This window comes from Melanotaenia boesemani, chromosome 17 (assembly GCF_017639745.1).
Source record: "Melanotaenia boesemani isolate fMelBoe1 chromosome 17, fMelBoe1.pri, whole genome shotgun sequence".
NCBI classification, from domain to species: Eukaryota; Metazoa; Chordata; class Actinopteri; order Atheriniformes; family Melanotaeniidae; genus Melanotaenia; species Melanotaenia boesemani.
The window spans coordinates 15480398-15603253 of record NC_055698.1 but is presented as its reverse complement, the minus strand read 5'-3'; the positions used below and the strand labels follow the sequence as shown (position 1 = coordinate 15603253).

Sequence of the window (122856 nt, the reverse complement as noted above, 5' to 3'; positions counted from 1 at the left end):
GAGTTGTAAGCTGATGATTCCAAAGGGCGTGGTTAACTCATAATATGACATAAATACTTCTCAAAGTATTTATCTCATAAGTATGTCACTATTAGGAGGTTATGAATTTTACTCTCAGATATGTTGCCAACTATAGTGAGACTGAACCCTGATTTAAGACTTAGGGTTAGCAGGAGGTCAAGTTTAGAATTAAGACTTGACATTCACTAGAAAAGAATTCATCATGCTGACTTACTCAAGCAGAGACAGTGAGACAAATAATTTGTGTGTCTGCGCATGATTGTGTGTGTGCATCTGGCTTGGTTAGGGAGATAAAAGCAGATGGCCATCTGGATGATTCAGTCATTGTTTCGGTGACTCTGCAGGTTAAGATAGCAGCCCACATGTATTCAGGAGGAAGACTAGTAAACCTAAATCCTGGATATATATGAAAAAATCCTGTACACAGAGAATAGAAGGTATCGTAGTGTGCTCATCCATTTATACTTCCTTTTATAAGACTATTCAGAAGATGGGAAAATCCTAAATATCACTCTGTTTTGTACTTGCATATCGTTACACATCCATAAAACCACATCCATGAGGAGAGTGTTTATACACAATTATATGCAAATCAGTAAGGAATCACATTACTCTCAGAATTTTCTCTTATAAGCTGAATGAACAGGGCAAACCTTGAATGAATCGGTGAATGGATCCATTCATTAAAAACTTGTAAACATTGACCTTTTAAACACAAGGTCCCCCATTTGGGTGACTTTGGGAACAGATGGTGCCAAACTGTGCCAAAATGGAGACCTCGCCTGAACAATCTGTATGAAAACCTCTCTAATTTATTTCTCCTTCAATTTATTAGAGTTGGCCTTTGCAGAGATGATGTTTACGTGTTGTACATTGATTTTATAGAGGTTTACAGCTACAGCTGCATCATTTGAAAGGGATATTTTTATTCTTCTTGAAAGTATTTGTATTTTTTTGGTAACCCTGATTCTTTTTTTTTACATCAAAAGTATTAAAACAGACTTTGTGGTCAAAGAGATAAACTCATTTTGTGGATTTGGATTTTACAAGCAGAGTTCTAAAAACAATAAAATGATTAAAATAACAAATTAGGGGAAAAACAATCAGCAATTGAAATAATTTTGAAAATAAGTAATCTTGTATCAGTATATTTCACAGCAAACAGACAGTCAACATTAAATAAATCGAAAACAGGTTTTAAAGTTTATGAATTACTACAATTATTATAAAAAGTGTTACAGATTCTGATACCAGGTGAATAGGCCACTGCAAATTATACCATCCAGAACAACCTACAACAACCACAGTAATGTGTCAAAACTAGCAACAATAATATTTTAAAAAAGATGTGTATTATGTAAAAGAATAAAACAAGTAAAAGTTTTAAAGTACTGAATAAAATCCTGTGTGAGCGATTGCATCACATTACTATCAATGGGACAGTAATGTGCAGGCAGCAGTCTTCTGTTGTTATTATAACTACATTTATATATTTTACACAGGACTGCAGCAAATTATGATCTTCATTAGAAGATTTTGTGGTTAATTTGTTGTGTGGTCAAGCTGAAAGATTTAGATTTATTTAATTTACTGATGATACATGTGCAGATACTGTTTCTACATTTCAAAGTCAGCAATCTGATTTTATTAAAAACAATTTTTGAGAATACCATGATGTGGAAATTCCTTTAGGATGGACATTTTCCTTGTGGGATCACACTTCATCTCTCTCTTTGTCGTTCTTTCACATCACACTTTTTCCATTTTCATTAATTCTGTTTTTTCTGTCCCACCAGAGTCGGACATGTTGCAGACGTATACTTTGAATCCTCTTGTCAGTCACCCTTTTCTGTGTTGCCCTGTCACATTTTTTCACCTTGCACTCACACACCAGTCATGCTTTTCATAGAAGCCCCCTTCAGAGGTTTTGGATGAGGAGATCAGGTGGGCTGGGATCCTGACTCATGTACAGGGGCTATTTTTGGGAGAGACATGGTGGTGGTAGTGGCAATACGATAAGAGAGACGGTAATTCACACCTGAACCGCCCTGGAGAGGTTGGTGAGAATTATGTTTTCTGCAGGTGTCCATGGAGGGACTCTGTCAGCGGACGGACGCTCAACCAGACATCACACATGTGTGTAATAATCTCACAGGACTTCCAGTACGCCCCCATTTAGCAGTGTGTGTTGTGGAAGTAAACACACATGCACACACAAATGTAGAACTGCATGATTGCTCTTCTTATGTGTGAGACGTGTCCTGTCAGGATGGGGTGTGCAAGGTGTGTGGCTGACTCAGAGGAAATCAGTGGTCATAATGGTGGAGGCCAGAGGGAGGTATGACTTTGTCTCCATGGCAACAGCCTCCTAAAACCACCGTGTCTGGTGGGTTCCAGACAAACAGAAACACCTTTGAAAGCTCACAAAAAATCCTGTCTTTTCATACAGAGCCAAAAAAATGCTCTTATTTTTAGTTTTGTGAAAATATCGTCTTACACAGGCCAGGGGTGCTTTTTGTTTACATCGTTTACTTCTGTCAGAATTTTACCTGCATATGAAGTAACGTCTTTTGCATTTGAGCCAGCAAAAACATCTTTATTTTTATATCATTTTTGAAAAACCAAAGTCTAAAACATGAAGATAAATGGATTCTGGAATCAAACAAGAATAAAAAAAAAAATTAAAAAAAATGTCACAAACACAAAACAAAGGGAGGAAAAAACTGTTCGCTGAAAAATGCACAAACTATAAAATTATTCAGCTCCTTGTTAACTTCATAAACGTGCTGCATCAACACTTTCAACAATTTGACAGACTCTATAGAAAAATTGTGCGTGTAACAGGCGGCCCTGCTTGACGTTATTACACGCAATGTGATGATCGGGACACATTCAACACTGAGCTGCCATCCTTACCCGAGTCACGATGAGCAGAGTGTGGAGCTATTCAAAGAACCGAGTTAATTAATTTGACTGTTGATGAGAGATTGTTAATTACCATGCCATGCTGAGGGACGGGGAAGCATGAGAATTAAAAATATGTTGCATTAAGTATTTTATCTCTCTGGTGTTTCTGTTTTACGGTTAGAAAAGAGCTTTAGAGATTATTCTAAAATCTATCAAGGATAGATTATGAAACAAGAGGCCCTTGAGCACAGATTTGTAAAAGTGCCATACTACCTGTCCTACTGAGGCCCAAAACATCCACAAAATGCACACAAGAGGCTGTTTGGATTTTTAACAGTTCTTCATGCATTTGTTTTGCTAGCATCACTTTGTAATTTTACATTTCTTAGATGTAATTTTCCTGCCATTTGTTGTTATTTAGCATATATTTCTGTCTAAATTGGGCTAATTTGAATCTCAAATGGGTCAACTTGTGTCTCATATCGTTAACTTTGCATCATATTAGTTTTTGTGTTTCTGTTTAGATGTTTTTCATCTCTTTTTAGTTGATTTGTGCTCCTTTTGGTCCATTTTTGTGTTGCAATGTTAGTTTGAGTGTCTTGTTCAGGGGTATCCAAAATCGGTCCTCGAGGGCCGCTGTCAGGTTTTCAGTGTTTCCTGCTTCAACACATCTGACTCAAGTGAAATGGAACCAACAGCCTATTAAGTTTTGCACAATTACTTGTTGTTGTTGTTTGAGTCTGGTGGTTTTGTAGCAGGGACACATCAAAAACCTGCAGGATTGTGGCCCTCAAGGACCAGAGCTGAACACCCCTGGTCTAGTTATTTATGTCCCTCTTTAGGTTTGTTTTCTCTCCACTTTTTTTCATTTTCTGTCTTGTTATTGCTTCAGATCTCATATCTGTTTCTATTCACATGTCTTTCTCTTTGTGCATTTTAAATGATATATTAATCTTTTTATATTTTTTTCCATTTTCTTATTGTCATCTTGTTTAACTGTGGATATAATGTGTCTTTGAATGTCTATAATATAATTTCGTTTGGCTGGTTTATGTCCCTTTTTTTGGTAGTTTTGCTTCACTTGTTGCTATTTCATTTGTTACCATCTGATGAGCTACTAAATTAAATGTGCACTGCCATGTATTCAGAAAAAAAGAAACTTTACTAAACTTTAAAAGGCATCTGAAAGTTAAATCTTGGGAGCATGAAAGCCAAAAATGAGAAAAAAGAGCGGAAGCAGTAAAAAGTATATGTCTTGTGTGGCCTTCAATCAACACCTTTACAGATGCAGCTAATTCAGGCACCTGACTAAAAAGGCCATGACCTTCCCACAGGAGATGGACTAGCAAACAGTCATGGTGTTATTTAACACCTGTCTGTCTTATTCAGCTTGCTTAGTGTGTCTTTCAGTTTGTAGCTACTACTGAGATACTAGTGATCAGAATTCAGCTTTAGAAATGATTTTATGATCATGGGTTGATGTTTATGACTACTACTTCAGCTACTACTTTTTACTTTTTTGTTTTGACTAAATAATATTTATTCCAGTATCATTATTTCTTTTGCATTTGCTGCACTAGGAAATATCACACCCAAACTTGTGGGTGTCCAAGAAGAAACACCAGACACACTTCTTGAATTGTGCAAATTGATATAATTAAATGGATATAATACAAAATAAAGTGTTTGTCAGCAAGGTCAGGAGTGTGTATGAGCTGTATGAAGGAGCCCAAATAAGAACAAAGACCTTGACTGTGTTTCCTGGAAAGACTAGCTGCTGAGGTGTACATCTCCACTGACAGGCTCCACCAATCAAATGGCTGTGGTTTAGATTGTGGTTACTACAAGTTCAATGTTAGAATAACGCTTTTGAATTCTTTTGGCAACATTTCCTCCTTGAAAAATATCCTGAATTTTGTTCATGGGAAAACTTTAGTGGAGGTTGTGAGGGTGTTGCCCACGTTGTCCTCCGGATATTGTATCAATGTAACATATAATCTGTCCTATACAGTCACAAACTTAGTGTTGTAAAAAGTATTCTTATCATTTGTGGTATTAAAGATTGCAGTGATACATAATTTATATAGGCAACAGGTCTTCCCTTAATATTTCTCAAGTTGAAGGCATGAGTAGACTGATGTAGTTAATGCAATTTCATACGGATTAATGCTTAATGCATTGTACTCAACTGTGTAAGTAGGCTTCTCTATGTTAGCGTGTTAACACTATTCTGTTTCATCTTTACTTGGATTTTTGTTTTCATTCCAGTTATAATTATATTTCATTATTTCCAAATTATACTCAAACTTAACTTTTAATAAAACGATATGATGATGTAATGGAATACTATAGTGTGGATCTGATTTTCCTAGAAAAAAAACATCAAAAAAGAAAAATAAATTATGATAAAAACATGTAAAGGAGGATGTGGTGCATTAAAAGTAGTGATGAACATAAAATGCAATGACTCTGGCGAGGAAGTGTGCAGAACATTTTATCCTTCCTCATGGACTTTCCATTTTCAACAAACTTATGCTATATTGCAAGAGTCAACATTATGATTCTGTCCCTGTTGAGGAAGCACCAGATGAACAAATGAGGTTGGCTGCATGAGAGCGCCCTCTAGCGGCGAACGTGGGAAAAACATCTGCAAAGATATTGTTGTTCAAGATATATAACTCACGTCCCAGTCTGTGCGCAGCCTTATAAATCTCATATAATAACCGCATTAGAAGAATATTTTTTACCTATTTTCTTGAATAATACTGTAAAAAAAAAACTCCATGGTCTATGAAATTAATACTCTCGAAATCTATATTGAAAAAATATATATATTACCTTTCAAGATTTTGGTTGTTAATCCCATCTCCCCTTTTTAAAGGAAAAGTTCTTTTACTACAACTAGCTAGTTTATATAATGCAGTAATCACAGAAGAGCCCCCCAACAAGACTGTATTTGCCTGTATTCAGAAGCCTGTTTATTGGAGAGTTATAGATCTTTATTGCATTTAAACTCTTGGATGTGGCGGCCCCAGACGCGAGTGTGTCCTCCCTTTATTCAGACCCACTCTGGTTCGTGTCAGCTCTCGTCTCGGTGCTATTCTAGATGTGATAGCTTCAGTGTATACAGTCAAACTAGCCGCTTGATCGCAGTTTTCCAAAATCTCTGCAAGACTTCACAATCAAAACAAATCGACCACGCGTGCTTTTCCTGCAGCAATGACGTCACGTTGACCCTCCCCTTCCCCGCAAGTAAACAGAAAACAGTGAGGAAAGAGCTCGTGTCAGTCGCCATAACGACGTTTCCACGGTGGAAATACGCGATGAGGCGTGAAAGCGGACGTTAATTTGGCGTTTCCCGAGTGTTTTTAAGTCAACTCGGGAGATTTTGGTGCCAGTTGACTCGCGCTGTAGCGATGAAGGGAGAGGCGGAAGTGAAGTCACTTGACAGACCGTCCATGTTATTATTGTTATTTTGGTTAGCCCTGTGATGAGACGGGCAGGGGAGCCGTTGGTCTCCGACACAGCGAGCGTTCACGGTAACCACAGGCCGCTCCGGACCGACACCACCCTCACCACCGCCTCCTCACTGACCCAGAGACAGGAGCCTCGCTGGCGGCTGGGGGGGAGGAGGAGGAGGAGGGTGTAAAGAACCCAGCTTCAGCTCGGCTCCTACATTTCGACCGACCAAAAATAAAACGGCGACAAAAGCAATAACGGCATTCGTCAACCGCCTCCGCTGGTCTTTAGTGGGGACGTGTCGCCGCAGACATGAACGGTATCACCAAGGGCCGGTTCGAGGTATGACAGAGGGAGTGGACCACCAACGGTTAAACTGTTTGTCTCTAGTAGGGAGTCGTGGGCTTGTATAAGCAAAGTGTGTGTTTGTGTGCGTGGTGCTCTGCTCCTAATTTTACATGCAGTCAGGAGCTGAGGCGTTTTGTTGGTCAAGGGTAATCCGAAATCCTGTTGTTGTCCTGCCGCACCAGTAGACAGCGACAACATGGAGTTTAGGACTGCGGGACAGGCAGGAGGGCTGTGGCTGAGGATAGTCAATATATCAGGGCCGAGGCTGGCTGCCACTGTCGCCTGAGGTTACAGGCTTTCAGGAGGGGGCTGCAGATTGAGTGTAATGTCGTAGCAGGGTAACAATATTCAGATAGTAATCGCTTTAGTTGGGATGTGACACCTCCTGTAAGTGACAGGTGCCACAAGGTTTAATATGTTACAGGTAGACTCGTCATGTTTCCTTGTCCAAGAAGTAATTTTTATGTGAGTGCCATAACTGATCATGCTTCCCCTCAAAGCCTTCTATATTCCCATGATAATTCTGCAATAAAGGGCTGAACACACACACACCTTCACAGCTCCTCTTTCTTATGTAAAAGTATAAATGATCAGGATAAAGATAGTTGTCATTACAGGTACAGCATACAGTGCAAGCCCAGCAAAATGTTCCCTGACAGTGTTAAGCTATTAGGTGTAATTGCTTTTACTTAACTGAGCATTGAGTATTTACCTCACTTGTACGATTTAAAATGTTGTATTATGGATCTACAGTCTTTAATGAGAAAACATTTTGGTTGTTCGGATCTGTCAGAAGCATTTTATGGTACAAAAATGACATCCAGCCAATCTGCTTGCATGTAACACAAAACACCAAAAGATGTCTAGTTTAGTTAAGAAATGTTTCATAATGTTTAGTTTGTTTAGCAGAGTGGCTTTTGCTATCACTCTTCCAATGGCAATAGTCAAAAAATAAGCCCGTGGCTATCACTCATAAATCTTGGTAGACAGAGGGAAGAACCCATGAAATTCTGCTTTAGATTGGGATGACTTTTATTAAAATGCCATGATATAACATTGGTCTTAGTGGAAGATGCAGTTCTGTTGGAAATAATCTGTAGTCCATGACATACCTGTTGAGTGGTGGGTTTGAATTCATTTAGTAGGTTGTGAAATACGTGGCAGGAAATTTAACAATCATCATGTTCCCTTTAGTGATTTAGTGATATCTAAACTTTTACCTGCTATAAAATCAGTGTTTCATCATTCTCAAGACTGCAGTGTTGGTTGGATTTTAATCAAAAGTGTGATATTTGGGGTTAAACCATGAAGCGTTATAAAATCCAAAATGTAAAGTAGCTAGAGTAGAACTTTACAAAACATCATCGCCCTCGAGCACTGATTGCTTTGAAAAGTAAATTAGTCTACAGCACAGATTTAGTTTCATACATCACACCAGTGGCATAAACAGCTACCGCATTTTGCTGTCGGCATTTTTCTTCTTAATTGTGTTCATGCTTTAAATCACCCTGTCCAACTGGTTAACTGGTTACAGGTCTCTCAAGCAGTGAGCATTGTTTATCTGACATGTTATTCACACATTGCTGAGATTCTTCAGGGTTTGACTTGATGGTACTTGACTTTCTCAGTCGGGTACTCACATGTTTAGCGTAAGTGAATCAGAACAGAAGGTGTTGGTAGTTTTGATGTGTTTTTTTTGTCATATCAATGGATTTTTCAACTAAGCTGCTTACATAAAAACCTACGTATGGTGAAGAAACAAGCTGGTGTGGTAATATTAGGTGAGGTAGAGGAGGACTTGGGAGGGTTGACTAGAAGACAGGAGGCCCCAATGTCACTCCTTTGATAAGCTCCTTGTAGTTGTTGCATTAAAGCCCAAAATCTAATGCACCGAGTGATCTTTCTTCATGGTTCCTTTAATATGTTGAAGAAACTCCAGCCTGCTCATAAACAAACATGAATATTGATTCTGTTAAGTACACTTTCTAGGAACAGAACATGACTGTGTAGAGGAGCGCCCTCATTGGGAATGCTGCTTTTCTGCCATTGCGAAGGAGTGCACCAGTATGCTGAGGTTAATGTACACCAGAGGTGGTTTGGAATGATTTAACATACCAAACTAGACATTATTACACAGCCAACGTGTGTTAGTAAGTTTGATCCTCAACATAAAAATGTCTTACTTGGATTCTTTGCAGCTGTCACCTTGATTAGAACCTAGTGTAGTTTTTGTGACCGGTCCACATTTTGTTTAGCTAGTCTTGTTAAGGAGAGGTTAAAGGTGGGTGATGTGTTACAGAGGTGGTTTGGAATTAAGTCTAAATTTAGTGTTAAATCCTAAGCCACCTCTGGCTTGAGAGAGGCACTTAGTCAATATGTTGTGGACAGGTCAGGTTTACTTTCATCCATTTGTTATAGTCCGGACAAGAAGCTTGTAGACCCCTTTCAGTTTTCCACATTTTGTTTTGTTTGAGAAATTTTTAAACTTAATTTTTGAATTGTTTCCTGAATTTGATTTTTTTTTTAAAGAAAAAACATAGTGTACATTTTCAGATCTTTTACTTTGTAGTTGATTAAAATGCTGCACTGATAGTCTCAAGACTTCTTAGGAACGCTGACACAAGATTTGCAAACCTATGATGTGAAAGTTTCTCCCTTTTTTTCTTTTTTTGGGTGGAAATGTTTATACACAACTGGAATGGATAGGGAGCCTCAGTGTATAATGTTTTCATGCCTCTCTAGGGATGAACCACAAGAGTTAAGGTCTGGAATCTGTTTGGCTCATTACAGGACTCTCTCTTTTCTCTATGGTTTGCTTCATTGACTTATTGAAGCCTCTCATACAGGAAAATGCCCCTAAAGCATGATGCTGCCAACACCATGTTTAACTGTAGGGATGTTATTATTGAAGGAATACTTCATGTCTTCGACCAGTTCAGTCTGAAAGTCATCTGGCGTTTTTAGCTAGTCATAAATTCACATTTTTGTGTTTCTTTTAGTCAAGGAATGGCTTCTCCTTCTCCAACGCACTATTACTCAGCAAGATTTAGATATCTGTTGATTTTAAAATGTATTTTACCTTAAAACAATGGAGACTTTTGTGGTTTTTGTCACATTTAATGCATTGGAGGTTTCTGTATATCCTTTCCCAGATATGTGCCATACCATTATTCTGTTTTGCAGGAAAACAGCTTTCTCATTTTTATGGTCTTGGTTTGCGTTATGACATAGATCACCAACTGTGAGAGCTTTTATAGTGAGGAATGCCCAGTAAATGCATATAGGCCCAGGTGGACTCAAGTCAAACTACATAAACATCTCAAAGCCTGCTGAAAGAATTTAGAAACACTGAGCTCGTTGTCATAACAAGGGGTCTGAATACTTGCAAATACTTGCATTTCCAGTAACTAAACTAAACACTCTGAATAGGTGTTTTTGCTTTATCCTTGTAAAGTGCTGTGTGTACAGATCAGAAAAAAAGATCTGAAACTAATATAAGATTAGACCATGAGAGGGTCTGAAAACTTTACACTGGTACTCTACATTGCTGGGTAATTAACATATTGATCTATTTTACTCCACTAATGCAATTAAAGATGTGATACCCCAGTAATCAATAACCGAGTTGTGTGTGGAAATTGAGTATGAGAAAAATGTTTTAGGGGGTATAGTTAATCAAGATGTTCACATTTTTAAAGCTTCTTTGTTTCCTGGTTGCTACCATAGCAGAGATGTTAAAATTTCCCCCATCTCAGCTAATATTTCACTCAACCTTGATTGAACACCTCCCTCTCTTTTGTCTTTTTGACCCCACCTTTCTACCAATGGCCTTTATTTCCTCTCTCCCTCTCTTACTTCACTGTTCGATGTTAATAATTATATTAACCAAGTCCCTTTGACTTTTGTTTATTACTTCCGTTTTGGTCCCATCTTCTCTCTCCTTCACTGCTTTCTGTTTGAAGGGGGTTGCATCTGCCTTCAGATTCAACCTCTGCTCATCTTTTGGCTTCCTGGCTTTCCTTCCTTTGTGTTTTCCCAGTTTTTGTTTGCATGCGACACAGCAGGGAGTCCCTCTCATTAGACACACTTGCTGAGCCTTTTAGGATACAAGTGTATCCCTGGCAGGAGGATGCGTGTCTGCAGCAGCTCAGGGAACGTGTGTCTTTGCCGTAATTTAAATTCATGGCTGAATACGGCCCATCTGATCGAGAATGTTCTGCCTCTGTTTCTCACTCAGAGAGGTCCGACTTGAATCACCTGCGAGTGTGTAAGTGTGCATCTGTGTGTGTGTGTCTCACTCAGCAGATGGCCAGACATCCAGCGAGTAGGCTAATTGAGATAAGCATGCCAACAAGCTGACCAGGCTGACAGAATTATAAGCTTGTAAGGAGGGGACACAGGGAGCCAAATGTAGCTTTGGTGTGTTTATTAGCATAGCTAAAGAAGTGATGGTTTAATTCTCAATGGTAGATGCAAACACAGAGCATAGGGACCAATGATGTTCAAGCTTGAGCTGCCGACAGTTATCCTGATCTTAGCTTGATCTTTTCCATGCAGTGACCTTTTTTAGCTGATTTTGTTTTGAATTCCCTTGCCATTGTATTAGCTTGTCAAACACACACTCATTGTTATTGTTTATCTTGTGTCTCGGCAGGTGTTCTCAAACAGTGACGAAGCGCCTATTAACAAGAAGCTCCCCAAAGAGCTTCTTCTCAGGTAGGGGTGATCATATAAAATGAATATAAACACACACACAAGCTCACATAAGGACTTCGGTCATGGTTACTCATTGGCCGAATCAGCCTTGAACTGTATGACTTTTTTTTTTTTTTAATCCCTATTTGTTTGTATGTATGTTTTTTTGCACGGCTACTAGCCTGAAATGAGGTTTGGTCATTATGTGTGACCTACAGACCAACATTTTGTCCCACAGCAGCTGCACATGCTCCATAAATCTGTCATCACATGTGCAGTCACTCGTGTTCATCCTAAACACTGATTCATGTGTGCATTTTTGAGTGTGTGTGTGTTGCATCTTAGAAAGTGATGCACCTTGCAGGTACCTGTGCTGACACATGACTTGTTTATTTATGCGCTTGAGTGCTGCTAGTTTGTGTGTTAGTGTGTGCATGTGTGAAACACTTCTGGGCCTATGCAAACTGTACGTCTGTATGTGGCTATAAATAGCTTGTTTTGGCTGGTGGGGAATTCCGCAGTGCTGTGCTCTTCTGCTGCTCCATCTGCACTCCACAGAGACAACCAGTACACCCATTACAACCAACACAGTTTCACTGGTGGACTGAATAGCGTGGGCTCACCTATGCTCACCAGTTACAACACAGCTCGTGGTCACATGGGACGTATCAGAATAGTTACACAACACAGCTCGTGAGGAAGACTCATTGTAACAGCAGTAAATCTTGATTTTAAATGGTGGATTGTGATGATACTGGAGCTTTTTTTTTCTTAATAACGTTGTTTTACCCTGCCACTGCATTCTGCAGAGAGGAAAGTTATGGTGTCCCTGTGGCGTTTATACAGCGACATGGAAAGCTTTGGGCATCCCTGGTCAAAATGACTGTTACTGTGAATAGTTAAGTGAGGAGAACAAACTATTTTAATTTCTTTTCAATATATCCAGCAAAATATGTGTATTATTTTTGGTATAAACAGGAAGGGGTTTCCATGCAAAAGTTTTATTACCTCACTTAATTATTTGTCTACAAATAAACATTTATCAAAGTTACAGACCTTAACCAGCTTGTTTGGATCACTGCGGTTATTTTAATAAGCCAGGTGATAAAAAAAAAATCTTTCGTTTTTATCTGTCTTACAATCGGCTGTCATGGGGGTGTCATGTATCCTCCTGGAACCCCAAGTAAACACTCTGGGGTAACTGATCATTGAATTGCTAGAAAAAACAAATCAAACCCCACATTGCACTGCAAAAGACCTTTAAGAGTATTTAACGGACTGTGGAGTGGCTGTGCACCTGTACAAATTTAACCTACAGTATCAGTCATCCAAAACAAAACAAACAACATTCTCACCACCAAGCTCAGCATCAGAAATGTGCATTAAACATCTAAACACACCTTATGAATTTTGGAACAAAGTTCCACAGTTTGGCAAAGGTTACCTAGAACTTTGTTCCTGCACTTAGAGACATGTTTGGAGGAAAGAAAGATGGAAGAGTTTCTTGAGCGAACACATTTCTAGCTGCTGAGCATGTGGTTGGTTTGATCATGTTTTGGATTTGTGTTGCACTCTGTTACATTACATTCAATTGAGAATTTGATAGAAGATGTCAAACTGTATCAAACTCTTTATAACATCCAAAGCCTCTAAAACATGTTCATGATCTAGTATATACCCTAAAATTCCTAAATGGCTTTGGCATGGCTCTCACATTCCTCTGTTCTAAATATAATTTGATACTTTGCGTAAGGTCTACAAATGAACCTGGCATGCAGGTGCCCTTACAAAACCTGAAACCTGTTGAGTATATAAATCCCCCAAACAGGAACTAAAAGACTCCTGATTGGTTATAAAGTGCATTTTCTGTTTGACACCTCCTAAATGGAATGTAACTAAGAATTGGTCATGCTGGATGCCACATTTCTGCTTTGGAACTGTTTGAATTTGTAAAAGATTACAGTAAAAAAAATCCTTACCGTAGGAAAGAAATGGGTAATCTCTAACATTGCGTCTTTTGTAGAAGGGAAATGTTTTTTACTCACTTAGCTATTTAAAGCTACAGAAACTTAGGACCTGGGATGCCGCTCTATAATCTAATTAAATGTGTTTTTGTAGACTTTTTAGAGCACATAGACTCATATTAATTTGTATTACTAGACATGTAATGCACCTGTGGTTTGGGACTGCTGTAAGGAGTTCCAGACTAAATCTAAAGGGGCCACCAGATGATTAATGGAAAAGGAAAGCCAGCCTAAATTAGACATTTTTCTGACATTTCTCTGAACTTAAAATACCAGAAATTTTATTTCCTCAGGCCTTAAATGCTTTATGTAAGACTTTCATTCTTATTTAATCTACCATATTTTTATTTGAGTGGTCATTTTGTCAATAAAGTTCCCAAATTTTCAACAAGATTGCATGTTTTTCTTGTTTATTTTGTTTTATTCTGAACTTTTGAGAAAGCACTAACAGAGAACATTTGGTACTTTTGCTTGAAAATTGACTTAAATTTGATTATCAAAATAGCTTGCACTTTTCAGCCAATCATTTAATCAACAAACATCTGCAACTCTAAATTGAAACCGTCTGCTAGGATAAGAAGAGAAACACAGTCTTTGGTTGAAATGCTTTCTAGCTCCAAGCCATAGCTTTTGTGATGAAGAGTTGCAAGCAAACACAGCCTGATTTAAAACGTTTTTACCGACTGGAGTGTATTCTTGATGTTTTGTGGCAATATTTTTCAATTAATCTGTTAATTTGATTAGTGGTTGTTCGCAATGGCATTACAGTTTATCAGTGATCTATCACTGTGATCCTGACTTGTTTCTAAACTTGCCTGATTCTCATCTGGTGAATCATAAACATTTGTTATCTAGGGCCAGAGCAGCAGGGATAGAAACTGTACAAAACCATTGTGATATAGAAGAACCTTGTTTTACAGAGAAACCTTGGAGGGAGTTCGAAGTGGTTCAGAGTCCCCTTACGCAAAAGCGCTGACTCAGCACCCCCCAATTCATGCCTGTGTTGTTCCTATGGCAACCAGGCCCAGAGTTGTATTGAAAGCTTGATGTGCTCTTATCTAGCCATGCTTGAAGGGTCAGGTGTACATTTTGTCAACAAATAGAACTGTGCTCCATAGAAATGGGAATAATCAGCTGGAATTGACAGAGCTGTAAAAGACTGGTTTCTTTGTTTTTATTCATTTGTATTCTGACATTAATGTTGTTTTGTGTACAGTGGTTGTATTGGTTACATTCCCTGTTTTTTTTTTTTGTTTTTTTTTTTATCTTATGAAAACGTGTATCTCAGTGATACAGGTCTGCAACTATCTGTGAGCTGCTTTCAGCTCTCATTTTTGACCGTCAGTGACAGATAAGGTAAACATGACTCAAAATGGGACTCAACAAATCAGATTGACTAATAACTTACTTGTGAGTATGATTAACTGAATTCTTCTGTGCATGGTAAAAGGCCTCTGACACACATAATGGAAAGCCAGACTGTATTTGATTGAAACACAGTCAATGATCAACGTCATGACCATTAACTAGTTATTAGAAGAAAGATCGATGGGTAGGGCCTGGTGGTTGGCATACACTCTGAGAATTGTTTATGCATGTGCCTGTGTGTTGTTTCTATGTGAAAATACATGTTTCACACATATGCATGCATGCATGTTGGTGTTCCAGGATTGCCATATCAACTATATACAGGACATATGACTCTGGTGTAGATTACACAGACATGTCCCAACATGCCCTGGCCTAACACATCAAAACACACAGTCTTTGTCTGTGTCTATATGAAGGAAACAATGGCCAGCTCCTGTTCCCAAGGGTTAAAAGGACATTCAGACCCCAGCTGCACTCTAAGCTTTGGCACCATGACAATTCTCTGAATACCTCATTTTCTATAGATCACCACTTTAAGTCAGTTCTGTGAGCAGAAATAGGCCATTTTAAAACTGAGAACAGGGAGGAAGTATATATACTGGTTCTCCTGTATATGTATAAGTTGATGTGTGCCCTCTTGTGCATGCATATACTGTATGTTTGTCTGTCCGTCCCAGCCTGCCAGTGGCCTTGCCTGTCTGAGTGCCAGAGATTACTCATTGGCAGATTAATGGATTGAGTTGACCCAGTAGCCTGCTGCATGCAGCTCTTTGTGGCTGGCTGGACCACTACTCAAACACTGGCCAACTGTAGGGCTCTACTGTTGCTATTAGACACATGAGGTTGTTTAGTTCTCTACAAATATAAAAAGAAGAGTTAAACAACAAAGAAAGAAAAAGATATTCAAACATAAGGTTTAGTTGGGAGCAGAGCTCTTTGTTAAAAAATTATCCGTTATTTTACAAAAAACTCATGCTTATTTATCTTTCTCTCTCTCTCTTTCTTTGTAGAATATTCTCCTATCTAGATGTGGTTACACTCTGCAGGTGTGCCCAGGTATCCAAGGTAAGCATCTCCCTTTCAGCACCTCCAAACCGCCCATGCAGACTAACACACTAGCACTTATTGTTTAAAATGAGTGGATTGCTGTAATCCTAAAGCCCGTGGTTAAAGGAAATCTAGTTTACATTTCCTGAAATCTCTAGAAATGTCTATTTTATAGTGCCCTCTGCTGGTTTTTCACAAGCAGCCTTGTCATAGAGTGCTGCAAATAAAGCCCTTTTTATGAATGACGTGAAGGATAATGAGGCCATTCTATGTTCAATGCAAAGTTGTGGTGGCAGCTTTTCTTCCTGCAGCTCCTGTAAAGGTCATTTTCTGTGGTAGTAATAGCAGACCAAGATTATTTCTACTGAAATTAATCTTTTCTTTTTTGTGAAAATCCATTTTCTTATTGAAAATAGCATTACAGATATCAGTGGAACACACATTTTTAACAATTAAAATTTTTAAATCTATTTTAACTATTTAAGTTTTACAGCAAACAGTATTTAGAAATGTGAACAAGATTTTACATGTCTCAGTTGGGATTTTGGACCACTGCTCTACAGTGTTATCCAGGCTTTTAAAGTTAGAGGTTTTCTTGCAGTTATTCTGGTATTTGGTTACTTCCACAGATTCTTAATGAGATTCAGGTCTAAACTCTGGCTAGCCTGCTCCAGAATGTTGATAATGTTCTCTCAAAACCATTTTTCTACTAATTTAGCTCCATGTGTTGGATCATTGTCTGGAAGGTCCAGTGCTGCCCCAGAGTAATGTCCTCATATCATCATAGACTATCCTTGTGCATCATCCACTAGAACATCTGCCTTGAGCTTTTGGAAGCAGAACAGCTCAGGTCACAATGGCAGTGGTGATGGTAGTTTGACTTTTTTTTTTTTTAACAACCTTAAAGTTCTGGAGGAAAACACCAGGCAGTCTGAAGAGTAAAATAAACACAGGCTGCATCAGTTTCCAACAGAACATTGGTCATCCAGCAAAAGTGCTCATGAAATGGTTAATAACCAACTGTGGTTGGTTAGTGACCAACTGTGAGCACAGTTATAGAGGATTTGACTAAAATCTTATGAATTATGTGTTTGCAAATGACAATTTGACATTTTTTCACTGAAAATTTATCCAAATTATTTTGGTCATATTAATGTTAGTGAAAATATTAACATTTATTTTAGGGATGCACATTTTTTTCAAGCCAAGTACAAGTACTTTATTTGTGTACTTGCCGATACCAAGTACCAATATGCGTACTAATGAATCCTATTACAGTTCACTGGTAAGTAGTGTGGACCAGAATGCCAGATGTTATGACTGGTTAGTTTTTAATATACCATAAGTAATACCTTTGTTGTTAATGTGTTTTAAAAAAAATAACTCAATTCCACAGATTAATGTCTTTGCATTAAAGTGTTAAGTTTGACAGCCTTAGTTTTTTCACATTGGTATTGGGTCCTGTAGTATCAGAACTGGTTCATGAAGGTTTGGTGTTTGTGTTTGGTCAAATTAAAATTGATATGAAAAAGTCTGATTAATTAATTAATTAATAATTACTTATGGTCCAATGTTTTGTTTTTAGATAGCTTGCTTTTTCTTATTCTCAGTTTAAATGATCAAAATTTGGTTTATAAGAATACGAAACTGAAAAGCAGGAACTCCTACACAGTGAGCAGACACACGGTGGGCTTATTTTATGGGCACATAAAATCAAAGTTGGATTGTATCTATCTCCGAGACTGACCTCCTACATTCACTAGCTTTCAACAGGGTAGAAGATGGTGAACTATGTTATGATACAAGAAACCCTGACCACCTTTCTTCACCACTGTGTAACCCACTTGTTTGTCTATTTCCGCCACCTGTGTTTCAGGCGTGGAATGTCTTGGCCCTGGACGGCAGCAACTGGCAAAAGATCGACTTGTTCAACTTCCAGACAGACATAGAGGTGAGGGAGTGTGTTTATAATGGTAAAAAAATAAGGAGTTAGGATGGACAGTATTTGTGTGTGTGTGTGTGTGTGTGTGTGTGTGTGTGTGTGTGTGTGTGTGTGTGTGTGTGTGTGTGTGTGTGCGTGCCTGTAATTGCTGCATGTGTGTGTGAATGTGAGCGCTTGTTGAGTAGCATTATCCAGCCCAAGGCTTAGTGCTGGGTCAGTAGGCTTTGGTGTTTACTATGACGTCACAGCTGATCCTCTGTCCTGTGGCCCAAGTCATATTACTCTCTCTCTCTCTCTCTCTCCCTCTCTCTTTCTGTCCCTCAGGGGCGGGTAGTGGAGAACATCTCAAAGCGCTGTGGAGGCTTCCTGAGGCAGCTCAGCCTCAGGGGCTGCCTGAGTGTTGGAGATGCCTCCATGAAGTGAGAATCTCATTGTTTCTCTGACGCACACTAATTAAATCTGTGTCTCCTGTTTTGACTTGTAAAAACAGTCATTCTGTTGTTGTTTTGTTTTTTTGCTGTAACGTCTCTGTGTGACTTTAAAGTTGAAGCAGCTTCTGGTTTTTCATTCCCAGGGGATTTTGCAACCAAGTCCTATTTAAATCTGTTTAGTTTTCATTTGCTTTGTAAATAAACAATAAGACTATCAAAAAACGAATTGTGATGGGGACATTTATTTTTATATAAAATCATTGTATCTCCTGGTATATAGTTTCATTTGAAGACCTCTATCATATCTATAAGCATCTTAAAAGAAATCCCCATTATCTTTTCTCACTGTTCATCTGATTTTCAGAACATTTGCTCAGAACTGCAGGAACATTGAAGTGTTGAACTTGAACGGCTGCACCAAGATTACAGACAGCACCTGCCTCAGCCTCAGCAAGTTTTGCTCCAAGCTCAAACACTTAGATCTCACTTCCTGTGTGTCCGTTAGCAACCACTCCCTCAAGGCCCTCAGGTATTGGCATTGCAGTGGCTTCTTAAACATAAACCTGTTTTAAATTAATTAAAATGAACACCTTCTTCAAGCCCTTACACATTTAATGCTGTTCACACTGTTTTTGTTGAACTTATAAAGAAACAATGAATGTGTTTGTGCTCAAAATGAGGCACAGTTGGACTTGGTTAACTTTTTTTTCCCCTCTTCTTGTTTTGTTTGTCCACCATATAATGTGCGTAAATGCTCAGTGATGGCTGCAGAATGCTGGAGACATTGAACCTGTCGTGGTGTGACCAGATCACACGTGATGGCATTGAGGCCCTAGCCAGGGGCTGCAGTGGCTTACATGCACTGTTCCTCAGAGGCTGTACACAGGTATGTACCTCAATTTAGTTTATTTCAGGACATTTTTATGGCTCATTTATTGTTATTTGAAGTGGGGTTTTGTCGTTTTAAAATTATCCACCATGGTACATTATTGTTATTACTGGTGTTTCAAATATCTTAGCTAAGGCTCAACTATACTTGTTTCCAATTTTAACATATAACTTAAAAACTTGATCTTCTGGTGCTTCAAAATATCTTTTGCTAAGATCCTCGTTTACATTTTTACTGCAAACAGTTGTCGGATAATGCTCACAAGATCCTTTAATTTCACTAAAAATTAGAAACAAAACCGCAAAACTACAGAAAACTCTACATAAATTCTTATAAATTCCCATTTTTTAAAATATAAATAAACCCACTCCTGGTACACGTCTTTCCTGAACCAAAATATCACAGCAGACCTAACTGAAGTGAAGTGTGCCCTTTTCCCACACTTTTTTTTTTCAAACAAAGGACTTTTTCCATCCTTTTTACACTATTTTGGTCTTCTTACTCGTACTGAAATCTTATCGGTTCCCTTTTTTTGTAATGTAGTAATGGTTTGTGTCAGACTGACATTTCCTTATTCTGCTACCTCAGAAGAGCTAAAATCTTCTTCAGGCATAATGCTAATTTATGTTCTCCCCCAAGTCAAGATTGTGTTTCTTGCCTAGCAAAAATAACACAAAAAAGACCATAAATCAAATTTTTTTGACATACAGGATAGTACTGTCATGTAAATATCACTATTGATTCGTCTTACTTTTTTTAAAAAGGGTGGGGGGAATAAGAAAAGGTATTTGTATTTATTGGGGAAAATAGAAAATATTTTAATGATGAATTACATACATGAATAAATATCTATATGTTTAGTGGTAATGCTGTGCATTTTTTTGTTTTTACCCAGCTGGATGATGGAGCACTGAAACACCTACAGAAACACTGCCCCGAACTCACCACCATCAATATGCAGTCTTGCACAGTAAGACAAATATTTGTTTGTGGGCTGTAGGGAGGGAGGGAGTGATGTTGATGCATGAGGGATGTGTCTGTGTACTTGTATGTTCTTTTAATATTTTTTATCTGTTACCACCAGCAAATAACAGATGATGGCCTGGTCAGTCTGTGCCGAGGTTGCCACAAGCTGCAGGTCCTCTGTATGTCTGGCTGCAGTAACATCACTGATGCCTCTCTCACTGCACTGGGACTTAACTGTCCTCGACTCAAGTAAGGAGTGGACACTACAGTCTAGCAATCCACCCCAAAGAATACAGCTTGTTTCAGTATCCACAAAATATTCATATGTATCAAGACACTGATTTTATATATATATATATTTTTTTTTTTTTGGGACAAAAAATAAGTCCAAAAATGATGAAATCTTGAATCTTCAGACACCAAATGCATCCCACATAAATGTATAACAGTTATGAAGAACCTGTCCTTGAACCGGCTGCAGACTTGTTTTCATTTGTGACATAGATAAGCCACAGCAATCATACATCAATTCCAGGTGCTCATTCCTCCAATTGGCCTTTGCAAGTGTTGTTTTTCTGTGTTTAAAGGATTCTTGAAGCTGCACGATGCTCCCATGTTACAGATGCTGGGTTCACTGTGCTTGCCAGAGTAAGTTTAATACTGTTTTTATGTTTTCTTAACTGTGAACCTTTAGTGAAGCCAACCATCCATTCATCCTCACTATCTCTGACTTGAATTAAATACCCTTCTCACAAAACCACCTCCTTATCTTCACAGAATTGTCATGAGCTTGAAAAAATGGACTTAGAAGAATGTATTTTGGTAAGTGTAATTGTGGTTTCCATGTTTCCTTTCTAAATCATTTGTGGTGTTAATTTATGATGGATCTTTTAGTTTTTTTTCATGGCTTTGATTTATTTGTCTATAAAGAAGTAAGACTGTAGGACAGATGTGACTGTGCACAGCAGAGGGTATTTTTTCCTGTCGAGATGAGAAGTGAGCAGTCCAGTTACAAAGCATTTGAATCATTTTGACAGACAGCATAAAAGAGGACAGAGAAGAAGTGACACAGAAAATCAGTTGGATTCAGAGAAAGGCATGATCATACAACACATGATTCCAAAGAATTGTGAACTCAGCTTTCCCTAGTCATGTCAGAACAGTTTGCTAACGCATCTTGTCCTCTGCTCAGGTGACGGATAACACCCTGGTTCAACTCTCAATCCACTGCCCACGCCTGCAAGCACTGGTAAACATTTACACGTCCTGGTTTGAGTTTGTGCCAGGATCCTTATCCGCCTGGCTGTATGTGTTACTAAATCCACACATCTATGTGTTTCCAACCGTGTCTTCTGTGCCCTAAACAGTCCCTGTCCCACTGCGAGCTCATCACAGATGACGGCATCAGAGCTCTGAGCAGCAGTACCTGTGGCCAAGAGCGCCTCACAGTGGTGGAGCTGGACAACTGCCCCCTCATCACTGATGTGACCCTCGAGCACCTGAAGAGCTGCCATCGTCTAGAGCGCATCGAGCTCTATGACTGTCAGCAAGTCACCAGGGCTGGCATCAAACGCATTAGGGTGAGCAAACGCAGTGAAAAAATATATACATAGGGCTCTTGTTTTGGATATTAATGGTTTTGTTTATTTTTTTTTAATCATCTCTAGGATTTTTGTGCATACACTCATCAAAGACATAAATACAGAAGCAAAATTTAACCTTAGATTATTTTCTTTATCCATATATAAATATGTGTTTGCATGTAAGTGTGTGTACACATTTAAACAGGTGCAAAACTGTCAATATAATTAAAGAGAAATTTTTGATTAATTTGTGGTCTTGATTTTTGGGGGATCAGCCATAAAGTTCAATCTGAACTAACTTCCACATGTTTTATGTCATTGACCTTTTGGGATACCAAATTGTGCCCTAGTTTAAGTTGAGATGCTGATGATCTGAGGTTATTCTGAAGAATTCAGAGGTATCTCGTCATTATTTGTTCCATATCTACTGTCCTAAATTACAGTACTGCTGCCACTTTTGACTAACTGCCTGTAAAGTGTCCTTTGGGTAGAATTCAGTCATTCTGCTCCAGTCAAAAACAGTAACCCTGTCTTGGAAAATGAGTCATGTCCACATCAAGTGCATGTAAACCATTGTGTGCAGTTGTATGAAAAATACACAAAAATACTGTTTTGTGTATTCATAGAATACAGTCCTGACCACGTTCAATTTTCTTCTAAACATTTTTTATACTGTTGTATTAATACTTCTCTCCTCTGCACAGGCCCACCTTCCAGAAATCAAGGTCCATGCCTACTTTGCTCCAGTAACACCCCCCCCTTCTGTACATGGAGGTGGCCAGCGTCTGTGCCGCTGCTGCATCATCCTCTGACAGTGGAGGGCCAGGGGGGGCCACCTCTGTCTACAGGTCCTGCTGCTCTGATATGGGCTGATAAGGGGGTTGGGAGTTCGGGCTGGGGTAGGTGGTGTAGGGGAGAGGAGGGGCTGGACCCACTCACTGCTCCTGATCACTGATCAAAACACAAACTGTCCGCCACTGATCCCTGATCAGTTGAAACCACCCCTTCTCTCTCCTCTTGCTCACCAGTCAGCATTACAGCAGCCCGGGGTTACAGCGTGGAGGGGTTGGAGGAAAGAGTAAATGGATGGACTTTTCTCTTTTTTTCTCTTTCTGTCTCATTCTCTGTTTCTTCCTCTGAAGACAAAAACAGACTGTCCAGTCCATACTGCTCTTCACACCAACTGATTCCCCACCTATGGGTGTAAAGGACTGCATCTGGAAAGGTGCAGAAAGGCTGATCAGTGGAACTACAATGCATCATGATCAAATGAAATTAAAAAAAAAAAAAAAAAGATGATATTGTCATCTTGGACAACAGTTTACTCTCTGAGGAGTATCATCTCAACCAATCACATGACACCTTTGTGTGACCATCCTGTGACTCATTTTGCTTTAACCAATAGACACAACATGGAGGGAGATGAGAGCTGGGCTGTTGGTGAAATGCAAATCTTCAGTGAAGCTTTGGCACAGCCAGCTCAATTCTACAGTGTGGAAGAGTTGGGACAAACAGGAAATATAGAACAGGACATGTGACATACTTGTGTATCTGAGAAACTTCTGTTGAGATAATTCTGTTTGTACAAAGAATGTTTTGCAACAGAAAAAAAAGAAATAACACTTACAGCAACTCACTCAGCAATTGGGAAAGCCAACAAAAAAAAAAAAAAAACAACAACCCTTATTTTCTCCTTTTTTCAGTGCTTATTGTAATTGTCCATGCCTGTCTACTCTGAGGGGATGTACCCTTTCTTTTTTGAAAAGTAAAAGAACAGCTGCTGTTTGACAAAAAAGGACCTATGATTCAGACTTTGGGTGTTAAAAAGCATTCTGTTGACTCTGTTTGCTGCTGGGATTAATGGCCCTGTCTTGTGAAATGTCTGGTTATGTTGGCTTGTAAGCCCTGATCCAATCCTGTCAGTAGCCCTGTGAACTATCTCCTACTTGACCCCTTAAGCATTTGTTTACATCCCAGATTAGGTTGGCACTACAGACTGACCTGTTTACATCTGTAGGTTTCCAGTTCCCCTACTATTCAGTTATTTTGTATTGTTTATTAACACTGATAAACTGTGGCATACCCACTGCTTTTAAGTGGACTGTAATGTTCATTATTCCGATTTATTGCTGTGTGTATCAGGATTATCAGTCAGGGCTAGAGTTGATGTAACTTTGCTTCTAAAGTGAAACAGGAATTTTCATAAAGCTAAGGCAATAGATGTGAGACTGTAAGCAAAAGCACTTCAAGTTTTTGACAATCACATAAATGTATGCATTTGGAAGTTTATTTAGTATCGTTTGTGTAATTGTCAATTTACTTTGCATGATATTTTGAACTGCCTGTTGCCTTCTACTCCAGTAGATCCTGGACAGCAGAAGGGGAATTATGTTTAACTAGCATTCTACATAAGTCTGGCAATCAAATTTCAGCCAATCAAATTAATTTATCCTTGACAATTTCTCTCTTGTCACTGCAGAACATTATGTAACTAGTAAGTGATAGGTAGTGACTGGAAAGCCCCACAACCAACAGTTTAATTAGTTTAATATGACATGAGATCAACAGGGTCTCAACAGTATCAGTGTCATCAAATGGCATATTATTGAAGTTTCTCTTCAAGAACAAAATGCATAATACAAAAGCTTTTAATATTGTGATTTTAAAAAGTGACTGGCAAATGCTGTATAGTGCCAAGTGCTAATGACTGGGGAGACTGGCAGGACATTGGATAGGACTAAAGGAAAAGACAGCAGACAGATCAAGAAAGACTTAGATGAACTCATGGATACAAAGCTGACAAGGCTGTGATACTAATGTCCTCTGACAGCTGTTTTAACAGTTTTATGTTTAAGAAAGTAAAGAAATACGTGAAAAAATAAACAAATGAATAAATAAAGATGACTAATAGTAAATGTGCTTTGTCTTCCCAGTGTGAAATTTTGTCTGTTTTTACCTTAAGACCTGCTGTATTTTACAGCAAACTGCGGCAAAGTGAAAATGGGCTCTGCATTAGTTCAGCAGCTAGATGTCACCAAAGGGCCGTGGAGATGGCGGGCACGCCCACATGACAGCATGAGTCGATTTATGAATCTGAAAGAAATTAGAAATAATAAATTCTTTAGTTCTAACAAAAATATATGTAAATTTAGTACGTATGTTAAGTTTTCCAGTTAGCATAATGCGTTGGTGATCATAATATGCGTGCTCATTTCAAATTTTACGTCAGGCATTTTGGTGGCTAGCTGTGCGGTGCCCAAAGACCCATCGGCCTAGTCGTTGAAGGGTTGCACGTAAACTGCAGTCCCCGGCAACGCGCAAGCGTTTAGCACCTCTTAACAGATTTAGCAGCAGCAGTGATCATTACTGGATTAAAAAAGGACAATTTACCGCCGAACTGGAGCTGACTGTTTGTTGTGGAAGTTTGTTACAACTTTGGAGGAGAAGGAGTCGGCGGCTGAAAGACTGAAGCCTATGGTCATGAAGTAGAAGAGCTGAGCGGACCCAGGCGTTAGGCCTGCAGATACATAGTGTTAGCCAGCAGAGCTAGCTTATGTGGAGCTATTTGTATTTGTCACTGAGTAAACCAGCAAGGTGCTATTTTTGTTAGCATAACATAGCAAATCTCAAATCGGCTAGCTTGTTTTGACGCGGATATACAGACCGAACCTGCCAGGGTCCAATACACTTAGACATTTCCTGAAGTTTCACTAAGTTTTACGTTCCCTTTGAGCTAAAGTCTCGTAGGAGCTGCGACTTTTTAGTTACGGACAGAATCGAGCTTTTGGTTTAGGAAAGGAAAGGTTTGTCTGCAAAAGTAATCAATCTTTATAGGAGATTGCATGTTGATGATAAAACCCCAGTTAGACGCAGTCCGGACCGCTCGCTCTTTCTACCCCTCCGCTGGACTACAGTTAACATTTGAAATCCTTCACACCCAGTCCCGCCGACCATTGTCTTCTGTCTCTGGCCGGCTTCAGTGGCTGGCCACACGGCACTGAGTGCCCAATGGAGGAACATGACAACATGGACTATTTTTACCAGCAGGTACTGCAGAAGGATGTAACCCGCAGACTGCAGGTTGGCCAGGACCTGATTGACTACCTGAACGACCCGCAACGTTCTCCGGACGTAGAGCAGGACAAACCTCGGTTGGACAAAACCATAGACGAGTTAACGGGATGGGTAAACTCTAGCAATTTCAAGGTGAGTGATCTTGGCCAGGTGCGGTACAGAGGCGAGTTGCTGTCCCATTTGAAATATGAAAATCAGCATATGTTTTCTTTTCAAGTAGATCCAGTTCAATTGATAGACTGTTCTTACTGAATCCTAAATCTGACAACATTTTGAAGATGTATTTGCAGTTTTGTGTGGCTTTTCTCTCAATCTGGAAAGAAACGGAGCCCTTTGTTGTTGTTTGGGACAACCCAGTAGTGTAATCATGTATTATTTAGGGCAGACATTTTTAAAGTTCTTCCCTGTGACAGAGAAGTACTTTTGCAGGGCATTCCTGTGGTTTGTTGTCGTTTTGGTTAAGGCTGTGTCTGCCCTGTTAAGGAGGCCCATTGTCAGGACAGTAGACTACTTGAGCATTGGATGGGGGAGGGGTTTGAAGACTCATTGTTGAGTGTCATGCTTTTTCTTCATTTATCCCTCTCTCATTTCTCAGATAGTTTTTGCCCTGTTGCTTATTTCTAGTTTTCCTTTATTTTCTCAGTTTTCCAAATAGAGTTTGAGGCAGACTAGCCTGCGTTTTTTTCACGTATTGGACTGTGGCATTTTGCAGATTTTTGCAAACCAGTCAGATCATCTTGAGGATTCTGTGAAAGCAGTGGATGAATTTGACTCCCAAGTTGCTTTTTGAACTAACTTTGCCTCTATTATATTGGACTGTGGGGTACCGTAAAAGTGTGAAAATAGTGTGTCAAACCTAACAAAGACTCCTCAGCCAGTGCCTTGAAAGCACATCTTTTTTGACAGCAGTCCTTAGCTGGGAACAGAAAATACTCATTACTCCTCACTGTCAGTTTGTGGTCACGAATCTAACTGTAAAAATATATGTACATGTACTAAAAAATGTATGGAGACTGTGAGATTGTGAAAGAGATTGTCTTCCTTTGTCCTAAGCCAAGGCATTTATTCATAGTTTTATTCAACCACGCTGCAATTTCAAAATTATGGTGGATTCAACCTTAAAAATATGGAATATGATTATTGATTAGGGAACATTAAATAATGACTAATAGGCTGAATTCTAATGCTTTTCCATTAAAATTCAGTTCTGAAATATCTTGGTATAAGCTAAAACAGCTGTTTACACATAGATACACATTTTATCTTAAAAGATTAAATGAAAATGTAGGTGAGGAATCAAAACTATCTGAATGTTATAGTAATCTTTAAGATGCCACATCCTGTTCCCATTATCATTTGTTCAGGTTTGTTGTTGTAGGTGGATGACAGTGATGTGTAGGTGAGCTGTGATCCTGAGTGGCCTCCATACAAAAATCTTTTAGCAAACCTAGGGCTGGGCAATATGAACAAAAAAAAATTTTTTTAACCTGAATCACAATATATGATGTATATCTGGATGTCATTTTATTGTCAAGTAACTAAAGAGACTGTTTTAATTTATATCCTTGAGTGCTAATTACACCTTTATTAAGGATCAGCAGCACATGTGCATTAAAACAGCTGACCAAAAGGCTACCAAACCGGATCCCTTCAACACCACGGCTGGGCCTAGAAATACTGTCCAGAAAAGTTATGAACAGAATCTGTGACAAAGGGCAGCCTTGGTGGAGTCCAACTCTCAGCTCCAGTTGGCCGCCTCAACAATGGAGGCACTGGAACCCACTTGGACTCATTGTATCTCGCTTCACCCGGGACATTGTTGAAGTTCTGCCGGAGATGTGAGTTAAAACTTTTTATGACAAGGGACTCTGTCCCTCTCCTCACCTGAGTGTCTGAGACATATGGCCACAAGTCCGATGATAAGACTACAAAGTCGATCATCGAACTGCAGCCTAGAGTCTCCTGGTGCCAAGTGTACATCTGTACACTCTTATACCTGAACATGGGGTTCCTTATGGGCAATCAATGACGAGCACAGAAGTCCAATAACAAAACGCCACTCAGATTCATATCGGGGAGCTGTTCCTCCCAGTCATGCCCCTCTAAGGTCTCACTGTCATTGCCCACGTGAGCATTGAAGTCCCCCAGCAGAACGAGGGAGTCCCCAGAAGGAGTGCTCTTCAACACCCCATCCAAGGACTCCAAAAAGGGTGGGTACTCTGAACTGTTGTTCAGTGCATATTAGCACAAACAACAGTCAGGACCTGTCTCCCCACCTGAACGCAGAAGGAGGCTACCTTCTCGTCCACCAGGGTAAACACCAACGTACAGCGCCAAGTCAGCCCCACCTCCAGTCCTGGCTCCAGAGGGGGGCCCCGGTGACCCACATCCAGGCAAGGGAAACCTGGGTTGAGCCGCACTTTGTCTGGTCCCTTCCGTAGAGACCTGTTTGCCATGGGTGACCCTACCAGGGGCATAAAGCCCCTGACAACATAGCTCCTGGGATCATTGGAACACGCAAACTCCTTCACCATGGTAAGGTGGTGGCTCAGGGAGGAGATATCAGTATAAACAATATTCCCTCATTCTATATTGCGTGTGAGAAAGTCTCGATTTATTTGAAAATCTCGATATATTGTCCAGCCCTAAGTAATCCTTATCTGTCCAGAAAAAGGTGAGAGGAGTTGCAAAATGCTGAGTCAGCACAGTAAGAGTGAAGGGTAAAAAGATGATGCAGAGTTAACTAGAGGCAGGAAACACAGGAGGTGTTGGGGATTGTGAAATGGTGTCATGCATGTGCATCGAATGAGTGGAAAGCACAAGCTATGACCCACAAGACCATCTCAGTGTTCAAGTAGAGAACTGTCAGATAAGTACCTGTAAGAACATAATGTTATACTGTAATTCTTCTGTTTTTATGCTGTTTCACTCTTGTGTTCACTACATGGGCTCTTCATTGATAATTTGCTTAGTTTACAGTTTCGCACCATTCACATACCAGTGCAACAAGCAGTGCGCTAAGCACCCTGAGTCTGCACACTGTTTAAATGGAGTACCAGCCAGCACATTCGCCAAATGCCCTGCTCAGATCTAGTGGCAGTAAATACAGTTACCTTGATCATATGGTTGATAAACACACAGCAGTATTTTAGAATGCAAAACGTGGTTTTATTTAATGGATAAATAAATGCATCAACTTTAAATATATTTATTTCCAGGCTGCACATCAGGCCTGGTACACACAAAGTTGTTTTTAATCTGATGAGATTTTTTTATCTGGTCGAGACCTCACTCATGAGGAGAAAATATCAGGCACGTAACTGTTTTGATCATACTGTGTGTGGTGTGCTCAAATAATCACAAAACAACACACACATAACAATGCTTTCCTGCAACTGATCTACAATATAGTCCTCCGAGCCAGAAATCTCACGTGACCAAACGTGGTCTAACAAAAACATAGAAGAAGAAACATAGCAACAACCGGTTAAAAGAAAAAAAAGAAGAAGAAGAAACATGGCAACAACCAGAAAAAGCAACACTCAGCGTAGAAGAGGAGGATGAGGGAATGATGGTCGTCTTGGGACTATTGTGAACAGAAAAAGCCAGAACTAAAAAAATAACAGATTGGAGACAGCGTGAACACGGACTTTATATCCTTCCTTATTCTCCAGTCAGCTCGCTCTCTGATTGGCTGCATTCAGTACCACATCACAATCCACACAGTCACAAATCAGGAGTCGTTGGCTTTCTACACACACATGAAGATATTTTGTTGTAAATATTGAACACATTTAATATTTCTGATTGTCGGCCACAACCTGTTTGAATTTGCTCTTAACACACCTCAGACCAAATGATCATTTTATAGGAAAATCTTATAAGACTAGATAATAGGACGTTTGCGTTTCCCTTGGTCGGGAACGGGCAAAACCGGGACAAACAAAATCTTGTGGGGTTTTTTTTGTTTTGTTTTTTAATCTGTAGCACATTTATCTCTGCAACACTTAATCTCACATTAAAACGTGATCGCTGACAGATCAGTTGTTTTAATGTGATGCCCCCATCTACCAACATGTATTTAAGAGGGAAACTCTGCCTTTGCAGTTTGTCAGTTCTAGCTTGTTTGTGTGCTGGTGATGGAAAAAGGAGCAGACTCAACTTTTATTCACTTATTGAGTGGGCTTAATGGCATGTTCCCTTTATCAGCATCACAGCAGCCATAGTGCCTTTATAATACACAGGAAGAGAACATGAATATTGCATACTGCATATATGAAGAGTAGGTTCAGATTACTGTCCATTTATTTCACTGAACAGGGGTTGATTCTGTTACCAGGCTGTCATGTACAAAAGTTTGGGTCACTTCCCTATTGAATCCCATGGCAAAGTGACCCCAAACTTTTGAACGGTAGTGTATAGACATTTAGATTTCTGTTACTGAGCGAAATTTAAGGAGTATCTGACATAATCAGTTGTTTTGGCACAGGATCTGCTGCCAGGATGAATCTTGATTAAGATTTTGATGGTCACCAGTATTGTGTGCATTTTAAGGTATGATGGAGGCCGTAATGAAATACTCAAACAACTGTTGCATATTTTATTGTTTACTGGCATAAAACGGAAGCTAAGTGACAATCTGTGCCTCCCTATTTATTCTATCCCTTTCAAACAATGAAAATGTCGTTGTCCTGGCCTGCGGTGTTAGACACTAAACTCTTCCCACAGGACCATCTTAGGAAAACCCCTCCAGAAAATAGAAATCAATGCAGCCTTGTAGGAAACAGCTGCAAGAGCTATTGTACAACACCGGTTTGGTAGTTATCTCGAAGTTAGTAGGGTCAAATAATGTTTTCAATCTGCATTTAATTATTTTTATTGCTTTATCAAATGTGGATTAATAATAAGTTAATGCTACAAGTGCTGATTATAGCTTAGGTCAGTACCTGAGCTCAGTAATAATAATAGTTGGGTTTATGATTTTTTTCTTTTTCTTGCCATAAGCTTCGGTGTAGAAGGTACCATTCATTAGTGGTTTTGGGAAATGGACAGAATAATGGTTTACTTTAGCCGGTGTGACATAACTCTGGAACCAGTGAATGCACAACATTTTTGCTTTATTAAATGGCTAAAACGGTCTAATACTAAAATTGATCATGGTGGCTGCATGGTGGTGGTTAGCCCCCACAGCCTCACAGCAAGAAGGTCACTGGTTCGAGCCTCGGGTGGGGGGAGTTTCGAACCTGGGAGGCGGTGGCCTTTCTCTCCGGGTACTCTGGCTTCCTCCCACCATCCAAAGACATGCATGTTAGGTTAATTGGTACCCGCAAATCGTAATGGACAAAGCGGTACAAAGACAAAATTTGATCATGTCCCTTACAAGGCGCTGTGTGAGCCTTGGCCCCTCTATTTTGCTTGATTAAGCTTCTCTTCAAATCCAGAGTAAACCTTGTACATGGTATGCGAATTAGCTAGCTAAGCCACCATACACAACAATCTTGACAAAGGACCACTTATGCAGGACTGACTATTTACAGTTTTTAAAATTTTCTATAAGCTCTTCATCATACCTAGGTGATTTAAAACATTCTGACGCTTCCAGTTTTGATAATACAGTGTTTAGTGTGAATATGTGTTGGTGAGCCTCAGTCAGAAATGTATTCAGTGTTTTTTTTGTTGCAGTTTTATTTTTTTCAGTCTTTTTCTGTCTGTTTTCCTTGCTCATTTCTGTAGTCAGACTTTTCACTGCAGGAGGTTTGTAGAGCAGGAGAAAACCTCCTGTCACCTCCACATCCAATGTAGATACAAGCAGTTCTCTCCCATCTTTCATCCTCTATCACAGGGCTGCTCAGTTCATTGCTATGAAGGCCGCACTTCAGCAGGTTTTGCATGTATCCCTGCACCAACACACCTGACTCTAATTAATAAGTCATTGTGCAGAACCCGATAGGCTGTTAGATTCATTTAATTTGATTCAGGTTTGTTAAAGCAGGAATACTTTGAAAACCTGCTGATCTGCGGCCCTCGTAGGACTGAACTGAGTAGTCCTGCTCTATCATTTTGCTGTCTTTTCCAAGTGAAGATGATACCAGATGGTTGCGGGTGCTTGCTGGGGTGCTGGTTTGAGGAAGGGGATGAGAAGCCTGCGGGATGTTTCCATGCTGTGCTGTTTTTTTTTTTATTATTTAATTTTTTCCCCCCTCCTGCTGTTTTTCCTTTTTTCCTTGCTTCTCCCTAAATTAGGTCAGTATGAGAGAGTCATCATATTGACCTAAGGCTCGTGTTTCTTCTCCAGGTGATTTTTTTTTTCTGTTACTTGCCTGCATCCCTGAATCATTTTTCTTTTTTTTTCCCATATGTTTTCCCCCTTCTTGTTACCGTAGTTACCTGGCGTTGCTCTTCCTTGACTAAAATAGGGAAAAACTGGAGTCTGACTCCCTTCTCTGTGTGGGACGGAGTCTAGCAAATAAGCTTTAAATGGATTTTCGTTTGGACTGTTCAGTCTTACCACAGCACTGCCAACAAAAGCATTCCAGGAGTACAGCTCAGTGTGAGAATGTGATCCTAATCGAAAACACAGTGGAAAAACTCTACTTCTAGACACACATATTAATACACCCTCCCCCTATTAGTCAAGCCAGTTTTTATTTAAAGCCTCAAAGCTTTGGCATACATCTTAAAATAATGTCAGTTCAACATTTTATTTGTCAAGTGGTTCAGGTCATTACATTACTGTCCAAGTGATTTGATTTTGACCAGATTTCTCAAGTGCACATCATCAGCTGTTGTTTTGCAGGCGGTATAAAGAGAACAGAACAGTGTTACATAATCAACACACAGCCGCTGACCTGCAGTAACCTTCGAAACAGTGTAAAAGAGGAATTATTCTACTTTTATAGAGTTAAAGATTTTTTCCATTCCAAGTATAAATTGATTCCTGTTTTTTTAAAAAAAAAATTTCCTGTTGCCAGTCTCTGCCTGGTGTAATATTTCAGTCGATGTCCTGCAATACAAGGCCAGATATTTTTGGAAACTCCCAGGGCGTTCTGCATCAAGGACTCAAGAGAATATTTGGATTATTTCGATGTAATACAACTATGCACAATAGACTTGATTGCCTGTTGAGTCAGCAAAAATTCAAAGGACAGCTTGAATCAGCTTATTTACAATCTATTCAGGATGATTGCGTCATAGATGAAGTTAAAGTTTATCCTGCTTATTTTCATATTACTGGCTCCGTTGTGGCTGATGTAGTAAAATCATTTAATGTGAAATGTCAGAAATCAGATCTACGTATATTTTTTTGTTGTTGTTTTTGTTTTGTAGTATGCCTAACCAACTCTAACCTTTTGTCTTACTTTCACTTTGTTTTATAGGTGGCATTGTTAGGGATAGACATATGCGGTGCATTCGTGGACCGCTTGGGAGAGCGGTTCAAAGGATATCTTGGCACAGGTGAGATCTCTCAACCACCTCCACCCTCAATTTCCTTTACATTAGGCTCTATTTAGAGGGAAAGCCATTCAGAAAACTTCTTTTTTTATTCCTGAAATGAGCTTACACGCAAAGCCCTGATGTTGAATGGAAGTAACAAACTTGTACTAGCCTGTGCTCATCCCTTTTCTTTCTTTCACACACTTATCATTCAGTTTGTTGTTTCTTTTCTGTGAGAGGGTTTATAATGGTCTTTTGCTGTTAAGTTCAAACAGTTTATTCATTATCTTGAAGACCCGAAGGTTAGAAAATTATTAATTTGTTCTCCTGTAGATCTCAAACTAAAAAAATGTATAAATATGTAAGAAATGTTATATATTCACCAAATTACTTTAAAGTTTGATGATTTGGGAATAGTTGCACTGATCATTAGTGCACATATCTTTCCACTTTGTGTCTCACTTCCACCTTACGGTTCCTCACTGCTGTCAAGCCTGGCACTCCCTGCCCCCCTTTTTTTTCTTTTTCTTTCACACATGACATGTACGCCTACACTTGTGCCTTGTTGTAGGTCACCCTGTCAAAACCACACCTTTCTTTAACAATCTCAGAGACAGAATCTTGAATCAAATGTAATGCTCTTTGCGCATGTGTGTGTGTGTGTCTTTGCTTACTACTAACCCTTGAGCTTGCCTGCTGGGGGTGTCACCAACTGTATCTGTCAGCCAGATTCACTCTTGTCACCAGCAAGCATAATAAACTCTGAAGCGCGGCTCTGGGATTACTGGAGTCATAACACTGTGCAGTCGACCAGCACACACCCTGTTTGTCTATTTATTGTAAAGGGCAGTGCCTGAACTGTGCATGTGTAGTGCAGCTGAGTGTTTTGGATTGATGATAAAATCATCCTTTCTGGCCCAACCCTTGCTCTGAATTCCATCTCTTCTTTTCTGTGCTCTCTCCATCTCTCCTACATCCACCCTCTTCTGTCACACACACACACACTATGGAGAGGAAGATGAGATCATTGTGACTGAGTGATTATATTGATTTACAGGATTGACTTATTGCACAGGGCTGCCGCAGTTATATTGTATGCATGTGCATGTTTGTGCATACACATTGACATTGTGCTGTTGGGCATCGACCACTCCTGTGTTAAATGGATATGGTGGTGAAACATCCAAACCACGAAAGACTACACTTTGACTTAATTATACTTTATTTGTAGATTTACAGATAAGATGAGGTGATGGGACTGGCCTGATTTCTGAGTGGGGTTGTTCTATAGTAGTGTTGTGTATACGTTTTCATTTTTACTACAGCAGATGACGTTATTTTGTGCAACAATGTCCCTCTGTCATGTTTTCTGTTTGAGGCTATTGTCCTTGTTGCTTAGGCAACCAGCTGTTATGGTATCATAATGCACATGCACACAGGAAAAGGGTAGATGACATCACTCTATCACTCCCTCCACTGATGTTTCAGACTTGGTATGTGGGTAGGAGTGTGTATGTACATGCCATTCTGTGTGTTAATGTGTTATCTCATTCAGTGAATGTCAAATAGAGTTTTTTAGTCAGACTAAAATAGTCAAACTATTTTAGTTTTGGGTTTATGGCTTTACATTTAAGTGTCTAGCGTCCTTTTTTTTTTTTTTCAGAAATGTCAACAAATCTCGTGATAACATCAAAATCTAATCTGTGGCTCTCATTCAGGAATCCACTAGAATAAGAAGAGATTTTACAGATGGCAAACATATACATGTAGCTTAATTTAAAAAGAAGAGAGGGTATAACTTTCACATCTGTATTGTGATTTTTAAAAATTTTATTCCATTTGTCTGATAGCGTAACAGTGGAAGGAGAGGCCAGAAACTATTCCACATACATTTAGGGACTGCTTTTATTTTAACAAAGCAACTTGCTATAACAGCAGAGATCCATTGCAAAGTCAAGCTTGCACACATCCACAATTGTAAGTTTTTCACTTTTTTTCAGCAGACCTTTTATTTAAATGTAATATCTAAGATTTAAATACACAAAGTGCTTGGTCATGATGGATTAGAGTTGCCTATAATCCTTATTGCATACTTAGATTATAACATTTAAAGGCTCTTTCTTTTTATTGTTAACTGTGTCTCTGTATTACATAGGGCTTCCTGACATGAGAGCGTTTGATGATCTTGATGTTATTTTAGTCACGGTCCACTTCTCATTTCCTGGCCTTTCTCTACCTCTGCTTGTCAGAGCCAAGTGTCAGTGGTGGTATTGCTTCTTTATTTCATGAAGTCTTTTCTCTGCCACACACCCACAGGCTGCACTTAATGTGAGCTTGCATGTTTTTATTTGTCTTTTAAAAGCCCTCCACTTGGGGGCAGTCTTTATTTTATTTGTCACTTAAATCCTGTAGAGACTGAGTGCCATTTGTGGTTTGATTTTCTTGCATTTTTCATAAATTGAGTTTCATCAGCATTAACACCCTCTTGTTTTTTTTTTTTTTTTGTTTTTTTTTTTTGTAGTCTTGCCAGCTCTGGTGGACAGGCTGGGTGATGGGAAGGACCAGGTCAGGGAGAACAGCCAAGCTCTCATCCTGCGATGCATGGAGCAGACTTCTTCACCCATGGTGAGATACAGAGTGACATAGGCATGAAAATCTTAGAACCTCTACAAGATAAATCCTCCTGTAAAGGATGGGTGATTTAATGTCACCATTTCTAATATAAAAGACTTCCTGGCAAAGTTACATTAAAAAAATACCATTGTATTATTATTTAGATGTTAATCATCTAATTTTTTAAATAAAGTTTTATAAGGGCCAGTAGGCATCAAAAGAATTAGTTGTAGTCACTTTACTTATTTGGCAAAATGCGTGTTTAAGATGCAGCATGGACTAATTTTAGCCATATCGTATTTGTGTTTAACAATATCCATGTTATGGCTCCCTCCTCTGGATAGTAAATAAATTACAGAGGTTACGTCTCTGTTCTGTTTCTTATGTGTACACAAACCACACATGCTCTGCACAGATCGTATCCTCCCTAGTGCGCTGTAATCTGCTCAGTCACTGATGAGCAGCCTGGCAGGACCTCATGTTGTTACTACCTTCTGACTTCTCCTTTTCTCCTGTCTCCGCACTCTTCTCATTTTCCAGTACGTTTGGGAAAGGCTGCTTCCTGGTTTTAAACACAAAAACTTCCGCAGTCGAGAAGGAACCTGTCTCTGTCTCAGTGCCACGCTCAGCGCGTGAGTAACTTCTTCTTAATTTATAGCACTTCCAGGGTGAAGTGTGAAAAGCAAACTAAAGAAGTGTAAATGTGTCATGTATATATTTTTATAATAATTTATGTGGAATACCAGACCTTTGTCCTGACAATGACTTAAGTAATTATAAAGTACATTTTGACAGAAATTGTGCATGTTAATGCTACACTTAAAGGGTTAATAAACACTGTAAGAGGGGGCCTGTGCTGTTGCCACCACCCTTAATGACCTACTTTGTTTGTTCAAGAAACACACATGTTCCCTGTCAGCAGGATTAATCCTCTTAGCTGTTTGTGTGACTTTGTACAGGTGGCACACATGAAACAAATCACTTCTTTTGTTATGTGGTGGTAGAGGTTTCAGGCAGAGATATTTTGGTTTTTAATTAATTAGCTTATTCTCATTTCCTTCACTGAGTTCTGAGAGGATGTGTGTGCTCCTGTAGAGTCCTTACACAGCCAGGAATTAGAGGGACAAATATGTTTTAGTTGGCTTGGATTTCACAAGCTCAACGTGTCATTACGCAAATGACTAATACTACACAGATGCTTGTTTGACAGCAGTATTTTCTATTTTGTGGGTGCAAACACAGCAAATGTACGTTACTTGAATCATCTTGCTAATTTTAGGATCTTTTTGCTAATGGAAAGTCCCACTGGTGTGCTGAATGCTAAGCTGCTACCTGTTAGGAAAGCTAAAGATGTTTGCTGTCCATTCTCATACACCAACATAGATTGACTCAAGCACTTAGAAAGTTTGTCCATGTTTTCACATGTTTATATTGTTGTTTGTGCAGTTCACAGAGCTCCAGAAATTATAGTGGCTAAAAAAGCTTAGTGTACTTGAGCTGAGCATATGAGGGATTTTCTTCTTTTTTTTTTCCAAGTTGCTTCTATGGTAGCACTTCGTTTTTATGTTTTGCTAAATGCATTTATAATTTCTTTTCAACAACTTAAGTTTCCATGGTCTCATTTGTTTTATATTTTGCTAATATTGAAAATATTTCCTAAATGGCTAAAATTGTATCCTATTAGGAAAAAGTATTTTTAAGATAAGAGCATCAGATTTTATTACTTAGTTGAAAATATATCCCATCTTTCTCTCTTCTTCACGCGGCTTTCTCTCAGGTATGGATCCCAGCCCCTGAGCCTCAGTAAATTAGTTCCTCATCTCTGCTCTCTAACAGGAGACCAAAACCCACAGGTAAGGTTTGTTTGTACTGTACCTTTTTAGCAGCTGTCTATCAGTCTTCACTCATGCACTGCAGTTTAAAATGTTTAAGACAATACTTAGCAGAGCTGTTTTCAAGAACACAAATGTGGCAATCAGTCAGGCTGGGCATTATACCGACTATTCAACCAATTTCCTACCTTAAAGTGCGTGTAATGTCTGATTGAGCCCATGTTAGGATTAGAGGGGTAATTGTAAAGGTCACAGAGAGCAAGTAGATGTTGTGTTAACAGTGTTACAGATTGAGAGACATAGTTGAAATCCCCTGAAATCATCATAAATGTGTCTGGATGTTGTGTTTGAAACTTGGCAAGAATACAGTCGATAATGTCAGGTTCAGCATCAACACTAGTGAACGCTGAAGAACAATCACGGCCAAAACTTTGATGTTTGAGTTGCAAAGACATTCATTGCCAGTAAGATGTCAAGGATTACACCATCTGTTGTCAATGGGCGCTGTAATTCCTTCTTCTTTACTGCTACCACTCTTTCTGCAGCCTGAAGCAGGGGAGAGAACGTTCTTTGTACAGTATATAAAAATTGATGTTAAAAAGCATCAGAATTACCAGCAGAGATAATTCCAGAATTCAAAGAAGCATGGAAAATCTGTTTTTACAGGTAATGCTTTAAGAAGATGCCAAAAAAAGATACAAAATGCCCAGAGCATATGGCAACGGGCTGCTAGAAGTGTGGAAAATTCATCTGAATGTTATAAAACTCAATAAAAACCATGTTAAGAGGAGAAAATCACGAGAAAAGTCGAGAAAAGTCTCCTGAATTTCACTTGGATGCAGTGTAATTATTCCTGCATGCTTGTGAGTTTTCACTTAAAATATAGACACATCTGACCAAAAAGGTCAATCTAATATTCAGTATTTATTCAGAAAAAAATGTTCAGCTCCTATTTAGTTTAAAAAAGAAAACCTACCACTTAAAATCGTCAATCATTTTTTTTTAGAACTTTAGGATATCCTTTTTTTATTTCTTCATTTACACCTACCTTTTCTAAGGTAGTCTCTGTTAAAATGTTTTTTTTAATGTAGATGGTGTATATTTATTTACAAATTGTGTTGCAGAGCCGGCAGTTTAGCTCTCAAAGTGTGTTAGCAGGCCTCTTAGGGCAGCTATGTGATTATTACTGTTATTAGGGAGGAGATGGGCTCAGTGATCCAACTTCCCTGCTGAGTTATGAGCACAACACCCAGTCGTTAACCCACACAGCAGCTCTGAGTGTGTGTGTGGGTGTAATGGTGAAGGAAAGAGGAATATAGAGGTTGGTTTAGCCTCCTGCGGAGTTGCAACACAAAGCTGAAATCTGCTTCTGTCTTCTACCCAATGATTAGCTACCCACATATTGTCTCAACCAATCAAAATCCTCAACAGGCCGGCCCACACTTGGTTACCATGAATCTCTTTAACAACATCCCACTGTCCAATCACAACAGTGTTCACAATATAACTAGCAAATCAGATGTCTCCCAATGGAGATGAGAATATGGACCCTTAAAGGATTATATTGTAATGAGTGTTCATGTTTACAAGTCTTGGTCTGTGTAAGTGAAGGCAATCTTAATATTAACCATAATCTTGACAAACACAGAGACATTTTGCGTTGTATACTGGATAAACCATGAGACAAATGGTGTTGAAACTCTGTGTGTTCATATGTGACAGACTATTAAATTGGTCAACATCTGCTGTCTGTAGGTACGCGAGGCCTCTATAACAACATTGGTGGATGTTTATCGTCACGTTGGAGAAAGGGTCCGAGCAGACCTGGGAAAGAGAGGACTTCCAGCTGCACGGTGAGCTTTTATGCTTTTGTCCTTCACTGATCAGCTTTCCCTCCACGAACAGTGATAGGTTTTTTTGTGTGTGTTTGTGTGATGGGCCTGTGGGTCCCGTGGTTTTGGCACTCAGTTCGTCCCAGGCCACACCATGCACCACTCTGCCCTTCACACACACAGAGGCACTTTCATCCAGAGCACAATGCTGACTGACCGCGAAAAGAGGATGGAAGGGGGCCTTCTGGGTGCAAAGGTGGGGGTAACAGGTTTGGTTTGGTTTGGAAAAAAAAAAATGGAGAAATTTTGCATATTTGGGTCATTTGAAAAATTATTTTGTTCTTCTTTGGTCGTTGTGGTTACATGCACAGAGTTGCGAGTTATTCTAAGCACACAGTGACCCCCTCTTTCTTCTCCTGTTTCTCTCTTTCTCCCGTGAAAGATTTGAGCCACAGCCAGCGTTGTATGCTGGCTGCACAGCATGAGTCGTACGTCTGTGAATGCTGGCTGTGGACATGTGTCATGTGTTTTGCATATTAAGCCAGTCTGTCTCCTTGTGTAAACACACACTGTCTGTGTATGTGGGGTTTATGCATACTGGTATGTCTGTTTGCTTTTGGTAGTATGTGTAGAGGTCTAACAGATGCTGTGATTTAAGTCTGAGATCTGTGCTCCAACATCAGTAGAAGCTGTGTCATGTTATGAAATTCTTTAAAACATACACATAGTTTTGCATTGCTTGCGCTATACACTGCATTTAATTTCTTACAATTTTTTAAGATTGTGAACACAAATATTTGTCAGGCCATCTGAGAGTCTAAACTTTGATTTAATATTAATACCATACACATGTAAATACTGCACATAAAGCAGCAGTTAACTGCTTAGGTTAGGTGGCTTGGGTCACAAACTGCCAGACAAAAGTGCCAGACACTTTTAACCTAGCGATGTGAGTCAATATGCCATAACCATTTCTACACAGCTGTATCCCAACAAATATGCTCTTGCTGCTGCCATATTCATCTTGATTTGCTCACACTGACCAAATAGATGCAGCCACATGCTGTTTCTGTAAATGTTTTGAATCAGCTGTGTGACAACAGCATCTCTGTTTAAAACAGCTCGTTTCTGTGTGTTGGCTTTCGCTTATACACACATGTTGGTTCAGCTTGTTGACTACATCTGCTGTCAGTTCAGTGGGCCATTAACTCTGACCATTCATATTGCCTGTCTTATGAAAGAAGTGTGATAAGTAACAAAGGCACAACAGTTCCACCTGATTGGATAGTGTGAAAAACGCTGTTCACTGATGTGATACAGCTCAACTTATCCTACACTGACTGCAGTTATATGCGCTACGGCGTTGAGTTAGGGCTGTAGCTTGATCTTGCCTTTAAGTTGGGTTGCCACCCTTTTCTAGTATATATAAAACAATACTGAAGATATTGTTCTGCTTCTAACTTTCTCTGTGGATCATCGTACATGTTAAGTCCATTCAGATTTTTCTTTAAGTTGTATTTTCCTTACTTTAAGTTTGTGCTTTTAAGTCAATTTCTGAAATGTTAGGCAGGTTTGCATGCTTCAATTTCATGCAATTTCTTTACACTAATATGTTCATATTCATTACTTAATAGCTACATTAATGTAGTTAAATTCTTTTAGTAATGGTACATGTTTTGATTACTAATTTCACCAAAAGTAAAACATCTTTTAACTGATTTCCTGATGTTTTTGTACATGTACTTAACTGTTATTAGCATGAAAGTACATTTGATATATTAAGTCTGCAAACATTAACCAAGTGGGATTACCCAATCATCCTTAAAGTAGGTCAAATATAGGAGTGAGAATTCAGTGGCCAAGCCTCGTGCACATTTCATAGGTGACCTTTTTTTTAGATGAAAGCCAGAGTGTAGGAGATTAAAATCAGTATCCTTAAATGTAGAAATATGAAGAAGGAAGGTGTTCCAAGTTTGCATGAAGGGAAGATCTTAGGAGAAGGGGAGCGGCCTTGTTCTCTGTCTGTTGCTGGCCACACAGCCCCTCCCCCTCTGATGAGTATGCGTGTGTCTGGGTATGGAAGGGAGGTTATGTAAAGGGTAACCGAATCTCTTTGCTGCCTGTCACACAAACCGGCCCACATCTCTCTTTCTCTCTCTGTCTCTATGTCTCTCTTTCTGTAAACAGGCATACACACATAAAAAAAACTGAGATTTAACACGTCTCGCTGTGGAGATTTCTCTGTGTGTTGGCTTAGGATACTGTATGTACATGTGACAGTAGGTGATTTTTCGTTGCATGTCTGTAGCATGCTCTGGTCTCTTGCTGTTTGGCTCCCTCTCCCTCCCTCTCTCTTGCGCCCTCCCTCTCTCCTTCCGTCTCCTTTCCTCCCTCCCTCTCAGAGTCACTGCACCATGTTGGATACAAAGAGCTGAGGGGATCTGAGGACCAGAGTGTGTCACTAGCATAGGGGCTAATGCAATGTCACGCAGCAACGTAGCAACCTATTAATTAATCCACTGGGAAATACTGAGCCAAATAAGTACGGAGGACAAAGTGCTGGGAAATCTCTGAACTAAATAGGCAAACAAAATGCTAATGGAAGGAAGGGAGCCACGTGAAAACGCTGCATGGCCAAGGAGTCAGTTGCAGTTCTAATCGTCACTTATCAAGAGCTGCTTAGCTGTCTGGTGGTTGTGGACCGGCAACCAGACACCAAAAGACAGAAAGACAGGTAGAGGACGGTCTGTTTGAAGGCTAAATCTTGTGTTGCTCACATTCATGACTAACCTCCTGAATTGAGACATAAATGCATGTTATTGGACATGTCATCTGGTCTTTGTTGTGTTTTTGTCATCCTAATCACTGCTTTAGGATATTTGAGGATTTGATTCGTGTGAAGTTATTATATTACCTTGCCTGGTTTGTAGGTCTGGATAGATCAGTGCTACCTGTGTATCACATGGCTGAGCATATTTGGCTTTTGATTACGTGTATGTTTCTGATGTAAAGCAGGTTGTTTGGAGGACTCTTGTGCTGCTGCAGCTTCATGTGTGTGACTGGCATAACAGACACACCCACCCATCGACAGACACAGGGTGTCCACATGTTGCTGCTGATGATATGCTCTTTTATTCACCTTGTTTTGCTTGTAGGTCAAAAGCTGTGTGTTGTTTTGAGTGTGTTTGTAATTTTATTTTTTTATGGGTGTTCCTGTAGATGTCTAAGGGCAGTTTTCTTCACACATTTTTATTGTGATTATTATACATTAATTGTATCTTCAACATTGTTTTTTCCTGTACTGGTCTGACATTGTTTTGTCTCTTGTCTTTCCAGGTTACAGACAATATTTTCTCGTTTTGATGAAGCCTTGAATTCAGGAAACATGGCTCTCAGCCCAAGTCACGGTCAGTGCCCTGTCCTCTTTTTTTTTTTTTTTTTTTATCAAGATGGTATTATTGTCAGGTAGTAGGTCTGTTTGCAGCATTGTGTGCTTAATAATGTGATGTGTGCGTGCATGCGTGAGTGTTGGTTAAGGGGAGGCGCTTGTGCATGTTTAAGTCGGCATATGCTCCTGTGGTTGTCTGTTTGTTGCTATGAGCCCCTGTAAGAGGACCTAACAGGATTAATGGTTTTGTTTGTGTGTGTGTGTGTGTTTTCTGACCTGAGGAATACTTTTGCTGTTAAGGTTTTTGTTGTCAAGCATTGGTGTGGATTGAATTCTCAAAAAAAAAAAAAACCCAACTTTCCATTTTTGTTTTGCCACAGAAAGTTAGGATTTTATTTGCAACAGCAGGTACACTAATGTTTCAATTTGCAGGTTTATATATATATATATATATATATATATTCATAATTTCCATCATTGGTCAGCTCCTGTTTCATTGTCACTATGACCACTGACCTGAAGTTAATTAAAGTTGATTAAAAATAATTCCAGTTAGACTGAAACATGTTGATGTCAAATATTTGAAGAGCAGTATCCATTTGGGTTTTGGTGTTAGTATATATTAAGCGAGAACCCCATGTTTCCAACAGAATATTATGTTACATGACAGGTTGCAGTAGCTCTGCACTTTAGTTTGAGTTTACTTACATATTTACTGGTTAGAAAATGCTTTTGACTTTGTGGTGCATATTAATTTTATCTCTGCTGAGTTTGTGTTCACTCTTGGTTCATTTAAGGTTTGTTGCTGGTGTCAGATGCTGTCATTGGATGTTTGTACCTTTAGGCTGTCCTGTCAGTATCTCTCTGTTGTTGTTGGAAGAGACATGAGGAAGAGCAGTTAGCTTAGCCGATGCAGTTCTTGGTGGCAGTGAAGAGACAGAAGGAGTTTTTGTTTTTGTTTTTTTTCCCCCCAATTTTTAACTACAAGCTTCCTAAGTGCTGGAGCAAGAAGAAGTTAAAAAAGAGGTTCATGTGGTGAAGAAAAGATGGAGTATTTTTTTTTTATTATTATTATTTGTTTTTATTTAAGTACACTACACTCATAAATCTTAGCAATGGCTTGAATAGTTAGATTTTTTTTTTAAGAACTACGTGACCTGGCATTCAGTATTTGTATTGGTGTACTTTGTTTTGAAAATAATCTTAGCAAACTGATAGCTCGGGCTGAACACATGTTTAATCTCTGAAAAAAGATGAAGTGGCTACAGATGCTTCCTGTGGTGGTCTTTATGTCTCATTTTGGCTAATACCTCAAGTGTACTTGAGCTTCTTTCATAGCTACTGCAGCTTGTCAGGCCACAAGTAGCCATTCAGTATTGTCAAGTTTTCATGCTTCTTTATTTTAGATAATTAGCTGAAGGGCTGCAATGAATGATAATTTTCATTACAGATGATTTGACATAGTCTTAAATATTACCTTTAGAGCATTGGTTTTCATTAGATGGTAAATTTTATTTTAGTTTTACACTGTTGGCTGGTAAAATGCCAGTTAAACTGTGACCCAATCAAATTTTACTTTTAAAATTACATTTCTAAACTTTTGATTAGAAATGTAGCAATAACAATATCATTGTCAAATTTTCTTATCCTTGCTGATTCTTACTTTCTTTTTTTGCAAGAAATAAAGTTGAATTCACAAACATTTGTTACTTTAAAAAACCTTTTGCATTAAAATAAAAAAGCCAAAACTGAAAGCAAAACCTTTGGTCCAGCCTTTAAAACAACTAATGAAAACAGGCCAATTTGAACTTTGATCATAGCCATTTCTATGTGGGAATCTCTGTAGGCTAAGAATGTGTCTCAGTCAGTGAGACAAAAGCTAAAACTCTTTCTGAATTAGACTTGTGCACCAGTTCACAAGGAAATGTGAGGCTCACAGGGAGAGAGGCTGTGCACTCTGGTAAGGACATTGATATCTGCACATAGGGAGTAGTTGTTTGCTACCATATTAAGGTTTAAATTATTGTACACTGAGAGAGTTACAAAAAAATATCTATAAATAAAGTGTCTAGGGACAGAGCTTATTCTTTAACTGAAAATGACATGCAGGCTTTTCTAGTTTAAATAAAATGAAAATAGCAGAGGCATGTTCCTTTCTCTAGTCATGCTCAGCAGGATGATGTTTTCGGTGTCAAGCTATTAAGGTTTGAAATTATAGTTGCTGTAGTCTGCTCCATTTTCTTTCCCACAGTTACTTGCCTCCTAAGCTAGGTTTAAGTTTACCATTCTAGTCCTCCTTAGTTGCAATGAGCATAAGAATTTACAGCCTTATACTTGGTGCACGGGACATTTTGATGTTTTTCAGCTGGCTGTGCACCTCCTGATTTTTATTTTTTTTGCAACCTGTTGTGTGCTACATTTAAAAAACAGAAGAAAGAGTGTATAAGCTAGTCTGTTTCTAAAGGCAACTATACAACTCATTATAAGAAACTAAATCAAGCAGATGTTTTCATTTTTTTTTTCCTAATACATCTCAACCTATAAGGTTTGGACACCAACTCTAATCATGTGCTTAAAAAAATCCTTACATCTTCTTGTCCTACATCACTGTAAGGCAAACTCTTGCCTATTGCTGTAAAGAGTTTGATGCAGCTGTGGCTTAGGAAAGAGGAGAAAAGGAAGGAGGGAGGCAAGCGAAGGACTGAGGGAGGAAGCTGACACAGATCCCTGGCAGTAGCCAAGTCACAGTGCTGTGCCTATCACTGCCTTTCCCTGATTCATCGTGACAGAAACAGAGAGAGATTGAGTAAACGAGGGGGAAAGGAGGTAGAGGAGAAAACAAAAGAAAGAATAAGAGATCAGAGGGACAAAAACAAATACAGACAAAGGAAACTGGGAGATTCAACCCATAACATTAACTATGGCAGTTGGGGATGATAGCGATGGTAAGTGTGTGTATGTGTGTACATCTGTTTAATCTCATCTGCCTGTGGATTTTGGCACCCAGACAAAAGCTTGTCAACATACTGTATGGTTTTAGACTGAAATCAGCTTAAACTGACCACTTTCTCCCTGAGCGCTGCAGCTCACAGGGGCTATATCAGCATGTGTGGAGGGAAAACTGGGGTGTTCTGAAATAACTCTGCTATATTGCGTTGGATTTGTGTGCCCGAGAGTGTTCATATTTTCTGTTGTCTTCATAGAACTTATGCAAAGGATATAAAAAATATTACAGCAAGATTGAGTTGTTATAACTTGTTGCCTGAGGCCTGACTTGAATCCTGCAGATCAGGACACAAGATGCATCCTGAGCCAAAAAGAAGCTTGAAATGAATATTTAGTCAGGACTCATTCCCGTCATGCTGATTCAGACAAGTGAAATGTATTTTTTTCAGCTGTATCTTTCCAGTTAACTTAAATGAGCTGACTCAAAAAAGATTCATTTGAACAGTTTTTTCTTTCAAAGTTAAGGTGGAAGATTTTACCTTGACATGTTTCAACTGGCATCTTAAAAAAACAAATAGATAAAAGCCATTTAATCAGTTTCAATTTTCAAGTTAACTGAAACAAACTGAAAACTATAATCTCAACTTTTTTTTGTGTGTGTAAATGTGTTGCAGACACTAATGGAGCATGTTTCTAGTTTGTGTGTGAGAAAGTAAAACATGTCAGTGCCTCTGGCACCGTTCTCTGCTCCCACTTCACATCATTTACTTTTTTTTTTTTAATACAATACAGTACGCAAACACCATGGAAACGGAGAAGTTCATTGCCTCACTTGCTGACCATCGGTAGCAGCTTTCACTGCTTGTATAGCGCTTCAGTATTGACAGGGGCTGGTTGGCACATACACACACACAGTTTTACAGACATGCTCATTCAGCTTCAATGCATCACCGACTCGGCAAAAGGAGCCATGACCCTGTTTCCAGGCTGGACGGGTTGCTATAGCAAAGCTTTCTTGTGAATTTTATGGATTATGCCCCTCTTCAACTTGGAATTGGGACTTAAATTATACCTCTGTGTGTGTGTGTGTGTGTGTGTGTGTCTGTCATCATTTAATGAGGTCGTTTTCTCTGTGCCGGGCTGGAAATGGAGCAGCCTGTCTCCTCCTAGAGAATTGAGGCCTCTCGCTCTTCTTTACTATTGTATTAGACTTTTTTGCACACATCAATAATTATGACTACTGCTGATCAGTGGGGTTAGGTAACAAATCTGCCATGTCCATAGGAAAAGACAGTAATGCAACTAGAAAACATCATTCAAAAAATGTTGCTGCTTTCCGTTAGATAGCTCTAAAAATAGAGAAACAATGTGGAAATGTATCATTATCAGTTTCATGCAACTGTAAATGTAGTCGCCTTTGACTGTTAATCAACCATTATAACCATTGTTTTAAATAATTACAGTAACACTTGTGACAGATCTATAAACTGACTTTGTTATAGCAGATTTTTGTTTATTTTATTTTTCCTAACACATACTTTAATAAGTTTTTATGGAGCTGGTACAGTTTAAAGTTTCTGTCCCAGTCTCTACAGTGCTGCCTGCATTTTTGTTTCCAGTCATTTTCATATAAGCGCTGTGCAATGTCTGTTTTCGATCCCATTTCTTTCATGGAATTCTGTCACGTGGCCTCCTGCAGCTTACAGAAGATCAGTACAAATGCAGGCTTTCTGTACAGTAGCTTTAAGTCCTCTAAAGATGTTTGGTTACGTTTATGATGAAATTTAAAGATGTAATGCTTGAGATGATGTTTTCTGCAATACCCCTGCAGAAAAAAAGTCAAGCTCACTGTGGTTCGTTTCTTTATCTGTTGCTTAGTTTATACAAACATTACTTGCAACACTTTTACTATATTTATAATGGTTCTAAACAAACCAGTCGCATTTCCACCGAGCACGATGTCATCAGGCAAAACAGTCCAATAGTGGGTGCAGATTTGTGCATTTTTCATGTTTTAGTACAGCTTTTTTAGAGGATAGCTTTTCGTATTAGAAATGTTTGTCTTCTGTTATGAAAATTTTAATAAATAAATTTAATTTAATAAATTTTAATAAAGGCCCTTGCAATTAAATTGGCACATGCTAATGATTTTAATGATTTACTATTTCCCAATTGGTAAGGGTTTAAATTAGTTTTTTATTGTCTGTAATGTGACCCAAGTTCACCTATAAACTCCTGCTCTTTCTCTTGTCTTTAAATCAGCAGTGTTTGAGGTGATTTTTTTAAAAAAACATTTAAACAATTGAAATCGTTGAATGAGAATAGAACCAGCGCTGCCATCATGTGGTTGAAACATATAGAAATACATGTCAGTGTTTTCTGTGTTTAGACATTTTAACAAGACTATGGTGAGCTTTGATCACATACCTTTGTATAGGTTTTTCTTTAGATAGGTTCAGGATGGTGATTTTTGTATGTTTCAACAATGGTTTTGATTTTTGGGACATTGTTATATCTAAGTATTTCAGCCAGCTATTTGTTGTCATTCCTGTTTTTGAATCTTTCCTGAAAGGACAGAGGAGGACATCTTAGGCTGGAGTTTCCATAGTAACACATCCTGGTACATGGTGGAGCCAATATCTCTGCACATTTGTGTATATTGGGGTCTCTGTTTGGGTCTGCTTGCACAGGCTCACTTGAAATTTATATTTTGTCGGATACTTTTCAACGGGGACTCGTGACTTTGCTGATATTAAATAGCTATTAAATATATTGGAGCCAGTCTTCCACATCGGTCTCAAATTAACTCCAGATATCATCTCGATTTAATAAACTAAGATGAAATGAGTCAGTAAACTGTAAATACAGCCATCAGTTAACCAAACTGAAGATGGTAATATGTGCCACTCAATTTAAATGGCATCTTTTTTCCTTTTTGCTCTTCTGTTCATTTGAAAACTGAAGCTGGGCTGCACACATCACCATGGCAACAGCATGTGTGCAGTCTGTTTCCTACAAGAGATTCTCTCCCTCCCCTCCCTCTTTGTTGTCTTTGCTCTACCCTTCACCCAGCGACATGTACTCCCGTGGGGTCTGACTAGACAAAAGCTGTAGATGCTAATCATGCTAACAGTGATGCTAATCGCACGAACCGAGTATTGTTAATGTTCCCATGGGTTTTGTTACGATGCAATAAAGTTCACTAGTTACAAATCTAATACTGTAAATTCATTCAGATATAAAGACTACTGGGTTCCTGATTTGCTTCAGCATAAATAAAATAGGTCTCAGGTCTTTTGGCCCTTCAGCTCGTAATACTGAGCAACTTATAATCCAGGTTTGCAAGATAATGTATTACTTATTGAATGGAAAAGTTTAAGAAATTAAAGCAGTCACTAACATTAATTTATTTTACTTTATTTTTTCTCAATAATCAATCATATATGTTTTGAAGTATGAGGTTTGTTTTGTTTGTTTTTTTGCAGCTGAAGCTTTCTTATAATAAAACGATGTTTGAGAGGCGATTACATCTCTATTTGGTTCACAGTTCAGGTGACTTACAGAGGTGTTATATGTTGACTGTGCTAAATGTTCATGTTTTGCATGCTGCAGAACCAAAAGAACTTCTCAACTGACTGGAATGTGTGCACATGCAACCTACAGTTCTGTGAAGGCCAATGTAGTGGAATATGGGACTTCAATCAGGCGCAACAGTGGCAGCAATTGTTTGTGTGCATATCTGCAGCTCAATGTAAACAGGCCTCTAGTTTTTTTTTTTTTTTTTGGCTTTCCGAAGGCATGGTTACAGAGATCACAGGTGATATGTAAGACTTTGTCTTTGTGAGACTTTTATGTGAGGTTTTGTCAAAGCTGTATTTGCACATGTTAAAGAAAATCATAAAACACTGACTTAAGTGTGTGAGTATCAAGTACATCAAACACTGCTGTTTGACATGTTTGTTGTTGTGTGGACAAATGGGTGTACATTTTTTTGTTATGGATGGAAACAAAGCAGTTCTTGAAAAGCACAATATACAGTTTTGTTAACAGCTGACTGGTGTGTCTTTATGTAAAACTATGCAGCTCTTAAATACAGTCATTTGGGTCCTGAATCAAATGACACCCAGCACAGATGCTCTCTTTGCTTCCAAGTACTGATGGAAAATGTCAGAAGTGGAACTATAACAACTGCAAAACATGCTCCTGGAGAAAAGTTGAATCCTATTTAGTCCATGTCCACAGTGGAGAGAGGTAAACTAATATCACCTCACGGTAGAATTTAGGTAGAAGAAGATGAAGACTGTCACAATCATGATATTTTAGAAAATGATTTACTGTTCAAATCCAAGTTCCCTTTTTCTGGTTAATTTTTTTTCTCCTCTGTTTGTCTTAACATCTTATTAGAAAAATAATGTCAATAGATGCCTGCTGGAGTGCAGCCAGTCAAGTATCTCGACACAAACAATTAGTGGCAGTGAACCATAGCACATGAAAACTCACATATGCAAACTCTAGAATACTACATGGGAAAAATGTTTGCAGAGGACATTTCTGTATCTGGTTTCATTCAACTTCTAAAAATGGTTGAATGATGATGACTTGACGTTTTATGCAGAATGATAAGATTATACAATACTTTAATAATTGTGAAAAGCCTGCACAGAGCCTAGATTTGTATATTTGGCTTGATATTTTCCATCATTCTGATGCTGCTTCTTCTTTTTCTTTTTCTTCTTTAAAAGTGCTAAATGAAAGTAAAGTTACCTTTTTGTTAGTTAAATTAATTAGATTTTTAGCTAAGAAAAAAAGTAAATCACTATTGTGAAACAGAGCGAGGGGTCATGGCTTCAGATAGAGCAGTGTGTTTTTTTCCATACTCCCCACCCCCATCCTTCCAGTCATCACCTTTCCTTTGATCAGTGCTCTGTCACTCTTTGTTCACTTGCATATGTTAAGATAGTGTTTTTCTCTGACTGATAAATGCAGTAGCATAAAAATTATGTTAAGAGGTTGTTTATAAATGTGTGCATGAGGGGGAGGGAGAGGGTGTGGGAGCCTGTGTTGTCGGTAGTAATGATTTCAGGTTAGTTGCTCTGGAAGGGACACAGAGAAGCCCTTTTATTATTCCTGGGGTGTCTGTATTTGTGTGTCTCCCTTTCTCCCATTTTCCACACACACACACATACCCTGGGAAGCCTGCCTCCACACTGGCTGCAACACCATGATGTCACCTCTCATCCTATTGGCTGTGAGGCTGCTGAGAAAAAGAGGAGAGAGGGAGGGATGAAAGATAGAGAGGAGAGAAAGAAAATGCCGGCACTTGTCTGGGTGGAGGGGCTTTTGGACAGCGATGTGAGGAGGGTGTGCACAGCCTTAACCACACTATGAAGTGTGTGTGAGGTGTGTGTATTTGTTTTGGGATACATCTTGGAGAAGAGGGGGGACCCCAATACCACACCCTCCCAAGAAATATGAGGCGACTTATCTGCCAGCGGATCTGTGACTGTGAGTGCGGGGATGGACGGGTGTGCTGGTGTGTGTGTGTGTCTGCACCGTGTAAATGTCAGTTCATGACAGATGGAGATGTCTTTACATGTCCACTTAACATTTACTGATTTAGACACAGTTGGCTTTACCTTAAGACTGGACAATCTGGCTCATGTATGCACACATGCATTCCTGCCATTGATTTTTGCAGGTTGAGTCTATATGTGTGTGTATGTATGTATGTATGTATGTATGTAGGTGAATTGATGTATGTGTCAAGGTGTAGGGTGGTGGCTTTGGCGCATTTCTCCATAGCTGGTTGTCAGAGCGACCAGAGCGAAACTGCATTCCTATGCCAACAGTTTGAGCTCCACACTGTCTGTATGTATTGTGCGCATCATTGTTGCAAACGTGTGTCAAGTTTCAGTGCTAGCTTTGTAGCTTGTAGGATTTTTGCTAGCATGCACAATGAGGATTTGGGCTCTGGAGAGTTCTCTCGGTCACCAGTTGAGTGTTTGTGCATTTCGATCAATTGGGTGTGTTGGCTTCGGAAATTATCCTATTTTGTTTGGGTTTGCTTTTTCTTTCTTCTTAACCAGTGCAGTATTTGTAATGAGTATTGATTTAGGAATTTCACACTTAACTGTTATGTGCAGCCACTTTGTGCTGTACTTTTTCTCATTACTTTTTCTTAACTGTGCATTATCTTTCAAAGGGGTTCCAAGTCTTTTCATACGCAACATTAAAGGGGATATATAAAAGAAAAAAAAAGTGTCACCACTGATTAATGCTTTTTTTTCTGCTTGTCATGTGCGACATTGAATTGTATTATTATTTTCTTCACAATACTATTTGCCCCATCTTTGGGCATAGTTTGGTTTAGATAATGACACCTCTCTGTTTTTCCTAAACAGATCGTAGTTTTGATGACGACGACAGTGTGGATGGACGTTCTTCCTCAGCCCAGGCTGCCTTCAAGGTTCCCAAAGTTCCCAAAAAGCCTGCAGAATCCTCTGCTGCACGCAGGCCCAGCGCCACTGGCGGCAAGCTAGGTACTTAATTGATGTTTACACTCATGCTGAATATACACACATTTCATCCAGATGAAAATAAAAAGCATGGGGTTTATTTTTTATTAAAATTCAACAGCATGCTTGTTTAAGGGAATGATTTCTTGTCTTTAGATTGAAACATTGTATTGCTATCCCTCAGAAGTCTGCCCTTGTTCTCAAATCCTCTTAATCCTCCTCATGCATGCAGATTTCCTGTGTTTCAATGTAGCCTTTTCTCCTTGAACTGAAGTTTGCTTGCAGAACTTATAGCCGCTGGTCTCTGCTCCTACTGTAAGCTTTTTATGTAACAATACATCCCCATTCCTCTATTTCTACAATAACTGGATACTGTTCAAAGTATCAGAAAGACTGTGAGTTCTTATAAGCAGCAAACATTGTATACAGTCCAGAGCAACAGGCTTCCCTTGGATCTTTCCAGAAATCTGATCAACTTCCACCGGATACTTATTATCACTCTTGCATCAGTAGTCGTCTCCAGGCTTCAGAAGATCTGCCTTCTGAAATAGTTTATCATCCTCGCTTTTTCCTCATCCTCTCTATATAATCTCCCTCCGGTGGAAGCTGATTGGAGATCATATTTGCTTCCTCTTTGCAGGTATTGATTTTCCTTGGCTAGAAAGCTGTGTTCCCACAAACATGCAGCAGATCTCTGCCGATGAATCTGTGTCAGCAGTGTCACTCATAGACACATGCGCCTGTGGGTGTCAGCTTTTAACAAGCAAGCTATTGGAACGTGTTGCTGTGTAGGTCAGAAACACAAGGCTGCGATGTCTTGTTACTTGGATCCTTACGCTGTTATCGATTGTGGAGTGGTTGAGATAAGGCTAAATCAGGGCCATGCTGAATATCTTTTTTTTTTATTACTCTTACAGATTTGAAAATTGTACCATTTTAACATCTATTGATATTAAGAGGAGACCTGTTCTGAACTTTGCCACAGATTTTCACTGACTTACTTCTGAGACACTCAGCAGTTGCGGTAACACTCTCAGGAAGCATTTATGCTTAGTACTGAATTGTGGGTCATTCATGCTTGTAGCCTTACACACACCAATCACTATAGTTACAATGATCTGTGTAGATAAGTGGATCAACTAAAATATGGAAGCACTCTTTCTATCAGACATGCATTAATGGATGACTGTGATAAAGATGATGTTGCTGTAGACATGCCTAAAAATGTAAAAGCTGTTAAAATTTCCTATCATTTTATCTGTTTTTTTAAGGACTTATTGTCGATTTTTTCCTGTGCTATTTGAGAATAGTCTCCATGATGGTCTGATTGTCTCCATTTGCATTTAGATGACAGTACGCCCACACAATCTGGCACACCCAAAAGAAGCACCCAGACGGAAGATCAATATTGCAGTTTCCTAATAACTTCATCAGCCTGTATAATAAATGTGCCACGCAGAAAAGCTCTAAACCTGTTTCTGGAAGGATCAGGTAGCTCATTGTGAGCCAAGGCGGTTCTCTCATGTGAATGGTCTTTAAGGCAGCCCAACCTTTTTCCTTCATACTGTTTGAAAAATGATCTCCCAGAGTTGTTTAACTTAATTGCAGCCTTTACTGCTCAATCTGTGTGCCATGGACTTTAACACTTCATAAATCTGTAGCAAAAATAATTAGAAATTGTGTGCTCCTAAGTTTTGTTGACCAGGCTGCCACCATGTTGGTTATTTAGAGTTACTGGGGACGGTGCCTACGGAAAACCAGCAGGCTGCATCGATGTTCCCGAACTCTCTAAGGGCGTGTAGAGTTTTGACATGACACATCTTTTTGCCCCAGAATGAAATGGAAACTAACCCCAGAGGAAAAGAGGAAAGGAGAAATCTTTATTGACTTGCTCCTTTTTTTACTAGACCTACTCTTCTTTATCTGTAGCTCCTATTTAGCCTCATCTTTTTTTCTGTGAATATCAAATGTCCAGTTTGTGTCACTCTTCTCATATTTTTATTATCCTCTTGAATTGCTCCCAGATCCTACTTGTCTTCCTTCTTTTCCTCCTTTTTTCTTCTTTCTTTGTCTAGGCTCTCCCACCTCTCTGTTTTTCCAATTAGGACTTGTAGGAGGTGTGGCCCACAAAGCTTCCAACCCCCCCAGGGACATATGACCGGCATGCTCATTACTACCAGGAAGTCCATTAGAAACACAGTCTACATCAGCAAGATGTCAGCAGTCTTAGTGATATTTATGTATAATCATGCATACATTCAGTAGCTAAACTATACCATTTTTCAAACATTATCATATTTCACACTTTCCTAAGATTCATAATTACTGAATTATTTACAAACTAAAAATAAGCTCAGTTCTGTTTCAGATACAGTAATGAGAAAAGTAAATCATCATAAAATGAATGATTAGTTATCTTACAGTGCTCAGTGTCGAAGCACCTTTGCTCATAGCAGACAATAAACACTGAAGCTTTCAACCTCTGACAGCTGAGCTGTGGACTATCAGCTGTTTTCAAGCCATCTGTTTACATAAGTGTTGTTTAGGTTGATGCACATGCAACATTCTGTTGGAAAGCTGCAATACTTGTGCTTTTAATAGTGCAAAGCATTTTATGATATAGCGACTGCAGTGAATTCAGTTAACACAAAATGTAATATAACTCTCCTATAAAGCCTCCTGGTAATCCAGGATTACTTTCAGAATGTGTTTTCCCCTAGAAACCAAACATTTAATGGTACCTCACTGCCTGCTTGTAAGCATGCCAGGTCAGTGGGAGGCCCTACGATGCACTCTGTCCAGACTGCAAAAAAATGTACATAAATGTGACCTCAGTGATCCGATATGAATGTGTCCCCAGTCCAATGGATTCACACCTGTATTTATAGTTGTCCATCTGTGATTGGCTTGATCAGATGCATGTTAGCGTTAGACTTATGGAGGCATGCCAGTTTGAATTAGGGTGGATCAGTTTTAAAAATGAGAAAATTACTTTCAGGAGATACTGCAAATGCACACACACTCAGTTTTTTTTTTTTTTTTTTTTTTCTTTTCAGTGTCAAAGGAAAGTGCTGGAGCAGTTGATGAAGAAGATTTCATTAAAGCCTTCACAGATGTCCCTACTGTCCAGGTACAGTACATACAGGAGCATAAATGTGACCAGTCACACATTCATCTCATTGTATATCTACATTAAGCGTGCGAACATGGTCAAATTTAGACTTTTTTTTTTCTTCCGTTCTTCATATAATTCCTCTGCTCTCTTCTCTCTCCTGCAGATCTACTCAACAAGAGATCTTGAGGACAACCTTAACAAGATCCGCGAGATCTGCTCTGATGACAAACATGACTGGGACCAGAGAGCCAACGCTGTCAGTAGATAGTTTATTAAATGCATTTACAGCATAAAAGTTGTTTTTCTGATGTTGCAGTCGTGGCTCAGCTTTTGATCATAAATGCTTTTTGTGTTTTTGCAGCTGAAGAAAATTCGCTCATTGCTGGTTGCAGGCGCTGCCAGTTACGACTGTTTTTACCAGCACTTACGGCTACTAGATGGAGCCTTCAAACTGTCTGCAAAAGACCTGCGCTCACAAGTGGTTCGAGAGGCCTGCATCACTGTGGCGTGAGTGTTGATCACAGATTCTTGTAGTTTTGGTAAACATACACAAACACACACCCAAGAAGCATGCATCTTGTTGAAGGCTGTATCAGATATATAGTGGTTCACCAGTAGATGTTAAAAGGGTTGTTTGGCATTTTTCAACTAGTGCGTAATTTTTTTTTCTCTGCAGTTCTGCCTAGTTTAACACTAAGTTCAGGATGTTGAAGTAAATGTTTAACATGTCTTTTCTGTGTATTCTTTGGTGCTTTCATGCAGCCACCTGTCATCAGTATTGGGAAATAAATTTGACCACGGAGCAGAGGCCATAGTACCCGTCCTGTTCAACCTCATCCCCAACTGTGCCAAAGTCATGGCCACCTCTGGTGTCTCAGCCATCCGTATCATTATACGCGTGAGTCTTATTAGTCTGGTTAATATTCTTTCTGCTTTAAGTTCTGCAGCTTTTAATCAATATTGCTTCTCCTCTGCACAGCACACCCATGTACCCAGGCTCATTCCCCTGATAACCAGTAACTGCACATCCAAGTCTGTGGCCGTTAGAAGGTGAGATGCTGTGATGTTGATACCACAGTGATAAAAGCCTTGTAGAGTAATTAAGTGTCAAACAGACAAGAGCTGTACAGCCACATAAGGATTATGATGATACTGTTGATTAACACAGTTTTGGTGTTAATGAGCATAATAAAATAAATGTGTGCTCTGCAGGCGCTGCTATGATTTCTTGGACCTTCTGCTACAAGAATGGCAAACCCACTCTTTAGAAAGGTGAGGACTGCTCTGAGTTAAACTGCCTTTTTAGTCGTAAATGTGAGATTGCTTTCCTATTAAATCCAATGTGAAAGTGATCCCAAAATTTTGATCATGGTGTAGCTACACAGAGCATCATACTTCTGTATAAATGATAAAATGTGTTTCAGACATGCTTATTGGCAGTTTGTGGTCTTTCTTTGATCTGTTGTCTCAGGCATACTGCAGTTCTGGTTGAAAGCATTAAAAAGGGAATTCGAGATGCTGACTCGGAGGCCAGAGTAGAGGCCCGCAAGTAAGAGACACACACACACACACAGAATGGCATTTTTGTAAATTACATTATGTGAAAGCCACACCCTGAGACCTTTCCTCTTTTTCTTTGTAAACCTCTTGATTCTTCTCACTTGCTCTAAGCATCATTTTACTACTCCCTCCTTGACCATAATTTGACCTCCCCCTCTTTTTTTTTAGTCTTTTTCCTTTTCATTCTCACTTGCTGCTTGTGTCTCTTTCAGGACCTACTGGGGTCTGAGGAACCACTTTCCAGCAGAGGCAGATGCCCTTTATAACTCCTTAGAGTCTTCATACCAGAGGACGCTCCAGTCCTGTCTGAAGAGCTCTGGCAGTGTGGCTTCACTTCCCCAGAGTGACCGTTCCTCATCTTCCTCTCAAGAGAGCCTCAAGTAATGAACGCTCAGCACTCCTTCATGGTTCACTTTAGACCTTTTGGCTTACTCTAAAATTACATTTGACTCTTGAAACTGAAGACTAAAGTTATTTTAGAAGAACCACATTGACATTTTCTAAGACCCCGTCCTCCGTAATCTTTCTTTTGCTGTATGGATCAGTCACTGGATTAGAGTGGATTGAACCATTTGTGTTTAGTAAAACAAAATCCCTGCAACTTGATCCACTTGTTTATATAATGTTAAGAGAAACTAATTCTGTGAGATTAATGGGGGAATTACATCCTCAGTGTAACCCAGTATTTGGATTTGCTTCTCTGTATTTGGTTTCAGTGTCAAACTTCACACTTTAAGAGACAGAATTAGTTGATCACCCAAGAAAAAAAAAAAGCTATTATCAATAAAAAGATTTGCATTACTTCTATTGATGTGCCATACTGAAATTCAGGGCAAATACTGTTAGATACAATCAATGTGCATTATAAATAAATAACTGAAAAGATTTAAAATATTTCTGCTCTTCATGACACTCTGAATCAGAAAATGTTAAAAAAACATCTTGTCATATAATAATCTTTCAAATAAAAGATTTTAACAAAAAAAAAATCTTAAAACTCTCAGTTCATGGAGTGTTATCAATCAAGTCAGTTGATGTTATACTGCTTACATGCCCCAGAAAAACTTGACTAAAATAAATTTAGTCAGTTTCAGAGCAAAGTCAGTGCAGCACAACCAGGACACAGCAGATAAATGGCCATTAGTTATTATCACTGTTTTCTGATAGACAGATTACAGCCAACAGGCTGAATATCAGCTGATACCAATGTTAGGCCCAATATATCTGCTTTCTCAATCATTTGTTATAGAAATTTTTAGCTATATTGAAAAGGGAAATTAATTGTAACATGTAGCGTGCGCTGTGTTGCAGACAGACCTGAGAGGTTTTTAAATAATGCAGTTGTGGTTTCTTTTTTTGACAATGTGAAAACAGCATTTAGCTTTTTCTGCATTATATTCTGTTAAAAAGAAAAACTTTTTTGTTTCAAAATAAATGCATACACAAAGATATTTGAGTTTGCCCAATAATAGCCAATGGAAGCATTTGATAGAGTTTACCACTGAGGCTAAATAATAAAATCATTACAGTCCTGAGTAAAAGGATTCTGTCCAAATTTTCTGAATAATAATAATAATAAAAAAAACAACAACTTATATAATTGAGATAAGAAGACAAAATAAAAATCTTTGAGTTATTCATTCTGTCCATAGTTGGTCCTCGAAGGCTGCTGTCCAACAAGTTTTACATGTTTACTGCTGCAACACACAGAAACCAGAAATCTTAAGACATCTCTTAAGCTGAAGTCGGATGACTTAGCACCTTAAGAACATTAGGAAATTATTTACCTGAAAATTAAATCTTACTCATTTTTTAAATTTTTTGGTGAATGCGTGTGTACTGACCTTCTTTTCCTCCTCATTTATCAGTCGTCCTTTGTCTTCCAAGTGGTCGGCAGCTCCAGGGCGAGGTGAGTCAAGCACACGAAGCAGCTGATATACACACACACAAACAAGCTTTTTCAACATATAATCTTCTGCTCAGATGACACACACATTCAGATACATGTCAGCTTCTACAAAATCATTTTCCCATCATTCTCATTTACATCTTCTTGTGTCCAGCCCTGAAGCCGCATCCTATTGTGTTTTGTTACTGCACACGTGTGCATACACATGCTTTATATGTGTGGTTGTTTGTGTTTTTCTGTATGGTATTGTGTTTTTGTAGTATGGTGTCTGCATGTGTTTTGTGATGTGTTTATATTATTGTGTATATATATATATATATCCCATCACCTCCCTTCCCTTTTCCAACACACTCCTCCTATCCCATCAGTCCCTACCAGTTCAAAAAAGGCTGGGGTGTCGCCGGCCTCCCTGCAGCGTTCCCGTAGCGATGTGGATGTAAATGCAGCAGCAGTTGCTAAACAACGCCACGTCGGACAGACCAGGGGAGCGGGCCATCTGCCCCCTGGCTCCTACTATTCTCTGGGTAAGGGCCCTGTCAGGAAAGTTAGATGTATAATCAGACAGGCCAGACATTGGTCAGCATGTGGTTAGCACGTTGGGGATAAAGCGGGCAGATGGAGACTCCTCCTAAGGGGTCCTCTCAGATCAGTGCAGAGTGTGCTTTTAGAGTTTCTGATAAGTTGCAGGAAGATGTAAGTAATCATCTATGAAAGCTCACCTCATCTACCAAGCAGTCTGCAAGGATGGACCTACACATTCACACTTCGGTGCTTGTACTGCCTCTCTCCTCTCCTCTCCTCTCCTCTCCTCTCCTGCTGCCTGCTTTCACTCCTGTTATGGATATTCTCTGTGCATGATCTGTGGATGAATATCATCCTCCCTGTTACTTTGTCTCTGTTTCAATGTTGATCCCTACATCTGCATGGTTCGCAGTTAAAGAGATGTGTTACTAATTCACACTGTGCTCCTTCTTCTCTTGTTTCTCTTCTATCTGACTTTTCTCTGGCTCACTCTTATTTACCCTTTTTTTTTATTTTTATTTACTTCTCAACACCCTCTGTTCCCTATCCTATTTTCATTTAAATTACCTGATATTTGTTTTCCTTTCTTTGGTTCCTATTCCTTTTTTGTATCGTTATGTCTTTTCTTTTCTTCCACCCTTTTTTTTCCTCTCTTTGCTACTAAAGATGATGCCTCTGATAAAACGGATGGTAAGATCATCTCACTCTGCTTCTTGTCTTTCCTTTTTTCCGTTCTTCATGCCATCCCAATCCTATGTAAACACAGCAGTTGTGACAGTGGGGCCACAGCGCCCCCTGCTGTCAGCCCTACATTCAATCTTAACACAGTGCTCCTCATCACATAATGAATCAGATATTAACATATTTTAAAAATCATCTTCCTTCTTTACAACTACTCAGTGCTTGATTTTGTTGAAAATGCTTTAATTACTTACACATGCATTAAACTACATCATCCAGGAGGTTTCATTAGGACACTCAGGGTGTGTTTTATCGTACAAATACTGTATTATGTATGCAGCCTAGTAGATGAAATGTAAAATTTACTACATCCTCCTTCTTTATCTGTCTATAGGAACCAGGTCAGACAATGGTAAGACTGTTGTTAGGTGGCTATTTTTATGCTTGTTTTTATTTAAATGTTGTAGCTGGAAAGCTGTAGCTGTGTAATGAAGTTTTTGCTTTTAGAGATCAAGCATCATGATTGATAGTGAAGGTTACAATCAGATACTTTAATAGAAAAATACTTTATTTAAAAATATGCTTAAGCTAACGGTGTCATGAAGCTGGCTGCAGTTAATTGGTGGGAGATTACTTAACCATTAAATTCTTTTCTATGCATTTAACATTAAAATAATCTATGTTTTAATCAAAATAATTAATGCATCTGACATCGAATGCTGCAAATGGCTTCTAATTTAATCAAAACCTTTTAAATGTTTAGAGATTATTGCCTTATAACTAATTTCAGATTTTCATTTTATTTCTTGCTAAGGCTGGGATCTAATGCACTGAAGCATCTCTGCTGTAGTTAGTTGTGTCTGCACCTGCCTGTTTAGCAGCAGTAGTCGCTTTTCATCAGCTGTAGCGCTTCTTAGTTTCTGGGCTTCATTCACTTGTAGACCGTTTGTGGCTGGGTGTGTCAGCACAAGATCAAGTTCTGTTTCTTGTGTTTTTAATGGTCGTTTATCCGCTTACATGCAGGCCGAGTTCGTGCCAAGCAGCCCTTGTCTACACCCAGCAGCATGTCAAGCCAGGTGGACTCACGAGGACGCAGCCGCACCAAGATGGTGTCCCAGTCACAACGTAAGCACCTTCGTATTTCAACCAATCCAAGCATGATTTACACCCAACACATCCACATGCCCATACACAACATTACAGGCAAATACACGATCAACTGAAGCAGTGTGTGTGAATTTGTTGGGGTGGTTGTGGTTTTCTCAGGCTGTTATTGTGGAGTTTCTCAACTTGTTGCCGTCATGGTAACGATGAGCTCCGTGTAAATGTTTTTGTGCCTTCAGGTTCCGACGAATCCGATTGCACACCAGGTATTCTGTCTGTTTGTCAGAGTGTGCTTGTCTTTTGTGTACCACAGTGGGAATGGTGACCCACCTGCTATTGCTCTCATTCTGATCAAGGTGTCTTGTGTAACAAAGAGTGAGTGTGTTTCTTCTCTGCATGCTGTGTCTCATCACTAAGGGTGTTGTGGTGGACAGTTTTTCTGCTGCTCCAGCTTGGCTCTGGCTGCTGTTCAGGATTATAAAGCTACCTCAATGTACAAAAAACATAACATAAGCCTCAGCTGGTTCAAATATTGGCACACATGACTCAAATGTGAGTGAAACCGTTCTCCAAGACTACTTACTGTAATACTAAGTAGTTTTGGTTCACACCAGTCAATGCTGGAGATTCACATTCAAGGCCCCAACCAAGTTGATTAATCAGAAGTTTGAAGTCTAAATCTCAAGACAAGAGGTTACACAGATGATAAGAAATTAAAAGTTAGAAAAATCTCCATATGTGTGGGAGAAAGTGTTTGTTGGCATTTTTGTACACATTTCTTTTAAAGATTTTTTTTCTTCATTGTGAACAGGCTTTAGTTTATACATATGCTGTACCAGTCGTCCCAACATGCACTGCTTTCCCAGTCTACCATTTGCAGTTGGATCAGTGTGTTTGTGTACTTGCTTTTAGTAGTTCTTGTATTTCTTTTATTAATTGATTTGTTTAAACAAAGTGCTTCAGCTTTGTCTTCATTCTTGATGTGGAACACCAGGATTCGCTCCCATTATACTCTGTTTTCTAACTTCCATGACGCTTATGCTAACCCATAATTCATCTTAATCTGCTGTTCCTTCCCCCCCCTCACCTCTGCTTCCCCTCCCTCCTCTCTACCAATGGGCTTTTTGCCTCAGGATCTCAGTCTGCTAACCCTGTCGGTGGTAAGATTACAGCGCTACTTCTTTTTACCCCCAACTCTCTTTAGTTGTTAGCTGTACTGCCTTTCCTGTGTTGCCCAAACTTTCCTCTCTTCACGTGCACGTAGAAGGTTCACTCAGAGCTCCTCCCACTGTGGCAAAGGCATGTTAGGATTTGTAGTCACAGACTTGTAATTTGGCTGTTCGGTGATCATGCAAAACACTGTTGGAGCACTGCTTTGGAAACGCCATGTTTCTGTACTACCTTGTCTGCCTGGCTTTTGCTCAGAGTTTCTCATGTTTTGTTTTTTGTTTTTTTGTCTTAAAGTATGGTTAAATCCCAATAAAGTAATTCTGCCCGAGTCATAGCTTGCTTTGTGTTGTGACCAGTTTTACTCTGCTTCATATCTTACAAGCAGTTTGAAAAATAAGGCTTTACTCAGAGGCCTTATTTAAATTTAATAATTTGTTTCTTTAAATAAAAGGAAGAATAAAAAGCAGAGTTGGGAAAAGGAGAGAATTAGAACTTGCAGGTGTTGAAAGTGACCCAATTTCAGAAAAAAACATTTATTTGCTTCTATATATTATCTTTAATAATGACATTTAATATTCCCTCTGGGTATCTCAACACTTTCCTTTAGCTGTGATTCAAAGATGTTTTCTGTTTAGCTGCGTGTTTCTAGGTACTAGTGGATAGATGTCTTTTGTGTAAAGAGTGTGTGTGTGGATTTAGATGAGTTTTGTCCATCACTAAGGTTTAGTTTGGTCTGTGTTTACACTGTTGATCATGATAAAATCATTATTAGTTCAGCTTCATGTGTTGAACACTGTAGCTTGTTCCCCAAACATCTAAATTACACTTAATGTCCAGTCCTTCAGAGCAGCTTCTCCCCAACTGTTTGTCTTCAGGGTATGCTTAGCACTTGGAGACAGGATCCCCAGGGGAAAGAAACATATGATTAAGAATATGCAACATTTATCTGTATTGTATTCTGGTGTCGTTAAAAAGACAGAACTGCTTGTTAATTTAAAATAATGTCAGTTTTTTTCTTTTCTGTGACATATTTTTGTAAAAGGTTTTGTTCTAATTGGTTACTTCTGGTGTCATTGTTGATTTCACCTTTCCCATCCCCAGGAATCCTCTTTCCAATAAGATCAAATACTGCAATATTTGCCATCAAGTAAAATACTTACTGTCATGTATGATGGCGATATGTGTTTGGATATCATATTTAGGTGAAGGACACCTGCCTCTGTCAGCTCTATATGTGTCATTTTCCTCAAATTGAAATGATCCCATTAGGGGGATTAGTTATTTAACTTGTTAAATGCCTTCTGCTTCATTGAAAAACTTCTGACTTTACTCTGTTTTGTTTTTTGTTTATTTGTTTTTTTCCTCTTTCTCTGAACCTCTGAAGCTGGCAGTCGAAGTGGCTCCCCCGGTCGTGTGCTGACAACAACAACCCTGAGTACCATGAGTACCGGGGCACACAGGGTGCTTGCCGGAGCCACTGGGGACGGGCACAGACGGAGCCGCATCCCTCGCAGCCAGGGTTGCTCCAGGGACTCTTCACCCACTCGCCTGTCTGTTGGTAAGTATGTGAAGAACAACCCCCCCCCCCCCCCCCCCCCCCTCTGTTTTTTAAACCCTGAGTTTTCATTCTGAGATACTGAGATGTAACTCAGTTTTTTTGCTTTGGACACGGGGGGGGGGGGGGGGGTTGCTTTTTAGATGCATCGCGATGCAGACCTGAACGATTTATAGTCAGTGTATATGTGTTGAAAAATGTTTATTTTTTAACTGTTAATTTAAAACACAATGTTGAGGAACGCAAAAGGCGGAATTGGAAATTGTGGAAGTGCAGCGCCCGGGCCATCTGTGGTGTGCACATAACAGGCACGATGGCTGAGCGTGAAATCTGACCAGCACCGTCTGCATTAAAAGCTAGCGCGTGGAAGTACTTTGGCTTCTATGGCTGGCTTTATTTGCTCAAAAAGTCAAAAACGAGCTCTGATGTAAATTTAATAAAAGTAAAAGCTTTCAGTTCACTTCAAGTGAACCAAATATAGGGAGCGGACTACAAAGCAATTGACATTGTGGGTTCAGCGCAGGGCATTGTGGGTAAACACATCCATAACATATGGTAGGTAGCTTGCAATCAGATGTGGAATTAGAACAAGGTAAAAATTAAGATAGAATTATGATCAATCCATGACCGCTAGAGTCTGATGCAGCTGCATTTTTTTTGCTCTGATGTGGTGGAAACAGAAGTTTTCCTGCATTAACCAATAGATGAAGGAGCTTTCTTCTTTGTATTTTTGTTATGTCAAAAAAAAAAAAACACGTTACTTGTCACACAGGGAAAAAAGATGCATCAAAAACTGTTTTATATTCGCGTTGTGGCATCTGAATCGTAATTGAATCATGATGTGCCTAAAGATTTCCACCCCTATTGAACCCGCTGATATATCCTTGATTAGTTTGGATCTAATCTCAACTTGTTTTTCTCTTGATCCTTGTTTCTTCTCTTCCTCCCTGTCCTCTATTCCTCCTTCCCCTGCTTCCACTATCCTTTAGCTCCTTCTAGCATTAGTTCCATCTACAATGGCGCAAGCAGAGGAGGTAAGGCTTCCAGCGTGGATCGGACCACCTCAGTCCATAGATTCTTATCATCACTTTCTCTCCATCTTAAAATCATCCCTCTGCTCCTTTTTCTGTATCACCATCCATTACTACAAATCTGTCTCTCCCATCATCCCGGCCCCTCCATCAGGCACGTGCCTTGGCTTCATAGAGCCCGTTTTATTGTCTGACATGCTGCCTGTGTTGCTGTGGTGATGGGTGCTTATGATCAGCAGATGTCTATGAATGATGGGCATATGGTTTTCCTCTCTGTACTAACCTGTTAACGGTGGTTGCAAAACGAGCAATCTCAGGATCAGTGAAACTTCGTCACCACTTTGTAGCCCTTTGATTGACCACGATTAACCCTTGAATTGCTGAGTAGATGCTGACATTGTACAAGGCAATGAACACTGGAGATGATTGCTGTGCTCCTCCCCTCACTCTCCAGCTTGATTGCTAAACGGACCTTGAATGGCTTTCTTTTCTGTTCTTTGATTGTATGTGGGAAAGAGAGACAAAGAATGAGCAGCCGTGTTTATGTGAATATCAGATGGTTGAGCTCTGCAGGTTTCTGGTCCTTATGGGTGCATCTCATCTTAACTTAAACAACAATTCAACTGACTCATCAACAAATGAGCAGAAAGTACATCCACAGCAATTTAGCATTATTTTAAATTAATTTTTAAAATGAAAAAGGTCTTGGACTTCCCTCACTTCAAGCCTCTCAATGTTGAAATAATTTGCTTGTAAACATTGATAGTATAATTATTAGCAGTTTTTTACAGGGCAAAAATATTATTTCTCAGTTATGCTGTGAGGATTTACGGCCTTTTGATTTGGCCCACTAGTCAAACAAAAGAGGCAGATCTAAAAAGGGGAGATTTGAGATATTTCACTTTTTAAAACATTGTTGTCCAACATTTTATTAAAAAAAAAAATCACTTTCTCGATCATTTCATAGTTGCAATGGCAACCTTGGTTATTTGAGGTGGTTTAATTTAAACAAATGTAAATGAGATAAAAATTTGTTGAGATGCTCCCTCAGGGCCAGTACACCTGTCCTTACATTTTCCCCAGTTTCTGTCAGTTTGTCAATTTTACCTGTTCTCTTATTCATGTTTTATCCATGTGTTTCCTCCTTTAATTACGTCACTTCTTACGTCTTTCGTCCGTGTTTCATTTGTAATCTTATGTCCTTTTTGTATTCTTACAACCACTTTCCTTCCTACCACTTTTTCTCTGTTTTCCCTTGTCTCCTTTCCTTTTTCCTTGTCCTGCGATGTGCGGTTATAACCGGGGTGGCATTAGCTCGGGGCAGTCGTATCCCACGGCCCAGTATGAGTCAGGGCTGCAGCAGAGAGGCCAGCAGGGAGAGCAGCCGGGACACCAGCCCCGTACGCTCCTTCACACCTCTGGGTGAGTAGCAGTAGTGGACAGAAACCCCAGAGGGATGAGTAGAACATCAGAGAAGAGTCTGTATTGAAGATTTTCTGCATTTTTTCCCCCTAATAGGGTGTCATTTAATGCAACAGCTTGTAAATAGAAATTTGAAACAGTATTCAAGTAGAAATATATTTACTGGCATGGGTTTACATGTTTTTCAGCTTTTCTTTCTCTCTTGCTATACATTCAGTTTGAGGTTTCTACATGTCGTCTTGTGCTTGTGTGGATGTGTGTGGATGTTAAAATGTGTGTGTGTGTTTTAATCTTGGTTACAGCAACCCGGAGCTACTCTCGCTCCACCGGAGCTCTCCACACACCTGATGCTTTTGGGGCTGCAGGTGAAGGCTGAGTACATCTATTTCTCTGTACTTCACCCACCCACCCACTTTGCCTTAATTTTGGTTTTTGTTTGTCCTTACTTTTTTCTTTCTTTCTTTTCAGAACCAGTCATCCACTCCTTTTATGTTACCAATCTGTTTCTTTTTTTGTCCATCAGTCTCAGTTGTGTTATATATATAATTTTTTTTAATCTTTTTAATACTCTCCGCCAGGATGTTGAACCCTTGGATGGAATTGCATGCTTCCTTCCCTCCTTCAGTTGCCAGTTTATAACCATTCTGCTGGTTTTGTTTATTTATTTTTGTTTGCTTATTTTATTTTTAGCTCTGCTATTTTCCTGCAGGAACATCAACATGCTCTCTTTTGTTTTATGTCATACTTTTTTTTTCCAAGGTTTCAACTATGTTGTCGTCTAACAAGTCATCTCATCAACATACAGGATATCTCTTGACTAAATGTGTGTGTCTGTGGTTGATTTGCATAAATGTCAGACATTAGATAATAATGAGAATGAGATTCTTGTTGTGAGTCAAATGTGGGGAAAAGTGTAAACTTGTTGAGTTTGGAGTATTTGCATATTGGAGTCTTTCATGCAGGATATTTATGAACATGTTTGTTCTGCTTTGCTTCTGTCCACCCCTCCTCTCTTTGCAACTCTGTCTCTATCTGCAGGATCAGGTTTTGGCATCAGTCAGTCTAGTCGTCTCTCTTCTTCTGTCAGTGCCATGAGGGTCCTGAACACTGGTTCAGATGTAGAAGAGGCTCTTGCAGATGCACTGGTATGAAAACCCACAAAACTTCACAGAAAAACGGCCAAACACACATCTTAACTCACTGCACATTCCAATAAGCTGTCACCACACAACTCACATCTCTTAGTGTTTGTCTGTGTGTTAACTAAGCCCTGGTTCTACCTCTGTTTAACGCTGTCAGCTGTTGGGAGACATGAGATCCAAGGTCAGCTTCTTCTCCTGCCTCTTACCTGTGTGCTGTGTGTTTAGATGTGCTTGCGTTCTATCAGGCAGTGCTAGTGCATGTTGTTTTTGTTTGGTTTTTCCCATGCCTTTTCTGACACTAACCTCTCTTTGAGTTAAACTTATCTGTTGTTTTATCCTGCAGAAAAAGCCTGCACGGCGGCGGTATGAGAACTACGGCATGTATTCCGATGACGACGCCAACAGCGATGCATCCAGCGCCTGTTCAGAGAGATCCTACAGCTCCAGGAACGGAGGAGCCATCCCCACTTACATGAGGCAAACAGAAGATGTTGCTGAGGTGAGCAGCATAAGAAGATAACTCTTTAAAGCAGGTTATGTTAAAAATAATATGGAAAATGTTGATCTCGTCTTTTGTTCAGGCAACTTTTTCTTATATCTTAAATGCTTTAGATTTTCACAGACTTATGCAGTGTTCATAATTCATTTTTGTAAATTTTGCATGATTGTGCTACAGTTTCTGATACTACGATTACAGTTGCTTTTGAGCAGATTTGCAGGGAATTTATGCAATTACTGTAGGAATTTGGTCTTTTAAACATTTAAGCAGTTTGATATTTTTCAAGTTCATGCCACATGAATATTAAAATGAAGATTTTAAATTTCATTGCTTCCCATGTGCTCATGCAGAAGTTTTAACTTACCTTTCCAGTTTGTTGTTGACCTATATTTGGGGTTGTTTCCAGGTCCTTAACCGCTGTGCCAGTGCCAACTGGTCTGAGAGGAAAGAGGGTCTGTTGGGTCTCCAGGCACTACTTAAGAACCAGCGCACCCTCAGGTCAGTCACAGAACATGTGATCTTGTTTTCAAAGGGTAAACTGATCGTGGATTTTCAGCTAACGGCGGTTGTTTTCTCTACAGTCGGGTAGAGTTAAAGAGACTGTGTGAAATCTTCACCAGAATGTTTGCAGACCCTCACAGTAAGGTATGGATGCATGCAGCACAATACTGAGAAACACAGCACACAATATCAAGGCACAAAGCTCATTATTCACCCACTTTTGATTTGACCTTGGTTTCAGTTGCTTTGTTTATCCCACCATCCTTCACTGTACCGGATTCTGCCAAAACATGGACATTGTTAAAGCTCTTTAATATGCACAAATACACACACACGTATACTTTGGCAATCACAGTTTTTAGATTTTTTTTTAAATTAATAGAAAGAAAAAGATGGGATAAACATGTAAAAATGTCTTCTCAAACGTTCATACGTGGATATAAACATTCAAATATAAACACAGGCATGCAAAGTGTGCAATGCACTGTTTTCTAACGGCATGCCATTCCTGAGTTTGTGTATGAACTCGCTCTTTCCGCCCTTCTGTGGGATTGCTCTTCCTCTCCGTTAAGCAGCCAACCCACTGGCTGCTCTCTGAGTTCACTGCCCTCCCCCATTTCCCTCCCGTCCCACAGTCTGAAGCGACAACACTGACCGCACACACAATCAGATGCTCTTAAAAGCACATACAAATGTCTGGGCTGCCAGCTCTCCTCTGTGACTAACCAGCTCTGGTTCGCCCTTCCTAACACCGCCACTTTTCTTTCGGCGTTATGAGTGCTCCATTGACTCGCACATGGTGTAAGGTGTGTGAGCCTCTTCCCTTCCACTCGTTTGACGTTTGACGATTTGATGAATTTCAGCGAGACTCCGGCAGGGTGTACGGCACGGCAGAATCCGGTATAAGCTCAGCCTCCTTCAAGGTACCGCATCCCACCATGGATCTCTCTCGTGCTTCCTTCTGTCTACTCCTATTTCTCCTTTATCATCTCCCATGTTCAGTTCAGTTGTTTCCTTTGTTTCACAAGAACTTTAACAGATTTCAGTTAGTATATGATTAATATTTCTTGCAGATTTGAAATAATTTTGCATTCATCATGTTGCAAGACAAGATTATGGGTGCACTCTCATACAGTGAGTTCAAGCTTTGCTAGGATGCTAACAGATATGTGTCTCTTTTTTTCCCCCCATGCTACCCCACTCTGGAACTCTCTGTAGAGAGTAAGTTTGGCCAATCAGTGTTATTGTGTTTAAAATTATGTGTCTGGATGAAAATCTGCTTCATTAATCTGACTGGCTAATCAGTTACCAAGGCAACTATAACACTCACTAACCTGCCTAATGTAATGTTGCCTGTAACTCTACTCTCCTTCTAAAATCAACTACTGGCATGTAGAGGTGGTCACCACACAGCCTAACTGGTGTTAATCCTCATCAAGTCAATACCTTAATGTGGTTGTTTTCTAATCTTTATTATTTATATTTTGTGTGATTTCAATTTAATTGGTGACTGGGAATTAAGATGGGCTGTTGCAATAATCAGTTAAAACTAACTGCACAATGGGAACTAATGCTGTTTGCACTTTATCCCAACTCATTATCCAGTAATACTGGAAATCAAAGGAATACTTGTATGCATGCATTTGTGTGTGCGTGTGTGTGTGTGTGTGTGTATGAAGCATTATGAAACTGAGTTTCTGTGTGTAACATAATATACTTGTGTTTAGGTGTTCAGTATGTTCCTGGAGACTCTGGTAGATTTCATCCTGGTTCACAAGGACGACCTGCAGGACTGGTTGTTTGTCCTGCTTACGCAACTGCTGAAGAAGATGGGAGCAGACCTGCTGGGCTCAGTACAGGCCAAAGTTCAGAGAGCTCTGGACATCACAAGGTAGGTGTTAACTCACATGCAGGCAGACACTGGAAACCAAGGGTTTAGTACTTGTACTTTGCACAGCTTTTGATAAAAGGTTCTGAAAAACGTCCAAAAGTTGCTTAGCTTAAAAAGTAACTGTAAAACAACAGCCATGTTTCCGGTCTGTATTGATCCAGGGGTTTGTGTGTTAAGAGGACAGGGGGAGATAGTGTAACATGGGTATGTGTAAGAAAGAAAGGAGTTAATTTAAAAATGGCACTCACATCATTTGTACTAAAATGTTTTGCCAAATATTACATTTGTATGGGGAAACTGACAATATCACTTGACAATGTGATTGTTTTCTTTTTTGTAATTTTCTTAAGTATGTTATTTGAGCTACTGCTAAAAAACATACTAAAAATATTAATATTGTTTTTATTTGTGGTACTTAAGGCCGACTGTGCTAAAATCTGTATAGAACAATGTTTAGATGCTTAATATATATTCCTTACCAAAGAAATCCCAAACCGTCTTGTTATTGACTTAGCATCAGCAGTAATTATTATGACTTGTTTAGTTATCCAGACCTGAACCTGGGTCAGTGGCTCATAGCCACATGTCAGATTTAGATGTTGATAGAAATGAACTTAGAGAAATGTTTGTTTTTTTTTTTTTGTTTGTTTTTTTTTAATGAAAGTCTGTGATTAGTTTAAATTTTGAATGGATTCTCAAAATGTTGCTTGTCTGAAATAATTGATCTTCAATAAGTTTGGTAATTATCTAAAAACTCTTGGACATAGTTTAATAACATCAGTCTGCATGAAATCAAGGTACAATGTCATGTCACCAACTGTGGTTGAGTCTCACGTGTCTGTGTATTAAAACTTTAACCAGTAATTCTCTGAAGCCATGAAAGCCCAGAAATAGTAGTAATAATAATATTCAGAGCAGCCATTGTAGTAATAGTCATTTAACTTTGTTATTTATCCTTGTAATTATATGATGTGGTGCATTTCATGTGTTCTTTCAGAGAGTCTTTCCCCAACGATCTCCAGTTCACTATTCTGATGAGGTTTACGGTGGACCAGACACAGACGCCCAACCTCAAGGTAATACATTCATATATGTTTTTTAATGAGCAAATGAGTTGACAGGAAGCATGCATATGAAGCTGTGAACTAAGGGATGCTGTAACCATAGCTGCTGCTGGATCCTATACCCGCCAAGTACCGTCTGCACGTGCCAAAGCCTCGACTCTCTGGCTGTGATTGGAAAGCGATTGACCCTGCCACTTAAAATCTGCAAGCTTTCCTCCTCAAGGCTTTCATTCCTCACAACACCCACACATCTTTATCCTCTTTCTCTGCTGCTTCCTTCCTCACTTCCTTCCCATTCCCACACCTTCCTTTTACTTTGCATATTAATGTTTCTTGCCCTAAAGACCAGGTATGGGCAATGAAATAATCAAACCAACAAAATTCAGTTATGCCTCTGCCACCATATCCTTACTGTGGTCTGCTGTGTCAGAAAATTGGCAAAATTTCTGAATAAAAAGTAGTAAATACAGTAATGAAATTCCTCATTTTAGCCTTTCGAGTATTACAGCAACAATATCTTGCAGGATATAGTTACTTTACTCTGTAACACAGCTGACATTGTGTGGCAGAAACAACTGGAGACTTTTAAGAAAGTGTCAGTAAAACAAAAACATTACATTTTGGTATCGCCCACACCTACCGTACCATTTTTAACCACTCCCTTAAGCTTCCCCTCTGCTGCTTTCATCTCCCTCTACCCTCCCTTGTCTGCATCCTCCCCCCGTCTCTCTCCGTTGATTGACGCAGTGCTTCTCCTCTCTTTCTCTGAAGCCTGCACGGAGCTCGTGTTGCGGGCGAGGCAGGGGAGGGTCCGGGGTTAAATTGTTCCCCCCCAGAGCGCGGCGCCACGCCTGCTCTCTAGATGAGCAGGCCGCAGCCTGGAGCCAGTCCTCCCAGGTCAGTGCGCTCCGGGGGGAGCAATTATATGGCGCGCACGACGCTGCTAAGTGATGTGGAGGAAGTTCTGGCCCTTGAGGTGCAGATGTAGCAGAGATGGAAATGGAGGAAAAGTAAAGGAAGGAAAAAGTTGTGGCAATTCGAAGCCTGCGGTGAATGCCTGTTTTTACTGGTTTCTTTGTTTTATCACTTTTTCGCCACATTTGTATCGATCAAGTTCTTTTTCCTTCTATGCAAAGCATGACCATGAATGTTCTTCACTTTGATGATCTTCTTACACTCATTCATACAATCATTTAATTTTTCAGTCCTGCAAGAGGTCCACAGTCTGACTGTGACTATTGGTGGTCATTATCATGTGTGTTTGTAGTGTTTTTACAATATTTCCTGTATTTCCAGGGGAACAGTTATGATGCATTTTAATAATGATGTGTTAATGTGTGTGCGTTTGTGTTGCAGGTGAAGGTAGCTATTCTCAAGTACATTGAGACGCTGACACTACAGATGGAAGCTCCAGACTTTGTTAACTCCAGTGAGACTCGACTGGCTGTCTCTCGCATCATCACCTGGACGACTGAACCGAAGAGCTCAGATGTCAGAAAGGTATTGACACACACACAGATGTCACATCAGGCGTCTTTTCTTGTTTCACATCAAACATTATCTAAGTGTATTATCTGTGAAGCCTTGCTTGATTAGTTTTATATAATCTTGTTCTAAATGTGCAACACACTAAACAATATTAAATGGAGAATACTACAACATGTATGTGAACATCTAGCAGCTCACATATTCTGAAGCTGCATCTGCTCTAGGTATCTATTTATTGATTAATTGATTGTAGCATTTTATTTAAAAAGCCAGTTTGATCATTACTCTGCATCGTTTCACATAGTTGTCGGTTGATTTGCAGGGATGAGATGTAGCAACAGTTTTCTGACACTAAATTTTAAAAGGGCATTAAAATAAAAGGGATGCTGTGCACTTCTGTCTGTTAAAAAATGCAAAGGAGAAGCATGAACAAACGTAAAGTAGCAAAATGAGCCACCACACACCTATTGATATTTTGTTTGCCCAATGAAGGTCTAATGCTAAAACTTGACAGTGCAAACAGGAGTTTGTTCTACTAATGTTCAAAATGTTTCACAATAAAAAATAAGGCTGGTGTTTTTGAGCGCAAACCACTGATTTTCCAGACTTGTGTTTCAAGTTTAAAATCCCACACTCAATTTAATGCCACCTTCGAATGCTCTCAACCAGACTGCAATAGTCTCTGTAATTGTGAGAGGTTTTGTGTGTTTTGTGTCTTAACAGGCTGCCCAGGCAGTTCTAATCGCACTGTTCCAGCTCAACACTCCAGAGTTCACGATGCTGCTGGCAGCTCTTCCCAAAACCTTTCAGGACGGCGCCACCAAGTTGCTTCAAAACCATCTGAAGAACACGGGCAACGCTGCTCAGGTAAAACTCACTGCTCCTCAAAGTGCCAATCCCCATGAGAGCAGGGACAATGTTGAACATGCCTGAAATGCTATCACTGTGAAGTGAATGGCATACTTCTTTCTGTCCACTTATATTTTTGATTCATATTTTTCAGGCACCAATGGGCAGCCCATTGACCCGCCACACCCCCCGCTCTCCAGCTAGCTGGTCCAGTCCTGTCACTTCACCCACTAACACCTCCCAGAATACTCCGTCACCAAGGTATTTTTACAACCTTATTATTACAAAAAAAAACTTACCCTTGATTAGATTGTTTGAGTCTCAATATTGAAATTGTGAAATCCCCCAGCCCACATGTTTAAAAACAGTAACAGCATATTTGTGTAATACACCGGTGTATGAAAGTTTTGTCCTGTGTCTTTGCAGTGCATTTGACTATGACACTGAAAACATGAACTCTGAGGACATCTACAGCTCTCTGAAAGGCGTCACTGAGGCGATCCAGAACTTCAGTGTTCGCAGCCAAGAAGACATGAACGATCCCATGCAACGACGAGAAGGAGAGGAGGTGAGTTGTAACATTTGTGGTTTTAAACAGGATATTACTCTATATATACTTTCATTTAATTATTTACAGATTATAGTGTGAAGTCCCAGAGCCAAGATTTGAAGTATAATAGAGAAGTGTCCACTTCTATCATCAAACAAGCAAAAAGTGGGCAAATATGTTGTGAAGGACCCAAGCTCAAAGCTCAACTATATATAACTGACTAAATATGGAGGGTGTTGTCAAAAAAGAGACATTTCAGCTCATATTGTAATGTTTACTCTTCCCATGAACATAAAATATGTGTTTTGCAGCAACACAGCAAACTCTGAGTGAATGAAACTAATGTTCTACAAACAAAATTGGAGGTCGTATCTCCCAAATGGGCACTTGAAGGCTTTTTGTTCTTAGAATTTCAGATGGAGTCTTAATGCTTTAGAAGCAAAGCTAAACAGTGACTGATGTTCCTTTTATGCTTTCACAGGCAGACAATCAAGTAGTCATTTCACTGTTTTATTTTTTTTGAGGTGGAGAGGGTGCTGTTGCTACACTTTACAAATCCTCCCTTAACACCCCTCATGCAAGCATTTTGCAGTAATGAGAAAGTGACAGCCAACATCTTTCATATGAAAAATATTTATCATAACTTTGAATTTGGTACTATAGCTCTTCAGGTTGCAGCACACCCACCTCGTTTGAAGCCCATTGGATGACCAGTTGAGTCTATTGCTGTAAAATTTCTCTATTATATGCTGCAACACTCACTGGTGGTCTAGTTTAGGAGTATGTGGTACATTTTATTAACTTGAAGTTCACACCATGTCTAATAGTTCTTATTTTACACAGTATTAGAACTTATGGGCTTTATTTAATGTATTTACTTTATTTAAAGTCTTTGATGTTGAATTAACCCAACATCACTTGTATAAATTTGGAAATATCTTGATTTTAAAAACATGTGAACAAGGTAGGCAGGTGTCTTCAGTGCTTAGTTTCATTGCGTGACTGGCTGCTACAAATACATTTCAGTATGTCCAAAAAAAAAAAAAAAAAAAGATCATAATCCTATTTGGCCTTCCAGCATGTTTTCCGAGATTTGACACACACATACAGACACATGTTCTGTATGTGACTCTGACATGTGATCTGCCCCTCCACTCCTTTCGTAGCGTGGGAACTGACAGGCATACAGAAGTGTTTATGGAACTGATAACTGCGTACTTAATCCTCCACAGCTGTTGATAAAACCAAGTTAATTATGTCATCAATCAGGGCTGCTTAAAAGATGATTTTTACCAACAGTAATTGTTCCTTAAATATTTTGAACTGCTTGTCTAGTGTGTTTGCACAGTACTAATTTATGAGTCCAGACGTCATGCCTGGCTATATTACAGTCTCTCCCTATAACCCCGGCCCCTTTTAAGGACATAGTGTTCTCTAGTACAGAGGTGCAACCTCTTGACATTTTCCTCATGATATCCATCTGAAATCCGACCTTGCCCACATGTCATTAGCACACCTGACTCATCAAGCCACCACACAGATAGTAGTTTTAGTTCTTTGAGTGTAAATATACACACACAAACAAGAGCATCTTAGATCTCATCACCCTGCTCTGCTCCACGCCAGGTGGGTCATGTGTCAACCTTCTACAAGTCACCAGGTTGTTTATAGCTCATCTAGAAGACAACATGCTGTCGACAAAAGGAAAATTTATCCAAAATGTCCTGGTAAACGAAGGAATGGAAAATAAAGTAAAGGTGTTTTCCTCTTTATTGTCTGTTTAAAAACATCACAGAGCTCTGCAGTTTTTAGGTGTGTCCAGACTAAGCAGGATATTCCTTAAAAATACAGTAACAGCTTATAGACACATCCAGTCCAACTTCTTTTATAAAGCACTTTTAAAACAACCACAGTGGGCACAAGTGATGCACAGAAGAGTAATAGTTCCGCTTCATATGATTCAGTCCATGAAAGTGGCTCGGTTGTAACCTGAAACCAGTCATATGTAGTTGCTGATGTTGACGCATACAGAAGTAATGCCTGTCAAGTCACTTCCTAACCTTCTAGCGGTGTTTCGATTTATTTTCCAATGAAGACCCTATCCACTGTCTTTATTTATCCTCTTTCTTCTTATGTCAATGTTTAGGATGTTTTGGGGCCACCAGCCAATGCCAACTACTAGTAAATTAATTTGTTAATGATTTTTAGAGACCAGTGTCCCAGAAAAATGTTTTAGTTTTCTCGTGATGAAAGGTTTCATGTCACATGGTGTCATTTCAAGCCTGAGTGTTGCATGTGCATTGCTGAACTGCTGCATTGCAGCTAGGTGTGTATACACACTGGCAATCCTTCTGTTGCAGTGCTGCTGTTCTGACCAGTTATTATTATTGTTCACACAGCATTGCCTCAAGTAAAATGACAAAAATTTTGCAGCATGTTTTGCTGAAAACCACTGTGTACATCATGCATGACAAATGGGCACCACGCTGAAACTCTACACGACACAGTGCAGCAAAACCCTGCGCCACACAGCCTGTCTGTGCTCGAGTCCATTAATATGGAGCCTAAATAAAGCTCAAGATGCTGCACAGTGGCTGCGCTGCTTGGTTAAGGCCAGTGTGAAGATGTATATTCATCTAAGATTTTTAATCTTTGTTTTAATGAATTTTTACTTATTTGCAGGGAGGCAGCGGGACAGATGGCAGAGGGTCTGACAACGTGGATGGTGGCCGCATGGCTCTTGATAACAAGACTTCCCTCCTCAACACCCCCCTGCTTTCCTCCAGTCCCCGAGGGGCCCGTGAGCACTTGTCTGACTCCCCCTTCAAACACAGCCGTAAAGATACCAGCCTGGATGACTCAGAGCTCCTCACTGACGGTATTTAAACTTTTCACTGCTGAATAATGTGTTGATAACTGTGTTGATCACACAGCTGATTCAATCTCATGATAATCGCATCATGTTTTTCTTTTACTGTCTTTTTTTTTTATTAACAGATAGTAACCTTGACCAATCTGAGCTGGTGGCCGAGCTGCTCAAGGAGTTGTCCAACCATAACGAGCGCATCGAGGAAAGGAAGGCAGCGCTGTGTGAGCTGCTGAAGTTGATTCGTGAAAACACGCTGCAGGTGTGGGACGAACACTTCAAGACCATCCTGCTACTGCTGCTGGAGACGATGGGCGACAGAGAGGTTTGTACATTCACAGCGAATCTGTGTCAACTTGAATGCTGAAAAGAAAAACGAAAGCTAAATTCTTTTTCCCTTTTGATCTCAAATCTCTTTCACTCTCCCAGCATGTGATCCGAACGCTGGCTTTGCGTGTGCTGAGAGAGATTCTCAGTAAGCAGCCTTGGAGGTTCAAGAACTATGCAGAGCTCACCATCATGAAGGCCCTGGAGGCTCACAAAGACCCCCACAAAGAGGTATCATTAGTCACACAAACAAACAAGCTAAGACTTTGGCTGATTTTATCTTGGGCCTTGAAGAGAGTGCAGTAAATCAGTTTATTTTATTTATGGATCATAAAAGCTAAAAGTAAACAAAGCCTAGTCTTTCATTATTATGAAATAAATTTCTACCAGATAAGCACAGTAGACCTGATTCCTGAATATCTGTGTTTTTTCTGAAGGTGGTACGAGCAGCAGAGGAGACGGCAGCCATGTTGGCTCTGTCCATCAGTCCAGAGCAGTGTATCAAAGTGTTGTGTCCCATTATCCAGTCAGCTGATTACCCCATCAACTTAGCTGCCATCAAGATGCAGACCAAGGTGGTGGAGAGGATTCCTCGTGAGGGTCTGATCAGCATGCTGCCTGAGATAGTGCCAGGTCTCATACAGGTAACTCACAGCTCGTATCTGTAACATAACTGAAAATGTATTAGTAATATTATAAATATAAAAGTGAGACAAGTCTCTTCATTATTATTATTATTATTATTATTATTATTATTATTATTATTATTATTATTATTATTAAATCAGATGTTAAGCAACTACAAGATTTTGGGGTTTTCTCTAAAGCGCAGCCATAGCTGTCAGATTTTTCTGTCTTAAAAAATAGTGATTTATAGCAACCTCATCTATTTTGTGTGGTTCAACAGGGTTACGACAACTCTGAGAGCAGTGTAAGGAAAGCCTGTGTGTTCTGCCTGGTGGCCATCTATGCAGTGATAGGAGAGGACCTCAAACCACATCTTGGCCAACTCTCCAGCAGCAAGGTGAGCTGACATCAAAGCTTAAAACTTTTTCATCACAAGCTGGCTTTCTAAAACATATCTTGTCCTGGTTACCAAGCAAGAACTTTGTCTTAACATTTCAAATGATGGCATTAAAAGAAAAAGGTTGGGTGGTTATTTTTTCCTTATTTATCTAATATTTTGTTAATTAATTTTGTTTTTTAAGAAGTTAGTAACAAGCTACGTTCGAGCACAAAGGCTTTATTTTTCCTATTCTGTGGTTTTCCATCTCTTCATAGCAATGTTACTTCCTTTATATAGTTTTATCAAGTCAGTAGTGATTTAAAATGCTGCCTTTAAAGCAAAACTACAGGTGTGCTGATTTCCCCTTCTCCCTCTTTGCTGTGCTTTATTTTTAACAGGAGCTCATCCTTGCATATGAGGCTGTTTTATGTCTCTTACGCTAAGCTGACATTCAGCTGTCTGGAACAAGGGCAAATGTCTGTCTCCTGTTTTTACAGGATGTAAGGGACCCTTGTTTCTGTCAGACCTTGTCAACACCTTTTGGGGGACATTAAATCAGGACTGACAGAGGGCTCAGTCTGATTAGCTGTTCAGTGGAGCAATAACTGTACAAGAAGGGAGGCAGCAGCTACAACAGAAAACAAAGAACACATAGTCTCTTCTCATTTGTCATCCTCATTTCTCCAAACAGCAAACACGTCTATGAGGAAACTGCAGACCAACTGAGAAGTGTGAGGGGCCGTGTAGGACAAAATGCATTTTTAGCCCTTTAACTTTTTTTTAATGTCTATGTTCACACTCTTCATTAACACTAGAATTACCAAGATTTTCAGTTTCCCCTACGGTCCCCCCTCCCTCTACCACCGTTAATCATTTAACTTACTGACCTAATGTAACCAGTTTTCGGACCCAAAAGGGAGACGGTACTTAACAGACTTTTAACTGCACCTCACTGAAATCTGTATTGGTAAATATATGGTATATTTGTGCTAAATCTTTATTTGTAATTATGTTAGATGATTTCAACACAAGAACAGCCAACACAGTCATTTTGACCGTTTTAAAAATTGCATCTCTGACCCTGGTGTACGCACAAAATCTGGAGAAACAGGAAATTGCACAGAATAAAAATCGAGGAAATGATGTGAAATGTGAGACATTTGTGCAAAATCAAATATTACTTTTCACACCAGATGTTATATATTAAAGCTAAATCCGTTCTGTAATTGTGAAACAAAACTTGCATGTTATAAAATACAGCTAAATAAGGCAGACAGTCTGCTGCCAACATGTGCCAGACAAATGAATAGCTGCAATTAAATTGATGTGGTCGCTGTGCAAAGGTACTCGCCATTTAGACTACAATCAGGATATTTCCCCCCACCTGTAGCTATTCAGAAAATTGATGGTTGGATTTAAACAGCACGCACCCCAGTATGTAAAGATGCACAATGGCTTATCTGACACTGGTGGACGATATGGCGCGGGACTCCGGAGAGAGCGAATTTTCAGAGACCGGCAAGACTTACTGCATGGCTCATGAACTGGTTTTCACTGCCGTATGCTGTGCTCTTGGACCTCTGTGATGCTTTAGGCCCAGCGTTACAGATATGCACCAGGATAAACCACACCGTGCCAGTCCCTCTGCAGCTGCTGACAGCACTGGGTTTTGTGGCAACTGGCACCTTTCAGAGCGACTTGGCTGACAGGTCGGGGATATCACAGCCAACTTAATGGCTACATGTGGGGAGATTGTACCCTGACTGAGGAGCACGTCAGTCAGGCTACAATGAGCACTCTGCACTCCAGTTGTAGCCCCGCCTCTTCCGTGACAAAATTACCTCTCACACACATACTACAAGTTCTCATTTAAACTAGTGTCAGCTCACACATACACATGTATAAACTGTCATTTAATCTACTAGTTGTTCACACATAAACATATATAACCTCTCATTTATACATAACATAAAGTACTGATTCAAATGTGTATAGGGTGTCTTTTATGTGTGTGCTTGGGCCTGAAGTAGTATGTATGTTAGAATTTTCACTAGTATATATGTATGTGCAATATGTTGCTTGTTTGTGTATATGAGAGTTGATTTTTCGTGTATGTGAAAGTGTTATAGTAGTATATGCATGATTTCAGAGGGTTGTGTGTGAGAGTTAAAATGCATTTTGTCCTACATGGCTCCTCATAGACAAGGACCAGCCCTCTGACATTACAAAAAGACACATAAAGAACATTGTTTATATACACAGTTAAATCTTATTGAATAATTTATTTACAAGTGGGTTATGTCTTCTTGAGCAGGCTTAGATTTTACAACCTGGCTGGCAGTCGGTAGTCATCCCTGTCTGTTCAAAGGCTCTTTTTGTTTGCTCGTATGCTGGCGATGTAAAGAAATGTAGCAACACACGTCAATAGTCATGTGACAGAGATATACTTCAATGTAACTCGAAATCCACTGCAGATGCAACTGCCATTGTATATGCTACATAGCAACACACACTAACACCATTTTTCTGTAGTTAAAATTAACATGACATTCATGTTTTCATCTTCATTTTGTTTTTCTGTTTGTAGCTGAAGCTGTTAAATCTGTACATCAAGCGTGCCCAGTCCGGCTCCAGCGGCAGTGAACCCCCATCCGAGGGCCTATAGAAGAGATGCTCGTATCCCACCAGGCGACCACAGAACTGCAGCTGTGCCCACTAAGCCTAAAACATCTGCTCATGATCCCACACCCACATGAACTGAAAATAAAACACAGATCCAGACTTAACAAAAGCAAACTGCTTACATCCACAACAGACATGGTGTCAGACACAAACATACATAGGCATACACCATCCTCATGTTTCCCGCCTCACCTCATGATGGGAGTTGGTGCAGAGGAGAGGAACGTTGTAGTTCTCCTCATCGTTACTGAGCATCTATCTCGATGTCAGACTGAACTGAACCCTTAAATCTCAATTAAATATAAACATACTCCACCCAGATTTGTCATTTGTCACTCAAGGATGAAGATATGAAATGTCCGTCCTGTCCAGCAGTATACACTCAGAACAAATGTCTTTGTGTCAAAAGAAGTGGTGTATCTGCTTGGTTCTCATTTTTCTGAGGGTTAACATTCATCAAACACTTCAATAAACAAAACTGTGCTTTACTTTTCTTTTCTTTTTTTTCTTTCACAAGTGAGTAACTTGGGGCCAGGTAGACAGGAATGTAAATTTACATTGAGATATTGTTCCATTTTATTTCACACATTTAGGCTTTACTAGTAGTTTTAATTCCTGGAGTTTTATTTCTCACTCACACATCAACACATGCTCTCCCTTCTAGAAAGAGGCTGATTAGCCTCAAAAGGTACGACCGACTGACACCTCTGCACAGCACTAATGCAAGTCAGGGCGAGGAACGCCTGCTCGTGGTAAACAGTGCAGACAGAATGCAGATTATAGGAGGTGTTACATGCTTGGCTATGCATGAGACTACATTAAAAGAGAGAGAACTTTTTATTGGGGGCCTGTTGACAGAGTAGTGTGACTGGGGTTTTAAATTAATGTGAAAAATGTCCACCCTTTTCAGATCGGTCCATGGTGTTCTCCATTTGTCCCAGCTCATCTTGGATCAGCCCATTTCTGGGTCACGTTCGGAGGAAGATGAGTTTCTGCTGCTTTACTACATGAAGTATGACAGGACATGGCATATTACCACATAGTGGATATGTATCTATATATGATATTAAAACGGAATATCCAGTAATGGTGTTGTCTAGGAGAGTCCCCCAGGGGGGGTGCATGCACGCACCTTCGCCCATCCTTGTTTTTATTTATCGCTCTCAGTTGCGCGTGCAGTAGTTTCTCACTTTCTTTTTTCTCTCAGCTGAGAAATTTGTAGAAATGTATTATTTACAGCTCTGAAAAAGTCATGTTCTCACTTTACTCTTTTCCTGTTCGTGTCTTTCTTTCCTTCCTCCCTCTTGTTGTAACATTCTAGTTTTCACTGTTTTCTCCGTGCATTTACAAAGCTGTGCTTACAATAAAAGAACTTGTACAGATCATAAGTCACACGTCTCCTGACTTTTATCAGTCCCAGGGAGACATGATGGAAAAAAATTGTTTACTGCAGTACTTCCCATGCAGCTCATCTAACTGGATCATTGAATAAATATTTTCTATGCAGCCATACCTTCAGACTACACTAATCCTAATACATGCAGTGTTTTGCATTTATTTAGCAGGTCACAATCAATTGGGTAGATAATCTATATTATCTATATTGTACGAGGGATAAAACCTGAGGAAAATAAATTGTCATACAGATTTTATTCTTCCCTTGTGCACACCTTTCTCGTTGAGCTACTAAATATTTTAAATTGAAAGCTTTTTTTTAAAAAATGCAGGTAACTTATTCCCATGTTGCTTGTGATGAGATGCAAGTAACAAACCATTTCTTATACAAAATAAGCCAATTATTTTTTATTTTTTTAATTTTTTGAGACCTTTTTCAAACTGACCTGTTTCTAAATTACAAAATCTCAATGTGGATTTTCTCTCCAATATGGAAAAAATAAAACCAAAACTAAATGCAAACTCACTCTTATGCAATGAGCTGTGCTAAGTGGAAAAAAGTGAACCAACACTTGTTATACAGTGGGCTAATTGGGACATGGTGTAAAAGATAACATCTAAGTCTTATGCAATATAGCTATTTGGAAAATGGGTGCTGAATTTCATGTATGCATCTGGTTGGCTGTATATTTAGGAGCAGCTAAAGAGGATACCAGATTAAGCACTGGACTAACCTGCAAAACCCTCTGGCCTCCCTGACTGTCATCTCCACACTGAATACCATTAATGCCATCTTCAAAACAGCTACCTAGTTGGGTGAACATCAGTTTTAGCAGGGAAGTCCTACACTGTTTACAGGTTTTCCCATTTTATTTTATATTCAAAATGTCACTTTGCTCACTGACGTTTTACATTATCAGCATAAGATATGTTCACTCTTAATTAAAACTACACAAATGTATACAAACCACTTCAAACTTGAAGTTGCAACATAAAAACTCAATTTACATAAGTACCATTATAAGATATCTATCTATCTATCTATCTATCTATCTATCTATCTATCTATCTATCTATCTATCTATCTATCTATCTATCTATCTATCTATCTATCTATCTATCTATCTATCTATCTATACCAGCTTATTAGAAACTTTGCAGTTGCTCAGTGTAATCCTGGGTAAAAAATTAACTTGAACTTTTATGTTTGTGCAAACTGAGTATTTTCTGCATCTGTTTCCTTAACTGTTTTGCACTGGGAGTTTGGTTTCTTGTGTATATCTAGATATCGCTAGTCTGAACTTCAAAAAAGTGCGACGGGGGTGTAATCAAATCACGAGGCGGGTCTTCTCTTAAACGAAAATAGCGCGTGTACCCTGCTCGGAAAAACTTGGATACTCGCACTCAGGTTCAACCGTGCTTCACATCCAGAGTCTGACGGATAATTATTGACTAGACAGCGCATAAAAAAGCGGAGGTAAACGCATATTTGCGGCCAAGATCCTCGTTCTACACTGACATGAATCCGACGCATAGGTCCCGTTTGGACCTCGACGGTACTGGGCTGAGTCGTATTTGTCAACAACAGAAGTGAGGCGCTCTGGAGCGACAGCTGTTGGGAGAAACCATGTTGTTCTGGCAGCCCTACACTGAAAACTTCCGAGCCCCTGCACAGATATGCGGCAGCTACACAAGGTATGAACTTCTGAAGTTCATGAAATTCAACTCCTACCTATTGCCTCAAAGTTGCAACAGTCTGTGTTTGCAGTTTTCTGACATATTAAAACTAAACAACTCTGGATCGCCTTTTTATTTTCCGTGTGTGTGTGTGTGTGTGTGTGTGTGTAAGACATGGAGGGTGTGGTTGTTTAAGTCTACAGAATTCACCTATATTGACAGTAATTACTTTGTAAATATATCGTAGTTTCTGGGAGGCAGAGCGCAGCTACAGCTGGACAATGACGGAAGCTCGGAGGTCTCCGATTGGCTAATCCTTCTATACTGGGCACAGGAGGCGGTCTCTGATTGGCTGTTTCCCCTCCTGGCATCATTCCTGAGGCTGGCGGTGGCAGCCCTGCAGGCTACACAGACCGACAGTCTGTATGCTGAGGGAGCCATGTTGATGCCTGGTTTTGTATCAAACGCTATACTTTGGATGGTTAAAGGACTGCGTCTTAAAGACGGGAAGCCTCAGCGGTGATTCCAGCACCGCGATGAGAAGAGGAGAGAGGTCTGGGACTGTACAGGGAGCGCCAGAGAAGAGCTGGTCTTAGGTCACTGGATAGTTGATTCAAAGCAAGTGAAGTTGATGCTAGTTAGCTTGGTAGTCTGGTAGCAACAGCTGTGCGGACGCTCCGTGGGATGCTGCATGTGGACTCTAACAATATAATATTTTAGGTTGTTGCATTTTGCTGAGCGAGTGTTTAACTGTCTGGAATAACAATAGGGCTGCTAAACTGGCGCCAGCTTGCTACGCTGCCTTTATAAAGCTAACTGTTAGCTCACGTTAGCATGCTGACAATCAGCCCGCATCTTCTGTCACGACTAACAATTTGCTAGCTGTGTGGGCTCTGACTTATTGTTGCTCTCGGGCAGTCTGCCACTAGTGAAGCACCGTGTTGTGTGGAAAAATAAGCTTTCAAAGGCCCAGTAGAGATATGGCGATAAATTCCGTCTCTGCAGAAAGCTACCAGGTCGGCTGCCCAGCTTGCCAAGCAGCGGCTAACGGGTTAGCAGCATAACTTTCCTCTTGCGGTATCACTCAAAAGCTGCAGAGCCCACTTCCTCGTTAGCCGACATCTCATACCTGAAGCAAGCTGGCGGCCCTACGAGTTGAAGCCGAGGACAAGGAGCTGGGGCCGATGGCCTGGGTTCTGAAGATGGACGATGCCAGCATCGAGTCGGGACTGGTGCATGACTTCGATGCTAGTCTGTCCGGCATCGGACAGGAGCTTGGGGCTGGAGCCTACAGCATGAGGTTAGAGATGGACTCAACATGCCAACCCAGGCTTTACTGCCTAGGAGTGGTTGGGAAAAACACACTGTCTCGAAGTGTTAACATTATAGCTTTTAGTTCCGCTGTCAGGGTGTGTTATTGCATTTGTATTAGGTGTGATAGTTTTCTTTGTTTCACTGCAGGGTGCAACGATCGGGGACAAAGATTATTTTCTACAAATCCACGTCAATGCTTAGGAAAACACGTTTAACACTAAGAAGAACAAAAACTATATGTCAACTCCCCCTGTTTATGAGATTATGAGTCTATTGCTGAATTATTGTTTAAATTAGGAAATGCTTACAAAAAGGTCCATTGCTTTTTTCTTTATAGTATTGGTACAATCTGTACATTATGACTGAGCTGATTGCTCTCAGTTGAATTTTCTCCTTTTAATTAGAGATTTTTGTTGATTGGAGCTAAACTTTGTTCTTCAGTCCAAGAGACACACTAAACATCTTTTTTCAAACTTAATTTTTGTAATATTTTCCACATATTTTCATAAGAATATACAGAACACTGCTTGGGATTACAATAATTTTATCAAGTCCTTTTAAGTGTTGCTGGTGTGAGTTTTATTTAGAGTCTATTTTAACATCTTTTAAAAATGTCATAAATCGTGGATCTTAGCTGCTGAGGAAATTTTAAAGCTAACCATTTTTATGTTTTAAAGTCTAGAAGTTTAACTTGTTTTGGCATTGCTGCAGTTTAAATAATTTTATACACTTTTAAAAACGTCCTTTTGAAACTTTATATGCAAGTCCATGGTCAATAAACAGAAATGCTTTTGAGCCAATTGAATATCAAAGCGTAAAATACTAAAAGGATTTTGGCTCATTTATTTACTATTTTATGTAAACATTGTAGTGAATTTGTGTAAAACTGATGCACAATGATGTTAAGAGCCACAACTCCAGTCCTCAAAGGCCACTGTCCTGCAGGTAATAAATGCTTCCCTGCTTCAACACACCTGACTGAAATTAATCAATCACAGTTTAATTGGTCATTGTACAGAACTTGACAACAAGCTGTTGGATCCTTTTCATTTAAATTAGATGTGTTGGAGCAGAAAAGCATCTATGACCTGCAGAACCGTGGCCCTTTAAGGACTGATTTGAAAACTCTGTTTTACACTATTTGATTGGTTTATGAACTAAAAGGGAGGAAATTATTCACTATGCAGAATAAAAAAAAATCTACTGTTTGATATTACTTCCTCCATTGTATTTGCATCACACATTTTAAACTGTTATCCAGCTCCAGCTGCTACATGGGTAGTTTTTCTTTTTCTCTTTGAAGACATTGTGATAAGAGTTCAGCAACATGTGCTCATCCTCAGAGTGCCACTCTTAAAAAAATTACACTATTTCCCGAACACTGTTTGATCCTGATTAAACACTGCTTAGTCAGCTCTAGTTTTGATCATCTGTCTGGCGTATTCATGGACACTTCTGGTGTCTGTGCCTCTTAAATGATTAACTCAAGTCAGTGCTATTGGTATTGTTGTACACCACCTGTTCACTTACTAGTTATTAGTGTGTGTGTGTGTGTTGTGTTATGTAATAGGTCATTCAGAGGTAGTGATATTTCTGTGAGGGGGGACAAGACCCCAAGGGATAAGCATGTGTCTTATCAGCAGCTCTTTCTTCCATCTGCTTTAAGTGTGTTTATCTGAGTGTGACGTGGGTTTATGCCAGCCATATATGAGTGCAAGCAAGTTCATCTGTACTGAATTCATGCTATGCATGTAAGTGAATTAGTGAAAACACCGTTTGTGCTATCTGGGTGAGCTGAGGAGTGTGTTTGAAGTCAGCAGCTGGTGGGAACAGAATGTCTCAGTGTGTTGCAGTGAAACCCGCTCCTCAGATTTCAGGACTCAGACATAGGTTGACAGGGGGTGGGGGGGTGACATGGTTAACAGGGCAACAGTACCCAGGTTGGCCGTACCTGACACAGACTACTGAAAGGAAAACCACCTGCAAGACCTCAGAGAATGTGATCTAAGTTTAATAACTCCAGCACATAATAGTTTTAAAGACAATGTTTGGAATCAGGTGCTGCAAAAATAGCTTGTAATTTATAGCTTGTGTCCTGATGTAGATTCATAACTTGTCTTAAAGGTTTTCAGGTAATTAGATACTATGAATTGTTGTCTTTATTTTTTATGCATGGATAGGACTTTTTCTAAATTCACTGTGATACACTCTCTCGCTCTCACACACACCCTTCTGTACTATTTGCACCATTTGACACTCCTGCAGCATTTGTCAGGGTGAGCTGAGGACAGGTTGGTTGTCTGGAGTGCCTGCCAAATGTTAGCCTGAGTTGCTGACATATATTATCTCTATCTCTGGGAGTTTCTGTTCATTTATCGTGCTGCAGCGTTATGCATATGTCCTAAGAGAGCCATTTGATCAATGGAAAGACTTTATCACTTATTCTAAAATAAGCAGAACCATTTAATCATTTCACAATTTGACAGGGTGAATTACTGTCCTACCAAAAATGGTATTAACAGTTTATCTGTAACAAGCCTATTTAATGCTCTAAGGATATGAAGAGCAGTCAGTCTTGAAGAGTAAATGCAGCATTCATCTTTGCTTTAAGGAGGTCATAGTAAATGTGTGATAATGAGAATGGGCCCTTATGTTGCAGGATTTTCAAAAAAATAAATAAATAAATAAACTCAAATCAAACATTTGAAATGACAACTGTCAAGAATCAAGAATAAACCACACAGCAGTTTAATTTTGCATCAAGTCCCCTTTTTGTTTTACTTGTTCACGTATGACTGGTTTTCTTTCCCGCCTAATCAGCATTACAATCTTGTTTACTTTTGTTTGTATCTTTCTCCTCTTTCTTTTTGTCTCTGCCAGTGATGTGCTAGCTCTGCCCATCTTTAAGCAGGAGGACTCCAGCCTTTCCCCTGAAAATGAGACCAAAAATCCCCCATTCCAGTATGTGCTGTGTGCTGCCACCTCACCTGCTGTCAAGCTGCACGAGGAGACGCTCACATACTTAAACCAAGGTGATATATCTTTAGGTCTGCCATAATTGGGGCTATATATTTCATTTATGATAGAAGTCGGGTGCATTTAACTGATTTTCCTATTCCATTATTTACATTTCTGATGTTTCAAGATGCTTAATTAGAATTAGACACTGTTATCATGAACAGCAGCGCTTCCTATGAGCGTAATAGAAAAACCATAGAAAGGGGTATCTTTTCAGGGGGTTGCTAATGTGAGGAGGATCACTCATTTTTTCTTCATCATTTTAACAAACTGTCTCCACTTTAAAAAATGGATGCTAAATACACTGTGAGACAGGTAAAAGACAGACAGCCTGAAAGGTTTGCCTCCACTTAAATTTGTATAAATGACTGTGTGGGAACAGTTTGCCAGCATTATGGTTGGTAACTTCTCAAATACAGAATTTATAGTCACTAACACCTCACACAAGATAAGAAAACATCATATTTAGAGGAGGTAGCAGGTCAGGATCACTGGTCCACTAAATGTTTAGATTCTGGTAAGAATCCAAACTATTTACAAGTTCCACCTTCTCCAAATTCTAGTCACTGGCTTCCATTCACAACTTCAGTAATACAACTTGTTTCTCCCATTGTTTTCTCCCATAATGCTTGTTTGTTTTAGAGATGCATGACTTTTTCTTCTCACACCTTATTTGCTTCTTAGGCAAATCCCACAGTTTCACAACTTTAATAGATAACGCCATCTCTCCCTCCCTTCAGGTCTGGGTGTCATCATCAATAACACGCTTTCCTTTACATCTCATATTAACTATACAACCCGGCCAGCTTACTTTAATCTTCGCAACATTAACCGCCTGCGTCCCTCCTGCACACCGCTTCTGTTCTGGTTCAGGTCTAATCACCTCTCGACCCAACTACTGCAACTCCCATCTGTTTGGTCTCCCACAGAAAATCCTCCATAAACTTTAATTGGTAGAAAGTTCAACATCGCTCACATCGTCCCCAGGACTCATCACACCGGTCCTGCTGCAGCTCCACTGGCTCCCCATCACATACTGCGTTCATTTCAAAATACTACTTCTTACCTACAAGGCTATCCACAACCCCCTCCCCCCCTTACCTTTCTGGCCTCCTTTACATTTTCATACCTTCTTGCATCCTCAGATCCTCTTCTTCCATTTGTCCTACTTTCCCCTCTGGTCATCTCACTACCATGGTGGCTGAGCATTCAGCCGCTGTGCTCCCCAGTAATGGATTTCACTCCCCCCTGACCTCCGCAATACTGATTAATTTCTGCTTTTTAAATCAAAACTCAAAACCCATCTGTTTAAACTCTGTTAATCCCTGTGACCAATTGCTCTGTATGTTGTTAGTTTAAAATATCTTGTATTTTAATTGAATGCATTTTATTATGTTCCTGTAAAGTGACTTTGGTTGTCGTAAACGGCGCCCGGAAATAAAATGTATTATTATACCACTAGTATTACTACTACTGCAGCTTTTTTACTGTAGCTTGAGATATCTATCTTCAGGTTTTACAGCATAGTCTCAAAGTCTGAAACTCTCCATGACTCGGTTAAAATTTAGTTTTGATTTGAGGTGAAATGTCATTTAAAAAAAAAAACAAGAAATGTCCAGCTGCCTTTTATGTGAAAACCAAGAACTAAACCAACCTAAAATTCAGTGCAATCTGTAAGCCTCTGACCTAGTTGTAAATGGTTGTAAAGTAATTATCTGCTCAGACTAACAAAACTGAGTGAGAAGACTTGGGTGTTTTATGTGCTTTGCATGTGCAAAACCTGTTCCTCATGTTATGGAGCTACAAACTCACTTTTTCATCATTACATAGTAAGCACATACATTAATGCACATTAGTTTGATGTCTTAATAATGAAACTGGTCTTTGTAGGTTCAAAACACTAAGTTTTCCCTAACAGTTTATTGTTTATTCTCTGACATTGTTTAATGGCACAAAGAGATTAACAAAGAACCTAACAATATCATCTCTAAAGATATGTGAAGTTCCATCTTCTCAATGCTTTCTGCACAATGGAAGGAAGGTGCTTGTTAATCAACCTACTAGTAATTCTGCTCTATTTGATTGTAACATAAATCATACACAAAATAGATTTTTCAAATGCAAATTAACCAGAAATGTCACTGCAGCTGAAATAGTTGGCTGCTTTTTTTTTGCTGATTCAGCTTTCTTTTTGCTGACTAGACAGTTTTGAAGGTGGACTGGTTGTCATTAGTTTGAGATGCGCTATTTCTTGTGGAAGATCAGCATATTGTAGATTACATATATGAAATTATTATGTCTTGCAAAGGTCTTAAATTTGAAACACTGCAGCATCATTAAGCTCTGACATTGTTGGCTCACCATCTCTACTGGAGAAGATTTGAAAAGCAAAGATCATATTTTTCTTTGTGTACTTTGTAGCACATCTTTTGTGAAGACTAATACAACAAGTGCAATCTGTGTTTACAAAGTGTAAACACGATAAATTTAGGTTTCTAAAACAGGCAGAGAAATGCAGGTTGTTTCTGTAAGTCTGTTATGTTTCTAAGCAGCAAGGGGCCCACACACTGACTGAACTAAAGTACATGAACATGGCTTGTTCTAAACTGTTGTGGGACTTGAGCTCAGAGACTGCAGGCAAACGTGTTGCATTTTAAACTGTCTAAACATCGATAATCTATTTTTTTTAAAACTGTAGCAGCATTAATTTCTCATATTTTATTGATTTAATTTATTCTCCTAAAAAAGCTAAAATAACAGAAAACTTCACCTTTTTATCATTACAGCCTCATACTGGTGTCCTGATGTTGATATTTTACTAAGAATTGGCCATTTAAAAGAAAAACAAAGCTGGACTCCAAAAAAAAAAAAACTGTCCAGTGTTTTTTATTACTTCAGTGTGGCTCAAAATGGGCTTTTGTCTTGTGCCTCATCCAAATTACATTTAAAAGGAAGCATGTTCTTTCAGTAGAGTCCATAATGAGGTTTCTTTCTCTCAATTTTATGTGCATCTTCATTCTGTCTCACTCAGGCCAGTCTTATGAGATGCGTTTGTTGGACAACAGGAGATCAGGGGAGTTACCAGAGCTCACCAACAAGATGGTGAAGGTTAGAGGACCCTCAAAGCTAGAGGATAAGTACTGCTTCCTATATCAAGTGCACTTTATAATTTAATCTGTGTGTGTGTGTGTGTGCAGAGCATTGTGCGAGTAGTGTTTCATGACCGTCGACTGCAGTATACAGAACACCAGCAGCTGGAAGGCTGGAAGTGGAATCGTCCTGGCGACCGTCTCCTTGACATCGGTAAAGATACCTGACAGGAAGTGTTAAACTGCCCTGTGTATGATTTGCAGCTCAGATAGCTGTACGTTTGTCTGAAACAGATATCCCCATGTCAGTGGGCATTGTGGAGCCAAAGACTCACACCTCCCAGCTTAACGCGGCAGAGTTTCTGTGGGACATAAACAAAAGAACTTCTGTTTTTGTGCAGGTAACAAAAAAAAAAAAACATCCTCACTTGTACATCTTGTACATCAGCTCTTTGTGTCTTTCCACATCAAAGACACATTTTGAGCACATGAGACTGTTGTTTGCTCCACTGTCTACAGGTGCACTGCATCAGCACTGAGTTTACTCCCAGAAAGCATGGCGGAGAGAAAGGCGTCCCCTTCAGGATCCAGATCGACACGTTCACCCAGGGAGAAGGTGGAGAGTACACAGAGCACCTCCACTCTGCCTCCTGCCAAATCAAAGTCTTCAAGGTATACCTTCAGTCTCTCACTAGGCAAATTATTGACTCTCTGCCAACCTGCAGGCCAGCTCACACAGTAGTTACATCTGTCTTTGCTTCCTGTGTAGCCAAAGGGGGCAGATCGTAAACAAAAGACTGACAGAGAAAAGATGGAGAAGCGCACCACTCAAGAGAAGGAAAAGTACCAGCCTTCTTATGATACCACTGTCCTATCAGAGGTCAGTCTGCAGCTGCTGTTGACCGTCATGCTTTCTGTGTCTTTAGCACAATCTTTGCTTAAATACTAAGATGAATGCTGGTTCGGTTTCCATGTTAAAATGTGTTCATCCCACTAGATGAAATGCATTTCTGGAAAATTACTCATTAAACAGCACATTTTGAGGTGAAGGACAAAACTGCCGTTTAAGACTATTTTTTTTCAGGCAGGATTCTTCTGATTAAAAATCTAACAACCAACAGCCATATCAGTGTAAAACAGCCATAACCACATCATCTCATTTAATTTTTGCTCCTTCTTTTATGCAAAAGAAGCACATTGAGCAACATCATGACTTCACTTGAAACAAAAGTTTTCTTCAAAGCTCCTTCAGGCTTTCATTTAATATCTATACGGATGTTTTGCTTTGGATGAAGGAAACTAGGCTCTACACTTCGATTTATTTGATTTTACTTTATTAGATTATCATGTCTTAATGTACAGCTTAATACTGTGAAATTAACTGGATTGACTTCATGCTACTTAAAAAAGATGTGGTATGCCCCCAAGTTATTTATATTTTGTCTCATGTCTGTCTGGTAGTGGCAACCTACACAACAGAAATACTCAAATGTGTCATTTGTTTTGCATCTTTGCTGCATTAATCTCAGTGATATTAACAGAGAGATCATTAGTTTAGGTGTCTTAACGCTGGTTTCCCATTGAGTTTATGTCAGAACATTTTCTGCCTCATCTTGATTTAAAAAAAGCTCAATTTTAGTGTTTCTGGTATGAATGTTTGTGTGTTGGTCGCTGGCTGGCTAACGTCTGCTGTGTGTCCGTATATAGACGAGGCTTGAGCCCATCATAGAGGATGCGGGCGACCATGAGCTGAAAAAGTCCAGCAAGCGGACACTTCCCGCTGACTGTGGTGACTCCTTGGCCAAGAGAGGCAGTGTAAGCACCTTGCTCTCCTCTCCACTCCTCCTCCTCCCTATGACACCATCCGTAGTCTGCTTTTTTTTTCATTCTTCTTTTTTATTAGACAGCTATATCAGTCGGTGTGGAGGGGCTGGTATTAGACGTGTATTAGGTGGGGTGGAGATGGTGCAAAGCTGAATTCTAAGCCCATATTGACTTTTTCATCATCTATTAAGCTCTTGTGGACGGTTGAAGCTGCCTTGTCTTCCTTGTGAGGCTGTTCCTGAGAATTTTGTGTATTTTTTTTTCCCCCCTCTCAGTGTTCCCCTTGGCCAGATGCCGCCTACGCCAGCACCAACCAGGCAGCTACCCCCTCCTTCACCTCCACCCCATTGTCCACCTACACAACCTCCTCAGTACTAGACAGGTACCTGTGGGTTTTCATGTCGAGTTTGGGTTTATGACTTTATAATATGACTGATGTTACCAAATTTGAATCTTATCTTTGTTTTCTAGTGACTCGTCCTCTCCCAATCACCAGGTAGACCCTGGCAGCCACAACAACTCAGAGGTTAGTATGTATTTTCACAAAAACACTTTCTTTTTTTCTTTTTTTTTTAAATAACAAAACATATTTCAACCTGTCAAAGTTGCCTAATTTTATTTCAACTGAGTCCTTAATGTTACCACTAACGCCTCTACTTTGCATGTCAAGTCATTAGTCAGTAAGACTGCTGCTATTGACATATTTTTGACTAAATACAATGCTTCTTGTACTTCAGTAAGTTTATCAACATAGTGATAATACTAATAATATACTGAATGATTTCAAGTCTCTAAGTATAATTCAAATAGTAGTTTTCTTCTTTGCACAGCCTTCTCACTGTAAATTAAACTTGTGACATTAGGACATAAAAACAATAAATACAATGCAGGAAAGATTGATTAAATAATGGCGGATATAGAGATCATCCAAATTAACTCTTTTAAAAAAATACAAGCTCTAAAATTTCCAGATTTGATTCATTTTAAAACGGCACAAATAATATTCAGAGCCAGAAATAATTTACTTCCAAATAATGTTGAGAATTTATTTTCAGTAAGAGAAGGAGGTTATGATTTAAAAGGAAAGCTGAATTTAAAAATCCAGCGTGTCGGAACAACTTTAAGAAGTATGTGTGTGTCGTGTCAGGGATAATGTTATGGAACAGCTTAACAGATCAATTAAAGGAAAGTAAAAATATAGAAGGTACAAAATGCAAATTTTAAATATAAGCTTGAAGAACAACAGTTTAACAAAGGATGATGATGATGATGGTGTGACAGTGTTTGAAGCCAGAAATATTGTTGTGTTTTGTTTCATTTGTTTGCGTGGGGGGCAGGAAACCTGAGTTGTGTAATGGAGGTGGAGTGTTACAGTGTGTTATAGAAATGGGGCAGGGCTATATAAGTTTATACTTCTGCCCACTCCTTTTCAGAAATGAAATGTTAAGATGTAAATTTTGTAAATGAAAAAACATGTTTAAAATAAACTTTGAAAATTAAATGAAAAATGAAATTGGCACCATCACTCTAGGTGGGAAATTATGCTGTTGTCTTTTATAGAAAAAAAAAAAATCAATATTAAGACGCATGTCTGCGTATTATAGCAATGAGAAGACTAAATTACATCAAATACACGCAGTATTTGCTCACTATTAGATTACTTTTTCAGTAAACTTGAATAGGTCGATGCATCCATTGAAACTGACTGATGTGTCTTTTACAGCAGTTGAGTCCCACTGCCTCCATACAGGACACACAGAAGTGGCTGCTGAAAAACCGCTTCAGCTCCTACGCCCGACTCTTCTCTCACTTCTCAGGTACACAAAGGCTTGTGTTTTATCCAATGTGTAATTGTACTAATAACATATAAAATAACTAATAGTGTATAAAATATACATGTTATTAGTGGAGGGTTAATGATTTTTTCTGCTGTTGCATATTAGTTTCTTGTGTAACAATTTCCTCCTTTATTTTTTTTCCCCCAGTTGTGCTGCAGTTTCAGCTAATTCTGTTGTCTCCATCATAAACCATTGGTCCTTTGCTAGTGATTCTGCTTCCCCATTATGCCTTATGATGGCCCTCTGCAAACAACCAACAGTATTTTGACCAGCAGCAAACAGTTATTTTCATGCAATCTGTAAAACTATTAGAAGTAATTAGAAATGGGACGATTGACTAGCATTTTAAGATATCTGCATACTGAACTCCCACTCCAGTTAAAGATGGACACCTTACATGGCAGCTCCACCTACATTTCTTTGTGGCCTTTAGATATTTAAGTGGAGCACTTTCAGTCTTGTGTTTTCTGTAATTATCAAATGAAAAATAATTAATCATATCTAACAGCCATCAGCTGCCCATTCACTATAAATGATGTGTGAAGAGCAGCCATTTAACAAAGCACCCAGTAGACATGATGTAGCACAGTAAGACCTGCATTACAAGTGACTGGACCTTTTGTTTTGTTTTTTTTAAGGTTCTGATTTGTTAAAGCTCACGCGGGATGACCTGGTCCAGATTTGTGGACCGGCAGATGGGATCAGACTCTTCAATGCACTCAAATCCAGGTGTATATTTCTTCATCTTTATTATTTATTTATTTTTGTTGTTAATATAACACAATGAATTATGAAAAAAAGAAGAACGTAACAGGATGCTTCAGTTGCAAAAATGTCTTTATCCTGTCTTCTTTTGTTAACCATGGCCTCTCATTTCCTGTTACCTCCTCTTGTTTGTGAACATGTCACCTCCTCTACACTCAAGGAAGTGTCTCACTGTGAGTTGTTTTGTTTGTGTGCAGGTCAGTGCGTCCCAGGTTGACAGTGTACGTCTGTCAGGAGTCTCCTCAGGAGAGCCCCCTGCTGGAGAGGCACTGCACCAGTGAAAACGGAGATCACAGCGTCTCCCCGAGTTTACATGGTAAGGAAACTGTTTCCTGATGATTGTTAAATACAAGAGTGTGTGTGTGTGTGTCTGTCAGCATGAGTGTGAAATATTATTTCTGCTTTGTTTCTGTGCAGTGTACCATGCTTTGTACTTAGAAGAGCTTACAGCTGCAGAACTCATCCGCAAGATGGCATGTGTGTGTGGCATTCCACTGGGAAAGATCAACCAGGTGTACAGACAGGGTCCTACAGGCATACACATCCTGCTAAGTGACCAGGTACCCAACACACACAAGTCCTGTATTGAACTGATCCTCTACATCAAGTCGAAATCGCAATTTAAGACGTTGCAATTAGCAAATGGCAAAGAGCGTGATTAACATGTTTAACGGCACCTGTTCCAGGTTTCCAACCTGCAGTAGCCACCGTTTTACAAATCCAGTCTCTTTAGACATATTCCTGTCGTCTTTCTCGTGCAACAGTAGGGTCCAGCCGCTATTCTGCTTTATTTGGTTGGATTTGCTTTGCGTCTCATTCCCCACACTCATTAAGTGGCGAGGAGGTAGCCGCAGCACAGAGAGGACCAAGTAACTGGGTGCAAAACTACAGATTAAGTACCAGTTACACTCCTTCATATTCTTGGGCTTTGCACTTGTGGGGGATGCAAAGCCCATCATACGTTTCCCAGTGAAAGAGTTCAATACCTTAATAAAACGAGTTGAAGACGAGGTAGGCTACATGTTTAAATTAAACATCAGGTGACGGCTACAGTCAGCTGTGAAGACACCTCTTCAAACCTCACCACGGACTAATTTTCCATAAATGACTGAAACACTGAGACAGAAAACAGTCCAGCTTCTAAAATGTCCTGATGAGGTGAATAAAGACAATTTACTGAGTGGAGTTGCTCTAAATTTTCAGATCTCAGATAACGTGTTGACGTTAATCAAACTTACAAAGAATATTGGGTCCATTTTGAGCCGTAATAATACAGTGATGGTAGTTTAAGCTCGTTCAGTTGCATCGTCGTGATACCCATAAAGTTCTCAGCATAACACGAGTGTTTCCCATCTTCATCTCCATGGGAGAGTTTACAAAACTCCATGATATCTGTCTGATTTCCAGGTAGTTGAAGACATATTTTCTAATATGCATTTTTTGCTGGTTGGAATGAGCACACTACGTGTGCACGCACGTGTCTGTGTGTGCCACCGCTGTGTGCCGTACAGAAATAAAATAGACATCACATTTTGTGGTGTAAATAAGATAATCAACATCAGACTGTTCAGGTCACTACAAGGAAATTTAACCTTCCGGGTTTTGACCACAGGTCTTGTAGTTGGCAAGTGAAGCCCATTCATATTTTAACTTTGCTTCCTTGTTAGAATATATTCATATTTTGATGTCATGTAATAGTCCTCCACATCATATAGAAACATATTTCTGCATAAATATTGAACAGAAGCCAGAATTTAAAAGATTAAATCACAAAGCAAATCTCAATATTGATCAGAAAAATTGCAGTTAGATTTTCTTTTCTCATTTCATTTAGGCCTAACTTCAAAACATTATGTATCCTGTAAGCAATGATTATGTCAAGTGATTACCAAAGAAAATAGACATCCATATTATTAATGGACTTTATTTCCTTTTTTCTGAAGCAATTTTCCTTGAAACAGTTGTACTCTCTTCCAGCTTGGTCTCAGACTCTTGGTTTAAAATTATTGAATAAATATTAAAAATATAATAACTGTAAGAAGAAATGCATATCCCTTCCCCATTACATGCCATTGAACTTGTGAGAGGCTGCTGGATGATTTACTTCTCTAAAGTGTATGACCTCTGGGTTACACTGATCCTGGGTCTTGGTTATGGATGCACTGACATCATTATTGATTCAATACTTTGTGCTTGTACTTGTGTATTCACAGAGTGCTCTGAAAGAACAGGTCCTGATATCAATGTGAAAAAACTAGGGCTGTCAAACTTGACACATTAATGCAAAAATAATAATAATAATAAGAATCTGTGGAATTAAAGAGTTAATTTTTTTTAAAAGACAACCCATAAACAACAAAGTTATCACTTCTGCCAGATTAGAAGTCTGAATCTGGATCAGAATCAGAGGAGTAAAACCACTTTATCCTCCTAATCTATGAAGATTCAGTTTTCAAACCTTACGTATAGAAGATGGCCGCAGGATGACCCATGTGATACATCACACAGTTAACCACATCTGGCATGCTGGTCCACAATCCTTACCAGGGAACTGTAATGGGATTTAAAAGTACTCATATTGGTACTCCAGATAGGCAAGTACTTAAATGTAAGTACTTGTACTTGGTTTGAAAAAATGTGTTATTGGTGCATCCCTAGGCTTGCTTCACTTTATCATCCATTCTAGGGCTGCAACAATTAGTCAGCATTGTCGACAATAAAAATAGTCGACAATGAATTTAGCCGTCAACTATTGTTGGCACAAAAAAAAAACTACAGAGTGAGACATTGTCTTCTAATCTCATCTCTGCTGAGAGTTTCACATGCGCAAGGGAGCAAAACGGCGGCAGAGGACGTCAAAAGTCTGGGATAACTTCACCTTAAACTTATAAAATAAATTAAATACATGTGAGATTTGTAAAGCGGACCTTGCATACAACGGAAGTACGTCTGCAATGCTCGGACACTTAAAGAGGAGGCACTTCGGACTTACATAGCAACCTCGTGCAAGAGTTCAAACCTGAAAGTGAAATAAGAGTCATTTATAATAATCATGAGATACATAATCTGATTGGTCGACTAGTCGTTTTAATAGTCTGTGACTAATCGACCATCAGAATAGTCAGTAGTTGCAGCCCTAATCCATTTGGCTTTAAATGAATAAATGCCTTTATTCTCATTGCAGCAGTGAAATTTAACAGTGCAAAGAGCATTAAAAAAATATATAAGCACGTGATAAAGTATAAACAGTTCACCAAATAAGGAATAAGAATAGGTAAAGGAAAAAAAAGTAATATACAGTGGTCCCTCGCTATAACGCGGTTCAACTTTCACAGCCTCGCAGTTTCGTGTTTTATTTTTTTGTTGATGTTATATTTATTTATTTATTTGTGCACTTTTGCATGCTTTTTTTTTTTTTTACAGCGTGTTTCATTCTATAATACTGGACTTATTTTTCTACAAAGGTTTGAACTTTAAGGGTTTTTAATCAAGAGAGAAAAGTGTGAAAATCTTAATGCCTGTCTGAGACAAGTGTATAGTGTGTAGTGAGGGGTTTTACAGCCTTAAAACATCTATAATAATTGTAAAAAATAAAGCTGACTACTTGCGGATTTCACCTTTTGCGGGTTATTTTTAGAACGTAACTCCTGCGATTAATGAGGGACCATTGTACTTAATAGTAGAGTAGTAGAAAGCAGCAAATCAGTGCTGAAAGTGTCTCTTAATTTCAACTTTTCCGTTCTCTCACCTTTTAGTGTTCTTTGAGCCATTTCTATTTATGAGAAAAACAGTAATTTTATCAAATAAATGACATAGGTTTTTTATATAGGTTAATTTAATATACGGAAAATGTTAAAAAACCAGTGCAAAAAATCTAGTGCAATCTCATTTATTTTGATTTAATTAAGACTGTATTATTTAACTGCTTCTTCTTTAACACACACACACACAGTTTTTTCCTTGTAATACACATGCAAGATTTAATGATACAGTCTCCTTCACTGCTTCATTAAGACTACTACAACTTAACTCTGGTAAAAAAAAAAAAAAAAGATGGTCATAAATACACATTGTGGAGAGTAAATGGCAGAACTGGGATTGAAGAACAAAGTGTCACTATCGTGTGTGCTGTGTCACCATGAACCACTCCTTTCTGTAGAGGCTATAATTTGCATGTAATTTATAACCTACTACTGTCACAAGCACTGTGTTGTTTCTGCCTTGATGCACTTCTGACTCATCCATCAGTGTTGGTGTCTAGAACTACTAAGAAAAAATGTCTTAAGAAGATTGAAGGGGATATTGTGTGAACTCTAACATCTTTTTTTGTCTTTTGTCTTTCTTCCCAGATGGTTTACAACTTGCCTGACGAGAGCTGTTTTTTGATCAGCACTCTTGAAGGTCAGCTAATAATGCCAGCATGAGAACCTGCTGGTAAAAACTCACATTCTGTCTTTATTTGACAAGGATCTAATGTGCTTTTCCTCTTGTGTATTCCCTTCCAGATGAGTTGAGTGAAGGACTTCATCTGATCCTGAAGTAGTGAGAAGGACAAATGGCATCACAAATACTCAACCCTCTGTTTTGGAGCAGAAGCCTCCCTCTGTCCCTCTCTGCCTGCCTCTGGTCCTTCCGTCTACATCCCCCCTATCTCTCTAAATGACGGCTCGTTGGAAAGCACAGAGACTGCACGAAGGCCACGTAAATGTTAGAATCTGACATAGGTGTGTCCACTGTTTCATATTGAAAACATTATTAAAGAATGAGATTAGTTAGAAGAAGAGAGACTGGGGAGGATATGAGATGAGGGGAAAGTTGACATTGTTCTATGTATTTTGATTTTATTTTATTGTCTTTATATGGTTTGTGTGGAGAAGGAAGGATGGAGGCTCCAAGAGAGAGGGTGGGTGGTGCTCTGGCCAGCTAGAGACAGAAAGAAAGCAGAGTTTCCTTATTGCCCGTTGCCCCTCCCGTAACAACGCGCACAACCAGCACTAGGCCAGTATTTGATTAACCTGTACTCTGGAAGAGCATGCGATCTCATACTAAGTTGCTTGAAGGAGAATCCCACCTAACTGCTTATCTAACATTCTTGATGGGGTTGTCTGAATTAACCATTTACTGATCAGCTGAGTTTGGTAACTCGTGAAATATCCAGGCTAAATGAGTGAAAGTCTCCTCATTTTGTGGATTTTGGCACCACTTTATATATATATATATATATTTTTCCCCCCCAGGTGGAGTAATTTTCATTAACTCTTCTTACATAGTGATTTAAACTTTTAGCCATATTTCTGTGTTGGCGTTGTCACGCTCGGCTCATCTAACATACGTCCTGCTTGGCCTGCTGTTTTACCATTTTAGTTGAAGCTTTATTTATGATCAGATGTTTCTGTTGCTCATTAAAATTACTCGTCTCTGGTGCCATATTGGCTTTTGAGCTAAATCTTTTACCGTCATGCACACGCGGAGCACATACGTAATCTTTGCCTCCTCTACTTTGTGTATTGACTTTGAAACACCCGTTTAGAGGAAAGTGTGGTCTCCTGGATTTTGGCAATTAATGTACAAGCAAGGATTTTTAAAAAAAAAAAGGATATTATACGACGAAGCAGAGATACCTATCCAACAACCTATTACGAAGTGGACCAAACAGGTTACAGATTGATAGGCACTCTTTTTTTTTTTTTTTTTTAATTTAAAAAAGCTCATGAGATCTTGGTCACAAGAGATGCTAAATAAACTGGTTTAGAGGTGAATAAATTGTGATGAATTTGCTTGTGCGTTTAATCTGTTCCAGGAGCTGCTTTGTATTAAACAACCCATCATGCAGCAGGATGATAGAAAGGAATCAACATCACATGGTTTCAATGGTCTTACCCTGCAGGATAGAAAATCAGAGGACCACCGTGTCCATCTTGTGTTTGTTGTGTAGCTGAACACAGGAAGCACAGGTTCATGTTTCGAGTGCCCTATCTTAGAAAAGTGAAGGGGAACCCTTACAACTCTTGGGAGTCTGCATTAGTTTAGTTGACCTGTTTTGGATTTTTTTTTTTGAGGAGCTTACAGTTTACATTTTAAGGTGTCAGTGTCAGATGTGTGCATGTGTATCATTTTTGTGTTCTTGCAAACATTTCATTATGTCAAACTCTTTCCTGTTGGTATGAAAACGTTGTGTTTAGCTTGCTACCTAGTAAAGAGCATGTGGAAAAATGGGGAAAAGAGGGACAGATGAATTTGTCAGTGAGTGTATTCCCTCCTTCTTTTTTTTTTCCATACTATAGAGACCAAGCCTGCACTGAAGAAATTTACAGAGTTCTAGCTTGATGTGTAGTCAGTAATCCTACAAGCCCGCCCTTTTCTTTCCTGCCTCATCAGAAGGAGAAAAAACAAAAATGTCAAGACTAAAATGCAACTATTTCTGTCTCACCACGCGCCAGAGCCAGCACTGTAGCTCTTGTGGTTTTTACACAGACATGAACGCCACAGCAAAGCATAATGTGGTCATCATCTCAGAAATGAGTCCAAACAGAGTGGATGTGATAAAGATTCAGGCAAAGTAATGAGCAATTCTAGACTGAAGACCTGACCGACCATCTGCCTGCCTGTGTGTGAGTGTGAGCCAGAAATGTGACCACTGTTAATGTCATGTCAATGATGCTTCTCATGTGCACAGTATCATATGCTGGAAATGTACACAACCACATGTGCTGGGAATAAATGATTTCATAACTTTATTCTGTGTTCTCCACTATTGTTCTTGCAAGAAACAAATGTCAGAAAAACTAAAAACATATTACATTGTTCCAAAATGGGTTTTACCTCAATTACCTTTTAACAGTTTCTTGATATTGAATATTGATGTGTGTCTTAACACATTGCCAGATTTACAAGTGGAAAACATTCAAGGCAATTTTAAATCTCCTGGGTCTAAACTCAGAATGATTGGGAGGAGGGGGGTGTATTTCATACCCAGCAGACCTCATTTTACATGATACATGTTTATCATAATTTATTTTTGAAAAAGACTAAAGACGCATTGTGTGTTGAGAAGGGTTATATAGAGGATACTGGTCTGAAAGCAACATAGTGTAGCTTAGATGAAAAATGTTGCATCCAAGAGTCAAACATGGTGGAGTACTGATGATTTGGGTGTGTTCTGCAGCCACTTAGCCTGGGTACCTTGCATTCAGTGAATGACTGAATTTATCTGTCTACCAAAGTATTCTTGACTCAAATCTGAGCTAAAGCTTGATGATGCAACACAAGGATTTCAAGCAACTTGGGAACAAAATGACTGAAAATGAAAATAATCAAAGGGTTGCCATGATCCGAAGTCTAGACCTCATCCTCATTAAAATGCTTTGACAGGCCTTCATGGTGCTGTACATTAATGAATTATAACAGGCCTCAGTCAAGTTAATATTGTCAAGAGGAGCAGGCCAAAATTCCTCCACAATGATGTGGGGGAATTTAAAATAGTGTTGTACAAGAAACAACTTGCCCAGGATATTGCTACAAAAGGTGGTCAAGAAATGTACTTAGTATTCACTTCTGCACTTTGACATAATTCTTGCTCACTAACTAAATTGATTGAATTGAATTACAGCTGTGGGTAACACACAATGAGCTTCAGTACACAAATACCTCATATGGCTCTGGAACAGCAACAGAGGCTCAGAAGTTCAAAACAGAGGCCTTTTGTACAAACAATTAGAAGACGGCACTGGCTTGGTTTCTTGAACAGATTGAGAGCACAGAACACCTGCCTGAGACTCCCTAAAGCAGATGTTCAGGACTCAGAATCATGCCAATATTCACTCTAGGTTTATGTAAAAGACTGGCTTAACATCTGGGATGAAGACTGAGTGTGGATGTTGCTCTTAATTACCAGACAGGACAGAAATATAACAATCTATTGGTATCGCTGAGAGCAAATCTGTGCTCGTTTAAGTTGGACTATCTCACAGAGTATACTAGTCAGAACCCCAACCCCAGGTTTGTTGTCACATATTAAGTAGTAATTTGATTGGCTGTTTAAATATCTGCGTACACTGACGTAACTAGGTCTTACAAGTATTTTATTACCTGAGAAGTTAATCGTTTATTTGAATAGGACAATGCATATCAATGAACGTACAATATTGTCTAAAATATGCCGGATTTAGTAGGTTGCTAATTTCCATCTATAGTCCCAAAAGCAAAACACAACATCAACAACAGTAGATGATCTTTTATCATTTTAATTCTCTATGTGATGTGAAATACTTTAGGGCTCTGAAGTTAATTAATTGTACATAGACACTGCATACTGCAAAAATAGTTTAAAGTTAATTCAGTTGATATACATATAAATTTAGAAATGATATTTACATGTCTATCCACTGAACTTAATAATTTAGCAGTATGCAGTGTCCATGTACAATTAATTAACTTCAACTTTGCTCGTGTGAGAGAGCTGATTACCTGTCTATTGCACGTCATTAAAACGGTTCAAAACTATATTACAAAACTATAGCATTAGTTATCAAAGTTATGCAGATGATACACAACTTTATGTGTCTCTGTCACCAGATGACTGCAGTCCAATAGACTTATTGTGTCAGTGTCTGGAGCAAATAAACACCTGGATGAGGGAGAATTTCCTACAATTAAATGAAGACAAAACTGAGATTATTCTGTTTGGTAGCAAAGAGAAGAGGGTCAGCATTGGCAAACACCTGGAGACTCGGGCTCTTAAAATTACCAACCAAGTTCGTAACCTGGGAGTGTTGATAGACTCAGACCTGACTTTCAGCAGCCATATCAAAGCTGTCACTAAGACAGCTTTTTACCAGCTCAGAAACATCAACAGAATTAAAAGTTTAGTCTCCCAGAAAGACCAAGAGAAACTCATCCATGCATTCATCTCCAGTAGACTGGATTACTGTAATGGTCTTTTAACAGGACTTCCTAAAAAGAGCATTAAACATCTGCAGCTCATCCAGAACGCTGCTGCTAGAGTTTTAACCAGGACTAAGAGATCTGAACACATCACACCAGTTTTAAAATCTTTACACTGGCTTCCAGTCAGTCACAGAATAGATTTTAAAACCCTTCTGATCATTTACAAATCCCAGAATGGTTTAGGCCCAGAATACATCTGTGATATGTTCAGAGAATATAAACCTAGCAGAGCTCTTAGATCCAAAGACTCTGGTCAACTAGTCCAGGCCAGAGTCCAGACTAAACATGGAGAAGCAGCATTTAGCTGTTATGCTGCAAACAAATGGAACAAACTGCCAGTGGAGATTAAACTTTCCCCAAATGTAGACATTTTTAAATCCAGGTTAAAAACTTTTCTTTTCTCATGCGCCTATGCATGAAATCTGCACGGTAACTTTTTTTTTTTTTTTTTTTTTTTTTTTTAACTTATCTTGCTTTTAATCATTTTAATGTAATTTATTATTTTATTGTGATTATGTGTTGATTATGTGTTGATGCCTTTTACTATTCTAAATATCTGTAATGTCTTTGTTTTATGTAAAGCACTTTGAATTGTCCTGTACATGAAATGTGCTATACAAATAAACTGCCTTGCCTTGCCTTGCCTTCTGATTCTGCGCCGTGCGCCTCTCCGTTGCTCATGACGTAATTGACGTTATTTAGAATCCAGGAAGTGGGCCGCCCGTCGTTGTTTGTGTTGGTTGCTCACTATTTTGTGCCTGTTTTTCTCTGATAAAATTTCGATTTTACATGCCGAAATGGCAACATTTATTTCAGTTCCTTTAAAAAAGTCATCTGAAGTGGATCTGGTGAAGCCACTGTCGAAATATATCGCAGCCTCTTACCCAGCAGGCGAGGAGCAGGCAGAGTATCTTCGTTCCGTGGAGGAGTTGAATAAGCTCCGCAAGAACGCGCTGGGAAGGCCGCTCGACAAACACGAGAGCTCCCTGGAGATCTTACTCAGGTAAGAAGAAGGAAACAATGTACAACCCCAGAACGGGCTGCACTTAACGCCGGAAACATTTTCTGTGTCGGTGAGTTAGCTTTGTTGCCGCACCTACAGAGGTTAGCTTGTAGTAGCTAACGTCTGAGCTAAAGTTACAGCTAAATCAAGCTAAGATGGTAGAATAACTGACTCATGTGTTAGTCTTGCCAAGTTTCCCAAAGGGCCTTTTACCGACATTAGCTCTTCTAAACGAACTATCGAGTACTTCTGAGCTTAAATTATTCATGTAAGCTAAGGAAGCAATCTTCTCTGCCTATGGCCACTTTATTATTTGAAGTGAATCTCTACATGGTAAGAAATGCTTCAATTTCAATGTTAAACGAAACTTTGCCCACGCATAACAGCACATAAAAGCACTACACATACATACTGTGTAAAGTGAGTATAAGGGAAACCTTAGCTCATACCGGTTTGTCATTACAGGTCACCAACGCCACTTCCCAGTTTGAGTACGTTACTTAATATCAGTGACTGAATCCTGTTTTTAAAGTTAAGCCATATACAGCAGAACTAAGAATTACTTTTATATTTATCAGCAAACATATTAAAACAGTTTAGCGGTTAATCAATGAAGCAACAGCAAGAAATCCGGCATTCTTGTTCCTGACAGTCAGATTTCACACACTTATTCAGTCTGTCACCGTGTACCTAACCACTTTGCATAGAGGAACTGGGACACAAAGGGGTCTTTTTTATATATATATTTTTTTTACAGAGTCCCTCTGTGTCCACTGCACCAGTGCCACCTGGTTGTTGTGCACCGCTGCCTCAGTGCTTATTAAATTTACAAACTTTCTTGTAGTATGACTAAAAGTGTTGTTGGAAAAACTAAGAGTTATTGAGGTTAGCTTGGTCCCCATCCAATGTTGTTATATCCGAAAGCCTGTCTTAATATTAACCATCATATTTATAGGCTCTATTTCTAGATGACATTCAGATGTAAACTTTGTCCTCAGCAAGTTCAACCTTTGTTATCACTGACTCAAAGGAGTTTGTCCACTCAGAGGGCTAGCTCAGTTTATACAAATATGAGTATTTACATGCCAGAGATCTGGTCTTCCTTTCTTTTCAGCTCTAAGGAAATTTTGGTTTCATGTCAACATAAAACTGTCTTGGTAATATTTTTATTTATTTATTTTATTCTTGTAACATTATTGTTACACAATTATAAATGATAAATGTGAGCATGCAACAAATAATTTACACACCACCATAAAGAGCTCAGTGTCCGCATACCATTTAAGCAGCAAATCAGCCGTCATCTGTCTGCTTAATATCCTGCTCAGATAAATGGTACAAACGGTACATACAGCCACTCTCTCTTTTGTCTGCAGCACATTTATCTTGATTAATGCCAAACTAAAACTTCTTTGACAGATCTTTTTTTTAAATTTTTTTAAGTGAGTAGTGTATTTCCATATATATATTTAGGAACAATTCTCCTTCGCTTCTCATTACTTCTATCCTGCGTATGCCGCAGTGAAGGGAGGAGGGGCAGATCCAGTCATGTGACCTCTGAGATCTACTGGCTGTGACACCATGACTTAGGTGTTTATGGTCACATGTGTCGATCAGTTTCAGTTAGTCTAAATTAGAGCTGCATTGATACAATTTGTGGCTTTGCTCTAAGCTACATTTTTTAATCAGAAAGGATTAACTGGCTGTTCCATATTAAAAAGTACCAAACTTTACCCATGACTATCTGTAATTCCTTCCTTGATCATTTTAAAACTGATACCGTTACCAACGTCTTTAAATTATACCATAAAGCGGATCTTTTAAAATTATTTTGCTAATATATTGTATTATTTATCTATATGCGCTCTCTTTGTTCATCTTATGATATTAATGTGTTAATGTTTTGATGCTTGGATGTTTTCAGCTGGAGAGCTTGTAGGGTAACAGGTTACCTGATTAGCAATGAAGTGGAGACTAACATAACTGTGCTGAATGGGCAGCTTGTGTTGACCGTTGACATTTTAGCTTCTTGGCTCCCCGCACTAGTCATCTGTTAGCTGTATGCCAGGTAGCCTGAGCAACAAGCCTTTCACAGGTCAGTAGAGACCCAGCTTATGTGTTACCATGGTGACCATTGTTTGTATAGGACTTTTTTTTCCCTTCAGTTTCTCGTTCTCCCCATTGTCAACCAGATGACTCAACTCAGCTCAGCTTTCCACTGTGGATACATGTAATGTGTCTTTGTGGGTGTGAATATGAAGTGAACTGTATGGGGGTACTATATATAAAACCAGTCTTATTGTGTGTGTTTGTACTCTATTCAAGAAAAACCGGGTTGATAGACTATTAAGGGTTTCCCTCATTTGCCCCATTGCATGCCGTCATACCTAAAAATAGACTTCTAACATCACATCACAGCCACAGATTCAGACAAGATGTAAACCTGAGAAACTGCTGTGAACTGCAGAGTGCTTGCCTGCCCTGCTATTTTTTCCTGACTCATTGTCATGTGTCTGACAAAGCAGTGTTTGCTTAAGCAAGCCATGAATCAGCAGTTATTACTTATAAATCCCCTTTATTTATATAGCATTTTAAAATAAATTAGTTTTTTATTGAGCTCCAATTAAGTAATTTATCCAAATAAAAATGTTTGTGTTCACACACACATAAACAACATGGTTTTAATTCTGAGTTTCTTTCCGCCCACAGATACTACGATCAGCTGTGTTCTGTGGAGCCCAAGTTTCCCTTCTCTGAAAACCAGGTAATTGATTAGGCAGCACATATGACTGAGGATTAGACACAGTTAATTAACAGAGGAGCCTGAACACAGAGTGTCTCTGTTTCTGCAGCTCTGTTTAACCTTCACTTGGAAGGATGCCTTTGATAAAGGATCGCTGTTTGGTGGCTCAGTCAAGCTCTGTAAGTGCAGCTTCTTATCAATTTTATTAGTAGTGTGGAAGAATGTATATGTGAAGCTGTTTATGTAAATTAGGTTAGCTGCAGGGGGAGGAGATAATATTGCAATACTTATAACCAATTTCAGTCTTTTCCTTTAAGCTATATATTTGTCATACTGGCAGTAAATCCTCCCCTCTTTTTGTGTGTTTGCTGTTTTTGTCTGAAACACAGATCTGCAAACACACCCAAGGAAACACAAAACTTTCTAACAATAAATATGTCTCTATTTTCATTCTCTGACCAGAAACAGGACTAACAGGGTGTCCTATAGAGTTGAAATGTTCACTCACCACTTGAATTTCTGTCCTCTGTGGTTAGTTGTGGGAGTTTACAGTGAATTCTGGGTGAGAAAAGGTCAAAGAACTGGAAACATTGGTTGTTTCCAAAAATGCCGACCCCACACAAACATACTAAAAGGGAAGCATTTGATAAAGAAACATGATATTTTGAGATAGTTTTGATTTTCTAACCCTAGAGGAAAATGAATATTGATATAAATGTAAGAAATTTAGAAAAGAAAATGTACTTTTGCTCTGACTCCCTCATTTGCATGAGTTTCCATTGCAGCTTTGGCGAGTTTGGGCTACGAGAAGACGTGTGTGTTGTTCAACTGTGCAGCTCTGGCCAGTCAGATTGCTGCAGAGCAAAACGTGGATAACGATGAGTGTCTCAAGGCTGCTGCCAAATACTATCAGGTGGGTGTAATGCTCCACAATACACTACTGCTTTACTTAGAACTCAATGAGAATTGCTGAGCAAACTTTATTTATTCTTCTCTTTGTACACAAAGACAAAAGAAAAAATTCATCAAAGAAACCGAAACCTAGATAATTTATAAACTGAAATTAAAAATGATGTTTTCTTTAGTTGAAGTCCTTTTTTATATCAGACCTCTGGTAAAAGGGCTTAGTGTTTGGTACATCTTGGGAAAGTTTAAACTGTCGTTGCTCAAGTTTGATCTGTAATATTTTGTATCACTTGCATCAACAACATTGTAGAGATGTTGAGCAGAATCTGGGCTGCTGTTGGCAGAGCACCGTGGGGAACAGGCATGCCGACAAAAACATGGAATTGTCCTTAAGCACTTTATCGGGTAGTTTCTGTGCAGTAAGAGCTGATGCAAAACAGTTCAGTGATGTCATAAGAATAACTATTGATGTGTTTCTCATTTGCTTAGCAACCCATGCTGATAGGTTGATTATGCCTGGATTTACAAATCCTCACTAAACACATGCTAATTACAATCTGTCCTGAAAGCTGTGGTTAGAGAAAAAAAAAATCTGATTTTTGCTTGTTGTAAATATATATTTGAACATATAATCAATCTTTGATCTGAGTGTAAATGTTTTTTGGTTCTAGAGATATCAGTACATGAAGCAGCTGTGATGGATCATGTTTTGGTGAATGTTTGTTTGATTGTTTGGGACTCCCTTCAGTGGACATTTGAACTACTGACAGTGAGATGCTGGCTTTGGAGAAGAAAAGAATCTGGGTATGTGACTTTCAATGTTGGCTAATGTTTGTGCTCTGTGTACTCTATCCAGCTGGCCAGTGGAGCCTTCGGTCACATTAAGGACACAGTACTCTCTGCACTGAACAGAGAGCCCACCATGGACATATGCCCTGAGACTGTAGGCACTCTGAGCCTCATCATGCTGGCCCAGGCCCAGGAGGTCTTCTTTCTCAAAGCCACATCAGGTACTGAAGGCCTGATGCTGCAACAGTTCATAACATAAACACAGTTTAATTCATGTTTATAAATGCAAGTGCGTATAATCTAGATACTACAGAAATGGAACAGCAACTCAATTTGGCCCCATTTAAGTTTTAAAAGTGCATCTTTCATGTTAAATTCTGCAAGTTTAGATTTATAACAAGTCCTGTGCTGCTAATTTTAAAAAGAGTTGTAGTTTAAAAAAATAGCATCTCTAATTACACCGCCCCACACACATTAGATTAATTTCTAGGGATGACGGGAGCTATTTTGAGCCAGGCTGCACACAGCTTCTGCCCCAATTCTATCCACAAAGTTACATGTTAAAGTTAAAAAAAAGGAAAAACACGTCTTAAATGTTGCATCATGAAATAAGTACCTACTTTAAAAAAAAATGAAACTGTACTCTGCTGAGTTTTTTAGTTGTAAAGTTCAGCTTGTTTCTGATGTGAGGGAAAACGTCATCAACGATGGTGTAAGAGAATCTGCCGCTGACAATGGTGACACCAGATTCTCAGCCAAACCACAGAGCTGAATGTGGTTTACGTCTGGCTAACTGGTAGCAGTCTGAAAGAAAAGAAAAACCAAAACAAGAAACATACAGATCGGTTTATGTTTTATTTATAATATATTATGAGTGTGCATTTGTCTCTCTTTTTTATCCTTGACTGTACACACGCTTTGTTCACTCAACAGACAAGATGAAAGATGCTGTCATTGCAAAGCTGGCCAATCAGGCTGCAGATTTCTATGGCGACGCCTTTAAGCAGTGCCAGTACAAAGACAACCTTCCCAAGGTAAGAGAAGAACACACTTGTGGTTACACACTAACTGTGAGACAGGAGAGAGCGCATCCACAGTCAGCCTCATGTTTGTTGTGGTGAAGACATACAGACTTGGAGCTGTCTATGGTGTGTATTGTATGTTTGAATGCGTGTGTTGTTCTCCTCATGTGGGACAGGTTGTGGGACTGTTGCAAACACCGTTCTTATTGGGCCATTTTCATCCTGTTTTGACTGTGATTGGTTGGTTTTTACTAAACTAGAATTGACTAGTTTTTCACTATCTAATCATGGGCAACTGAATAACTTACTGACACTCTGAAACTTCCAAACACATCCTACCAAAGACTCATGCTGGATATTATTATCCATTATAAAGTGACAATAAGCTGTTTGGAAGTTCCAAATCAAATACTAACAGTTAACCAGCCAGTGAGCAACTTGAAAATTGTTCAGAAGGCTGTTAAGATGTTGCTAGAATCTTGGAAATGTGTAAGTTATACTTAAAAAGATGCTGTGGAAATCTTGCATGTTGCTAATATTTCTGATTCACTGTAACTTACAACCCACTTACACTAAAGCACATGATCTAAATGTAGCACAAAAGGTAGGGAAATTTGTGTTTAGTTGATTTTATCCCCTTTAATTATACAAATTGGTGTTACATGTCATTGGAAAGCCTGATTAGTCACATTGATGAGGTATAACTTGCAAGCTATAAGGGTATAGCTATTTTTCAATTAAAATTTATTCATAATTTATCACTTGGTATTCAGGTAGAGTAAAATGTTGGAAATTTTTAGTTTTGCCTTCCCAGAAAGCTTTTTTTTTCATTTTTTTTTCTCATTTAATAGAGGATGAATTAAGAAAATGGAGGACAAATCTAAAATCAGAAAAAAATCTGAACACATTATCAGCCTTTAATAGAAGTATCGGGGGGGGTGGGGGTCAAAAACATAAGAGCTACAGTAGCAAATACCTTTCAGATTGGTTTAATATGTTTCTTAATGTCTGAGACATGTCATATTCTTGTTCTGCAAACTTTTTGAAACTTGATCATTACTAAGAGCTTTAAATCACTTTCATGCTGATCACAAGCGCAGGTACATCGATATCTGGAAAGCAGCATCTGTGTATAGGGTAAATCCCTCAAATCAAGCATACTCACAAACACACACACACAGCTGTGGGATTTTTCTTTGAGGTGTAGCAGCTTTTGCTGAAAGGTTAACCACTCATGGCCTCTTCTGTTTTTCTCTCCCAATGTCTTCTTTCTTCCTGCATCCCTCGCCATCCTGGTGGTGGCACTGTTTGTGCGTGCACGCTTGTGTTTTGTTGGTACATGCCTGACTGCCCATGCCTGTCTGTGAATGGCTTTCGTGATGTCATTTGTGATTTGACCTCGCTGACATGCATCTCTCTCCTTTTGGTTTGCCTTGCCATTACGCGTGTGTGTGGGTGTGTGTGCGTGCATATACGTGTTTGCGTGCATGTGTGTTGCTCTGTGGTTGCCTCTCCCTGGTCAGTATTTTTATTTTCAGGAAGTGCTGCCAGTGCTGGCGGCAAAGCACTGCATCATGCAAGCCAATGCTGAGCTGCACCAGAGCATGCTTGCCAAGCAGAAGAAGCGTTTTGGAGAGGAGATTGCTCGTCTGCAGGTACACAGATTTTCCACAGCTTTGTATTGTTCCACATGGAGAGAAAAAATCTGTTATATCTTGAGATAATGCCCATATTATTATTTTTTTTTATAAATTTCCCTCTTAATGCCATATGTAATTTAAAAAAAACACACAAACTTGTGCTAAAAGAAACTTGAATCAAATTTTTAAACACCCCAGCATGCAGCAGAGCTGGTGAAGACTGTGGCGTCTCGTTATGACGAGTACGTGAGTGTGAAGGACCTGACTGACAAGATCAACCGAGCCCTAACTGCAGCCAAAAAAGACAATGACTTTATCTACCACGACCGTGTGCCTGAAGTTAAGGATCTGGAGCAAATCGGCAAGGCAGCGCTGGTCAAAGCTACCGCCATCACACCTCCACTCAGCCAGAAATTTGCAGGTAAAACACACAGACCCACCTCCGTATTTGGTTGTTGATACTGAAATGTGACTTTGAATTAAATCACACAACACAATAAGTTGTTTAAAAACTGTCAGTTTCTGATAGGACATGCACAACAGATTATAAAATTTGCTTTCATTTTTTTTACTTTTGGCCATAGCATCTCTCAAAATGGTCTGAAAGCACCTAACATATATCTTGGGAGACCTTTTAATGTTGCATCATAGGTTTAGGATCCAGTTTGTAATAGTCCATGTGAATAGGTCCAGCAGATCAGATTCATCATGTATTTACTTTGTGATTTTTAAATTAAACAAAAGTGGCCAAACTAGTAGGTATATGTAACCAACATATTTATAAAAAGCACCATTCAAATTAAATGTGGTGACTGTTAAATATGGTTTAAAAACCATACCTGTTACCTCTCTCATGTTCTCTTGGATACATTAGACCAGTTGTTTTTGCATAGCAGGCTACTGGGCTGCATCAGTGGGGATTGTCACTGTACAATCACATGTAAATTGGTAGGGATGTGAATTGATAAGATGTTATTGATATCAATGTCATTCTCAATTCTGCCCGGTTCTTAATCAGTTCCCTTACCAATTCCTGACTCAATTTTTTTTAAGATGAAACAAGAATATAAAACAGATTTTTGGTGTAAAAAAAAAAAGTGTATTTAATATTCTAAAAAGAGTAAAATTTTAGTTTAGAGTCTTTGTTGACTTCACATAAACAGTATAAAGAAAACTTTTCAGATCAATAATATCTTAAACTTACATTGATACCGAAACTGAAAAACAGATCTGAAAAGGGGGAAAATAATACTATTAATCACTTAATATCAACACTGTTAATGTTTACATTAAGTCAACCAAGAATGCAACAAAATTAACACTGACCGCTGTATTGTGATGCTTATTAAAGAAATTCTGCCACTTTTAAGGCCCATTTATGCTCCCTTATGTACATAAAAATTAACGTCTGTTCAAATGTCACACGTTGCCATACACATATTTTCAAGTGTCTTTTGCGTTGCCATGGTTTCTATGTCAGTTCCTCCACAAGTGGGCAGTACTAAGTTCAGAGTTTTAGACCTTTCCTTGAGGACAGGTTTAAACTAAGTTACTCGACTGCACGTCATTTCTCCTCTGCTCACGCATGGCTCAATGCACACACAGAAAACACGTCGCAAAATATGCCTCCCGTCCACCATAACTGTTTTAACACTTCACTCTCAGATTGGATTTTATTAACAATGTGCTCGACTAGAGCCTACTAAAGTGTCCAAGAAGCACATAGATACACTTGTGAGCTAATTGCTGTATTATCAAGCTGCTAATTGCCTCCAGACAGATACAGCAGGAATATTTTCACTAGTGGGAGGAAAACTCCTGCTGGTGAACTCTCTGGCATCCACAGAAAGCAGGAAGTTATTCCAATAATTTGCCTACTGGATTGAATTACAAGAAATATATATATAGTGCAGCTGCACATCAGGCAGACATCCATCAAGTACTCATATAATGAGTAGTGATTAGGCTGCGGACTCCTCCGCGCAAGGATATAGGTCTGTCCCATTATCTGTTACTGTTATTGGTCTTTCCAATACAGACACTAGAGCTTGTGCCATTGTCATGTTTCTCAGTGAAATGCAGCCATTATCTGGGTCGCCTCTTCCAACAACAAACAGACCTGCATGTCCTACATCCTATATTTGTAGTCAATGAGCTGACCAGCACCTCTGGGCACCAATACCAGCATTGATAAGCCCAGCGGCGCATGATTCTGGTACCATCTCCTGAGTGGAACTGGTTTTCAATTCCCATCCCTATAAATTGGAGCATTTTGTAGCATTTTGTCTCAAACGCCTTTACCCTCCCTTATACCTCCCCTCTTGGCAACGCGTATTACATTTTTAGGTTGTCCTTCCATGCCTCCCATTCTCTTCAACACTTTGAAGCCTTTTCTTCATACTTGGCACAAACGTTTCTCTTGGACTAATTAGGATCAGCTGTTTTGGTCAAAGGTCAGCGTCTCTGTGAGCTTATGTCCATCTTAATTCTCAGCCTGGCTCAAATGGCCCAAGCATCCACTTAGACTCAATGAGCTAAACAGAACTTGACCGTCAAAGATCAGTTATTGTCTGTAACTCAGCTACTCATTGTTTAGTGATGACAAAAGCCTATATTCAGATGTCTGATTGGGTACTGTACAGAGTAGATGAATGACTGATGGAGGCGTACCACAGTGCAACCTGACTGCTTTTCCTTGTCTCACGCTGTAGGAATGTAGGTTTTGGTTTTGGATTGTTGGTTATGCTGTCTTCTGATGATTTATTGACCAATCATTTACCAAGAAAATAATTTTCTGTCGCTCTCATTTTAGCTGAATGTCATGTAGTATTACAGCATCTTAAGATGATGTGAAGAGCTACAGTGTAAGGGCTCTTGACACTGTTCTAATGAATAATTTTACATTATTAAAGCCACCTGTGAGCTGAATATCCCATACAAAGATGTTTCAAGCAGCAGTCATTTCAGGCTGAATCCTCTTTATTGTATCCCACACTTTTGTACAGCGCATTTGTTTTCATTCATTCTGTTAAGCTGTATGTTGACCTGTTTTCTTCAGATTTGTTTGAGAAGATGGTTCCCATGGCTGTGCAGCAATCCATGAGCGTTTACAACCAGAGGAAGGCAGAGACAGTTAATAGACTGGTGGGAACAATGAGGGAGGCAACCAATCTCTGCAACGGGTATGCTAAAGTGTGTCTTCATCAGATGTTCTGCTCATGCAGGTTGTCATGCAATATAAGTGCCTTTGCAAGCATATAAAAAATTTACGACATAATGATGCATCAAGCACTATTAACATTTTTGGTAAGTGCTCCTGGTTTCAGTGCAGTCCTCTGAGTAGCAGTCGAGGAGAAGTACAGAACAATTTGCAGCACTTTATCTACCAAAACGGTGGTTCTGTTATTATTTATAAAAACAAAATAATTTATATAGCTGCTTTTCAAATGTGAATGTTAGAATATTATGACCAAATTTTGTGCCATAGCAGTAGATTTTAGCTGCTGTGAGAATGTAAGCTAGTATTTTCAGCCCCCCTTAGAAGCTGATTGTGAAGTTGTAATAACTGGCTGATGATGTGTAACTCTGTTAGGGTGTTGGCATCCCTAAATCTGCCTGCTGCTTTGGAGGATCTATCAGGAGACTCTATCCCACAATCCATTGCTGAAAAGGCCAGATCCATTGTGGAGCAGGGAGGGCTGCAGAGCATCGAGCAGCTAATCAAAGACCTGCCTGAGCTGTTGACCCGCAACCGAGAGATCCTGGATGAGGTTCGTGGTTGTGATTTGACCATTCACTTTGCATTTTATTGTTGTCTTAAAGCCATTTTTAAAAACTTAAAAAAAGGCAGTTTTGTTTGTTTTGTCATTGACTTTGCTTTCTTGATGAAGCAGCATATGAATCCAGTGCAGCTTAATAGCTGAGTTGGATTTAATGAATGTTGGCATTTTCTACCAGGGATACCATGAGAGCACATGACTACTAAAAACTTGGTATTATCCTAATGGCAGAAATCCCAGATCAGGATCATCACAGAAATTTAATCCCCTGATCTTTGGGCCAAGAACTGTCGGTCCAACCCGTTTTTTAAACATCTTGCCGACAAACAAATAAACAGACGGGAGAAAAAACATAAAACACAATCTGCTTCCAATTTTGTTGGCAGAGTTGAAAAGTCCAAACCAAAAGGCCTTAATTTTGCCCAAAAAAGTAGTCAGTTGTGATGTTTAATGAAGAGCCAAAACTGAAAGTAGTAAGTGCAACTCTTCTGGCTTAAAGCTGTTTTTTTATTATTGAAACTCCAGCTCCAACTTTTTTTTTCAAAACATGTAAATAGGGAACTTAAAAATTGAATATTGTTGATAGAAAATTAAAAATTCAAAGAAAATAATCAATTTTTCTGCAAGAATAATTCCCACTTGCATGTGTCAGATGTTCTTTTTATGTAAGAAGTTTCTCTTCTACATTTATCAATGATGTCAACCAGACTTGCAGCTTAACATGGACGAATGCACACAATGAATGTTTAAGTAATGTGTTAATATGTTTGTAATCGTTATGCCCACTCATTTTTGTCCATCAGTCTCTGAAAATGCTGGATGATGAAGAGACCACAGACAACGAGCTGAGAACAAAGTTCAACCAGCGTTGGAACAGAACTCCTTCTGGAGACTTATACAAACCCCTTCGCGCAGGTACACTCTAAAAACTCATCACTCTTACCTGTGTTTTTTTTTTTTTTTTACCCTTTTCGTTTTTAGTCTTTGACCTCTCACACTTGACATGCTCTCATCTTCCATTTTTTTTTAATTATTCTTCCATCTCTCCCTTCCTCCAAGAGGGTGCCAACTTCCGCAACATCCTGGACAAGGCGGTGCAAGCCGACCAGGTGGTGAGAGACCGCTACAAGTCCCACTGTGACATGATCGCCCTGCTGTGTAAACCAGAAAATGAGCTCAACGCTGCCATCCCCTCAGCCAACCCCACCAAAACACTGCAGGGCAGCGAGGTCTGTCTGACATTTTTACACCTGTATTTGTGTGTTTAGATGATGCTTCCATTTTACTAAGTTGGTTTTTGAGCTAAGAAGCAATTTGCTTGTCACATGAAGACCCAAAGGACATTGTGTGCTTTATGGCTCTTTCCCTCCTCCCCATAGTAGCGCCCCATTTTTCATTATGTTTGCTGACTTTGCATCGTGCGTCACTGGGGAACTTAAACAACTAAGCAAGCAAAACTGGGAAAGAGCTAGGAAGAAGTGCTCGTCTCTCCAGCTATACTGTATTCATGCTTAAGTGGAAAAACAAAAAGTTGTTGATGTGTTTTAAACTGCAGTTGTGATGACGAGGGCGAAGAGATGGAGATTTTTTTTTTTTCTCAGGTAGTGAATGTGCTGCGCTCCCAGCTTTTCCAGCTGGATGAGGTGAAGAAGGAGAGGGAGACTTTGGAGGAGGAAATCAAAGCCGTGACTTTTGACATGTCCACCACCTTCCTAACAGCGCTCGCCCAAGATGGTGCCATCAATGAAGAGCAGCTGTCGCTCTCCCAGCTCGACAAGTTGTACAACAGCTACAACCAAAGGGTTCAGACCAGCATCCACACACAGGACAAGCTGCTGGGACAAGTTCAGGTAGCCAAACAGACACATTAGTCCCAAATTTATTTAACAGCAACAACGGCTGATGTTGATCATCTGCTGCTAAAATAACTCCAGCTGGAATTTATAAAGCATTGCTTAAATCACAAAAAAAAAAAAAAAAAAAAAAGTAAGCAGTTCATACGGCAGGTGCAGATAAAGTTCAGATGAACAGTAAAACTCACTTTGGGCATAAAAAGATCCACAGCTTACTCTGAATAAATATGCTTGTATGCTAAAGGATGTTAACCACGACGAATCCTTTTCTCAAACTGTGACATGCAGATTGCCCACCAGGAGTTCAGCAGTCTGAAGCAGTCCAACACGGAGGCCAACCAGAGGGAGGAGGTCCTAAAGAAACTGGCTTCAGCTCATGACAGCTACGTTGAGATCAGCAGCAACCTGCGCGAAGGCACCAAGGTATTCACTCAGCACAGTGTACACACACACAAGCAGTAGGAAAGCAAATCTTGTCAAAAACTCTTCCTCTTATCTTTTTTTTTTAAAAGCATATTTTGCAAATCAGGTGATTAATTTCTGTCCCATGCTTTTTTTCTTTTTCTCCTCAGTTCTACAACGATTTGACAGAAATCCTGCTGAAGTTCCAGAACAAGTGCAGCGACATTGTTTTTGCTCGCAAGACAGAGCGGGATGAACTGCTCAAGTACGTAATGACTGTGGTATTACTTAAATTACTGATTTGGGTATGAGTAATTTCAGCTGACAAGGAGGGAAAGTTGTTTGTTTCTGATTTTAAAGCTTGAGGCAACTCAAGCTTTCATTTCAAGATGTTGCAGTAGGAGTGTCTTCATATTTTAGGTCCACCTGAGCAGCTGTGGTAGTTCAGTGTTGTAATATGAATTAGTGATGTTTAGTTTTTGTCTCCAGGGAGCTGCAGCAGAGCATCGCCCGTGAGCCCAGTGCTCCATCCTTCAACGTTCCTGCCTACCAGAGCAACCCCGCTGCCCCCGGCCCAACCCCTGCCCCCAGAACCGTCTTTGTAAGCGGCCATCAAGCCAAACTGAGCATCATTAAGTGTTGTTGTAACCGCTGTGATCATCACTCCAACTCTTCTGTCTGCTCTCTGCTTTCCATCCTCAGCAGCCTCAACAAGCCCAGCAGGAGCCCCAGTCAAAGCCCCAACCCCCTTCCAGGCCACCTCCACCAAACATCACCCCTCAGGCAGCTCCCATCACTCCCACCAACACACCACCCACTGGCCCTCCTACCAACAACCCACCGCCTGTGGCTCCACCTTCTCAGGCACAGGGACCACCTTACCCCACGTATCAAGGCTACCCAGGGTGAGTATTTATACCCAACATGCACATTTCTGAACACACTTTAGTACTGTAACCCTGTGCATCAACATCAAGGTCATACTACATATGGAATAAAAACAAGAACTTAAACTTTTAGTTTTTTTGTAAATTAATGACTTTGGTCTAATGTTTATCAGTATTAAGAAAACTAAAAACTAAGTGTTGCCTGATGTAATGCTTGCTTCACATTAAGTTAGTTAAAAGCTTGATAAAATGTCTCTCCAGGGCTAAAAGGGAAATGCTTTAGTGCATTTATATGACGTATATAGTCTTAATGGATTAAGCAATGATTAATCCTAATAGGTTAAGCAGAAATGATAGCATCAGTAAAATGTTATCACTGTAGCATCACTGCCTAACTTTCCTCAGGGCACGGCTTGATAATCCAGATCAGTGAAGCAGTTTGGATCCATTTTGGACATAAATACATCAAAAATAATTTCCATAGGTTCTAATTACTTTAGCACTTGTGCCTTTTCTTCTCTGGTGTTTTAAAAAAATGACCAGTTCCCTGAACCTTGAATAACTTCTTGTACACCTCTGACCCACTTGATATGGCTTCATTCAAAAAATAAACAAAGCATCCTTTTTTCTATTTGAACAGACACGTTCTTTTGTGTGAGGTTTAAATTATAAATAATAGAATGAAGTTTACTGTTCGGTTAATTTGTACAACGTAATCCTGTTTGACTAAGCTGGAAACAGTGGATTAGTTAAAATATGTTTTAACCTTAAACAGGGCGTATTCACTCTGGCGCAGTTTGGTCCTCTTAAAACTAACACTGGTATGCTAATATGATTTGTTGTGTGCATGCAGTCTGCTGTGGACCAAAGAAGCTAACCCTGGTCCACTTGAAAACTGGTCCACTTTCATTTTTGATGTGTCTTGTGAACATACAGGTACTTCCAGATGCCTATGGGCTACAACCCCTATGCTTATGGCCAGTACAACATGCCCAACATGCCCAACATGCCCTACATGCCCTTCCAGACGACCCCAGGACAGGGAGGCTACCCAGGAGCACCTCCACCAGGACAGCCCTACCCAGGCTACCCGCAGCAACCCCCCCAGCAACAGCCCTACTACCCTCAACAATAACTCTTCTTTCCATCCCCTTATTTTTCTTCTCACATGTTAACACCAAATAAGATATATCCCTAGCAATAACACCCCAACTCCATCACCCCTCCACATCTTTTTTTATTCTCTGTCACTAACAGCAGCTACAGAAGCGGAAACCTCCGAGCTGCTTTGCACTTTTTCCTGAAAATATTCTATTATTTCATCTTTGAAAAAGCCTTTCTTTTCATCTATGTGTTTTGGATTTTTCCAGCACTTTTCCAAAACCATCCCATCTTCCATCAGTGCACTACTGCCCCCCACCCCCTCCACAGACAAGTTTATTTTCCTGTACTAATTTCCTAATGGTTTTGTTGATTTGTTTAATTAAACCCTATCCTGTCTTCATTCATAATTGACTGCTGTACAACTCTGAGAATGGCTCTTAATATTTTTTCAGTTCTGGGTTGCTTTTGATGGATGGATCGGTGGGTGGTCATTTCTATTCATCCTTCACTGCTTCTTTATCAAGTACAGTCCTATTTTTGTACTGAATACTGATGCCTCATTCATGTATAAACCTATAAAAATAAATAACTTGTAGGTTTTCTATTGTAGGTGATGACTGTTGAGAGTTTTACTCTTTCTCATTTGTTTTTTGTTTTTGTTTTTGTTTTTTTTCTCTCTCTCTTTCACCCAGGGAACGTGGGGTTAATTCTGTGTTACAATCAGAGGCTGTACAAGTGGGAGAAATTGTTTTATTATATAAATATATGTATAAATAAGACTCTGTATGTGGTTAACCAAGACACTCTGTGTGCTGCACTCTTATGCTTTGTGTTATTTTTATTTTCTTTTATTTTCTCAGCTCTAATGTGATTAAAAAAAAGACAACTGCCAGCCAGAGTTTGTCTGTGAATGTTCAATGTGTTATTTATGGAAATCAGTAAAGCAGCCAGAAGAGGGCAGTACTGCAGCTCAAAGAGGGAGCATCACTTTACCTGCCATTGTTGCTGCTTTCAGCCAGTCGGGGAGTGCGTTGTCCCTTCCAACTAATCTACGCCTTTTGACCTCCCCCCAGCAATGGGGGCAGATCCCATTTAGATGACATGCAAATTACGTTCTAGTGAGGTCGTGATCTCATCCAATCATATTTTCCCTGCAGGTGATTTCTCCACAGACAGATTTCATCCCTAGATATTTATTCAGTGTCGGGAGACGCTAATGATTTCACATATCTCCTCCCAGTGTGTGTGTGTGTTCTATATGTGTGTTAGGGAGGCAGATGGCAGCACTGTGTGATGTCTGGAAGGATGCATGGAGATGTTGGCAGAGATCTGCTGGTCCCCTGCCTGCATCCATCACTCCACCTCTCTCCATTTTTCCCTCTTTTCTCTATCTCATCTGTCTTCTCGAGTTCCTATCACCACAACTCTTGTAGAAAAAGCACAATTGTTTTATTTAATTTTCTTCCCATCCTTTGTTTTCCTTTCGGTCGCACTTTTTTTTTTACCATAGCTTGCTTTGCTTTTAAGCCTTTTTTTTTTTTGTCTGTTTGCCACCTGTCTTTTTATATCATCAGCTGCTCCCATGGCTCATCTGCTTTTGCTTACCATTCG

The 122856-nt window shown here is 39.4% G+C and overlaps 4 protein-coding genes across 38 annotated transcripts; all 4 read left to right on the top strand.

Annotated features, from left to right (window-relative positions):
• Window positions 1-6178: 6178 nt before the first annotated feature.
• fbxl2 (F-box and leucine-rich repeat protein 2) lies at window positions 6179-23471 on the top strand. Its single transcript, XM_042012046.1, has 14 exons — window positions 6179-6729; window positions 11390-11451; window positions 15836-15890; window positions 17749-17823; window positions 18139-18233; window positions 18610-18774; window positions 19005-19131; window positions 20030-20104; window positions 20219-20349; window positions 20688-20748; window positions 20878-20922; window positions 21293-21349; window positions 21468-21680; window positions 22388-23471. The coding sequence occupies exons 1-14, from the start codon at window positions 6700-6702 to the stop codon at window positions 22493-22495; spliced, it is 1299 nt and encodes a 432-aa protein (XP_041867980.1). The 5' UTR covers window positions 6179-6699; the 3' UTR covers window positions 22496-23471.
• Window positions 23472-24955: 1484 nt separating this feature from the next.
• On the top strand, window positions 24956-82639 carry clasp2 (cytoplasmic linker associated protein 2). 30 transcript variants are annotated; one of them, XM_042011347.1, is made up of 46 exons: window positions 24956-25889; window positions 33134-33212; window positions 35713-35816; window positions 36345-36436; window positions 37582-37657; window positions 39392-39489; window positions 42805-42875; window positions 52204-52341; window positions 55374-55447; window positions 55596-55688; window positions 55794-55939; window positions 56195-56330; window positions 56412-56482; window positions 56645-56704; window positions 56904-56981; window positions 57205-57372; window positions 58861-58901; window positions 59270-59425; window positions 60090-60113; window positions 60499-60516; window positions 61128-61229; window positions 61448-61474; window positions 62342-62368; window positions 63763-63936; window positions 64923-64967; window positions 66279-66386; window positions 66689-66751; window positions 67425-67531; window positions 67686-67709; window positions 67872-68027; window positions 68434-68525; window positions 68609-68672; window positions 69392-69451; window positions 69747-69749; window positions 70256-70419; window positions 71417-71495; window positions 72840-72983; window positions 73695-73838; window positions 73975-74081; window positions 74247-74388; window positions 77053-77248; window positions 77368-77561; window positions 77666-77794; window positions 78001-78207; window positions 78471-78587; window positions 81157-82639. In XM_042011347.1, exons 1-46 carry the CDS (start codon window positions 25692-25694, stop codon window positions 81232-81234), a joined length of 4674 nt encoding a protein of 1557 aa, XP_041867281.1. In that variant the 5' UTR covers window positions 24956-25691; the 3' UTR covers window positions 81235-82639. The 30 variants fall into 30 exon arrangements, with proteins under 30 accessions (XP_041867281.1, XP_041867302.1, XP_041867283.1 ...); XM_042011368.1 differs by lacking the exon at window positions 59270-59425; XM_042011349.1 differs by lacking the exon at window positions 60090-60113.
• A 1328-nt stretch (window positions 82640-83967) lies between these two features.
• On the top strand, window positions 83968-102908 carry ubp1 (upstream binding protein 1). 4 transcript variants are annotated; one of them, XM_042012062.1, is made up of 17 exons: window positions 83968-84341; window positions 84571-85623; window positions 88518-88669; window positions 91687-91763; window positions 91853-91958; window positions 92039-92145; window positions 92264-92416; window positions 92514-92624; window positions 93452-93559; window positions 93844-93950; window positions 94040-94094; window positions 95295-95385; window positions 96045-96135; window positions 96369-96487; window positions 96589-96731; window positions 100521-100572; window positions 100677-102908. In XM_042012062.1, exons 2-17 carry the CDS (start codon window positions 85508-85510, stop codon window positions 100712-100714), a joined length of 1626 nt encoding a protein of 541 aa, XP_041867996.1. In that variant the 5' UTR covers window positions 83968-84341; window positions 84571-85507; the 3' UTR covers window positions 100715-102908. The 4 variants fall into 4 exon arrangements, with proteins under 4 accessions (XP_041867996.1, XP_041867997.1, XP_041867998.1 ...); XM_042012060.1 differs by having other exon boundaries at window positions 83969-84341; window positions 95292-95385; XM_042012063.1 differs by lacking the exon at window positions 84571-85623 and having other exon boundaries at window positions 95292-95385.
• Window positions 102909-105812: 2904 nt separating this feature from the next.
• On the top strand, window positions 105813-122143 carry LOC121656877 (programmed cell death 6 interacting protein). 3 transcript variants are annotated; one of them, XM_042012076.1, is made up of 18 exons: window positions 105813-106120; window positions 108830-108884; window positions 108973-109042; window positions 109649-109776; window positions 110626-110779; window positions 111492-111592; window positions 113119-113235; window positions 113419-113641; window positions 116279-116402; window positions 116813-116990; window positions 117803-117914; window positions 118059-118228; window positions 118601-118849; window positions 119141-119275; window positions 119425-119519; window positions 119744-119855; window positions 119957-120159; window positions 121078-122143. In XM_042012076.1, exons 1-18 carry the CDS (start codon window positions 105915-105917, stop codon window positions 121274-121276), a joined length of 2631 nt encoding a protein of 876 aa, XP_041868010.1. In that variant the 5' UTR covers window positions 105813-105914; the 3' UTR covers window positions 121277-122143. The 3 variants fall into 3 exon arrangements, with proteins under 3 accessions (XP_041868010.1, XP_041868009.1, XP_041868008.1); XM_042012075.1 differs by having other exon boundaries at window positions 113104-113235; window positions 119960-120159; XM_042012074.1 differs by having other exon boundaries at window positions 113104-113235.
• Window positions 122144-122856: the final 713 nt, after the last annotated feature.

Bases quoted from the DNA above. Each gene is read 5' to 3' on its own strand.
- fbxl2 (XM_042012046.1), top strand. From the start codon at position 6,700: ATGAACGGTATCACCAAGGGCCGGTTCGAG. The intron at 17,824-18,138 runs GTGAGGGAGTGT...TCTGTCCCTCAG, and splicing joins ACTTCCAGACAGACATAGAG to GGGCGGGTAGTGGAGAACAT. The intron at 20,350-20,687 runs GTAAGGAGTGGA...CTGTGTTTAAAG, and splicing joins CTTAACTGTCCTCGACTCAA to GATTCTTGAAGCTGCACGAT.
- clasp2 (XM_042011347.1), top strand. From the start codon at position 25,692: ATGGAGGAACATGACAACATGGACTATTTTTACCAGCAGGTACTGCAG. The intron at 58,902-59,269 runs GTGAGTCAAGCA...CTATCCCATCAG, and splicing joins GTCGGCAGCTCCAGGGCGAG to TCCCTACCAGTTCAAAAAAG. The intron at 72,984-73,694 runs GTATTGACACAC...GTGTCTTAACAG, and splicing joins AGAGCTCAGATGTCAGAAAG to GCTGCCCAGGCAGTTCTAAT.
- ubp1 (XM_042012060.1), top strand. From the start codon at position 85,508: ATGGCCTGGGTTCTGAAGATGGACGATGCCAGCATCGAGTCGGGACTG. The intron at 85,624-88,517 runs GTTAGAGATGGA...TGTCTCTGCCAG, and splicing joins GCTGGAGCCTACAGCATGAG to TGATGTGCTAGCTCTGCCCA. The intron at 96,732-100,520 runs GTACCCAACACA...CTTTCTTCCCAG, and splicing joins ACATCCTGCTAAGTGACCAG to ATGGTTTACAACTTGCCTGA.
- LOC121656877 (XM_042012074.1), top strand. From the start codon at position 105,915: ATGGCAACATTTATTTCAGTTCCTTTAAAAAAGTCATCTGAAGTGGAT. The intron at 116,991-117,802 runs GTTCGTGGTTGT...TTTGTCCATCAG, and splicing joins ACCGAGAGATCCTGGATGAG to TCTCTGAAAATGCTGGATGA. The intron at 119,856-119,956 runs GTAAGCGGCCAT...TTCCATCCTCAG, and splicing joins CTGCCCCCAGAACCGTCTTT to CAGCCTCAACAAGCCCAGCA.